Source organism: Vigna unguiculata, chromosome 8 (genome assembly GCF_037176805.1).
Source record: "Vigna unguiculata cultivar grain cowpea cultivar isolate G323 ecotype 2 chromosome 8, ASM3717680v1, whole genome shotgun sequence".
Taxonomy (NCBI): Eukaryota; Viridiplantae; Streptophyta; class Magnoliopsida; order Fabales; family Fabaceae; genus Vigna; species Vigna unguiculata.
In genome coordinates this window covers 11,772,765-11,916,943 of record NC_140799.1, presented here as the reverse complement: position 1 = coordinate 11,916,943, position 144,179 = coordinate 11,772,765, and the positions used below count along the sequence as shown (strand labels likewise).

The window sequence follows — 144,179 nt, the reverse complement described above, 5'->3', positions numbered from 1 at the left end:
TCATAAAATTCAGATTTATTTAATCATAAAATATTTACTTACAAATTCGTAACTAATGAATAAAATTTCTGAGTGAGGAAATAATACAAAAACTATTTTCACACTAATTTATTCATCATTGTTTAAATTAAAAAATTAATTTTTTACGCAAATTTTATAAACTACCAATATTTTAATAAATTATTAAAAATATGTTTTATCATTATATAAATTATTAACTTTATTATATATCTTTATATGTTAATTTATTTTAAATAAAAATATTAATTAATTTATATTACTATATATTATTAAAAGAATATAAAATTTTAAAAAATTGTTTATAAAAACTATTTGGAAATTTTATTATAAAATATTTTTCACAAAAAATATTCATGAAAATCTTTTAGAATTATTTTTTTCTTCAAGAAGTCTCTAAAAATATTATAGAAAATTATTTGTAAATAAGTAATATTATTACCTGTAGATTTTGTTACAAATTTTCTTAAATATAATTATTTACAAAAGATACTTGTAATTTTTATTGTAAAATATTTTTCATAAAAATGTCTATAAATGTTGTTGGAATTATATTTTTAAAAAATGTATTTACAATTTTTTATATGTATTTATAAATGATGATTTGAAATAAAGGATTGTTAATTGATTTATATAATTATAAATTTATTATATTTTACTGTAATACTTTATTTATATGTTTATTTATTTTTAGATTTTTAAATATTAACTAAATTATTTATGATACATTATAATTAAAAATAAATTATATGTAAGTATTTCATTTATAAAATATAAATAATTTAATTAATTTAATTATATATTTAAAAATATTCTAATATTTAATTATTTTTAGTAAATAACTATTTTTTTTATAAAAATTATTAATATTAGTATGTAATTTTTATATATCTACATAAGTTATATGTTTTCATAAATAATTATTGATATTAGTTTATAACTTTTTAATATCTATATAAATACCAATATAAAGAAGATAATTGCATAAATACTTCGTATAAAGAAAATAGTATTGAATATGAAATAAAAATCAATAAATTAAAAACATAAACTTATGAAAATATAATTTTCCTCGACCCTGCATTTGAATTTGATTGGTTTTTAAGTGTACTTGTTTTTCGGGTCTTATCATGATGGGGAGCTTTATAACAATGTGCGGTTGAAGGATGATCCTTGTGATGGGCCTGCAAAGCCAATTGTAATTAAGGGTTGTTATTCTTTCTTCTTCCTGATTCTTTGACTAATATTAAGCATCGTAGCCAATTGTGTGTGTCTAAGGAGGTAAAGTATTCTTGCTTCACTATTATTTTCTATCAAACAGTCATATTTGTTTTTGTGGTTATTAATAATGTGTTTACTATTTTTATATCATTATTAACCACACAAGCATGTTGATCAGTAGGCATTTTTTAACTTACGTGTAATCACCTGGTTGTCTATATTAATATGTTTAATTTGTACTTGGTTTATTGAAGAAGTTAATAACCCTATTTAACAAATTAAGCATTTTATATAAGTCAATCAAATCTGATATACTTTCCATTATATTTCTCTATACTTAAAATAACCCTTAACATGTTTGCAAGCTTTAATTACACAAATCTGACCTCTGTTGCTTCCATGGTCAACAACATACCTTCCTTTGCCTTCCTTATTGCAGTAGCAATCAGGTTTGCTTAATTCTTCACAAACGTGAATTTAGAGTTATTAAGTAAAAGCCTATAATATATTTATTTAGTCCTTAGAAAGAGTTGAGTTATGTAGGTTTGAGGTTGTTGAAGTTTGGTATAGTCATGTTATTCCACGAAAAAGTGCTGCTATCACCGAAGACTGGTTAAAGGATTCAGTTCTAACAATTTCAAGCTGTGTTACATGGCCATTATGGTACATTATGTAGGTGTTTACCTTAACTTAGTCAAAACTATTAGAAGTTTTATTTGTACATTTTTCATGCCATGCATTGCATAAAGGAAGAGCTGACTTGAGTATAAAATGGCATAAGTAGCTAGTGGTTTGGTTTCTACTTTCTATATTCTTATTGCTACTCTTGCATGTAACTAGAACCAAAAAGGGTTTAACACAATACTACATATTAATATTGCATAACATTTACTTAATTTTACATACTAAGGAAATTTTAATATGTGATTTTTATTTGATGGTGATTGAGCATATGTCATAGTGGATGTGGAGGCTTTAAGGAAAAGATCAATGGAAAATGGGGTTTATCAGGAGTTTCCCAGCATTGTTATGATCCGGTTTTGGCTGCTCGAACCTCAAGTTATTTATGTTTTAAAAATGCTATCACTACCATCAATCAACAAACATGGGGAAGAAAAAAAATCAAAGATTACGATCTTTATTTTTGTTTTAATCATGTATCTTGACGATCGTAATGTTACAAATTTACTTTTATTATTATATGACTGAGTATTTTGAATATAGTAAAATTTCACATATTACTCCCAAATGTTTAACAAGATTTATTATATTTTTTATTGAGCATTATATTTACCAAATGCATTTTATAAGATACAAATAAGAACATGGAACAATTTGATTTATTTAGACAATGAAATTTGTTAAGGATTAACTAGTGATTAGCTAGGAATAAAATTAGTTGAGATTAGTTAAGGATTAATTAGGGATAAAATTACCTAGTGATTAGCTTGAGATTAACTAAGGATCAACTAGAGATTACCTGCATGATAATCTCAAAATCTCATACTTTGCTTTATTTTCTGCAATTCTTTATAGTCTTTATTCTTCGTACTTGCACATATTTTATTGTCACTTAAATAAAACTAAAAAATATTTCAAATCTAACTATTATCATACAACCTTATATTAGCAATGATTTAACTCATTGTCCTATGCTCGTTACACATCTCATGCAAGTTTAGAGACCACTAGTTTTTAAATTATTTAAAGAGTCTAATATATTAAAATTTTCTAATGGTATATTTTAAAAGATAAAATAACATTATTTTTCATTTTATGTTATCTAAATAAATTTATATATTTGAATACTATCATTTTATGTTATTGTATATTTGAATATACAAAATAAATTAGTATTTAACTTAAAATGTATTAACTATATACATTTAAAAAATAACAATTAATATTTTTTTCATTTAAATAGAACAATCTTGTTATCCTTTTTCATTAATTAACTTGCTATTTTTCATTTAAATAGTATTCTTACTCTTGTTAATAAGAATTGTATCTAGGTGACATTTTGTAAGTCTTGTTAGAAAAAGAAAGTGAGGAAAAATACAATTACCCAAGAATTAGAAGAAAAAAAGTATTTTTTTAAGTTGCCTTATTGCATATGTCTAAAACTAAAATTACGTCACAATCTAGATGTCATTCACATTAAAAAAATGTTTGTGACAACATAATATGAACATTGATGGATCTTGAAATTAAGACAATTACCTTCATTGAACTTTTAGGCACACACAATTTACTTCCCTTAAAAAGAAAATCATCAAGTCTATAAAAATCCTTTAAAGCTCTTTTTTTGCGATCTATATAAATTTTACCGAAGTCATGGTCATCAACATACAATTTCTTAATCATTTCAAAACCAAGCATGTTAATTTCAAACATGGACAATAATGCATGTCTTCTAGATAAAGCATCAGCTACATCATTTGCCTTGCCTTATTTATGCTTAATAACAAATTGAAATTGTTTTATAAATTCTACCCATTTAGCATGTCTTTTATTGAGTTTACCTTGACTCTTAATATATTTAAGGGATTCATGATCACTATGAATTACAAATTCCTTGGGAAGCAAATAATGTTGGCAAGTATTCAAAGCTCTCACAAGGACATATAAATCTTTGTCATAAAGTGGAATAATTTTCCACCGTCCTTTTCATTTTTTCACTAAAATAAGCTATAGGATGTCCTTCTTGCAAGAGAACACCTCACTTAGATGTCTCTTGTTGCAAAATTACTCAATACTCTCATTTGTCATGAATTCTACTTTTCATGTTCTCTAAGATTAGACACGCAAATGTTTGTTCGAATGCCTATATAAGTTTGACATACCTAACCAAATCTCTTGGACTAAGCATGCATCAAAACTTGCATTAAGAACCATAGCAGTGGGGCCAAACACACAATCCCATTTCTGTTGAATTATAATATTTGGTTTAATTTTATTATTTAGGCTCCTGAAATCCCATTGATGAGTCATTATTTTCTTCCATTCCACTAGCCTTTGTGTACCCATTAGACAGTTGATTAGTGCTTAATTGTTCATCATTAGAGTGTTTTTCATCTGTTGGGCTTTATTGGGCCACTGTTCCGAATTTGGACTAATTTCACATTATTTGGCCTAATTTTTGTTTTTAATTATTTTTAGGTATTTGGGTGAAGCAATTTTGGAGCTTGGACATTAATATTTAGTTGAAGAGACTTTCCACATCATTTCCACATCATTTCCATGTCATTTCCATGTCAGCAAAGTCAATGGGTCAACATTTGAGACTCAGAGTGGCATTTTTGTAATTCTGCGGCTCATAATGGCAGTTTTGTAATTCTGAATGGCAGGGGGTGAAAGGACTACGCAAATTAGGTTTGCATGGGGAGGGAGCCGCCACTTCATCTTCTACATTCTCTCCAACTCCATTTTTTCGTGCTCCAAGCTTCCATGGATGCTTCCCCTTGCGGTTTTTCACATTTTTGGGTTATTTTTACCGTTTTTATGCACATTTGACAGCACCCATTAGGGGTTTTGCGTTTTGATTTCGTTTTCTACATGGGGCAGCTCGTTTTGTGATTTCATTGAGTTGAAACAATACCCATTCATGGGGTTTTCGCATTTATATATGATAGCACCGTTTGGCATTCCATTTAAGCTTTGAAATCTCTATTTTTGCTCTTAAATTGCGGTTTCAGATTTGATAAGTTAGGTTTCTTGGTTCTGTTTTGTGATTGCATTTTTGAAATGTTTAATTGTTCATTCTCTATGTCTAGCTAAGTTTTTTTTTTCGTATTGGTTCCTTGAAGAAACTAATTTGAAACCATGAGGTTGATGTTTTGCAGTGTACTCCAATTCCTATTTTCTCTTCATCGTATTCAATTTCGTAGCTTTGAGTGAAATGGAATTTGTGATGCTTAATCGTGGGTTCATGTTTTGGCCATAGTTGCTTAATCTGTGTGTGTGTGTGTGTGTGTGAAATTGAAAGAAGGATGTGTGCTATGCTTAATGGCATAATGAAGCTGTGTTAATTTTCGCATAGTTGATTAATTCAGATTTCATGAAAGTAAATTGGATAAGAGAATTGATTTAGTTACCTGTGATTGGTGGATTTTCAGTGGAATCAAGGAACCAGTACATTTGGAATTCTGTGTTTAATTCAGTTTTGGTGTTTTTATTAGAATTTAGCAAAGTTGTGTGAATCTGCCAAACCCCCCCTGTGTTTTTATTGTTGTGTTCATCTGGAAACTTGGCTTTGAATGAAAATATTGGTCGTTGGGAGACGACTTGGTTCACTTTCATATACTATATTTAATATGTTTTAATTTGGTGGGGTACGACCTCTATCACCCATGTCTAGGACCTTTCAACAACTACATCATTCTCTTAGGCGTACCCTAAGACAAGTGTCATTCACAAACCAAATCAATGGAAATCATAAACATCTATAGACCAACTGCATAAAAGAAAACACAAAAATAAAAAATAAAACATATAACAAAGCCTAAAAAATATATAAATTCCCAAATTTCCTTGTGATTGAACACAAGTCCCCGACAACAGTGCCAAAAACTGGTTATGGAATTAGCAAGTGTACCAAATCGTACAAGTAATAAAGTGGAAAGTTGAAGTATCATTTTCCAATAGACTTGTGAAACACTTGACAACTCTTGCAATTCATAACTCAATTAGACAAAAAATTTCACAAAAACAAAAATAAAACTACTTTTTGTATTTTTATATGTTTATCAAACATATGGTGTGTAATAATATATGATAAAGGCTTCACTAAAATTGAGTTTCATGATTCAATTCAAAGCAAAAACACTAAATAATATTCTTCTAATTCCTACTCTGACATTCACACCTTATGTAACAAACCCAAATATCTTAGCGACAAGTCTAAACTTGAATAATAAAAACTCTAATATCTTAGTAATTTTTATTATAAGTTTGCCTTAATGATTAAAATTCTGACGTTATGAATGACCAATGATGTACTCTATGTCTACATGCACAATCAATGAGTTGTCTACTCTAGTCTAGGTTCTAATATCGTGTACAATAAATAGAGACCCACAAATATGCAATTAATAATTATCATACAATTAAACCAAATAGAACACAAGAGTGATGAAAAAGAATTATATTCAATAGTGAACTTCACAAATAGTTAAGTATACATTACACCCAACCCCCATAAATAAGGGAGTTAGTTACTCCTTAACATTTTGAATACTAGAATAATGATGAAGATGAATGCCTCTAGCCTTCAGAATGTGTCTCTTGTAAGACCCGTGAACTTTAATTAATTAATTAAATAAATAATTAATAAATGCAGGTAGTGGGAGCCTTTAGGGCATGTAATTCTAACATGTATGATGTGAAAAGTACTAGCCTAAATGGTTGAGAGTACTTGATTGTGTGAGAGGACGTGGGTTCAAGTCTTATGTTTGCCATTTATGCGCTGTTTAATTTATAATTATTTTAATAATATGCTTGCTCATGTTGACTGGTAGAACCACATTAAACTTTCTTTTTTGCTAAAATTAGTTTTGGCATGAATGTGATAGGGTAGAAAAAACCCTAGCTGAATACGCAGCCATGAGAGGCTGGAAAAATAGCCACTAATGGACCTTGAATGGCAATTAAGTTAGCTTAATGCCATTTTCGTTTTCCTTTCATCATTGCCAATTAAGACAACATTTAGTGACCAATTAAGGGAAAGAGAGAGTATTTTAATGTTGTCATTGTGGCATAGTGAGAGGAGAATGAATTTACCTAGTGCATTGTGAGAACTGAGTGTAATTGGGAGTCGAATTGAAAGAAAGTACTGGGTGACATAGTGCTAAAGGAGGAACTCTAAAAATCTCCAATTTCAAGGAAAGGAATACAGGTCAGGGGAGCTGGACCCTGTGTATTTACTTGAATTATTATTTGTTACAAGATGTGTGATGATTATACTGTCAAGTGACTCATGTTGTTCTTGAGTGTTTTTCGGTTCCTACGAGGAACCGCCTGGCGGTGAGACACGTGCCGCTAGGTGACACATCCCTGATTCACCCAAATTTCTAGGTTTCGTTGAGCTGCCTGGCGGTGATTAACTACCGCCAGGCGACACGAGTCAATTTGGCTTAGCTTTTTTGGGATTTCGTGTGTTATGGGTGATTTCTAAATGGTAAGGGAAGGAACCTTAATTGTGTGTTGATTGTGTGATGCTCGAAATTAGGGCATGATGCTGACAATTGGAACTAAATTGGGGAAATGGCTATGAACACTCTTTTATGGTTAAAGATTGGGGATTTTCAAGTAAACGGGAATCGATGCAAGAATTACATTGAGTAATTGTAGGTTCACGATTTAATTGATAGTAAACAACATTAGATGAACAATGGCCGGATGAAGTATGGTTGTGAACAAAGAAATTCGTTCTGGAAAACTTGGAGACTTGGGAATTTGATTCGCATAGGGTGGGGAGAAGTTCTGAAAATTCCAGAATTTATACATCGCCTGGCGGCAAGCTATGTGGCACCAGGCGCCATGACAGGAGAAGTGGACATTTTGGTGCTGTGAGGCGTAGATGTAAGGTTGGGGTTCTGCTGGAACCAATTTTCTTTAATTAAATTGGAATTGCTGATTTTTGGATGAGAATTTAGGGTGACAAAAAATGACAAGAGATTAGAGTAGGAATTGATTTTAGTGTGACTTGGTAATTGTAAGGATAGTGGACTGAAAATAGTACAAACTTGTATTAGATAACTAGTACCAAGCACGAGTAATGAAAACATGATAAGCTTAGGACTTGGTGATGCTAAGGAGTTGTACAAGTAAATACATAGTATGTGTAATTGTTAAGGATTGGGAAATAAGTGATATTGAATTTAAGGGAAAATGCTGAGATTGAGAGGAAGAAGATACTTTGGTAATGAAATGAGTGTTGGTAGTGTAAATCAGTAAGAATGTAAGGGTAATTAGAATTGACTTAGTGGAACATGAGTGAATAAATTAAAGAAGGCAAGTGTGTGTCAATGAGTACCAAATATGAACTAGGAAGTACTAAATAGAGGAGTAATAGATACTCTGGAGGTGTGCAGTTACGTGATTGAGGGTAGCATTGGAATGAAGTGCAGTAAAACCAGAACAATGGTTGTATTGGTGTAGCGCCTGACGACAGAATGGGAGTCGCCACGTGATAGCTGCAAAAACATTGGGCTCCTGGAACGCGTGCGCCTGACAGTGAGGGTGGTCCCGCCAGGCGATGTCTACAACATTAGTGTACTCTAGATGCTTGGCGCCTAGCGGCACGTGTCCCCCGCCAAGCGGTCTGGAAGCATGTTTCCCCTGGCGGCTTTGGAGCAGCACCGACAATAATGCAGATATCATGCCTCTTATGTGCTTGGTTTGAGTGTGCGTGGTCTACAAAGGCTTTGGTGATACTTTAAAGGTCGACTTGCTGGTGTTTCTTGAGTTATGGCTCGGAACGTATCCCTTGAGTTATGGCTCGGGATAGGGGTTAAACACGTGGCATTCCTTAAGTTGTGGCTCAGAATGACATCTCTTAAGTTGTGGCTCAGGATGGCGGACGAACACGAAGAACTCTTGAGTTGTGGCTCGGGTTGGGGAGTGTTGTCAGTGTGAGTTTTGCGCGTTATGGCATGTACGGATGGGTTCAGTTAGATTGCCCTCCTTAGTATTAAGCTGACGAGTTTGGTAGTCTTGGGATGTTACGAATGTTATTTGTATTAGGAACTCCTCCTGGCGATACAGAATGTGGTTTGTAGCATGGTTTCTCGCACGTGCTCAAATAGTTGTGGTTGGTAGGTGTGGCAGCAAGGCACCTGAGGTACTCATCAGAAGACGTGGAACACGGGTAACATGGTGTTAGCCATGTGTGTGCAATCAAAGGATTAAGTTCCTTTGGTGTGATTGAAATTATATGATTTCTATGCATAATGTTTTATTCTTTAGCTCACCCTATCTACTTGTGTTTGACAATGATCGTGTATTGCGTTACACGTGAGCAGATGATGTTGCAGGTGGATTTGGTGAGGCATAGCGCCAAAGCGGGGCTAGTCTAGGAGAAAGTTTATCACAGTTTTTATAATGTTTTTGAATCAGTTTTAAACTTTTATATTATCAGGTTTGGATATTGTAATGAAGTTTTTATATAATTTTGGAATTGAGGTATTTCATGATGACGTAATACAATTTTAAATTTCCCGCGTTTTGGGAAATGATGTTTTCATAAATGATGTTGACGTATTATTTACGTATTAATTATCTATTTTGTTATTTAAATTCGTAATATCAGGTAGGGATGTTACACCTCTAGCCTTCAGAATGTGCCTCTACCTTTTATCGCTCTCTCCCCTAAAGAGGTTTTTCCCCCAAAATGTGTTTGTTTTCTGCCTGAAGAGTTGTTTTTTAAACTATATGCCAAGCCCCTTATTTACAAATTTTTCGAATTGGATTGGGCTTGCAACTTTGTTCTTGATTTTATGTTGGATTATCTTGAATATCTTGAATATATCTTTTAATCTTCTAAAGCTCAATATCTTTGAGATATTCTTCAAATATTATGTCTGGTAATTAAAGTAACGAACTTGGTGGATGATTTTGTTGATAATCTTCCTAAATCGCCGAGACTTCCATTTACCTACAAAATATTAACCTAATATTTATCCTTTCCAAATTTATTACATAAAACGTAAAATATCTGAGAAGATAATAATAAAAAAAGAATAAAAGATAAAAATAAACAAAAAATAAAACATGATAATGCCCCTCAATGAAAATAACATGGCGAGAAACTATAGTTTGTGATTGGTAAGATCATAGCAATGATAATCCTTTTGACGATCCCCATAACCAAGGAAAACAAGTTACAAAATGGGAGAAGAATAGTATGTAACTTATGGACAACGAACAAAACAACTAGAAACAAAACTTGTCAAGGAAGAGTTATTAGGAACATAACCATACAACTTTTGAAATGGAGAAACACCTAAGATACACTAAACAAAACGTGTAAGTAACGACAGTTATTTTTGTATTTTACGTCATTTTTAACCGCCGTTATTTACTTTAGCGACATTTTCCAAAAATGTCGTAATTCTTGCCGTCACAAACTATAATATGGCGATTTAAGATGAACCGCCGCAGCAACCGTCATTTTATACTATGTATACAATGACAATTTAAAGAAGTAAATAACGTCAATTAAAACTGACGTAATATTTTTAATAGAAAACAAATATAATGAAAAAATGACACTTAAAACTGACATTATTATCATTATATTATGATATTTTTAATTGTCAATACTATAATTAATTCTTAGATAAATTTAGTCATTATCAAGTGTCATAATTTTAATAATTTTAATTATTTAATTATTTATTATTTTTCACCTACATTCATACTTTCATAATTTAGTAAAATTTATTTTTTATGATAGTTTAAAATATATAAAAAATTATAACATTATAAAAAAAGAAATTAATAGACTAAATTATTTTATTATCAACATAACATAATTACACCAAAGTACCAAAATATTCAATCATCCAAAAAAAAAGACAACATTAAAATTTCAGAAGGCAATTATAAAATTGTTTTGCTTCCACCACTTGATCTTAGTATATTGTGTGGAGATGGCACACCACTTCCAACATTCGGTGCCTACAATAAAGAAAGAATATAAGTATATATGAGTATGTGAAATTCAAATAAATTTAAGAGATCCTTACAAGGGAAAAGGTGTTCTATCCTCAAAACAATAAAATGAAATAATTAACTAAAATAATTAGCAAACCAAAGTATTCATTCAAAGCAAATATAAAATAAAAGAGAAAACACACACTATACCTTCCTTTCCTTTGGGGCCATATCTTTTGCTTGGGCTATTTTTTGTCTGAATGTATGAATCATCTCCTCAACCTATATAACAAAAAAAGTTCAGAATTATGTGAGTGACTTCCCCTTCAAAAATGACAAAGCTAATGAAAATGGCTTGAAATAGATATAAAACATGTAACACAAATCGAAAGAAAAAGTTTTATAAATTAGTGTATGTGCTTAACTTTTAATAGATGCATTTTCCAAATAAAAAAGACATTTCTGCCTTGGCCGTGGCTGCATCTAGATGAAGGAGAACGTGATGAACTAGCATTATTTCTCTTGGTAACCAGTGAATCATTATGAAGAAATGGATCATGCATTATGTAATGCCCCATTTAATTTAATACATAACATTAAAGGAAACGTCACACAGAGATAATCAACAATGCAGTCCTGGGGTTCATAACGTCACCCCTACAAAACCAGGCACACCACGATGCCAACAAAAACAGGATAACAGTTTAACTAAGAGTTTATAATCCAAAGACAACGAGTACATGGGCCATAGCCCTAAAGAAGACATGAAGAAGAGAAGTGTAAGATCCAGCCAGACGGCTAAGCGGTGGAATCACCATTCTCTTGTTGACCACGAGAACTTCGCCCATCTGCTCCCATCAACCAAGTCGATGTTCATCGCAAGAAAGAACATCCACATACATCACAACCATGCAACAAAACGGGTAAGCTAAAGCCAACAACATATTCATCATGCAGTCAAATATATTTTCATCATCCCATATCCATATAATTAACATCATCCCATATCCATATAATTAACCAAACATGTTATGACTCTCATTCAATACACTACGACTCGACTCGACTCATCCGGATACGTATAACTTAGTCGGATTCAGCGGATGCTTGCACTTGTGGTGGATATCCCTGCTCGACTCTGAGCGGCTCATCTCCGAGCTATGTGTTACAAGTGTTACGATAAATCAAATCTCCCTCACCACAAGGTTAGCCCTAAATGAATTACAGGCCTTCTGCTACTCTCACCACAGGAGTCAGTCTGCTCTAAGTGAGACTAACTGGTCCCTTAGAGTGTCAGGATGCAGTCCTTACCTTGAATCCTTACCTGGTTATACAGATGGGGCACCACCATGGGCACCCACTAACAGGGGCCATGGAATTACGTCCCGACCACTGAAGCGCGACCCCAGAGGTCCCACCTAGAGACCCCAAGGGAGTTTATGCGCTGACACGGACCAACAATCATAGTTCAGACATAAATGAACGTAAAAATCATATTTACATTTCCATCCCAACCCTTGAGATTTCTTTCTCATACGCATCATATTTCGAATCCATATCTCTGATCATCACCACCCCATGAATCTAGGGCCACATCTCATATTAATCACGTGTTCCTTTAGGTCCAGACCACTCATTCATTTCACATGCCAATATCAAATCCCACCCGTCATACGCAATTCATGAATCATGCCAAACATACCTCATGCTCCATCATATACATATCATTCATCATACAATCATACTCAGCCAAAACAGATCATTCAGGAACAACAAACATTCAAATACAGTACGGTCTCGCCCAGCATCTCGCTCAGGCTGAGGGGTCTCGCTCAGGCGAGAGGTGCTCGCTCAGGCGAGCCCCCCCTCGCCTTGGCAAGAGCACAAAAGCAAGGGCATGAGCAACGCGGGATCTCGCTTAAGCGAGATCCCTCTCGCATGGGCGAGTTGCCTACTCGCTCAAAAGTTGAGCGAGTCGCGTGGGCGACCTTTCGTGTAAAAACTTAGGCGAGCTCCCTATTTCATCTCGCCTAGGCGAGATGGACTCGCTTGGGCGAGATTAACAGGTCTCGCCACTGTTCTTCACTGCAACAGCCATGTAAATCGAACCAAAACAGCATACAAAGCATTCTCATACACCAAAACGAAGGATTAAATCATACAAGCAGAAATCAACGCCATTACAGACCAAAACTACTGGAAAACAAGTGCTCTAACTTCCCGTACCTGGGATTCAAGCTAGCGAAACGCTCCGACCCGCACAACGAAGGTAGAACTGCCCTTAGGGCGGTTAGCAACTGAAATGAACGGCAGAACAGAAGAAAGGAGCGGGTTATTACCAAACCCTAAAGATACAGTGAACACAAACCATGAAAGAAAGGAGCATGAGCTGCGGAGTGACTTACGTGAATAGGAACCGAGCTTGAGCTCGAAGGAAGGGGACCTTAGGGCAAACCCTAGCAGAGCTTTTCGTGAGGCCAAGGGGGAAGGGTTGACGGCTGCTGCGTTTCTGTGAGAGTGAAAGTGAGGGTTAGGGCATCTAGAAAGGGGTTTTATCAATTGGGCCAACCCTAGGCCCAAACACAAGAGGACAACCCTTAACTTTAGGGCAGAAAAGTTAAAAGATTTTAAATGGGCCTTACATTCTCCCCAACAAGAAAATTTTCGACCTCGAAAATAAAGACTCACCAGGCAAACAAATGTGGATGTGATTTTCTCATGTCCTCCTCTAACTCCCAAGTCGAGTCACCTGTCCTCCGGTCCCAAATAACTTTGACAAGACTGACGGTCTTTCCACGACGTTCCTCAACCTTACTATCCTCAAGAGCTATGGGTGGTACTTCCACTGAGAGATCTTCCCTGATCTGTATATCTTCAGCCTCCAACACGTGGGCCGGGTCAAATACATACTTCCTCAGCTGTGACACATGAAACACCGGATGGAGGTTCGCCAACTGCGGGGGTAAGGCTATCTCATAAGCCACTGGTCCAATCCTCCTCGTGATCTGATACGGGCCAAGGAATTTAGGCGAAAGCTTCTATGAGCGGAGAGCCCTTCCCACGCCCGTGGTTCGGGTCACCCTCAAGAATACATGGTCTCCCGCTGCAAACTCCAAAGGCCTCCTCCTGCGATCCGCATAGGCCTTCTGTCTACTCTGCGAAGCCAACATCCTGTCTCTCACCATCCTCACCTTCTCGGTGGTCTGTTCTAAAAACTCAGGTCCAACCAGCACGGCCTCTCCATCCTGATACCAACAAAGAGGAGTCCTACACCTCCTGCCGTAAAGAGCCTCGTATGGCGCCATGCCAATGCTCGCATGAAAGCTGTTGTTGTAGGTGAACTCTATCAAAGGCAATACTTCATCCCAAGCACCCAGATGGTCCAGTATACATGTCCTCAATAAGTCCTCTAACGACTGGATCGTCCTCTCAGACTGACCATCGGTCTGAGGGTGATAAGCTGAACTCATGGTGAGCTTGCTACCCATAGCACCCTGTAGCGTCTGCCAAAACCGGGACGTTAATCGCGGGTCTCTGTCGGAAACTATGCTCGAGGGCACTCCATGAAGTCTTACTATCTCCTTAATGTACAACTGGGCTAGCTTGGCCATAGACATTCTCAAGTTCATCACCAAAAAGTGTGCACTCTTGGTCAGTCGATCTACTGTCACCTAGATAGTGTCATGTCCCCTAAAAGTCCGTGGAAGATGAGTCACGAAGTCCATGGAGATGCTGTCCCATTTCCACACTGGTACCTCCAACGACTGTAGAACGCCACCGGGTCTCTGATGCTCCACCTTCGCCTTCTGACACGTCAGACAGGCGGATACAAACTGAGCCACATCCTTCTTCATCCCCTGCCACCAGAAAGTTTCCTTGAGGTCCTGGTACATCTTAGTCATGCCAGGATGCAAGCTAAGACGACTCTTGTGTCCTTCCTCAAGAATCAACTTTCTTACCTCAGCATCATCCGGTACACATACTCTGCCTCGAAACCTCAGTATGCCATCCTCACCCAAAACAAAATCCCTAGCCTCATCTGATCCAATCTGTTCTCTAACCTTGTTCAGACTGGCATCCAATAACTGCCTTTCTCTAATTGAGCCCAAGAAGTCACTAGATATAGTAAGAGTACTACACCTAATGGACTCGGACCCCAACTCCACCTGTATCCTCATATCTCTGAACTTCTCTAGTAGCTCTACCCCTTTTATCATGAGACGTGTCGTATGTACCGTCTTTCTACTCAGAGCATCTGCTACCACATTTTCCTTCCCCGGATGATATAGAAGTTCGAAGTCATAGTCCTTCAGGAATTCCATCCACCTCCTCTGCGTCATGTTCAACTCCTTCTGATCAAACAGGTACTTGAGGCTCTTATGATCGCTAAACACTCGGAACTGAGCACCATAAAGATAGTGCCTCCAGATTTTCAAGGAAAACACTATCGCTGCCAACTCAAGGTCATGAGTGGGATAGTTACGCTCGTGTATCTTAAGCTGCCTCGAAGCATATGCCACTGCCTTCTTTTCCTGCATCAAAATGCACCCAAGTCCGAGGTGAGAGGCGTCACAGTAGACTTCAAACGGCTTCTCGACATCCGGGATCACTAGTATAAGAGCACTCGTTAATCTTCTCTTTAGCTCTTGAAAGCTCTCCTCACACTTGTCCGTCCAAGTGAAGGGTTGGTCTTTCCGTGTAAGCAAAGTCAGAGGCGCCACTATCTTGGAGAATCCCTCTATGAATCTCTTATAGTAGCCCGCTAACCCCACAAAGCTCCTGATCTCTGTGGCCGACTTAGGAATTTCCCACTTTACCACTGCCTCGACCTTTGCCGGGTCCACTGCAATCCCCTGGGCGGATATCACATGCCCCAAAAACTGAACTTCATCCATCCAGAACTCACACTTGGACAACTTGGCATACAGTTGCTTCTCTCTCAGAACACCAAGCACCAACCTAAGATGTTCTGCATGTTCCTCCTGAGTCCGGGAGTAGATAAGGATGTCGTCTATGAAGACTACGACAAACGTATCTAGGAAAGGTCGAAAGATCCTGTTCATGTAGTCCATGAACACTGCGGGAGTGTTGGTCACACCAAACGGCATAACCACGTACTCATAGTGGCCATACCTCGACCTGAAGGCTATCTTCTGCACATCATCAGCCTTTACCAAAATCTGATGATAACCCGATCGCAGATCTATCTTCGAGAACACCGATGACCCATGCAACTGATCCATCAAGTCATCAATTCTCGGGAGCGGATACTTATTCTTGATCGTCATCTTGTTCAGCTGCCTGTAGTCCACACACAGACGCGAACTCCCGTCCTTCTTCTTTACCAACAACACTGGTGCTCCCCAAGGCGAAGTACTGGGCCGTATGAACTGTTTCTCCATCAGATCTTCTATCTATTTCTTGAGCTCTACCAGCTCTGCCGGAGCCATGCGATATGGGGCCATCGAGACCGGGCTTGTTCCTGGGACTAGATCAATAGAGAGCTCCACCTCTCTACTGGGAGGCAACCCTGGTACCTCTTCTGGAAACACATCCCTAAAATCCTGGACGACTGGTATCACAGACGTCGTTTTTCCTCTCTCCACCTCCATATGTGTGAAGATCATGTAGCACTGCGCACCGTCCTGTAGCTCCCTCATAACACCCTGGGAGGACACCAACTCATGCTCCTCTGAGTGGGGAAACAACAACTTCTTCTCCCGACAATCTATCAGAATGCGATTAGCAGAGAGCCAATCCATCCCTAAGATCACCTCCAACTCCTGTAGAGGTAGGCAGATTAAGTTCACCCTGTATCTGCGCCCCTCTACCTCCACTGGAAGCCTAGCACACAAGGACGACGTCCTGACCAAATCCGACACCGGAGTAGACACCGCAAGCTCACACTGCAGCTCGCACACCGGCAGACCCAACCGTTCCACACATGCATTTGACACAAAAGAGTGTGTCGCTCCAGAATCATATAGCACACAACATCTCATCCCATAAATCACACAATAACCCATAACAAGGTTACCTGAACCTGTAGCCTCTGCTCTGGTCATGGCATACACTCTGCCTGTCGCCTGAGGCCGGTTGCCTCTATCTCTCCGCTGGTGCTGGTGAGGAGTCTGAATTGGAGGGCGTGCTGATGCCCTAGCAAGGGTGGGACAATCCTTCCCAAAGTGGCCCTCCTTGCCACAGTTGTTGCATCTGCGGTAGCCCTCCATACGCGGACAAGCGTACCTCGGGTGGGGTCCTCCACATGTGTAACACTACACTCGACCCTGCTGAGGAGGAAGACCCCTAGACCCCTGAGACTAATGGTGGGGCCTATCGTACGGTCTCCTCCGCTCTTCATGCCTGGGCTTGGACCCAGATGGTCCACCGATCCTCTGAGGCGGCTGCGGCTACTGTGGGCGCTGGCCTTCCACCTCGCGCTTCATCTTCTCCATCACCCTGGCCTTCTCTACCAGAGCGGCAAAGTCCTTGATGGACAAGGGAGCTACCATCAAACGGATGTCACCTGGAGCCCATTCTCGAACTTCCTACATCGCCACTCCTCATCGAGTGGTAGGGTGTAGAAACGACTGAGGTGTTTGAACCTCTCAGCATACTCCGTCACTGTCTTTCCTCCCTGGGTCAACTGGAGGAATTCCACCTCCTTGGCGTACCGAATACTGTCGGGAAAGTACTCGGAGAGGAATCTCTCCCTGAAAGCCTCCCACGTCACTGGCTCATCCCTCTCCTCCAGGATGGATCGGGTGCTGCTCCACCAATGCTCCGCCTCCCCCGTGAGCATGTACACAGAGAACGCCAACCTGTTCTCTATAGGGCACATCTTCGCATCATAGATGTGCTCCAGGTCCTTCAGCCATTAGTCTGCGGCGTCAGGACTAGTCTTCCTGTCAAACTTCGCCGGGTGGTGTTTCAGAAAATCCTCTAGGCTCCACTCCCTGACTACAGGTCGTGGTTCCGGACCAAACACAGGGGCAGCCGCCCTATTCTCCTCCAACTGGCGGAGGGCCTCCATGTGCTGCCGATGGACATCCTCAGCAGCTACTCTCGCAGCCTCCATCTGCTGCATCACAGCCTACTGCTGCTCAAGCGACACCGCCTGTCGCTGCATGGATGCCTCATGCTGCTGCATCATCGCAACACTCTGTTGTGCCATAGCTGCTACCATCGCCTTTATGGCTCTAGCGATATCTGGTGCGTCCCCCTGGGATGATTGAGAAGCTCGGCGAGGAGGTGCCATAGTCCACTGGCACACAGAAAATCACTTGGTTAGGCTTGATAAAGGCATGAATTTTAACTAAACACTCAGAGACACACAGAGAAAGCTAAGCGGACAACCCAAGTCCACAGACCTAAGGAATGACCGCTCTGATACCATAAATGTAACGCCCCATTTAATTTAATACATAACATTAAAGGAAACGTCACACAGAGATAATCAACAATGCAGTCTTGGGGTTCATAACGTCACCCCTACAAAACCAGGCACACCACGATGCCAACAAAAACAGGATAACAGTTTAACTAAGAGTTTATAATCCAAAGACAACGAGTACAGGGGCCATAGCCCTAAAGAAGACATGAAGAAGAGAAGTGTAAGATCCAGCCAGACGGCTAAGCGGTGGAATCACCATTCCCTTGTTGACCACGAGAACTTCGCCCATCTGCTCCCATCAATCAAGTCGATGTTCATCGCAAGAAAGAACAGCCACATACATCACAACCATGCAACAAAATGGGTAAGCTAAAGCCAACAACATATTCATCATGCAGTCAAATATATTTTCATCATCCCATATCCATATAATTAACCAAACATGTTATGACTCTCATTCAATACACTACGACTCGACTCGACTCATCCGGATACGTATAACTTAGTCGGATTCAGCGGATGCTTGCACTTGTGGTGGATATCCCTGCTCGACTCTGAGCGGCTCATCTCCGAGCTATGTGTTACAAGTGTTACGATAAATCAAATCTCCCTCACCACAAGGTTATCCCTAAATGAATTACAGGCCTCCTGCTACTCTCACCACAGGAGTCAGTCTGCTCTAAGTGAGACTAACTGGTCCCTTAGAGTGTCAGGATGCAGTCCTTACCTTGAATCCTTACCTGGTTATACAGATGGGGCACCACCATGGGCACCCACTAACAGGGGCCATGGAATTACGTCCCGACCACTGAAGCGCGACCCCAGAGGTCCCACCTAGAGACCCCAAGGGAGTTTATGCGCTGACACGGACCAACAATCAAAGTTCAGACATAAATGAACGTAAAAATCATATTTACATTTCCATCCCAACCCCTGAGATTTCTTTCTCATACGCATCATATTTCGAATCCATATCTCTGATCATCACCACCCCATGAATCTAGGGCCACATCTCATATTAATCACGTGTTCCTTTAGGTCCAGACCACTCATATACATATCATTCATCATACAATCATACTCAGCCAAAACAGACCATTCAGGAACAACAAACATTCAAATACAGTACGGTCTCGCCCAGCATCTCGCTCAGGCTGAGGGGTCTCGCTCAAGCGAGAGGTGCTCGCTCAGGCGAGCCCCCCCCCCCCCCTCGCCTAGGCGAGAGCACAAAAGCAAGGGCATGAGCAACGCGGGATCTCGCTTAAGGAGATCCCTCTCGCCTGGGCGAGTTGCCTGCTCGCTCAAAAGTTGAGCGAGTCGCCTGGGCGACCTTTCGTGTAAAAACTTAGGCGAGCTCCCTGTTTCATCTCGCCTAGGCGAGATGGACTCGCTTGGGCGAGATTAACAGGTCTCGCCACTGTTCTTCACTGCAACAGCCATGTAAATCGAACCAAACCAGCATACAAAGCATTCTCATACACCAAAACGAAGGATTAAATCATACAAGCAGAAATCAACGCCATTACAGACCAAAACTACTGGAAAATAAGAGCTCTAACTTCCCGTACCTGGGATTCAAGCTAGCGAAACGCTCCGACCCGCACAACGAAGGTAGAACTGCCCCTAGGGCGGTTAGCAGCTGAACTGAACGGCAGAACAGAAGAAAGGAGCGGGTTATTACCAAACCCTAAAGATACAGTGAACACAAACCATGAAAGGAAGGAGCATGAGCTGCGGAGTGACTTACGTGAATAGGAACCGAGCTTGAGCTCGAAGGAAGGGGACCTTAGGGCAAACCCTAGCAGAGCTTTTCGTGAGGCCAAGGGGGAAAGGTTGACGGCTGCTGCGTTTCTGTGAGAGTGAAAGTGAGGGTTAGGGCATCTAGAAAGGGGTTTTATCAATTGGGCCAACCCTAGGCCCAAACACAAGAGGACAACCCTTAACTTTAGGGCAGAAAAGTTAAAAGATTTTAAATGGGCCTTACACATTATTAACGAACGCACTCCACAGTAGTCTTGTGCATGCCATTGTCTTCACTTTTGGAAAAAAGCTTATAAACGATTCTATGGCAGCTGCACAACAAACAAAAAAATCATCAAAACAATTATACTATATACAATTATGATTGATTGAAAAAATGGCAACACCAAGAGCCATATTCTTTTGGCTTTTTTCTTTTCTTAAAGCATCATTGTCATTGTTATTATTTGCTTTGTTTATTATGCACCAATTAATATTGGTTCCCCTGTTTTGCTCCAGAAAGGATAGCTAAGTAATGATCACCAACACCAATTAATATTGAGTAACCTAGGTAATAATTAAATTAGGAGTGTTTTTGCAAAACCTTTCAAACTCTATTGAACATGAATCCATAACACAAGTAATTATTAGATGACTCACCTCAATAATATGATCCCAATTTGCCACCACCTATATAACTGCTACCACCACCCAGATACACTAACGAGTATGAGCTGCCACCAACCTGCAGCGTGGGAAAAAAAGAATCACATCTAGAACACCCAATAGAATTTAACAGTAAAACTCGTCAACTTCACTTTCCCAATACTTATTTGCACCTTGCCAACTCCCTATATCCTGTTAACTTTAACAAGGAACACATCCTGACTTCATCAATATTCACAATCGCACTAGCCTTTAAATTATATTTTGAAATAATAACTATAACAAGTAAGATAAAAATACCTTGGGGACGGTGAAGCTCTCTTTGACTGAGGGGGGAGACCGACCACGCCTAGCTACCGTTACTACTGCTTCAGCGAGACTGTACAATAAAAAAAATTAAATTGTCGTTATTGTTGCTTCAGCGAGACTGTACGATAAAAAAATAAAAAAAGTAACATTATATCACAGCACACAACTCATAAAACAAAAAAAGAAAAAAGAAAACCTAAGAGACCCTTAACCCCGCAAAATCAAGATTTACAGAATCACCACAAGCTCATTGCAACCAAATTTGATGCAGCATACACATATACAAGCATCGACCATGATTTGAAGTAGTAGGGGATGGTGAGCAAGTGGAAAGGATGGCGACTGAACTAGAGGGAGAGCGACGACCTCGCCCAAGTTTCACCATTGTTGCAAAGAGGAAGGAGGAAACCCACTATAAACCCTAGCTCCTTCGAACCAATCTTGTCAAGTCTGATGGCAAAGCGTTTAGCCTCTGAGTGCCTTTTGCACCATCACAATTTTGGTATTGAAAGCATCACCTTCTGCGCAATGCGACTTTTCCCGATTGAGCCAACAACGAAATCACTTTCATGGAATTGGAAGAACTTTTTGGCAAGAGAAACTGTAACACTAACATTGCATTAGGAGGATGGTGAGAGTGGGAGCAATGAGTGAAGGCAAGGAGAAACCCTTCATTTCAAGACCCTAAATTAAACCCTAAGTGATAAAGAGAATGAGAGAGGGTAATGGGCGAAATTTGAAAATAAGGGCGTGAGGAAGTTAAAAAATATCAAGTGAGAGGGAAAGTGAAAATTGAGAAAGAGTAAAAATAAAATATTGAGATATATTAAAAAATGGCAGTTAAAAACGTCATGTTTTGCGTCTAAAACATGAGAGTTTAAAAAATGACAATTAAAACTGTCATATTTTACATGTAAAATGTGGCAGTTTTTCAAATATCGTATTATACGATAAAAAGCAATGGTTTTAAACAATCGTCACATTAAAAACGTTACAATTTACATGTTTTTTTGTAGTGATAACAAAAGTTGAAATTCATTTCATAACATAAACAATAATAAAAACAAATTTACCTCATATTTGACTAGGAACTCAAGCATATAATAGACTAGAACTAGTAGATTCAAGATTATGGCAGTGTTTTCTTTCACTAACTCCATCCTATTGGGAAGTATCAGTACAAAAAGTTTGATAAAGAGTACTAATAATGTTAAGTAATTGAAAAAAAAAAGAATATATATATATATATATATATATATATATATATATATATATTATAAAAGCACTCACCATCGAAATACCATTGAAAACAATTAATAACAATTTTATGTTTAGTTTTAAGCATAGTACCAAATATCACTATGAGAAAATAATAAATTTGCGAGGGAAGAATCCCTAGCTAATCCCTCACTAATCTCTCGCAAAATTCCTAGCTAATCCCTTGCTAATCCATCATAAAACCATTTTTTGAGGGATTAGCTAGGGATTCTTCCCTAGCTAAATTACAAGTAAATAAATGGCGAGGGAATTATTCTCTCGCTAATATCCCTAGCTAATCTCTAGCTGATCCGTAGCAAATTTTTTTCCTAGCTAATCCTTAATTGATCCGTGGCAAATTTTATCCCTAACTAATCCTTAGTTGATCCCTAGCTAATCCATAGTTGATCCCTAGCAAATTTTATCCCTATCTAAAACTTTATTATTAGTTATGTTTATTATTTTGGTGGTTTAGATTAATGAATGTTACTTTTTTATTTATTTTTATCCATCCATCTATTTAACTATTGTTACGTGATTGACAAGTACACCAAATTGTACAATTAATAAAGTGAACAAGTCTAAACATTGTATTGGTTAGTTACTGATAAAGTGTGAGAATAACAAAACATTTGTGGTTTAACGGAAAAATATAAATTTAGCTTCACTAGGATTGAGTTTCATAATTCCATTCAAAGTAAAAAATACAAATAATATATCTCTATTTTTGTCTCCCACATTACGCCACTATATAACAAGCCCTATGTCTTAGTTACAAATCTAAACTTTAATAAGAACCCTAATGTATTAAACCTTTCCTTATTAAAAGTTTGCATTAGGCCTTATGTTTGGATGTTAAGAATGACCAACGGAGTAGTCTATGTCTAGATGCACAATCAATTAGTTGTCTATTCTAGTTTAGGTTCCAATATCGTCTTCAATTACTAGATACCCAAAAATATGCACCATATCTAGAACATGAAATTAAAGATCATAATCTAGGTTTCCAAACTATCTTTCGGATCAGGATGTACTCTCACAAGTGCAAACTCCATAGACTATGTAGTTAAAAAAAGAATTACATAAGAGATTAAGGAAAATAATTATATTGAATGAAGAATTCACAGAGAATTAAGAATACATTACACCCAACTCCCATGAATGAAGGAGTTAGCTACTCCTAGGCATACTAAATACTAGATTGATGATGAATTTGAATGTCCCCATCCTTTAGAATTCCCTTCTACCATCAAGTGTAGAGATATCAAGTTTGTTTCTCTCCATGTGTGTGTTTTTTACCTATATCAGACCCTCAATTTATAAACTTTCATAATTGGACTTGGACTTGATTTGGTACTTGAATAAATTGTAAGAGATAATCCTTGAAGTTGGAGGATTCACCAATATAGGCAACACATGGTTGGTTGAAGGAGAGCAAGTTGCAAACATTGAAGTTAGAGCCAATGATCATGAAGCGGGAACTAGTGGAGCAAACCAAGGAGAAGATGACCCACAACCCATGGCAATTGAGACCTACCAACCTCCTGAGAACACTGCACCTGCATATTTCTAGTTTGAGAGGATGGTTCTCAACAAACTTCAAGATTTGAACTTGACACAAAATGCACATCATGCATATTGCACAACAAGGTTTCAAAACTTGGATGATCAACTACATAATGTTCATGACCTCCTCTCCAATGTCTACAAAAGAGACAACCCATGAATGAGTGAAGGGGATGGCTCATAGGTCATGCATTGCATTTTAGTGTTGCACTTGTGTGTTTGTTTGTTTGTTCTAGAATTTTAATTGCTTGTTTTCGTTTTAATCGATTGATTATATCAGTCTCAAATTTATGTTGTACTTTTCATTTCTGTTTTAATTTTGTAGTGTTTGTATCCACTATCATTTGCTCTGATAGTCTCTATGTTACTACTTCAATGAAAATTTTACTCTTTCTAAACTGATATGTGCATTAACTTTCATTTGATGAATCCAAAGGGGAGAAAAATGAGTAAAGATGAGTTAAAAATGAGTAAAATTGGGTTAAAGTTGGAAAACCTGAAATTAAATTTGTTGGAACCATGTAATATAGTTAACTTGATATGAAATATAAATTTAAATCATATTATTAGTGTTACGAGGAACATATGCATATGTGATATGTATGTATGCTTGTGTGCTTTTTCTTAGAAGTATATTTGTATATTGGTATCTTGTGTGCAAAAGCTTTTTCAGGTTTCTCTATGGATCTTAGTTCATCAATTTAACTCGAGGATATTGACTTCATCAAATCAGGGGGAGATTGTTGGCACAAGCAAGCTTGAAGCAAAGATCTCATGTGATTGATGAAGATTGTTGAAGATCCACTTGAACAATATGTTTCTAGTGTATTAAATCTGGAAATAATGTGTTAATTATAATTATTAGATGTTATATCATGTTGGTAGGCTATATGACAATGGTTAGATGTCTTCTTAGTCTTAGTGTGTCCGTTTTATTCTGTTAAAATGGGTTTTAACAAGTTAAAAGGCTTGTTGTATATAGTTTCTAGTATGAATATATTCAATCAGTTGAATTATTTTTCAATCGATTGATTTCATTTAAGTCAAGTGAAATCAACTTATTGTATGGAAAATTCAACCAACTGATTGCACTTAAATTAGACTATATAAGTTGTGTTTTCGAGATCAGAGGGGTCATTTTGAGTTTTATAGCGCGAAAACTTATCATTCATCACTGGAAAACTCTTTCTCTCTCTGCAATACACAACTGCAACGTGTTGATTAAAGATCTTGGTTGATCTTGGAGGCTTTTAGCTTGGGAGTAGCTTGAAGAACACATGTATGGTTGGATTGGGAGAGCCACCATCAGGTTTTGTAGTTCTTGTGCCTCTGGTTGTTTGCCTGATATGATTTCAAGTCTATAAGTGCGATTCTTGCAGGGTGTTAGTCTAGATTTTTGTGTGAGTCAAAAATATTATGAGTTTCTTTGTTCAAAAGTGTAATCCTAGTGTGTGATTTATAAAACTTTTAAATATAATGGAAACCAGGCTCATGTTATCCTGGTAAAATGGATGTAACTCTGTGATTGAGTGAATCAGTATAAAAACAAATGTGCAATTTTCTTTCCTTCACCTCACTCACTTTGAATCACTCTAAACACTCAAGAAAACCAAGTAATACATTCTTTGTTGTGCTTTAATGCGTTCATGTGTAATCTAAGCTTGATTACCTGTTAGAAATATTAATTGGAACAAGTCTTGCATGAAAAAGTTTGTTGTTTATATTAAATTTACGAATTTTGCATTCTGCATAAATTTCTAGAATTTTAGCCAATTGATTTGAAATTGTAATCAATTGTTTCATAGTTCAAGAACAAATTAGTCTGCTGTTTTATTTTTTGACCGATTGAAAGTGTACTGGTCTACAACTTTTGCATTTGAATTTCACAAACTATTTGATTCAATTGAAAGAGGTTTTAAGCTTTCAAAAAAGTTTTAAACAGCCAATTCAACCCACCCCCTCCCTTCTTGGCTTAAATCACCATTTCAAACTAACACATTACACCCAACCCCCATGAATGAGTGAGTTAGCTACTCCTAGGCATATTGAATACTAGACTGATGATGAATTTTAGTGCCTCCATCCTTTAAAATGTCATTTTATTGTCAAGTGTAGAGATATCAAGTTTCTTTCTCTCTGAGTGTATGTTTTTTACCTATGTCAGGCTCTCAATTTATAGACTTTCATAATTAGACTTGGACTTGATTAATACTTGAATAAATTGTAAGAGATAATTCTTATGTTTGAATTATTCTTCAATTATTCTGACTTGTAATTTGAGTAACCAACTTTATGAATATATGGTATTATTGATAATCTTTGACTATTGAATATTTTACTCATTTTGTCGATAATCTTTCTAAATATCTAAGATTTCCATGTATTTATTTTTCCACTGAATAAAACTTGAAATATTAAATCAAATTCAAAAATAAAATAACAATAAACATAAAAATAAACTAAAATAAAAATATGATAATACTAATTATAACTATTTACTTTATTTATTCATATATATATATATATATATATATATATATATATATATATATATATATAATGGTAATAATTCAAACACTATATGTTAAATTTAATTTGAAGTGGATATGTTATTATTATATAATAATACAAAGTATAAAAGTTATGAACTAATAGATAATATAATATATTAGGATAATAAAAATTGTAATTATAAAGTGGCATAGTAGAAATAGAGTATCTCTGAATGGAAGATCTTAGTTCAACTTCTAATGTAAATTAATTTTCTTTAACAATTACTATTACTAATAATATAATAATAATAATAATTAATATTATATATGATCATTCTTAATTTATAAACATTAACTAAATTTCTTATCAGATAAAAAATAATTTTATCATATAATATTTATATCAATAAATAATTATTTTCGACAAGTATATTTTGTCATTTTAATGATAAATTAAAAAATAGTTACAAATTATTTATAAATAGTTACAAATTTTATATTCACTATTATTGTTACAAAAGAAAAATAATTTACTTTTTTTAACAATTGTAATGTTATAATTAAAATTAATATTATATGATTATTATTAATTACTAAACATTGAATACTTTTTTATGAATTATATTATTTTTAAAATAAAAATAATTCTATCGAATGACATTTTATATTATTGAATAATTGTTTGTGACATGTATATTTTATATTTTCAAATAAATATTTTTATATTTATCACTATTAATTTTATATTTATAGTGACAACTTTTTAATTTTGTAATATTGTGAATACTATTTGGGACAAATAAGAAATTAGTGACAAATAAAGTATAAATAGTGATAAAATTTACATTTATCACTCAATTTTTGTGAAAGAAAATCTTATTATTTATAGTGATAAGAGGTACAAATCAAGTTAATATAACCAATAGAGTTGCTAATGATTTTAACATGTGAAAACTATGTTAGAAACAAAATAAGGAACACTCAGAAAATTAGTTTTGCTCCTGATGCAAATAGAGAAACACAGTTGGCTTTGTTAATATACATATTGAACTAGAAAGACACCAATAAGAAACAAATTTGAAGATGGTTAAGCTGATCACATAAAACGAGATTTAATAAATCTCCTTCAAAATAATACAAAGAACACAAATAATATTTTGCAATGCCAAGACCCGATTTGGGTCAATGTGAAAATATGAAAATAAGAGCAATAAATAGATGATTTGTAAATAAAAAGAGATGTATTGAACTTAAAGGGGACAAAATTAAGAGAAATGTGTGGAAGGAGACGAACCATAAGTTGCAGTGCGTTAAGGATGTGAATAGCTTTATTGTGAGAAATATGTGGGTATTCATTTGCACCCAGATGTGACAATGCTCTTTCAGGAAAAGCTTCCATTTCAATGAAGGAATTGGTTTTGCAAAGCTGAGACATTACAACAACAAAGTTGAGACATTATTATGCAAAGGGCTAAGAAATTTTTTAATTAAAACTTCTTAAGTGAAATTTTGAGGTGATTTTTTTAATTTCAATATCAGTTAATTACTTTATATAATAAAAATAGTTTTGATATTACATTAATATTAAATTAAATAGTAAAATTTTCAGTTTAAATAATATTCTGAATTCAATATTATTAATTTACATTTATGCTTAAATAAATTTTAAAATATTAAAAATTACTTTAAAATTTTAATTTTTAAATTAACATTAACTATTTTAAGGCTATAATAAAAATAATAAATTATTAAATTTAGTGTTAATAATTTAAAATACGTTATGAATTTACAATTGAGACAAAAATTTAGTTTACAATTTTATAAAATTTCGTTACTCAAATATTTTAGTTAATAATTTTATAATAAAATATTATATTTTTTAATATTAAAAAAATATATAAGCTAAAAACAGTGTAGTTGAAAAATTATGAAAATACAATTTAAAATATACATTACAAGAAAACTTTTAAATAATAATCAGTTTTACTGACAAAAAAATGTTTGTTACTATCGTGACAAATTTTGTAACATCCTAATTAATAGATAAATCTAATTAAATAAAACATCGCATAGTTTATAATATCCAAAGAGCATGAGGGTCAAAGTATAAAGGATTTTACAGTCATCCAAACATACCAAAGAGGAAAGCAAAGACACTATACAATGCCAGGAACAGGATATAAAAGGTTCAACCGATGTCCAAAAGCTTGCTCATGGAGCAAGAAATTACAATATAATTGTACTACACCTAGGCGGCTTAGCCTGACCATGGCCATAAAATCCGTCTACATAATTCCCAAGGACACAGATAATCACCATATATATGCTGAGCAAATAAAAGTAATCAGCCTAAGCCGCTAAAAGAGCAACAACCGGCCTAAACCATTAAAGAGTAACCGACCTAAGCCGGTAACTTAAGGAAACTAAGCGAGAACTTCACAAATTCATAGCACTACTAGCAAAAACCCAAGGGCCCACGATAATCGAACTAAGCGACCTGGACCAAGGCCCAGGCCCACCTGCGGCCCAAACAAGGGCCTAGCCCATGACGTGGCAAGACATAAGGATTGCGGATTGAGGTAAGGTAATGTTTGTGTCTGACATCTCTTATTTGTTCTCCACAGGAACAATAACCAAAGTCCTTCAAACATGAGCCCAACATCAACCTATGACCAACTAAGCTGCAGCATTCTCATCGTCACTGCGATTACCAAGGGTTTCCATATCTGCTCACACCAAGGAATTGGTGATCATTGCAGAAAGGAAAACCACACAAGAAGACAAACACAAGCAAGAAGGGTAAGCTAGAGTAAAATGTTTTTATCATACAATTAAGCATGCAATTTAAAAGTCAAGAACACATCAATCAACCAAGCATGTAATAGCAAACAACAAGACTCTAAGATTTAATTTTTCTGGATACATATAATAGGTCGGATTCACCGGATGCTTGCACTTGTGGTGGCCTCTACTACTATACAAAGCCATTACCAATGGGTTTCACCCTACCACGCACAAGGTTAGCCTTCAAACGTCTAAGGCCATTATCCTACCAAAGACTAGGGCCTCTTGCTACTCTTAGCACTTGAGTCAGTCCGCTCTACATGAGTCTAACTAACTCTTTAGAGTTTCAGGATGCACTCCTTACTTTAATCCTTACCTAATTATATACACTACGACACCACCATGAAATTTCACCAAGAGATTCATGGAATTACGTCCATCACATCCAACACCACCATGAAATCTCACCAAGAGTTTCATGGAATTATGTCAAACTCATACCACGACCATGTCTCCTTAACCAACCACAATTTATCAAGCATAACAATCTCACGCAAATATCCAAACAACCAACCAACCAGGATTCATGAATTTATTCATACCAAACTCTTCAACTCAAGTACATACAATCAAATAATACATGCATATTTTCACATACTTCACGCTTTAAATAGGGTAATCCAATCAATCATGTAACCAACAACCAAAAACATGGAAGAGAACAGCGTTAGAGCATGTTCCTGCACTAGTCTCGCTCAAGCCATAGGCCCTCACTCAGGCGAAAGGGGTCTTTCGCTCAAGCTTTAGGCTCTCGCTTAGGTGAGACTGCCAACATAGAGCACTTTAGGTTTCGCGAGTTCTCGCTTGAGCGAGATCTCCTCGCCTGAGCGAGATTTCTCTTCGCCCAAAGTGAGGTCCCTCGCCTAAGCTACAACTGAAGCGAAGCACATCAGGCTCTCATGAATCCTCACTTGGGCGAGACCTCCTCGCCTAAGCGAGATCATTCGTCGCTCAAATAGAAGCACATAGCCTAAGCAACAACTACGGTAGGAACCTAAGGCGAACTTCTGCTATTCTTGCCTAGGTGAGACTTGCTCGCTTGGGCAAAAATAGCAAGGTTCTTCCATGCTCGCGCATGCAAACCAGCCAATAGAGTCCAAAGCAAGCATCAATCATCCCCACAACACACAACACAAATCCAGTATATTTCACACTCAATCTAAATCGAAAACCAAGCAGACATTTTGAAAATCTTTGAGTTCTAGCTTCCTTTACTTGGAAAACGCTAGCAAATTTGCACAAACACTCGAAGAAGAGCACCATGAAACATGGCAGCTTACAGAACTGGAAAAACAAGCAAGGAGAACGAAACTGAGATCCTAGTTGAGGTCAAAGCAGAACTAGAGCTTCCAAACAGAAGAGGAAATGTAAAAAGGGATAAGGGTCTAGAGTTCTACTTACTCGGAAGTAGTATTCGATTACCCAACAGAGGAACTAGTTATACCCTAACAAAGCTCTGTTGGAGAGAAGAGTTATTGAGAAAAGGAGTTGTTTTGCAAAGTAAAGGCAGAATGGAAACGAAGAGACTGAAATGGGTCTTTGGGGCACCCTATGGGCTGGTCCTTAGGCCCAACAGATGATGCTAGGCCCCTAAGCATTAAGGACAGAAAAAGTGGGCCTTACAAATTTAGACGCCAATTTATAAAAAGAAAATGATGTTAACTAAAATAGTCATTATTATGAATAACAAACTATAATTGGTCACTAAATTGAACACTAATTAATTAGAGATTAATTTTCTAATGTTTAGTGACCAATTTATAAACTAATTTCTTTGGTCGCCAAAACTTGGTAGCTAAATTATAGTAACCAATTTAAAGATCAATTATAATTTTTTTTATTCATAATAGTGACTATTTTATTACCCAAAAATTGGTATTCAAATTGGTCACTATTATTAGAAAAGTAATAAATGGTGAACAAATTTAATGACTAAAAGATGTAGTCAAAATCTTAGTAGCTAATGTGAATGACTAAAAGAATATTGGATGTAGCCAAAATTGGTCTCTAATAGTGACCAGTTTAAAGTCCAATATTTTTGATAGTCAAAACCTTGTTAGCTAATGAATAACCAATTTATAGACCAATTCACTATAGTGACTAATTTAAAGACCAATTTAGAAACTATTTTAGTTACCGGTAAGTTTTAGTTTATAAATTATATATATATATATATATATATATATATATTAAAACTATTCTCAAGTATAATTATTCACTTAAAAAAATGTCTAGCTTTTCTAAGTTTTAGTTAGTATTTTTTTTTTGAAAGAGAATCCAATCACCAAATTGGTCACGAATTTAGGAAAATAAGTTTAGTCACTAATAGTGATTAATATTTTTTGTCATTAAAATTTGTCACTATGTAAACATTATAGAAGAAAAATGTTCAAGTCAAATAAGTTGGATGCAAATAAATAATTAATATACATTATCAAAAACTTTCATTTAGTGGAGTATTAGTCACGGTCTCCATGGAAACTTGAAGAACTAACAAAGTCAGAAACTGTTGTTTGGTTAAAGCTTGTTCTTTGACCATCTTCCAATGTTTCATGAGGATATAGAGAAGGTTTTGGAGGTATTTTCAAGTTTTCAATGTCCTCTTCAAGCATTTCCACTACTTTATTCATGGAAGGACGATCATTTGGTTTCAATTGTATGCACCAAAGTGAAACTATGATCATCTTTTTTGCTATTTTGTTCTCATCATCTATGGCATCTTCCATTTCAATATCTTTCCCTTTGTCAAGTTGTTCATAAATCCAAAAGGGAAAGTAAAGTTGACTTGAATGCTCTACATTGGGGTTTAGGTTTTTCCTCCTACTTGCTATCTCCATTAGAAACATTCCAAAGCTATAAACATCAGACTTATGTGATATTCTTCCAATGTTTTTATAAAATAATTCTGGAGCCATGTACCCGATTGTTCCTCTTGCTGCTGTCATAGTCATAACACTTTTGTCTGTTGAATATAGTTTTGCCAATCCAAAGTCAGAAATCTTTGGGGTAAATTTTGCATCAAGTAGAATGTTGTGGGGCTTGATGTCAAAATGCAAAATTTGCATCTCACATCCATGATGTAGATATGAAATTCCTTGTGCTACTCCAATTGCTATATCATGTATTGTGTCATAGGTTAAATGTATATTTCCTTCTTTAGAAAATATAAATTTGTCAAGAGATCCATTGGGCATGAACTCATAAACAAGGGCACGTTTTGAGCCCTCAGCACAATATCCAATTAAATGCACTACATTTTGATGATGTATTCTTCCAATTGTTGCAACTTCATTGATAAAGTCTTGTCCATTACCTTTTGATTTTCGTAATACTTTTATGGCAACCCAAGGTCCACTACGCAACTTTCCCTTAAATACAGATCCATAACCTCCTTCTCCCAATTTTTCATTGAAACCTCTGGTCATCTTCTTAATCTCCTTATATGAGTATCGAATAGGAATTAAGCTATTTTGCTCTAAATAATTTTCGATATTTTCATACAGAGACAAATGTCTTCTTCTCCATTTGTATACCAAAAGAACAATAAACAATATCATGCCACCAAAATATCTAACTATGAAGTATGGTATAACATAGTGTCCCAAGCTAACGAATCCTGGTTCATACCGATTTTCATCATCGTCTTCATCTAAATTAATAAAAACATATTGATTTGGTCTAAATATTACCTTAGCCAATCCTGCGAATTAATAACAAATCTTATCAGGTTGTAATAAAAAACAAATATTGATACATTTTTTAAGATAAAAAAGTAAAGTTAAATTACTCTTTTGGTCCCTCTATTTGTCATGAAATTTCGGTTTGCTCCTCAAGTTTTTTGTTGTCTCAATTTGGTCCTCATTTTCTTAAAAATGACTCAATTTGGTCCTCACCATTAACTTTGATCAGACGGTGTTAAAGTCAACGCCACGTGTCAATTTCTGATTTTTTTGAATTTTTTGAATATTTTTTGAATATTTTATTTTTTACACGTGTCACTTCACAGTTGTGCCGGCACAGCTATGAAGTGACACGTGTAAAAAATTTAAAAAATTCAAAAAAAAAAAAACCAAAAATGGACACGTGGCGTTGACTTTAACACCTTCTGATCAAACTGTGAAGTTAAATTTCATGACAAATAGAGGGACCAAAAGAATAATTTAACCAAAAAGTAACAACTTATTAATTTTTATTTATTAACATAATATAAAATACTTAAATTTTTATATTATTTATGTTTTTATTAATATTATTATTTTTATTACCATATTAATAAAACATATTAAGTTGTTCACGTATTTCAATAGAAAAAAAGAGCGATGACTCGCTTACCACATATACACATTGCTATTTTTAAAAGTATATTAGAAGTGTTCATGAGTCAAAGGATAGATGTCATCATAATAAAAAGTTAATAATAGTGCAAAACTATTATAGAACTATTTTGGAAAGAATCGTACAAATAATCTTAGTTATATTTGGACAATTTTTTTTGTAAGTATTTTTTTATAAACGAAAAACAGAAAGATAAAGTTGAATCTATAAATTAGAAATAAAAGTTTTAAAAAGTTATATAAAATAAGGACTAAAAATTAGTTATATATATATATATATATATATATATATTTTCAAAAAAATTATATTTATAAAGAAACTTATTCCATCATACCTATTATTTATAACATATAGAAATAGAGGATGGAACCTGTGATAGGGACAAAGTAAACTCTTTCCTTTTTACTTAAACAATATGTACATATGTAAATAGAGGAACTCACCTTTTAGGATACTAAAAATAGCCGCTGCAAAATAAAAGTACAAAATCTTTGAGTTAATGAATAGTATGAAAACTTAAAAGTAAAATATTCTTTTATATAAAGTATAAAGATAAACAGTAATGCAAAATCTAGGAAATTTGATGTTTTACTCATTTTTTGAATTATGTTATATATTGTTTAAATTTGTTAGATGCGTAATCCACACACTTGTTTGAAATAATTATTAATGTGTACGAATATATATATATATATATATATATATATATATATATATATATATATATATATATATTCATGTATTTTATATTGAGGAATAGTATTGACATTAATCATCTTATTTACGTAGTATACAGGAAACTTTTTTAATAATAATTAATTTTAATTATAAAAAATTGTTAATTCTTATAGTGATTTGTTTAAATATTAATTTATAAAATAAAAAATTATTGATTACTGAATAGTGATTATTATGAATAAAAAATTAAAATTGGTTAATAATTGATTAGAGACTAACTCTCTTTTTTGTCAAAACCTTGATAGTTAATGTTTAATGATCAATTTATAAACTAATTCTTTAATAATAAAAATATTGATAACTAAATTTTAAAGATCAATTATAATTTTTTATTTATAATAATATTTATTTTAGGAAACAATATTTTTTTATTTTGTAAATATGGATTTACTTATATTTTAAACTTAATAAAAAAAGTTTAAATATGTCTTTTTCACAATTTTAACTCCCTTTGTTTTCTTTATTACATTAAAAAAATATTTTGTTGTTACATAATTTGCAAAATGTTATTTTTATCCTTCTTCGTAGACGCTTATGGTGATTTTGGTTTTCCTAATCACTAAAATTTTAAACTGTCTAAATTTAAATTTTAAAAACGGTTTTCGTCTAAACTGACTATAAAACAAGGCATGTTAAATTTGTAGGAAATAAAATAGTTAATTGGCTGAAGATTAGTTTTTAGGTTCCAAAGATAATTTGGTTTGGAAATGATCTTGGGGTTTAAGGATTTTTAGTCAGCTGCTTTCAATTTTTCTTTTGCTTTACTTTTCTCCCACCATCTTCTTTCTGCTTCCATTATATATAAATTTTGTCTAAATTTTGAGCTGCAATCGGAAACGGGCCTCCATATCTCAATAGGCCTTTTACCTTATTTTTCTTGTTCACTATTATTAGATAATATTACATTAACATTTTATATTATTATCATATTTATATATTTATTTTGATTTTGTATTTTTAGACTTTTTATTGAGGTAAATATTAGAAGTTTTATTTTTTTTCACGTATCATTATTTTTGTTTCATTATTAAAAGCCTATATCTCATTTGATATTTCTAATAGTCTATCATGATTTAACAGATTTATGTGCAAGTGAATGTTAAAAGTCTCACTCTACCTCTCTTTGCTTATTAGTAGGCTCACCTAATTAGACAAGCAGACAAGTGTGAGCCCCAATTCTCTTCTTCTCAGGAAAGTCCCTTTTATTTTTAAAATCTTGTACTCTCAAAATCTCCCATTTTTCTCTTCCAAATTCCTAATTAAAATTTCATCTTTTTGAAGAACCAACCTCACAAATGTGATCTACGCTAAGGATCCTATGATAATGTTAATTTTTACCATTATCTAAGTCTTATTTTATTAACAAAATCAACTCTTCCATATCTTTTAACCTATTTAATCCTCAATTTTATCTTATTTTTGCAAATAAATTCATTTTGAGTTACATTGATCTAATTTACCACTAATCCCCAAATTTTGTATCTTTTTATAGATTGAAAGCTTTGTTCCAAAAACCTAGTCAAGTGAGTGAGCTTGAGCAACAAGAAGAAGTTTAAAATCATGAAAATATGGAAGAAATAGCCATCGCCTAGCGAATCACAACTAGTTCTAGGCGTCAATCATTCCAAGGAATCACTGCCTGGCGGCACCAGGAGACCGTCGGGCTGCCAGGCGGCTCACGACACAAATTCCTTCTCTTTTTTGCTGATGTGGAAAGTTGACCCTATTTCTTTGTGTTTTCACGAGGGAAACTCATCTTGGGCGTTTTGGAGCTCGAACAACATGATTTGGAACGCTTTAAGGACTGCTAGGGCTTGTGGGAACTTTCCCATCTTCAACTTTGTATCTCCTTCCTCTTCCACCTTCATTTTGTAAGCTTATGCTCTCCATGATAATGGAGAGCGAAACTATTTTGTTAGGGGTAGATGTAGCCATTAAACTCCCATGCATTTGTGAATGTTTTGAATATATATATATATATATATATGCTTCTTCCATTAATTGCTAGTATCTTTGTTTCTTTACTTAATGTTTGCTTTGTTTTGACCATTATTGTATGATATTTGGGTCATTAGGTATTGGGTAATATCTTTTGAAACCTAGGCTTGGAACAAGATACCTAATGGAACTTGTATCTAGGAATGGAACTTGACTCATTAGTTGTCTTAAAACCTATTTCGTAAAGTGGGTCTACTTATTTAGGGATTCAAGGAATTGACTCTTAATAAAGAAACCTAAGCTCATTCAACTAAGAGATTAAGGCTTTAGTAAACTTGTGGGTTGACATTAGTAACTTAATGGAGAAGAGTTGTCTGTTTTATACGCTTGAGAGTGAAGTTGGTGAAATCTAACCCCAACAATATCAATCCATTTCATTTTTAGTCTTTTCCATTTTCTAAGATTTTCAAACATCGAAGTTCACCTTTTACTTGTTTATGCAAAATTTACTTTCTTGCACAAAAGCTCAAATTATGTATTAATTCTTTATTTTATATTAGTTATTAATTACACGATTATTTAGTATACACGAGTCTTTTGGGAAACAATATCCCAGTCTTACCGGTTACTATTTGTGCGACTTGGTACACTTACTAAAGTCTTAACAAGTTTTTGGCACCGTTGTCGAGGACCCGTGTCTAATACTTGACTTTTGTGTGATTTTTAACCTATTTAGACTTTATTCTTTTGTACATATTTTACTACTTTTATAGTAAGTACATATTCATTGTTTTGGGCTAACTTGTAGTTCGAGCTTGTTGTTGTCTAGTGTATGCAGGGTAAGATCCGTACAAGGAGGACTAGGTCTTTAGAAGCACTTATTGCTGATCTTGAGATAAAGAAAACTACCCGCAGAAAAAAAAAAGTGTCACACGGCGACAACGAGCTCTAGCACAACAAGTTGCCCCTCATCCTTCTTCTTCACACAATCTTCATTCTACTTCTTAGATTCTTGACTCATCTCCAGAGGAAGAAATGGATGAAAATCTTCATGGCGATGGTAGAGGTCGTGAAAGACGCACTTTAGAAGATTATGCAGTTTTCACAAGCCCTATCAATTTCAATAGTATTGCTTGGCCAACAGTCAATGCCATCAATATGGAGATGAAGCCAACTCTCATTCACCTAGTCTAAAGTAATCAGTTCAAAGGGTGGATTTTCCTTTTATGTGCTTTTGATATCAAAACATGGTTGTGGCCATGTGGGATGAAGGAAGGGCAGTTTCTTTGGTATAATTAATTGGATATATAATTGTTGTATATACATATGATTGTGTGATATTAGCTCACCCTATTTGTTTGTGTTTGGCGATGATTGTGTACGCGGTTCACGGGAGAAGATGATATTGCAGGTGGTGCTAGTGAAGCATAGGCTCAGAGCGTGGGCTAGCTTAGGAATTTATTAGAGTTTTAATATGTTTTTGAATCAGTTGTAATCTATTAAATTATCAGACTTGAGTTTTGTAATTGGAGTTATAATTATGTTTTTTTTGTAATAAATTCTGAGGTATTAAATGTTTTAAATTTCCCGCGTTTTTGGGAAATGATGTTTTATTAAATGAAGATTATTTATATTTTCTTTATGATATTAATTAAATCTGTTATATTCGGTCGAGATGTTACAATAATTCAATGAAACATTAACCGTGCACAAGAACAAAATAATGAAATTTAATCCTAACACACTTTATTTTATCTCAGTCGCACATTTCTTACCACTTTTAAGTTATGGATCACCATTACCTTACAACCAAACATTGATTTTCACAAATCCAAATTATTTCACAAGTTGTAATAAGAAGTTGATAAAATCCCTGTGGATACGACACATGGCATTACAGTCGAAACAATGCACTTGCTGGTGTGATTGATCTCGACTGATATGTCATCAAGTTTTTGGTCCCATTGTCAGGTATTTGATTATATATTTTTGTCAAAATTTTTTGATCAATTTGGATTTGTTGTAAATTTGTTAATATATATAAAGTTAAGTTTAGCTTAGCTATTATTTTGTTGGCTTTACTTGTTCTTGGAGTTCTTGTGTAAGCAAAAAAGAAATCAGGTTGGAGATTTGTTGTTTGATCCTAAGATCGAAAGAACTGCAAGAAGAAACAATAAGGCCAAGAAGAAGAAGAAGAAACAACTAACACAAGTGAGACAACAACTTCATAGCAAACCATGGTAGAAAAGGTTGTACCACAAATAAGGTTGAAAGACTATGCTCAACATATTGGACCAAGACATTTCTCTAGCATAGTCAGACCAACTAAAGTAATTGAAATCAAACTAGGAGTGTTGTCATTTATCACAAAAAAACCAGTTTTCTTGTTTGGACAATGAAGACGCCTATAATCATTTGACTACTTTTTATGAACTCATTGACATATAGGAGTGGATAATGCAAGATGAAACCTATCTTAGAATTTTTCCCTTTTCACTAATAGGGAGGGCTAAGACATGGTTGTAATCACATCCCAATCAAAGCTTAACTAGGTGGGAGGATGCTAAGAGGAAATTTCTGACAAGATTTTTTCCTCCATATATTTACATCAATGCCAAAGTAATTTACTATCTTATCCTCATGCACTTACAATGAAGGATAAAGAGAGACAATTCACAAAACAATGGCCCTCACATATGAAATACGCCTTCTTAGAGGGAGATCATAACAAATATGTCATCCTAAGCAATTCACTTACAACAAGTGAAGAAGAACAACTGGTGAAAATTCTGGAGGCCAATCAGAAAGCTATTGGTTGGACCTTCTCTAATCTAAAAGGAATAAATCCTTCATATTATATGCATAAAGTCCTGATGGAGGAAAATTACAAGCCAATAGCTCAACCTCAAAGATGCCTTAATCCAAAAATAAAGGAAGTAGTGAGGAAGGAAGTTATAAAACTACTAGAAGTTGGTATTATTTACCCAATTTCAAATAGTAAATGATTTACTCCAGTCCAAGTTGTCCCCAAGAAATGGGGGATGAAAGTAGTTCACAATGAAAATGATGAATTGATCCCTACAAGAACTATCATGGGGTGGTGAATGTGCATTGATTATAGAAAGTTGAATCAAGCAACTAGAAAAGATCATTTTCCACCACATTTCATGGATCAAATGCTAGAAAGATCCAATAGACCAAGAAAAAATTGCATTCACTTGTCCCTTTGGATTTTTTCTTATAGAAGGATGCCCTTCGGGTTGTGCAATGCTCTAGCCACATTACAAAGATGCATGTTAGAGATCTTTGGGACTTGGTGAAAAATGTATAGAAGTTTTCATGGATGACCTTTTAATATTTGGTTCATCCTTTTAATCATGCCTACAAAATCTAAACAAAGTTTTAAAAGGATGTGAAGAAACCAACATAGTGCTTAATTGGGAAAAGTCCACCTTATGATTAAGGAAGGTATTGTGCTTGGTCATAAAATCTCTGAAAAATGGATAAAAGTTAGTCCAAATAAGGTGGACATTATATCCAAATTCCTCCTCCAACCAATGTTAAGGAAAACTTCAAGTGAATTATGCCACAACTGAAAAAGAGCTTCTAGCAATTGTATTTGGGTTGGAAAATTTCAAAGCATACTTAATTGGATCACTAATAACAATTTACATTGACCACACAACTATCGAATATCTGATGAATAAAAGTTATTCCAAGCCTAGCAGGTGGGTTTTGATGCTACAAGAGTTCAATTTGACCATCAAAGATAAAAAAGGAAGTGAAAACCTTATGGCATACCACTTATCAAGGCTAAGTAACAAATAAATCATTAATCAAGAAGGAAAGTTTTGAAGAATTTCCTGATGAGAAGCTATTTGCAATTCAGGACAGACCTTGGTCAAAATTGGCCTTGGTGGTTTACTCAGAAGATGCATATTCGGTGCAAAAAGCAAGGATATATTGTGGCACTGTCACAACTCACGTTATGGAGGTAATTAAAGTGGATCAAGAACTATAGCTAAAGTGTTGTAGTCTAGTTTTTATTGGCCAATCAATTTCAAAGATACAGTTGACTATTATAAGAGTTGTGACAAATGTCAAAGGGTAGGAGGCCTATCCAAAAGACATAAACTTCATCTCTAGGGCATAATTGCAATTTAAATCTTTGAGTGTTGGGGAATTGATTTCGTAGGGTCACTGCCAGTATCCTATTCCAATGAATACATGTTGGTGGTAGTGGGTAGAAGTTGCATCTATCAAGACAACAAATGCCAAAACCGTGATCAAATTCTTAAAAAAATTTGTCGATTTGGCTCACCAAGGGTGATAATAAGTGATTGTGGCACTCACTTTTGCAATAGGCAGTTAAAAAGGTTGTTGGAACATATGGAATAAGACACAAAATAGCAACACCTTACCACCTTCAAACTAATGGCCAAGTTGAAGTCTTCAACAGAGAATGTAAAAAAATTCTAGAGAAGACAACTACTTGTTCTAGGAAGGATTGGGCCTTGAAAATTGATGATGCACTATGGGCATACATAACTACATTCAAAACTACAACGGGCCTAACCGCCTTTCAACTTGTATTATGCCAAATCTTGTCATATGCCTATAGAGCTTGAGCACAAGGCACTCTGGGCCCTAAAGAATTTGAACTATCATCTAAAGCTTGCTAGTGAAAAAAGGAAATGTAAGATTCATGGTTTGGAAGAAATGAGACCATAAGCATATGAAGTTGCCTCTCTTTACAAGATCAAAGTGAAGACATTTCATGACAAGAGGATTATGAAGAGGGAATTTAGATAAGGGCAACCACTCCTTTTATTCAATTCAAGATTAAAACTCTTTCCAAGTAAATTGAGGACTAGGTGGTTAGGTCCATTCAGAGTGCAAGAAGTCAGCACTCAATGACAACCATAGCATCAGAACCAGCAGCCACCACTACCTTCACCATGCGTGAAACAACAAGCCGATCTCCTTGGAGTAGAGCTGGAGGGTCTCAATGCCGTCGGCAGAGGTCACGGCAGAGGCACCCGCGACTGAGAAGGCTTCACCCTCAATTTGGTGAGCGGCGGCGGAGGCTTCGTCGGATGAGAGAGTGTCGTAGTTTTTGGAGAGTACGAAGGGGTCTAACTGCGACGGAGCCTCCATTTGCGGTGGAGCAAAGGGTTGGTCCGGTGTGGGTCTGTGGAAAAATAGTGTTTTTAAAGGGTTTGAAAATTAAAGGGAGGAAGAGAAAGAGCACCTACACACGTGAACCAGAGGAGAAAAATTTGGGTTAGTATCAGCGGAAAGAGAGAGAGAGAGAGAGAGAGGAAAGAGTTGCAGAGGCGCGGAGAAGAAGAAAGGGGTTCGCGAAATTGAAACCCTAAATAAACCCTATTGCTTCGGTTCCTTTAACAACCGAAGCCATATACCCCTTTTTGGCACCGGGTCTTGTTGGACCGAGGCATATAATTCTCTTTGGCATCGGTTTTGGGCGAATCGAGGCCTATAGCTCTTTTTGGCTTCGGGTGTTAGCTGAACCGAGGCATAAAGCTTGGCTGGAATTGCAAAAATGCCACCGCGCCATTATATGCTTCGGTTTCTGGCCAACCGAGACATATAAGGCGAGGTAAAAAGGAAATTCTGCACTAGTGGCAAAAGTGTTTCTACCTCTCATACATCTCTTTATTTGGTTCATTATGATGTATATGATCCATCATTGGTTTCTACCAAAGGTGGATCCTACTATTATGTCTCTTTTATTGATCATACTTTTTATTATTTGATTTAGTTTGTAAAACATTGTTATAAGGACATTACATTTTATTCACTTTCTTCTAACTTCCACAACCATACAAAGTTTGATCTCATTTGTATTGATCATTTTTTTTTCCAGAAATGATGATGATCTTGTAAATAGTTTTGAAATCGAGAATTACAAGGATGATATAAATGCTACTAGAAATCAAGATGTTTTGGTAGTTTCCCAAGTGCATCTTATGATTGTTTATCCTCCACATCCTAAGTATCCTCCATGTGTTTTTAAGTCCACCAAATCACCATGTTTTGTTTATTCTTTTTATTCTTCTTCCTTTTTCTTCCTACTTAACCATAATTGATAGTTTGTTTGAGACCTTGGCAAGAGGTTTTCCCTAATCTACTTTGGCAACAAGTTATGAAACAGGAACTTTCACCTTTATATAAAATTGCTACCATGTACTTGATATACCATCCTCTCAGAAAATAAGTCATTGGCCCTTGGTGGGTTTATAAAATGAAAACAACGTTGGATTGGTTTATTGAGATTAAAATTATCATTTAGTTTTTAAGGGATTCTCTCAAGAATATGTTCTACATTATGTAGAAACCTTTGTCCCAATTGCTAAGATGACAACAATTTGTACTCTTATTATTGTTCCCTTTCTTCGTTAGTGAGATATTTTTTAGATTAATATCAAAAGTGCTTTCTTAAATGGTGATATGAGAGAGAAGGTATTCATGAAACCTCCACTAGGTTTCATAATCTAGGGGAAGTGTGTAAGTTAAGAAAAACTCTTTTCTGTCTCAAACAAGCTCCCTAAGCTTGGTTTGAGAAGGTCTCCAAAGTTTTGAATCTCTTGGGTTTTATTTTAGTAGTTGTGGCTCTACTTTGTTTATTAGTCTATTTTTCATGGTTGTATTATTCTCTCTTTATATGTTGATGACATTATAATCACTGGCGCTGATGTAGATTAAATTCTACCTTCAAATTATAGATGAAAAATTTTAAAATGAAAGATTTTGATTCTCTTTGTTATATCCTAGGGATAGAAGACTCATATTTTCCTAAAGGTCATATTTTCTCCTAATACCATTACTTTTGAGCTTAATGTTGAATATAATTCTTTTGATGGTGTCCCTCTGTGATCTCATTATGTATCTTACTATTGTTGACAATCTAATATATCTCATTATTACTCGTCCTAATATTTCTTACATTGTGTCTTATATGAGATAATATATTCCTTCTCTTACATATTTTCTTACTCAGTTTAGGGTATTATCTTTCGCTCATCACCTTCCTTATGTGATTATTCTAATGTTGATTGGGTTGGTGGCCTTTCAAATCTTAAGTCTAATATAGGATTTTTTACATCTCTTTTCTCTTAGATGAGCAAGAAACAAAATATTGTTTCCCGTTCCTCTACTAAACTTGAATATTGTGCAATGACTCTAACCTATATTGAGATAGCTTGGTTGCATTGTTTCTTTCCGACATGTGTATGTCTCTTACCAGGTCATGGCCCATGTATTGGAACAACAAGAATGTTATTCGAATTTCTCGTAATAATTCAATCTTTCATGAGGGTACAATTTCACTTGTTATCATCTCCACATGGAACCATTACAATTGGGTATCATCTTTATTTACAAAACCTCATTTGATTAATTGTTTACATTTTTTAACTGATAAATTTTTTTATATTTCGTAAATAGATTGTGAGTTTTAAGAAAATATTATATATATATATAGTTAAAGATTTTTGAACTTATTATTGAAATATTTATATTTTTATTATGTCTTGTATCTTTAGACTTCCTATACCTCTATTACTTTTCTTTTCTTTTTGAAGCTTTCTTATCTTTTTGTTTCATTGTTCTCAATTATCACTATTACCGATCTCCACAACATTTTATAACTATATAATTCGAATTAAAAATTTTGATTAAAAATCATTAAAATTCATATTTTATAAATCTTCAGAATGCACAATATTTGTGATCAATTAAACATTTGCCAGAGGGAAAAGAAATTTCAAAATGGAGTGGAAAACAATTTTAATTAGACAACCAACATAAAAAATCAAATTTAAATTAAGAGATTATAACTATATTTAAACATGAAAGATGTATATCAGGTAATATGATAGTTATGTAGATCAAAATTAGTCGTCGGAAATACGTGCCAATTCTAACATAGGTAATCCAGAGTTAGAATTCTTACCCTCTAAAGATTCCACCAGCCTCGAAGGTCTCATCTCTATTCAGCCAAAAAAGAAAGAGAGTATCAATATCAGAGAATCACAGCACAACAATGAAGACTTTTTTTTCTTATCAATAAAAAATAAAATTTAATTAAGTAGAGCATTTGAAGGTGCTCTAACCCTTATAAAAAAACACAACAATGAAGACTACTTACATAATTTCACGAAGGTTATTATGTTCATACGGTCTAAATGCTTTTATTTCTTTTCAAAACCAAAATATGTTTTCCATGAGTTGATGCATATATAATGTAGGTAGACTATAAAAAACTGATAAATTAGTTTTTGTTTAAAAACGTTTAATTTATAGAGTGACACTTTATGGATAATATGCAAGGTAATCAATAAACATACACTTTTGAAACTCATTTTTAATAGATAAAAGGCGGCTTTAGTCATATAAATATATTAAAATTAAAAAGATTGTTTTTTTTATGTATGAATTTATATATGTGAAAAAACAAATTGATTTTCATTGGTTTTAATTAAAATATAATGAACAATAAAATTGTCATACTTATAATAATATTTTAATTATTAAAATATGGAAACAAGTGACTAAAACAACATAACAATACAATACAACTATGACATAAATTAAATAAAAAAGTATTAAACAATTCAAATGAAAAATATAAAAATTTTGAAAATTAAAAAATTAATTAAAAATATTCTAATTTAGTAAAGGTTTAAATTTAATTAAAATTATGAACAGAAAACCTGCCTTACTTTCGCATACAAGCATGTCATCGAAGAATTGAAATAGCAGCATCTATTCTCAAAAAATCCCCCATCAGGCCACGAAACCTCAAATCCATAGAGTAGCGCTGTGTGCATCATGGCGTAGGAATAATTATTTTTGTCGAAACCCCACCACGATGTGGGAGCAACCAGCTTTACATCACAACCAACTTCTAAGTCCTCTGCTAATAGGTCACCAGCCATAGCGTATGTGTAACTTTTGGAGTCCCAATTCAGGCATCCACCAGTATCCACGTACTTTCGGTTACCACTCACTCCATGGTTACAACTCAAAAACACTATATGTTCGACCGAAAAATAATACGTATACCCCAGGATGTTGGGGTAAGAATAATCAGAGAAATTGTAGGAAGACAAGGAATATCGAGGAAGGGAGGAGCAGTTTGTTTGTTGAAGTCCAGGATCCACCACTCTGATTGTAAAATTATTGTAGTTGATGGCCTCCACATGAAATCTTCCAGAGAACAAAGATAAGAGCGTTATATTGTTTTCACAAGATAGCTCAAACAGACCGCACCCTTCTGGGTCTCCTTTCAATCGGAATGGATAAGATATGTTCCTGATTTTCCCACATGAAGATATGTTGGTGATTTTGCCACAGGGGGAGCAACCATCTTCTCCGTCTATTTGGTGCAGTAGAAACACCAACACCGTCACTGCTATCTCTCTCCACATCATCACCCCTAACTCTTTTCTTTCTCAGCTTCTACTGCCAACAGAGTTAGAAGCTCATATTTAAAGCCAAATTTAACATGTAAGGCCTATTTTGCAAAAACTATGATGGAAGTTCTTTTCTTAGAGTCAAATTTGTACTAACTCATAAATTAAATATATGCTAATATATTTATGACACTCACCTAACTAAGGGACTTCATTTTTCCTTTAAAAAACATTGTTGAAAACGCAGACTTTGACTCGTGAGAAATCACAAGTCTTTTTTATCTTTTCTATGTGGTTTCTGCAATTGATTGCAAAAGTAAACAATACAAATTAGAAGTGTTAGCATAAACTAAAAAAAGCACTCAGCTTGGTTTGTTAAAAATAACAGCTAAGAAAACAAAATGGCAAGTGTGTTGCTCCTCCAACGTGATTGTGTATTGATGCTAATGCTTATTCTTATAAGAAGTGGCAGCGCTCATAACGAGTGCCATGAGAATTTGTCTTGTGGCCCGAACCAACCCCTTATCAGATTTCCCTTCCAACTGGTGAAGGAGATGGAGGGGCCATGCACTTATCCCCGTCTTTGTTTTTCTTGTACTGAAAAAACTCAGACCATGCTTCTGCTTCCTACCATCAAACTCCAAGTCGTTTACATAAACTACCAATTTCAGGAAATTTTCTTTTCTGACCCGGAAAACTGCTTTTCCAACAAGTTTATGCAAATCATCAACTTTGTTCAGAGTTACCAATTTGAATCACCACCATTTGATGAACCGTACGGTAACTTGAGCTTCTTCAACTGTACTTCAGCTAGGCATCCCATAAAGCGCTACCCGGGAGACTCATATTCCCAAGACACGGTCTCCTGTCCGATTTTCATTTCTAATCCTTATGATAGTGTCCTGGAAATGGATATAACATCCTGTACCAAGATGTTCCACATCCCTTCGCCAATCCGTTTCCCCGAGTCTAAATACTTGCGTTTGATATGGCCAAAACCAAATTGTTCTGAGTGCGAAGAAAAAGGCAAGAGATGTAAATGGAAGTCCAACAACAACGACACAGAAGGAGATATCGAATGTTTTGAATGCACACGGAAAGTAATTCACGTTCCTAAATCTCTTATTTTTGCTATTTCAGGTCAGATCAGAGACTCTTACACGTTCGCTTTTTAATATTGTTTTGTTCCTATTTCCTACAAATATTTGAAACAAAGACTAAAATAAATAAGCAAATCTTTCTTTTTTCTTTTTTCTTTTCTTAATGAAGTCTCCAACTGCTATTGTAGGTTCGATCTTTTTGGGGCTGGTGGTCATTGCTGTCTTTAAGAGCTTCTTCTATTTTAGGAGAAAGCAAGAAGACCAAGCAAGAGTGGACAAGTTTTTAGAGGACTACAGGACAGAAAAGCCTGCAAGATTCACCTACGCTGACCTTAAAAGAATCACCAATGGCTTTAAGGAAAATCTAGGAGAAGGAGCTCATGGAGCTGTCTTCAGAGGAAAACTTTCCAGTGAGATTCCAGTGGCTGTGAAGATCCTCAACAATACAGATGGTGAAGGGAAAGAGTTCATCAATGAAGTGGGCATTATGGGCAAAATCCATCACATCAACGTGGTGCGTTTGCTTGGCTTCTGTGCAGAAGGACTGCATCGTGCTCTTGTCTACAATTTCTTTCCAAACGGTTCCTTACAGAGCTTCATATTTCCACCAGAAGACAAGGACCATTTCCTTGGCTGGGAGAAGCTTCAACACATTGCTCTCGGTATAGCTAAAGGGATTGCGTATCTTCATCAAGGTTGCAACCATCCCATTATTCACTTTGACATCAATCCTCACAATGTGTTACTTGATGACAACTTCACTCCAAAAATATCTGATTTTGGCTTAGCCAAATTGTGTTCCAAGAATCCCAGTGTGGTGTCGATGACAGCTGCTAGGGGAACCTTGGGATACATTGCACCTGAAGTCTTCTCAAGAAACTTTGGGAACGTGTCTTACAAGTCTGATATTTACAGTTATGGAATGCTTTTGTTAGAAATGGTTGGTGGGAGGAAGAATGTGGACATGTCTTCTCCAGAAGATTTCAATGTTTTATACCCGGATTGGATCCATAACCTGGTTGATGGAGATGTGCATATCCATGTTGAGGATGAAGGTGATGTTAAGATTGCAAAGAAACTAGCAATTATTGGGCTTTGGTGCATTCAGTGGCAGCCAGGGAATCGTCCATCCATAAAATCTGTGATACACATGCTAGAAACTCAAGAGGAAAACCAGATTGCTGTGCCTCCTAATCCATTTCACTCAGCAACTTCCACTAAAGTTAAGGGACCCACCTCGACAAGACGACCTTTGCATTTGGAAGTGATTGAAGAATGATTTACACCGGAAAAAATTATCTTCAATTTGTACAAAACTTATAGAAGATGGAGCAACCTACCTTGATGGAACAAACCTAATTACAAATAAAAATGAAAGTTTATGAGGCATTGAAGCAAACAAGTGATATAACAAAAAATATTAGTTGAACTGAACTATTCTTTTAAAGCTAGTTTGTTACTTTACTAGGGTTGCCTGGGTCTTTCTATTAGTGTTCGTACTTTTACTTTATGAAAGAAAAAAAAAATCTCTCATTAAGGTGAGTCTCTTATTTTTTTTTTCTCATATCATATATTTTCCTTTAAGTGTATGAGTGACCCCTTTTTTGGTTATGGTCATGCGGTCATTTCGATGACTCCTTTTTGTTATGGAATCATCGGCTCTGATACCACTGATGGGTTATATATATTTTATCATATATGTGTTAATCGGTTCTGATACCACTGATGGGTTATATATATTTTATCATATATGTGTTATGGTTATATGGTCATGGTCATTGAGAGATTGTGGTTCTATATGGTTATATGACATTAGTCTTACACATATAAGACCTTAGACACCATTTTAACCCCAAAACCTTAAGGCAATGTTGTTATGGGCCTTTATTCTTATATAGTGTTTAACTTTGTCTATTCTATCCAATGTGGGACTTTTACTCACACTTGGACTATTCCCAACAGTTGAAAATATTACTTAATATCTTTTTTATTTAAATTAGTTTTTAGAAAATATTTCAGTTTTAGAGATATATTTCAGTTTTAGAAATTAGTTATTATTTTAGATTAGGAGTGAGATATTCTAAATATTTTATACTTGATATTTTGTTATATTTTGCTCTATATATAAAGTATATCAATAAAATACAAAAATATGTTCCTTCGTATAATATATCACATATATCTCTCATATTATCAAAAGCCCTAAAAATCCCAACAACTGGTATCAAGAGTCATTGTTCTTACTGCCGATAGAATGGAAGGAAATATGTCACACGTCGCTATTCCACTCTTTGATGGTGAAAGCTATGATCTATGGGCGGTAAGGATGCAAACATATCTAGAGGGACTAGATCTATGGGAAGTTGTGGAGAAAGATGATGTTCCCTTATCTGAAAATCCCACTGCGGCTCAAATGAAAGTTTCATAAAGAAAAGAAAACAAGAAAGGCAAAGGCAAAATCATGCTTGTTTGCAGGTGTTTCACAAATAATTATGACCAGGATCATGACTCTAAAGTCTCCCAAAGAAATTTGGGAATACTTGAAAGCAGAATATGAAGGGAACGAGAAGATTCGAGGCATGAAAGTTTTGAACTTGATAAGGGAGTTTGAGATGCAAAGAATGAAAGAGTCAGAGACGATTAAAGAATACTCAAACAAATTGTTGGGTATTGCCAACAAGATAAAATTGTTGGGAAAGGAGTTTTCAGATTCTAAACTCGTTGAGAAAATTCTGGTGACGGTGTCGGAAAGATATGAGGCATCTATTGCTTCCTTAGAAAACACAAAAGATTTGTCTATAATCACCTTTACAGAGGTGATACATGCCTTGCAAGCACAAGAACAACGAAGATTGATGAGAGAAGATCATGAAGCGGTTGAAGGTAATTTAAATTACACGGAAGATAATGCTCTCATAGTCAAGAAAAAATAGAAGGAGCAAATACAACAACACACAGATTTTTCCATCTTGTCCCCATTGCAAGAGAAAAGGTCATCAACCCAATTGGTGTTGGTAGAGGCCAGATGTCAAATGTCACAAATGTGGTCAATTGGGACATGTGGAAAAGGTATGCAAATCTAAAGATTCTCAAGAAGATGTTCAGATTGTGGAGAATAAATCAGATGAGGATAAATCAGAGGAGGATCTACTTCTTACAACATCATGTGTCACAACCAACGAATCTACAAAAGATTGGATTATAGATAGTGGTTGCACAAACCATATGACTCATGATAGAGAAATTTTCAAGGAGCTGAATAAATCAAATATTTCCAAGGTAAGAATTGGGAATGGAGAACAACTTATTGTGAAAGGTACAGGAATAGTTTCAATTAAAACTCATTTAGGTATTAAATTAATTTTTGATGTCTTATATGTTCCTGAGATTACCCAGAATTTGTTAAGTGTTGCTCAATTGTTAGAGAAAGGTTATAAGGTCTCCTTTAAGAATAAAGTATGTGTGATCAAAAATGCTAACAACATAGAGGTATTCAAAGTCCACATGAAAGACAAAAGATTTGCGTTGGATTTTATGAAGGAGGAATTTGCTACAAATAAAGTGAGTATGAAAGAAGGATCAAAATCAAAAGATAAATATCTCTGGAAGAAAGTAGATGTCCAAGTGAAAAAAGTAGATGGAGATTCACATTTTAATATTCACAAAAGGTCCAATGCAACTCCAATGAAATCCACACCGAACAAAGAAAAAGAAGATGATGCTGATATAAGAAGAAATATGAAGGATGATGCCAAATTGAAGAAAGATGTGATGCCATGGAAGAAAAAGAAAAACAAATATTACAAGCACAAAAGGAGGAGAAAATCAAGCATCAAAAGATGGAGAATCAAATCTAAAGATATAAGATTTAAATAAACAGATATTAAGCAATGAGGAATGTTGAGAATATTACTTAATATCTTTTTTATTTAAATTAGTTTTTAGAAAATATTTCAGTTTTAGAGATATATTTCAGTTTTAGAAATTAGTTATTATTTTAGATTAGGAGTGAGATATTCTAAATATTTTATACTTGATATTTTGTTATATTTTGCTCTATATATAGAGTATATCAATAAAATACAAAAACATGTTCCTCCGTATAACATATCACATATATCTCTCATATTATCAAAAGCCCTAAAAATCCCAACAAGTTGATTGGTGCTTTTACTATTTTTAATGTTGTTACTGATGTAATTTTTGCTGAGGCTATCACAACAATGATCCCTATTGAACTTTTCCATTTGAAATGATATAATTGATTATGGTTGGAATGTTACTGACTTATTGTGGTTCAAGCTTTTTATTCCAACTTTGAGGTCCCTTGGAAGATAGTAGATGGAATATATACAACTCTATAAATTGTTTTATGGATTTTAGAACTTTTTATAGTTTATAATTTAGTTAATGTAGTTATTAATACCATACTTGATTTTCTATGGTGAAATTCCTTATTCTTTTGTTTTCAAGAGATAGTTTAAGAAAAGCATTAGTTTTTCGATCGGAATATGACTGGTGAGCATGGTTGTCAAAATCGCGACCCAAAACATAAGATCGTACGAGTCTACGATCTTCTACATCCTCTCCGATCTCGCTCCACTTAAAATACGCGATCTTCAAGGATCGTGTAGGATCGCCGTTGTAAATCGCAACTCGGCTGGGAGCGGCGATTCCGGCGATGCGGCGACGGCACGAGCTTCGCATCGCGGCAATGGCACCAACACTGCATCACAGCGGCAGCAGTAGGCTTCACAGCGGCAGCGGCAAGTCTAAGCTTTGCAGGGGCGACAGCGGCAAGACTAAGCTTTGCAGGGGCGGCAGCGGCAACCCTAAGCTTTGCAGGGGCAGTAGCACTTTTAAACCTGATTTCTAAAAACCCTAAATTTCTAACCTAACAAGCCCAATTTTAAAAGCCCACTTAGAAGTAAAACTGCAAAAACTGCACAGTAGTAAAATCATAGGTAAAAGTAACTTTTATTTGAAAAGTTACTATCTCTCTCTATCACACATCTAACGTTAAGAAAATCAATCAGTGGGATAATAACTTCTTTATTTTCTTTCTCTTATTAAATTAAAAAATCTATTCTTCAAAAAGATTTAGAAAATATTTTATTAAAATTAAAAAATCTGCTTTTTAAAAATCAAGAAAATATTTTATCAGATTAAAAAATATGCTCTTTAAAGATTAAAAAAATATTTTATTAGGATTAAAAAATTTGCTCCTTAAAAATCTAGAAAATATTTTATTAAGATTAAAAAATCTGCTCCTTAAAAATTAAGAAAATATTTTATCAGATTAAAAAATATGCTCTTTAAAGATTAAAAAGATATTTTATTAGGATTAAAAATCTGCTCCTTAAAAATCTAGAAATTAAAAAATCTGCTTTTTAAAGATTAAAAATATATTTTATGAATTTTGAGTGACAATAAAATTTGTAGGATCTTACGATCTATGTTACGATTTTCTGATTTACGATTTATATTTTCATTTTCCTTTCCGATCTTGAGTAGAATCTCGATTTTGACTACCATGCAGGTGAGTGTTGATATGTCAAGTTGAAATCACTATAAGCAAACTTTTAAATACCGATAAATTTTAATCACCAATAATAATTATTAATTACAGTAACCAATCTAGATATTAATTTATAAAACTAAAAATGATTGGTTACTAAAATAGTTACTATTATGAATAAAAAATTATAATTAGTTACTAAATTGCTCTTTAAAATTAGGTACTATGGTTTTGGCTACCAAAGAAATTTGGTCACTAAAAATTAGTTATATAGATTTTAGCTACTAAAATGATTTAGTTTCTAAATTTGTCTCTAATTAATTAGCAATCAATTTAGTACCAATTATAATTTTTTATTTATAATAATAACTATTTTAGTAAACAATAATTTTTAATTTTGTAAATTAGTATCTAAATTGGTTACTATAATAATTAACTATTTTTTATTTCTAAAATTAGTTTCTAATTGAGATTTTTTTTGTAATGAATAGAGACATTCATAGAGATGCAAGAGATATTTTATATATATATATATATATATATATATATATATATATATATATATATATATATATATATAATAGAGAAAGATTGAAGTACTTAATGAAAATAAACACACATAACTAAATATGTAATTCTAAGGAACTATAGTTTATTTGAAAAACTTGAACTAAAAATGAAGTTTATGACGAGAGACACAAAAAAATAAACTTCACTAGCCACACAACAATACAAATTTCGAGGATATACAAATATCCTGTTTGTTGACCTTTATTTGATAAATATTTTTTACACTATAAATTACGCATAGCATCTAAAACAATTGTCGACGACCCACTTATCATACGAGTAATAATGATATGTGTTCATTAAACAATTTTCTCTTAAAAACTTTCATCATAAGTTCATAGTTTCCAGAAAAAAAAAAACTCTTCTTTTATTTTACTTTTATGATATTTGGCGGACTCAGCTTTACACACTCTTTGTCAATGTATTTAATTTCTTAACTTATTTATTTCTCTTTATTAAAAATCTTGGCAACTATTGTTGATAAATGGACCACAAATACTTTTTTTCTACATTGATGTTAAGTTTGTTTAATGGTTTTATTTTTAAGCAATAGAAATAGAGATGACAAATAAACCCGTCCCGTGGGTATTGTCCGAACTCATCCCCGTTTTGACAGGGAATCCCCGCATTGACTGGGTATGGGTATGGGTATGGGTATGGAGAATCCCCGACTTTTTCAATTGGGTATGAGGATGGGTATGGGGATGTACATATCTCCGCCATATTACTCGTCCCCGTTTAAATTAATATTCCTAAATAATTAAATAACCACATATTTATATATATATATATATATATATTATTTTTTATTTATTCTAATTATTTGGTTTGTCATGAAACTCATTTGCATTTCAATTATATTTTTCATCTTATCATAATCTTTATGTAATTATGTTCAAAATATGTATGTTAATTAAAAAAATTTATGTCTCACATTTGAATATTTCTATTATTTGTTCTTTGTATCATTTTGATCAAATGATGTATTATAACTTTTAGTAGTGTATAAAAAAGAGATTCATTAGAATTTAAAAGATTGAAGTAAACAAACATTTAAAATATATTTTAATTTGAATATTTGTTTTTCGTTTATATTTTTTAAAATATATTTTTAAATATTATCAACTAGGTTTCATTAAAGTTTGTAAATTTAATAAATATGTTGGTTCTCATGAAACTTTATTTGGTATTATAATCTAAAATGTAAACAATTATAATTTATTTTAAACTTTTATTATGATTATTATTTGTTCTTTGTATCATTTTGATCAAATGATGTATTATAACTTTTATTAGTGTATAAAAAAGAGATTCATTAGAATTCAAAAGATTGAAGTAAACAAACATTACAAATATATTTTAATTTGAATATTTCTCTCCTTTTATATTTTTTTAAAAATATTTTTAAATTTTATCAACTAGGTTTCATTAATGTTTGCAAATTTAATAAATGTGTTGGTTCTCATGAAATTTTATTTGGTATTATAATCTAAAATGTAAATAATTATAATTTATTTTAAACTTTTATTATGATTATTATTTGTTCTTTGTATCATTTTGATCAAATGATGTATTATAACTTTTAGTAGTGTATAAGAAAGAGATTCATTAGAATTCAAAAGATTGAAGTAAACAAACATTTAAAATATATTTTAATTTGAATATTTGTTTCCTTTTGTATTTTTTTAAAAATATTTTTAAATTTTATCAACTAGGTCTCATTAATGTTTGCAAATTTAATAAATGTGTTCGTTCTCATGAAATTTTATTTGGTATTATAATCTAAAATGTAAATAATTATAATTTATTTTAAACTTTTATTATGATTATTATTTGTTCTTTGTATCATTTTGATCAAATTATGTATTATAACTTTTAGTAGTGTATAAAAAAGAGATTCATTAGAATTTAAAAGATTGAAGTAAACAAACATTTAAAATATATTTTAATTTGAATATTTGTTTTTCGTTTATATTTTTTAAAATATATTTTCAAATATTATCAACTAGGTTTCATTAATGTTTGTAAATTTAATAAATATGTTGGTTCTCACGAAACTTTATTTGGTATTATAATCTAAAATGTAAAAAATTATAATTTATTTTAAACTTTTATTATGATTATTATTTGTTCTTTTGTATCATTTTGATCAAATGATGTATTATAACTTTTATTAGTGTATAAGAAAGAGATTCATTAGAATTCAAAAGATTGAAGTAAACAAACATTTAAAATATATTTTAATTTCAATATTTGTTTCCTTTTATATTTTTTTAAAAATATTTTTAAATTTTATCAACTAGGTCTCATTAATGTTTGCAAATTTAATAAATGTGTTGGTTATCATTAAATTTTATTTGGTATTATAATCTAAAATGTAAATAATTATAATTTATTTTAAACTTTTATTATGATTATTATTTGTTCTTTGTATCATTTTAATCAAATGATGTATTATAACTTTTAGTAGTGTATAAAAAAGAGATTCATTAGAATTTAAAAGATTGAAGTAAACAAACATTTAAAATATATTTTAATTTGAATATTTATTTTTCGTTTATATTTTTTAAAATATATTTTCAAATATTATCAACTAGGTTTCATTAATGTTTGTAAATTTAATAAATATGTTGGTTCTCACGAAACTTTATTTGGTATTATAATCTAAAATGTAAAAAATTATAATTTATTTTAAACTTTTATTATGATTATTATTTGTTCTTTGTATCATTTTGATCAAATGATGTATTATAACTTTTATTAGTGTATAAAAAAGAGATTCATTAGAATTTAAAAGATTGAAGTAAACAACCATTTAAAATATATTTTAATTTCAATATTTGTTTCCTTTTATATTTTTTTAAAAATATTTTTAAATTTTATACACTAAGTCTCATTAATGTTCGCAAATTTAATAAATGTGTTGGTTCTCATGAAATTTTATTTGGTATTATAATCTAAAATGTAAATAATTATAATTTATTTTAAACTTTTATTATGATTATTATTTGTTCTTTGTATCATTTTGATCAAATGATGTATTATAACTTTTATTAGTGTATAAAAAAGAGATTCATTAGAATTCAAAAGATTGAAGTAAACAAACATTACAAATATATTTTAATTTGAATATTTCTCTCCTTTTATATTTTTTTAAAAATATTTTTAAATTTTATCAACTAGGTTTCATTAATGTTTGCAAATTTAATAAATGTGTTGGTTCTCATGAAATTTTATTTGGTATTATAATCTAAAATGTAAATAATTATAATTTATTTTAAACTTTTATTATGATTATTATTTGTTCTTTGTATCATTTTGATCAAATGATGTATTATAACTTTTAGTAGTGTATAAGAAAGAGATTCATTAGAATTCAAAAGATTGAAGTAAACAAACATTTAAAATATATTTTAATTTGAATATTTGTTTCCTTTTGTATTTTTTTAAAAATATTTTTAAATTTTATCAACTAGGTCTCATTAATGTTTGCAAATTTAATAAATGTGTTCGTTCTCATGAAATTTTATTTGGTATTATAATCTAAAATGTAAATAATTATAATTTATTTTAAACTTTTATTATGATTATTATTTGTTCTTTGTATCATTTTGATCAAATTATGTATTATAACTTTTAGTAGTGTATAAAAAAGAGATTCATTAGAATTTAAAAGATTGAAGTAAACAAACATTTAAAATATATTTTAATTTGAATATTTGTTTTTCGTTTATATTTTTTAAAATATATTTTCAAATATTATCAACTAGGTTTCATTAATGTTTGTAAATTTAATAAATATGTTGGTTCTCACGAAACTTTATTTGGTATTATAATCTAAAATGTAAAAAATTATAATTTATTTTAAACTTTTATTATGATTATTATTTGTTCTTTTGTATCATTTTGATCAAATGATGTATTATAACTTTTATTAGTGTATAAGAAAGAGATTCATTAGAATTCAAAAGATTGAAGTAAACAAACATTTAAAATATATTTTAATTTCAATATTTGTTTCCTTTTATATTTTTTTAAAAATATTTTTAAATTTTATCAACTAGGTCTCATTAATGTTTGCAAATTTAATAAATGTGTTGGTTCTCATTAAATTTTATTTGGTATTATAATCTAAAATGTAAATAATTATAATTTATTTTAAACTTTTATTATGATTATTATTTGTTCTTTGTATCATTTTAATCAAATGATGTATTATAACTTTTAGTAGTGTATAAAAAAGAGATTCATTAGAATTTAAAAGATTGAAGTAAACAAACATTTAAAATATATTTTAATTTGAATATTTATTTTTCGTTTATATTTTTTAAAATATATTTTCAAATATTATCAACTAGGTTTCATTAATGTTTGTAAATTTAATAAATATGTTGGTTCTCACGAAACTTTATTTGGTATTATAATCTAAAATGTAAAAAATTATAATTTATTTTAAACTTTTATTATGATTATTATTTGTTCTTTGTATCATTTTGATCAAATGATGTATTATAACTTTTATTAGTGTATAAAAAAGAGATTCATTAGAATTTAAAAGATTGAAGTAAACAACCATTTAAAATATATTTTAATTTCAATATTTGTTTCCTTTTATATTTTTTTAAAAATATTTTTAAATTTTATACACTAAGTCTCATTAATGTTCGCAAATTTAATAAATGTGTTGGTTCTCATGAAATTTTATTTGGTATTATAATCTAAAATGTAAATAATTATAATTTATTTTAAACTTTTATTATGATTATTATTTGTTCTTTGTATCATTTTGATCAAATGATGTATTATAACTTTTAGTAGTGTATAAAAAAGAGATTCATTAGAATTTAAAAGATTGAAGTAAACAAACATTTAAAATATATTTTAATTTGAATATTTGTTTCCTTTTATATTTTTTTAAAAATATTTTTAAATTTTATCAAATAGGTTTCATCAATGTTTGCAAATTTAATAAATGTGTTGGTTCTCATGAAATTTTATTTTGGTATTATAATCTAAAATGTAAACAATTATAATTTATTTTAAACTTTTATTATGATTATTATTTGTTCTTTGTATCATTTTGATCAAATAATGTATTATAACTTTTATTAGTGTATAAGAAAGAGATTCATTAGAATTCAAAAGATTGAAGTAAACAAACATTTAAAATATATTTTAATTTGAATATTTGTTTCCTTTTATATTTTTTTAAAAATATTTTTAAATTTTATCAAATAGGTTTCATCAATGTTTGCAAATTTAATAAATGTGTTGGTTCTCATGAAATTTTATTTTGGTATTATAATCTAAAATGTAAACAATTATAATTTATTTTAAACTTTTATTATGATTATTATTTGTTCTTTGTATCATTTTGATCAAATGATGTATTATAACTTTTAGTAGTGTATAAAAAAGAGATTCATTAGAATTTAAAAGATTGAAGTAAACAAACATTTAAAATATATTTTAATTTGAATATTTGTTTTTCGTTTATATTTTTTAAAATATATTTCAAATATTATCAACTAGGTTTCATTAATGTTTGTAAATTTAATAATTATGTTGGTTCTCACGAAACTTTATTTGGTATTATAATCTAAAATGTAAAAAATTATAATTTATTTTAAACTTTTATTATGATTATTATTTGTTCTTTGTATCATTTTGATCAAATTATGTATTATAACTTTTATTAGTGTATAAAAAAGAGATTCATTAGAATTTAAAAGATTGAAGTAAACAAACATTTAAAATATATTTTAATTTCAATATTTGTTTCCTTTTATATTTTTTTAAAAATATTTTTAAATTTTATACACTAAGTCTCATTAATTTTTTCAAATTTAATAAATGTGTTGGTTCTCATGAAATTTTATTTGGTATTTTAATCTAAAACGTAAATAATTATAATTTATTTTAAACTTTTATTATGATTATTATTTGTTCTTTGTATCATTTTGATCAAATGATGTATTATAACTTTTAGTAGTGTATAAAAAAGAGATGCATTAGAATTTAAAAGATTGAAGTAAACAAACATTTAAAATATATTTTAGTTTGAATATTTGTTTTTCGTTTATATTTTTTAAAATATATTTTTAAATTTTATCAACTAGGTTTCATCAATGTTTGCAAATTTAATAAATGTGTTGGTTCTCATGAAATTTTATTTTGGTATTATAATCTAAAATGTAAACAATTATAATTTATTTTAAACTTTTATTATGATTATTATTTGTTCTTTGTATCATTTTGATCAAATGATGTATTATAACTTTTATTAGTGTATAAAAAAGAGATTCATTAGAATTCAAAAGATTGAAGTAAACAAACATTTAAAATATATTTTAATTTGAATATTTGTCTCCTTTTATATTTTTTTTAAAAATATTTTTAAATTTTATCAACTAGGTTTCATTAATGTTTGCAAATTTAATAAATGTGTTGGTTCTCATGAAGTTTTATTTGGTATTATAATCTAAAATGTAAATAATTATAATTTATTTTAAACTTTTATTATGATTATTATTTGTTCTTTGTATCATTTTGATCAAATGATGTATTATAACTTTTAGTAGTGTATAAAAAAGAGATTCATTAGAATTTAAAAGATTGAAGTAAACAAACATTTAAAATATATTTTAATTTGAATATTTGTTTTTAGTTTATATTTTTTAAAATATATTTTTAAATATTATCAACTATGTTTCATTAATGTTTGTAAATTTAATAAATATGTTGGTTCTCATGAAACTTTATTTGGTATTATAATCTAAAATGTAAACAATTATAATTTATTTTAAACTTTTATTATGATTATTATTTGTTCTTTGTATCATTTTGATCAAATGATGTATTATAACTTTTATTAGTGTATAAGAAAGAGATTCATTAGAATTCAAAAGATTGAAGTAAACAAACATTTAAAATATATTTTAATTTGAATATTTGTTTCCTTTTATATTTTTTTAAAAATATTTTTAAATTTTATCAACTAGGTCTCATTAATGTTTCCAAATTTAATAAATGTGTTGGTTCTCATGAAATTTTATTTGGTATTATAATCTAAAATGTAAATAATTATAATTTATTTTAAACTTTTATTATGATTATTATTTGTTCTTTGTATCATTTTAATCAAATGATGTATTATAACTTTTAGTAGTGTATAAAAAAGAGATTCATTAGAATTTAAAAGATTGAAGTAAACAAACATTTAAAATATATTTTAATTTGAATATTTGTTTTTCGTTTATATTTTTTAAAATATATTTTCAAATATTATCAACTAGGTTTCATTAATGTTTGTAAATTTAATAAATATGTTGGTTCTCACGAAACTTTATTTGGTATTATAATCTAAAATGTAAAAAATTATAATTTATTTTAAACTTTTATTATGATTATTATTTGTTCTTTTGTATCATTTTGATCAAATGATGTATTATAACTTTTATTAGTGTATAAGAAAGAGATTCATTAGAATTCAAAAGATTGAAGTAAACAAACATTTAAAATATATTTTAATTTCAATATTTGTTTCCTTTTATATTTTTTTAAAAATATTTTTAAATATTATCAACTAGGTTTCATTAATGGTTGTAAATTTAATAAATGTGTTGGTTTTCATGAAACTTTATTTGGTATTATAATCTAAAATGTAAATAATTATAATTTATTTTAAACTTTTATTATGATTATTATTTGTTCTTTTATCATTTTGATCCAATGATGTATTACAACTTTTATTAGTGCATAGAAAAGATATTTATTAGAATTTAAAATATTGAAGTAAACAAACATTTAAAATATCAATTATGTTCTTTGTATCATTTTGATCAAATGATGTATTATAACTTTTATTAGTGTATAAAAAAATATTTATTAGAATTTAAAAGATTGAAGTAAACAAACATTTAAAATATATTTTAATTTGAATATTTGTTTTTCTTTTATATTTTTTAAATAATATTTTTAAATTTTATCAATTATATTTGATTAATATTTGTAAATTTAATAATTGTTTTAGTTCTCATGAAATTTTATTTGGTATTATTATATAAAATGTAAACAATTATAATTTATTTTAAAGTATTTGATATCGAAGAAACAATCATCATTTTAATATTGAATATTTGATAATATTATGTTTCCTTTATCATAACATTTTTATTATTTTATGAAAATTAATTAAAATTGATATTGAAGTAGTAAGAAAATGGGTATGGATACGAGATTATACCCGTTACCCGATGAGGATGAGTCAAAAGTTTAATAGCTGTTGGGTTTGGGTATGGGGATGTGGATGAATTTATTTTACGGGGATGGGTATGGGATAGCAAAACCCGTACCCACCCCGCCCCGTTGGCATCCCTAAATAGAAATATACTTTTACCAAATGACCCGAATTATATATATTGGGAAATGTGCTTAGATTTAAAGATAAATATAGTTTAGGAAGTTGAAATTTGCTTATAATTAAGTTCCCCAATATTTTGTTTATATTGAAACTAAATAGAGAGCACTTATAAGTCTTTGTGTTTCGTGGAACAAACTGATGTTATTTCTTGGATCAAACTTTTGTTATTGTCACATGCTATTAATTAGCCTCGGCTTGAGTTTTCTGCGTTATTACGCGTAGAAGATAAAGCACAACGTGAATTGGACTCGTGTGGCTGTGAATTTCGAAGAATTTGATAAGGTCGTGTTGTTGACTCTCATTGCATAATTGTTTGGGGGAGTTAATCCTTGGCACTTAATATGCACGGACCTTGACATTGATAGAATTAAATGAATAGTTTTCTATATTATGACAGGCACCTTCTAAAGATTTTAAACATAAAGATAGAATTTCATTTGATATCTCCAGAAGAAAACTATTACAGTTAATTCATCTTAAGAGTTTAAATGTCATCATTATCTTTGTATAAAATTAATCAAAATAGTAAAATCCAATAATATGCAAAAGTACTTTAAAAAAGGTTATCTTGTATTTCTTTTAGTTACTTAGTTAGTTACTACAGTTATAGAAAGAAGTTGATTTTGTTCCAATAAAGAGGGGTTCAATTGGTTTTAAAATATCTTTTACTCAAACTTAACTTCAAAACTTATTTCAGACTTCACTGAACCCGATTGATGTAAAGAAAAATAATAAAATATGATAATGAAAGTGTAACGTCCCATTTAAATAATGACATAGTTAAATAAAACATCACACAAAATAATATATAAAGAGCATTGCATAGGAGTGGAAATATTACTCCTTACATTAATCCGACATAATTAGGAAGGAAAACTAAGGCACACCACGATGACAATACAAAACAGGATAAAAGTTCGATAGTACTTAAAATAAATGCCCAAAACACAAGGCAATACATGGGCTACGACCCTAAAAGAGAACTCAGAAAGAAACAGGATTCTGAACCAAGACGAGCTAAGCAGGAATCTCCATCACCTGATGACCACGGGGAGTTCTCGCATCTGCCCACATCAATAAAATTGATGATCATCCCAAAAAGAGAAAACCACACATAGAACATACAAACAAACAAACAGAAAGGGTAAGCTAGAGTGGAAAAATGTTTTATCATAATATGGAACATACAATTTAAAACTCATAAGCACATAAATCAACCAAACATATAATGACCGACAAGCAAAACACTAAGACTCAAGGACACGATTATCCGGATACATATAATCAGTCGGATTCATCGGATGCTTGCACTTGTGGTGACCTCTACTACTCTGCAGAGCTATTGTCAATGGGTTTCACCCTACCACTCACAAGGTTAGCCTTCAAACATCTAAGGCCATTATCCTGCCAAAGACTATAGGGCCTCCTACTACTCTCATCACTTGAGTCAGTATGCTCTATGTGAGACTATTTGACTCTTTAGAGTGTCAGGATGCAATCCTAACTTGAATCCTTACTAAATTATATAATGAGGCACCACCATGAAATCTCGTGGAATTACGCCCTAACCATGAGGCACCACCATGAACTCCCACTAACAGGGGTCATGGAATTACGTCTTGACCAATGAGGCACCACCACAAAACCATCATGGAATTACGTCTTGACCAATGAGGCACCACCACAAAACCATCATAGAATTACGTTCTGACCAATGAGGCACCACCATGAGATCTCACCTAGAGATTCATGGAATTCCATCCTAAACCACACCAAGATCATGTTTCACCAACTAAGTATAAAGTTATCATGCATACCAATTCCATGCCAATATTTATAATCAACCAGATCATGCCAAACTCATCAATTCCAACCCATAAACCATTGAATACATGCAAAATCACCCAATTCATGCTTTAATATAGTAATCTAACCAAGCATGTGACCATCACTCAAGAACAGAGAAGAAAACAGCACATGAGCACGTTCTTGCCCAATTCTCGCTCAGGCTAAAAGGTCTCGCTTAAGCGAGCTCCTTTCGCCTAGGCGAGAGCTCGAAAAGAGGAACAGTGGTGCTCTCGCATTCTCTCGCTTAGGCAAGACCTCCTCGCTTGAGCGAGATGGCTTCTCGCTCAAGATTGGAGCTCGTTGCTTGAGCGACAGTTCGCGCAAGCACCTAGGAGAGCTCCTGATACTTTTTCTTAAGCGAGACCCACTCGCTTGGGCAAGAATATCATATTTTCTCCAGTTCACGCAGGCCAACACACAAATTCATCCAGAGTAAAGCACAATACATATTCATAACATGCTAAACATCATATAATCACCAAAAACACAGAACAGAGTTGAAAAAAAGACAATATACATTAAAAGTGTGAAACCCTAGCTTCCCTTACTTGGAAAAGCTACTGTGAGAGGTTTTAGGTACGAGTAGAGAAGCATCGCAACTCCTAGGACAATTTAGCGAGCTAGAAAATAGTGGAAATAGATTTTAAAAAGGGTTACCCAAAGTGAACCTTAGTTGGAATCATGACAACAGAGTTAGAAAAGAGAAAGGTACTAGATGACCAAAGTTGGGACCAAACACTAGCAGAGCACTACGTTCTCAGTTGTGAGAGGAAGGAGAGGAACAGGTTTTTGAAAGTGGTAGAAAGTGAGAGTGTTAGGCTGGTTTAGGGGCTTTGGATACCCTATGGGCTAGCCTTAGGCCCAACTGATTAGGGTAGGCCCTTAAACATTAGGGCTGAAAAAAGTGGGTCTTACAGAAAAGGGCTAAACACAAACATTTATACGGTTTGGGATCATCATTAATCCTATGTCCAGTCTATGCATTTCCATCAAGAAAAAATTGGTTTAACTAACAACAATAAGATTTGTACAAATCATAATGCAGTTACAACACTCTCCTAGAGGATACCCTCAATCTTGCACTGAATTCAAGGAGGGTTTATAACCTATCCACCTGACTCCCTTTAAGAGAATATTGGTCTCTATCCACTCTTTGACTTGGGCTTGGTGCATTCAGTGGCACAAAGGAACCTTCCATCCATAAGAAACTATAATGAGATAAAAGAAATTGTTAACCAGTAGAGCATTTTGTTTGATTCAATGTTGATCGGTAACCAAGAGCCACAACCAGAAAGAAGGAGTTGGTACAATGAGATTATTTTTTGTTGGCTCTTGTGGTAAGTTGAGAATGAAGCTTGAGTAGCTAAACGTTAAGACAACAATTTTCCATAGCCTTCAAGAGGAAGATATTCAAATGTGTCACTCGGAAGGTTTTGTGTTGGAGGATTAGGAGAATTATATGTAGACTAAAGAAAGTAGTTAAATGGACTAAAAAAATATCATAGACTATGGTATAAGTGGTCTTATTGGTTTATTATCTCCCAAGCGTATTGTAGAAGGCCTTTTACAATCCTTTGTCTACCTATTACTTTACATACATGACATGTTGATTGCATCTCGATATCGAATTAAGATTAGTGTTAGGAATAGTCCAAGTGTGAGTCAAAAGTCTCACGTTGGGAATAGTCCAAGTGCGAGTCAAAAGTTTCACATTGGATAAAGTAGACAAAATTAAACACTATATAAGAATAAAGACTCACAATACTATTTCCTTAAGATTTTGAGTTTTTTTTTCCGATAAAGAATAAAATATGCACTAACCCTTTTACAAAAAAAAAATGTTAAGACATACATTCTTTTGGTTAAAAATGATGTCAAATATCTTATGTATAAAACTCATATATATATATATATATATATATATATATATATATATATATATATATATATATATATATAAAATCACAATTTCTTGGTCAATGATTATAATCAAATCATATGAAAAAAATATAACCCATCTAGAAGGTTGAAATCACGTGAATTTGAAATATAGGATATGTGCATAATGGAGATACTATCAAGATAGAGATAATGAACGAGTAATAAAGTAATACAATGTATAATAAAATTAAATATATTAACTTTATTATTAAAAAAGTATTGTACGAAATTAATTACAACATAATTTTGCATAAAAAGATTAATAATAAAATTACATAAAAAAAATTATTTATAAATTTATTTTAGGTCACTCAAATTCTTAACATAGTGGATCAACACTCATATCCGACATGACATGTTTTCATCTATAAGAGAGATATACTTTTACTAAATTATCCTAAAATTATGTTTAGGGGAAATTTACTTGTTGGCATTTATAACAGAGAGATAGATACTTTTACTAAATTATCCTAAAATTATGTTTACGGAAAATATACTTAAGTATAAAGATAGTTATAGTTGAGGATGTTGAAATTTGCTTATGATATTTAAATTCATCATTTTTTTTTTTGTATATTTTGAAATAAAAGAGAGAATACTTATCGGTGTTTATGTGTTTCTTGGAACAGACTTCAGTTACTTCTTGGAACAAACTTTTGTCATTGTCACATGTAGTATTGATTAGCCTTTGGCTTGACTTTTCTTCGTTATTACGCGTAGAAGAAAAATGACAACCTGAACAGGAATTTAACTCACTATACCAAGCTTCCATCACACAGTTGGGGACATGAATTTCGAAGAATTTGATAAGGTCGTGTTGTGTATGGCTATCATTGAATTATTGTTTTGGGAAGACAATTCTTCGCACCTACTTAAGCGACTTCATTTTTTCCTTTAAAAAAGCTGTCTGAAAACGCAGACTTTGACTCCAGATAAACCATAATTCTCTGTATACTTTCTGCAATTGATTGTTAAAGTACAAAATATAAATTAAAATTTTTAGCATGAATTTATATCTGTATCTTTTCTATTAAGGATTTGAACTCATCGTAATATTCACATGAGTCATATAATTAAATTATTTATCAATAAGTTCTAACAAAACACATTAAATAGTTGCATTTGTGAAAGACAAATTTCATACAGGCCCAAACCCAATTGTGCTTAGCGCTTCTCCCTTCACCTCCAATAATTTCTCTTACCTCCAAAATCCTTTTTAATTTCATTTTTATCCTCACAGTAAAAAGTTAATATTAAACAGTAAATTTTCTCACTTTATACTTGTTCCAGCAGCCCACCTCTTACACCTCCAAAACAGCAGTTTATACAGGAGAAAAAAAAATGGGAAACAAATTAAACAGGACATTAAATATAAATTTAATAAAATATTATAATCATCAAAGTATGACCAATACATATATCTACAACCACTACAGACTTTACGCATAAATGCTATTAAACATGTCCATTCTTCTGAAACTTTGATAAAAAATATTCAACACAATCTACAACGGAGACTATATACATAATTATTCATCCTTGATCACACTTAAACCTGAACAAAATTCGCAACTCAACACGATTCACAAGGTGGCTTCAAGATCTATTTGGATAAACCTTTTCATCTAAAAACAAAAACAGAACTTCACCTATGCACAAAATTTCAACCCATTAGATTATGGGTCTGTAACACGCATAAAGGAGGTGGACAAATTGGTTAAGGGATGGCAAGCAATATAGAGGGTCAGGAAGTGCGCAAAAGTTCACATAATCGAAGGAAGAGCATAAAATTAAGGGATGGCATTCAATGAGGACATGAGTGTGTTAGAATTGATGCAGTAATATTTCACAACCAAGAGGGAGGGTGAATTGGTATTAACAAAATTTGCCCAGTTTTAGCACTTTTGAAATTGTTTTGATAAAAACCTTTTCTTTTGAATCAATTGAAATAGTATGGTTTGATGCTTAATGTATGGAGCATTTATACTATGACAAGATATAGAGAGAAAGAGATAAAGCACACAGAATTTTTATACTGGTTCGATTCTTAAGAATCTACATCCAGTTCATCTAGCAAACAACAGCTAGAGATATTCACTATATCACAAGAATTTCAACATTTACAAATACACTTGATAAATCTAAATTCTAAGATAAAGGAATACAAATGCAAGGCATCCACACACTTGCACAACCACACAACAGCAAGGCTATCACACACACTTGCTTTAACAACCAAAAACAGCAAGGCTATCACACACACTTGCCTTAACCAGAAAATAGTAAATCAGAGAGTTTCAAACTATATTTAGAACACAAGAACACAGCCTAAAGATTAGATTGAGTACACCTTTTCCAAGTCTGAATTTTTTTCTTCTTGCCAAGCCAAATTTGATGTGTCTTGATGAAATTCTCAAGAAGATCTTCCAAGATAGCTCCAAGAACCTGTTCCACACTTTTCTTTCTTTCTTTTGATTGCACAACTTATTTTAACAACAGGTGCAGATTCTGTTTTATAAAACCAATTGCTGTCAGCACGAGCCTAGTCGACTACATTAGTTGGCTAGTCGATTATCGGGACAACAGATTAACAGATTCAGGATTTTACACACATAGTCGACTACACTAGTTGGCTAGTCGACTATCGAGGCAGCAGATTAACAGATTCAGGATTTTATACACATGTCATGTTAACCATTGTCATGCTATGTCATGTTAACCATTGTCATGCTATTATGGACATCATCAAAAACATTTCAAATACATTTAATCAACAACAATCTCCCCCTTTTTTGATGATGGACAAACTTGCATAGAACAACAAACATTTCTCCCCCTTTGGACATGATCAAAAACAGTGATAAAAAAAATGCAGAAAATAGCCAATCTCAATGAAGTATATAGCTAAAAGCATTCAGAACCATGGGCTATCTTTGCTCCCCCTACCTTGAAACTACCTATATGATGAATAGGCCAATGAAATCATAGAATGTCATAACTATGGAATGCATGTCATTATATAATATGGTATCAAAGTAAAATGTAGCAGAAGCATATAAGAGAAATTGAAATATCAAAGTACAAGCAACATTCTCAAATCAAGTACCAAGAAAAGAGCAACATGGACTTAATGGCAAACCAAATACAACAAATTTTATCATACTAGCTAAAAGTACAATCAATCACAAAAGAACAATCTTGATCCCAAAATCTAGATGCATGGTTACTCCCCCTAGGAACAAACACCCAACACCTATAGGTACTTTCTTATAATAGATTTTCAAAGATTAAAATGTAAAAAGTGTTGGTGAGAGATGCATTATCAAAGCATCATGTAATCAATTTTGCAGAAGATTAATTGATATGGAGCTTGGCATAAACGAATATCACAGAGAAAAAAATATAAGCACAACAATGTAGAGAAAAAAACCTTGTAATTGATTATCCAGTTGATTATTTTATGCAGAAAAATATGAAAAATGCACATTTTACTTCGAACAAGTTATGTTTAGTATGACAAAGTAATGGTTCTTCCTTTTTAGTGAACAAGCATGCAATAAATCCAAAAGATAAGTTGTTAAAAGCACAACGAATGATACTAAGCAACTTATATTCACCATATGTCTTTAGCAACTATTTAACAAAGTGGTGTGAAACTTCCCCTTTTTGGCATTAGCAAAATAAGGGTATGAAAGAAGAAATATTCAGTACCAATTTCACAAATGTGGATCAGACAAAGAAGTGGAGAAAAACATATAATGGAGAAGCAAAAGATGTGCCTTATATCAGCTATCAAATTAGATTGGGCATTGTACAAATTAAAACCAGATTAAGCTAAAGATGAAAGCAAAAGAAGAAGGATAGCAATATTACAACCCATTAATCGAACATTTCAGCTTATGGAGATGCTTCCTCATCTTCAGCAATGGCAGCGGAAAATTTCTCTTCTTCCTCAGAAGCATATGAAGGATGCGGGAAGAACGAATAACAACAACACAATTCAAGGGTTTTAAAGAGATTGTGAATTTTGAAAACAATTAGAGAATGGGGATTTAGGGTTCTGAACAGATTTTGGGGTTTGGAGGTTTTATATTGGAAAGAAGTTTAAAGGAGAAGAAAATTTCACCAAACCATTTTTGTGCCAGACATAGTTAACTAGGTTACTAATGTAGTCGACTTGCTTCGAAATATAACACAGGGAATATGAAAAATGCATGACTAGTTAACTAGCAAGTTGACTATTTTATGCAGAAGGATAAAACCTGATGCAGAAATTACAAAGTCTGATGCAGTATGAAACAATAGTTAACTACGAAGTTGACTACGTAATGCAAAAACAGAAAATCTGGTGCAGTGATGACAATTCTGGTGCAGTATTTGGATGATAGTTGATTTGTAAGTCGACTATTTTAATGCAGAATGGTAAAATCTGATGCAGATTTTTATGCTGTAAATGCGAAATCAAGTATGCCTAATTCATTAAAATGTTGAAGAATAGCAACATAGATGTAACAACACAATTTGTATTTGTAGAAACACTTTTGGTAGTAAAAGATTAATTTTTGTCTTAAGAAACATCATCAAAAAGTGTTAAAAGTTGTTTTACTCGTATCATTATTAAGCAGGGAATGATTCAAACTTATTTTTACTTATGCAGCCCCAAAAATAGTACCACATTGATCATTAAGCTTTTCATAACCCCTGCAAAAACAAGTAAAATACATCTAGGTACCCACTTTGAAGTTGGGTCCTTTCATGTTAGACAAAACATTTGAATTCTTGGCTATCCATTTATATTTACCTTCAGGAACACCATGCTTTTTAAAGTAACATTTATTCGATGTATGGCCAGATTTGCAACAGTAAAAGCATACAATAGAAGATGGTTTACTCATGTTAATGAATTTCCTTGATTCTAGTTGACTACCTAGTTGATTTTCGTGTTCTGCATATCCTATGCCTTCTCTATTCAGTACACTTCTTTGGGAACCTAGCATAGCATCTAGATAATTTCTTCCTAGAGTGAATCTAGTTAATGTACTCATTAGATATTTGATTCTCTCTAATTGTTTGGAACAATTTTCACAATTAAGCACACTCTTTTTGCAATCACCACTTTTATGTTTTTCAATATTTTCAAGCTCAGTTTTCAATTCTTCATTTTCTGTTTCAAGCTGTTTTAATCTATTTTCAAGCCACCTATTTTCACCTTTATGTCTGTTATTAGAGTATTGCAACTTTCTAGCCTCTTCATGCAACTCATTATATACATCAAGTAGTTGATAGAACCTAGTTTCATAACTTTCATCAATAGATTCAAGATCAAGATCACTTACACTGCTGTCAGAGGATTTTGTATCAGCCATCAAACATAGATTTGTTTCTTCTTCATTGCTTTCACTTGAATCATTAGAGGTGCTGGAGTCATTATCCTCCCAAGCAATATAAGCTTTCTTCACTCTCTTGGACTTGCTTGTGGCCTCACTTTTTTCCTCCAATTTCTTTTTGATCTTGAGAATTGGACACTCAGGTTTGATATGACCAGATTTACCACACTCATAACATGTTGGAACGCTGGAAGATGACTCTTGCTTCTTGGAAGAGAATCTTCTATTTCCTGCAGCAGATTTTCCATTTGATTTATTTTTGTACTTTAAAAACTTTGAAAAACGTTTTACCATCAGATTTAGTGCCTCAGAATCAGAAGCTTCATCCTCTTGTTCTGCAGCAGTTTCTTTATCCTTGGTTTTGCTTCTTCCGTCAGTTTTTGCAGCAGCTTTTAATGCAATGCTTTGCCTTTTCTCTCCTTCCTCTTCCTCTTTTAAACGTCCAAGTTCCAATTCATGCTCTCTTAATTTTCCAAAGAGAGTTGCCATACTCATTGTGGTGAGATCTCTTGATTCAGAGATTGCAGTAACCTTAGGCTGCCATGCTCTATTCAGACTTTTCAGTATTTTGATATTCAATTCTTCCTTTTCAAAGACCTTTCCCAATGCTATGAGATGATTCACAATATGAGTGAACCTTTTTTGCACATCATAGATTGTTTCCTCAGCCTTCATCCTAAACATTTCATATTCTTGAACTAATGTGTTCTTTCTAGCTCTCTTGACTTCATCCGTGCCTTCATGAGTTACCTCTAACACATCCCACATTTCTTTTGCGGATTGACAAATTGATACCCTGTAGAATTCATCCAATGTTAGTGCAGATGAGATTATATTCTTGGCTCTCACATCATAATGAGCACGTTTATTTTCATCAAGAGTCCAAGATAGAAAATCTTTAGGTATAGCTTTTCCTTCTTCAATTTTTGTAGGTATAAATGGACCATTAACAATAGCATCCCACACACCTTTATCAACTGATTCTAAAAATATTTTCATTCTGATTTTCCAGAAAGGATAGTTATCTCCAGAAAATAAAGGTGGTCTGTTTATTGAAGCCCCTTCAGAAAAAGTCTGTGAAATATTAGCCATCTGTCAGGATCTAGTCGACTATGTATTCGCCTAACCAGCTCTGGTGCCACTTGTTAGAATTGATGCAGCAATATTTCACAACCAAGAGGGGGGGTGAATTGGTATTAACAAAATTTGCCCAGTTTTAGCACTTTTGAAATTGTTTTGATAAAAACCTTTTCTTTTGAATCAATTGAAATAGTATGGTTTGATGCTTAATGTATGGAGCATTTATACTATGACAAGATATAGAGAGAAAGAGATAAAGCACACAGAATTTTTATACTGGTTCGATTCTTAAGAATCTACATCCAGTTCATCTAGCAAACAACAGCTAGAGATATTCACTATATCACAAGAATTTCAAGATTTACAAATACACTTGATAAATCTAAATTCTAAGATAAAGGAATACAAATGCAAGGCATCCACACACTTGCACAACCACACAACAGCAAGGCTATCACACACACTTGCTTTAACAACCAAAAACAGCAAGGCTATCACACACACTTGCCTTAACCAGAAAATAGTAAATCAGAGAGTTTCAAACTATATTTAGAACACAAGAACACAGCCTAAAGATTAGATTGAGTACACCTTTTCCAAGTCTGAATTTTTTTCTTCTTGCCAAGCCAAATTTGATGTGTCTTGATGAAATTCTCAAGAAGATCTTCCAAGATAGCTCCAAGAACCTGTTCCACACTTTTCTTTCTTTCTTTTGATTGCACAACTTATTTTAACAACAGGTGCAGAGTCTGTTTTATAAAACCAGTTGCTGTCAGCACGAGCCTAGTCGACTACATTAGTTGGCTAGTCGATTATCGGGACAACAGATTAACAGATTCAGGATTTTACACACATAGTCGACTACATTAGTTGGCTAGTCGACTATCGAGGCAGCAGATTAACAGATTCAGGATTTTATACACATGTCATGTTAACCATTGTCATGCTATGTCATGTTAACCATTGTCATGCTATTATGGACATCATCAAAAACATTTCAAATACATTTAATCAACAACAGAGTGGTATGATTCTCTCTCTGCTGTCATTCTTCCTCAACCCTTCCTCTGCGTCTCTGTCACTGATGTTGTCCTTCTTTTCTTTCCCTTTTCACTGTACTAGTCTTTTTCGATGACATCCTAGTGTACAACATCAACTGGCAGGATCACTTGCATCATCTTGAAATTGTGCTCACCAATTGTTTGCCAAGTTTTCCAAATGCACTTTTGGGGTCCAACAGATAAATTACTTAGGTCACATATTATCGGGTGTTGGGGTTTCTATGGATGTTGATAAGTTAGAAGCTGTAAAGAATTGGGGTACACCTTCAAATCTGAAACAGTTACGTGGTTTTTTGGGATTGACGGGCTATTATCGGCACTTTGTGGAGGGTTATGCCACTATTGTTGCCCCATTGATAGATTTATTGAAGAAAGACTCCTTTAAATGGAGTGCATCCACTGAGCAAGCTTTCGCAGCCTTAAAAATAGCTTTAACTACTGCCCCAGTATTGACAATTCCAAATTTTTCAGTCCCCTTTTTCTGGAAACGGATGCATCTGGCTCGGGGTTGTCTTAAGTCAAAACAACCACCCAATCGCATATTTCTCTAAGAAACTTTCAATCAGAATGCAGAAGCAATCTGCGTACATAAGGGAGTTTTATGCTATTACTCAATCTTTAGCCAAACTCAGACATTATCTACTTGGCCACAAATTCATAATTAAAACGGACTAGAAAAGTTTGAAACAATTGTTGGATCAAACACTACAAAGCCCAGAGCAGCAACAGTGGTTGCCCAAGTTCCTCGGCTATGATTTTAGTATCCACTATTTGCCAACGAAAGAAAATATCCCAGCAGATGCCTTATCCAGAAGCTTTGCCATGGCATGGTCTGAACCTGTTAACTCTTGGTTAACAGTGGTCACAGAGGGCACAAAAAAAGATCAGTCCTTGCTACAACTCCATCAGAATTGCGTGAACAATGTCAGGCACTATGAAGATTACACATTGCACAACGAGGTAATCGTCAAGAATGGTAAAATTTTGGTGCCTAATGATCAAACCCTCATCAATATGATCTTGGCAGAATTCCATGCCTCCAAGGTGGGTGGACATGCGGGTACCACCAGAACCAGTGCAAGAATTGGAGCACAGTTTTACTGGCTTAAGATGCGAAAGGATATCAGAAAATTTATCAAAGCCTGTGTCATTTGTCAACAAGCAAAAATCGATCACTCTTTACTCGCCGGTCTCCTTCAACCACTTCCTATTCCAAACCTTATTTGGGAAGACATTGCAATGGACTTTATAATCAATTTTCCATTATCTCATGGTTATTCAACTATAATGGTCGTGATCAATAGACTCTCTAAATCCGGCCATTTCATTCCATTAAAACCTGGCTTTACTAGCAAGAGTGTCGCAGATGCATTCGTTTAGCACATTGTAAAGTTGTATGGTTTTCCCAAGTCAATTGTTTCAGACAGGGAAAAGGTGTTTATCAATTCATTTTGGACGCACTTGTTCAAATCACAAGGCTCCAAATTGGCATGAGCTCTTCTTATCACCCACAGTCCAACGGTCAAACCGAAAACCTCAATAAAACTTTAGAGATGTATCTCCAATGCTACGTGTTTAATCATCCTAAAGCCTGGGTCGAGATGCTTCCTTGGACACAACATTGGTACAATTCTGCATTCCATCATAGCATGGGCACCTTCTCTTACCAAGTTGTTTATGGTAAACCCCTACCCTCCATTATATGCTATGAATTTAATGCAACCGACCCACTAGCATTACAAGATAGCTTGACATTTCGTGACACTGTGCTAAGCAAGTAGAAGGTGAAACTGCACCAATCTCATAACTATATGAAGAGCCAAGCAATTTAAAAAGCGTCGAGTTGTTACTTTGGAAGTGGGTGAGTTAGCTTTGGTCAAACTCCAACCTTATCGACAACATTCAGTCGTGTTAAGGAAGAACCAAAACTTAAGCTTAAGGTACTTTGGCCCATTCGATGTTATTGAGAAAATTGGGCCTGTGGCTTTCAAATTACTGTTTCCCCAATCTGCAAAGATCCATCCAGTCTTTCACATTTCCTTGCTAAAAAAATTCCATGGTGATCAAAAGCAACACTATCTACCATTGCCCCTTACTACAAATGAGTTTGGCCCACTCGTACAACCGATCAGCATCTCAGATGCTCGCACAATTGTCAACAAGGGCAAGGAAATTGCACAATGGCTAATTAAATGGGATACTGATGACAGTTCATGGGAATACGTGAAGGTTATGCAAAAATCCTATCCCAATTTTAACCTTGAGGACAAGGTTGATGTTCAAGAGGGGAGTATTGTAACACGCACAAAGGAGGTGGACAAATTGGTTAATCGTGAGGGACATGTGGCAAGCAATACAGAGGGTCAGGAAGTGCGCAAAAGTTCACGTAATAGAAGGAAGAGCATAGATTAAGGGATGACATTCCATGAGGACATGAGTGGTATGCTTATCTCTCTGCTGTCATTCTTCCTCAACCCTTCCTCTGCGTCTCTGTCACTGATGTTGTCCTTCTTTTCTTTCACTTTTTAGGAATGATTCAGTTCTACAATTTCTATAAAAAAAAACATCAATAGATTTTAATAGCAATTCATGACAGACAGTGCTTCCAGACACAACAGCTTGCTATACGCAATAGGAAAGGTACCTCAACAAGTTGTTCAAAGTTTGATTTGAGCAGGTTAATTTTTCGCTCGTAGTAATATTTTCCTTCATCCATAGTTTTCTGCTCCTGCATAAACGCATAACAATCACAGTCAATGAACAAGCAAGTAACAAACTGCACAATGCTCTCTCGGTAAATCCAATACATAAAACCTAAATGCGATGCATACAACCTAAATTGAATACACAAAACCTAAGTGTCACAAATAAAACCTAAATGCGATACACAAAAACCTAAATGCGACATCCGTTTCACAAATTCCTGAAGCGGATTTCAAAATCTGTTTTATAGAAAAACCAAAAAATAACAACGAAACGGGTGTCGACATTCGTTTAACAAATTCCTGAAGCAGATTTCGACATCTGTTTCATAGAAAAATAAAAAAAAATAACGAAACGGATGTCGACACCGTTTGACAAATTCCTGAAACGAATTTCAACATCCTTTTCACAAAAAAAAAAGAAAAAAAAACTAAATGGATGTCGACTTTCGCAACACATTTTCAATCACAAAAGTAAATTTCAATGTCTTGACAAACATCATTCCAACATTCAAATAAAATTCAAACATTCAATATGATTATGATTAAAATGGAATGCACACTAACCTAGAAAGGAAGAGAAGAGGAGAGCTTTGAAAAGAAAAGCTAATGAAATAGAACGTATGGAAGCTTGGACCAGCTTCAAGTACAACTGTTGGCAGCTTGAACAAGAGACAGGACCACTACGAGCTTAAATCACAGAGAGGCAGGGACCACTACATGAGCTTAAATCACAGAGAGACAGGGACCACTACGAGCTTAAAGCACAGGTAGGGACCACACACCAACACCACAGGATGAGAGCACTGTGGAGGAAACAGAGAGAAAACGGAACGAATATTTACGGGTGCAGTAGAGATAAAAAGAAAGCAAAAGTGAAAGGATTGTTGGCTGCAATAAATACCATTTACTACTATTTCATCCACCTGCCAGGTAAAAATTGATTATGGTCAAAATAGTAAATTATTGGGGTATACGAGAAGACTTGGGGTGCAGCAAGAAGGCCCCTTGTGCTTAATGCGAAGCCGAAGTCAAGAGATATAAATGGAAGACAGAAAACATCACAGGAGGCTTTGAATGTTTACAAATGGAAGAGAATTCACGTTCCTAATTGTTCTATTTTTGCTACTATAGGTAAGATACGAGACTCTTACATGTTCGCTAATTAATATAGTTTAATTCCTTATTTCTACAATTTTGGATGTCAACAATTGAATGACATTAAAAAGTATAGGCGTAAGAATTGAAAAAGCTTAATACTCTCTTCTTTACGGTACATGTACCTAGGGATGGCAACGGGTCGGGTCGGGCACGGATAGTGCCTACCCGTTACCCGACCCGCAAAAAAAAATCGTACCCGTTACCTGTTGGATACCCACATAAAAATACCCGCAAATATTTTTCAACCCACGGGTACCCGTTGGATACCCGCGGATATTTAAAAAAAATATTAATTTTTAAATGAGGTCCAAATTAAATTGCAGAAAAAAAAATTTAAGCATACATCCAAATAGAAGTTAATGAACAACTAAATAAAAGTTAAAATATAAATTCAAATTAATAGTACCTAAAACATACATCCCAAATATAAGAAATTTAAAAAATAATTCTTCTAAAAATAATAGTCTAAGATCTATGTTTCCTCTCCAATATCTTCATGTTGACCACTTAATTCCTGAAACAAATAAAACACAAATAAAGTCATCAATAAAAATCATAGTGACACTATTAGTAAAATTAGAATAAAATATTAAAAATAAAACTACTAACATCATCATCAATTATCTCCTCTAGTATTGTATTAAGCTTCATCTTGTCCACTTTCAATTCTGAAAAACCTGAAAAGGAAAATCAATTCATTTGTCATAATCAATCATTTGAATGAATATAAATATGTTATTTGAAGTGCTAATTTAATTATCTTCTATGTCAGTCCATAGCCAATCTTGAACACACATCAATGCCTCCAAAGTGTCTGGTTGTAATCTACTACAATGTGGAGTAAGAAATCGACCACCAATACTAAAAGAAGACTCAGAAGCAACTGTTGAGATAGGAATGGCTAGAAAATCTCTTGCAATCATTTGCAAAATTGGATATTTTAACCCATTAGCCTTCCACCAAACTAAAATGTCAAATTCTTCATCTGAATCAGGTAGTGTTGGTTCCTCCAAGTAATAGTCAAGTTCCAACTTATAATTTGATGGTTCACTTTTCTTTGCAATCTGATGTTCTGCAAAATCTCTCCTCTAAGCATCTTTTCTTCCATCAACACTTTAGCATATATTTATGTTTGGATTTTGACATGAAGAAACTAACTTCTTACCTTTCATGTTTATTTCATACTCTCTTACCAAGTCCTTAAAAAGAATCTTCACCTTTTCAATTTCATAATCAGATTGATCACCATATATCTGAGGGAAAATGATGAAGGATTATCTTGTTTCCTTTTAAGATTATTGAATATGGTGTGAGTTGATTAAGAAAGCTAAGTGAAATCTCCACTGGACATTAAGATAGCATGTTATCTAGATGTGAAGGTTCCTTTCACAAAGCTCAAGAGAAGAAGATGATGGATTGATTCAAAACAAATAGGAAATGGAAAGCACATAAACCATAGAAACCAAGAACAATTAAAGGAAGAAGAAAACATAAAACGGAAAGGAAAGAAATGGTAAAAATGTGAGAAGCACGCCACTACAAGGCTAGGCTAGAAGCCATGGCAACCTTGAAGATGAGTGGATGTGTGCCGCCACTTGCTATGCAAGATAAGGCTTAAAAGTATTCACTCCCAAGGGAGGAAACTCTCACAAATGGTTGAGACACAAGAGTGTTTTTACTTCAAAATGTTCAACCCTTTTACATGTCTAGGAGCACCCCTTATATAGAAGAGTTTAGGGGCCTCTAAGCAAGTAAAAGATATTTAAGGATGTCTCTACAAAAACCTAACCCTAGCTTCTAGAAACTAGGTCAAATAAGGTTACAAAAATGAGAGACAAAAGAGCTAACTATGGTGTGTGCAAGGCTAATTTCGTTCTAGCACAAAAGGAGACCAAGAATGTGTCTCATATGTCTCTAAAAAGTGGCCATAGTGTGGTAAAAACAAAGGAGACCAAAGGTACATAGGTACATTTGCTTTATGCCTTTTTCTTTATGCTTTATGCCTTTACTTTACTCTCTCCTCCACATCATTTATGCTCCCCAATCACCATGCGCTACCTAGCATTGCTTTCTTACTCCTAATTAACCTACAAAGCAAATAAACATAGATTAACATGTTGGCTTAAGTCAAGTCAACTATAGTCAACAAGTCAAACCTAGTCAAGGTCAACAAGTCAACTAAAGTTGATTCAACTAAGTCAACTTAGGGAATCAAAAATAACAAACACAAATGAAAGGGATGAAGGATTAGTGAACTTCCTTTCTAAACATGCTTAGTCTTCTTAAGCATGTGCCTCCATCCTTGGTTGGGTCAATCCTTCATAAAAAAAAAATAATCCAACAAATCAATTTTATACCTGGGGTCTAACACAATACCTATCGCCATCACTACACTGATCGCACCCCAATAGTTATCAAACTTTAAAACCATAGATGCAGCCATTTGATGAATAATAGAATTAGAAGAGTTAAGCCATTCCATCAAAACCAACTTAATTTGACATACCTTTGGAAAAAAAATGTTGGCAGTTGGATAAGAAGTACCAGAAAACAAGAGTGTCACATCATAAAATATTTCCAACTTTTGACAAATTTCATTTGCCATTTGCCAATCATGTGCATTGGGCAAAGCTTTATATTGACTCTCTTGTTGTGATAAACGATCAAATACTTCCTTGTATTGTATAGCTAATTGAAGCATTAAAAATGTAGAATTCCACCTAGTTCTACAATCAACAACTAATTTTCTTTTGAATTGAATATTCAATTGAGCACATGTCTCTATAAATTTCTCTTCTCTTTTAGGTGTAGCTGTCCAAAAATTAGCACTGTCTCTAACCTTTTCGATGACATTAGCAATTATGGACAAACCATCCTTCACAATCAAATTCAATATATGTGCACAACATCGCATGTGAAACAGTTGGCCACCCAAAATAAGAGACCTACTTGAGATCTTATCTAAAATGCGATCAATCATAGCATCATTCGTAGTGCAATTATCGACTGTCAAAGTAGAAACTTTTCTATCTAGATTCCAATCCATTAAGCATTCAACCAACAATTCAGCAAGAACTTGACTAGTATAAGGAGCAGGCACATACATAAACCTATATTTGAAAGATAAATTTAATTAATCTAATCAAGAAGAACAAAGTTAATATGAAAATAAAATCAAAATAGAGTAAAATGTTATTACCTCACAAGTCGACTTTGTAGCCTCCATAAATCATTAATAAAATGAGCTGTTATAGTCATGTAGCCTCTATTTTGATTAGTAGCAGTCCACATATCAGTGGTAATTGCAACTCAACTTTGAATCCTTGACAACATTAATTTCATCTTCTCTTTTTCTACGTTGTAATCCTTCATAATATCTTTTTTAAGGTGTTTCGAGAAATCACCTTGAATAGAGGTTGAATAGCATCACAAAATTCTTTAAAACCTATATGATCAACCATTGACATTGGATACTCATGTAGAATTATCATCTTACGGAGTGCATCTCTAGCTGTTTGTTGATTAAAAACATAGTTGCCAACAACTACAGTTTCACCACCTTCTTTATGAGTTTTTAAAAAGGATTGTCTGATGTCCCGTGTTGTTCGAAGCTTGCAACTCTTGAAATGGCTTCTCAAATGTGATGTACCTTGCTTGGCGTCACCCAAAAGACTTTTGGCGCAATAATTGCATATCGCTTTCCATTTTCCATCTACCTTTTGTCTCTTAAAGTGATTCCAAACATCTGACAGTAATCTTCTTGAATTAATAGTTGGAGTTGAACTTTCGTTTTCTCCTAGAATAGAATCTATAGGAACATCATTTTGATTTGAATCTTCTACATTTGCATTTGGTTCTACAAATGTTCCTTGTTGGCCATCATCCATAGGGGAAAATGTATCTTGATTAGACATTCTATAAATATTAAAACACAACAAAAATTAAATTTTGAATGTAAAAAAAAAAAAAGACTAAATTCATGTTTAATATAATAATTCATGTGACATGATTATGGCAAAATTTAATAATAACTTGTATAAAAATACAAAAAGCATGTAAAATAAAATATGAATGAGTAATAAAGTATGAATTTCACTTTACATGCCTTAAATGTGATGAAAAATGTGATTTGACATTTACTTGTAATTGAAAAAATCATTCATGCATAAAAGATGAATGAACTTGAATTGAAATAGTAAAAAAACTAGGTTCACGTGAATTCATAAGTTTTCTTAATCATACATATATATATATATATATATATATATATATATATATATATATTTCTTATTCAATATTTTAATCATGCCTTTTCTATCAATATTATATATTGATATTGATTTAAGTATCATATTCTTTTGTGTGGTTTTAATATCTTTAGAAAGAAAGGAAATTATGTCTTAAAATTTCATTTGAAGACAATTTTTCAAGTTTTAATGGCCTTGTTTTCGGTGGTTAATCAGTGTCAATTTTTAGCCCTTATCCCAACTTCAAATTTTAAAAAATGTATCCCTCAATTCCCCAGATCCCGAAACGACCTTAATCAGACAGGAAAAAATAATTGGATAGTTGAGTTTATTCAATAAGAAATAATCAGAGTCATGAGCAGTTCAAGTTCATGTATTAACCTAGAACTAAAATAAGAGATAGAAAACATGCCCCTTTTGAAGCTTCACCTAAAATTTGAATGATTGGAGGACAACCTTCGAAAGATTCAACACGAGAAAACTGGGAGTAGAGAATGAAAGGAAAATGGGTTAACAAAAATGATAATACCCAAAAGGGTTGTTGATTAAAAACGGAGTTGTAAAGGGAGAAAGAACAATTTTTGGGGATGAATGTTAAGTGTGTAAGAGAGAAAATGAAAGAAGAAGCATGGGTTTACCTGTTCGAAAATCCCAGAGCACTTGGACGACAACAATGAGCCAAAAAAAGAAATGAACTTTAGCATCAACCTAATTTCTCATAACCTAAAAAGGATAAATATATAATTTCATTTTCTTAACGGGTAGCGGATACCCGCGGGTACGGGTAGCGGATACCCGCGAGTACGGGTAGTATGATACCCGACCCCGACCCGTTAAGAAACGGGTATTAAATTACCCACTACCCGCGGATATCTATTACCCGCGGGTACTAACTATCCGTCACGGATTTTATCCGCGGATACTCGCAGGCGCGGATTTTTTTGCCATCCCTACATGTACCATACATGCACATGGAAGAACGACTTTCATTTGTTGTATGAAGTCATTAGAGTATTTATGTTAAAAGTGGATATATGAATACCGAAATTGCAAGTAACAAATGACTTGCATTTTATGTTATTGATATGCGGTAAATATTATGTAACAGTAAAATGCAAACCCATATTTAACATAAACATAGGCTAGTAGTAACAAAATAACAGAAACAAAGAAATCCCTAAAGGCCACGATATCTTCGGAACTACTAGATATTATTCTAAAACAGAAATTGCAACGTCTTCACTTTCCCTCCTTACAATAAATGCTTTGAAGTAATTAGCTTATATCAGTCATCCCAAAAGCTTATGAAAAACATCAATCTTCAATAGCTTGGTATAATATCTGCCACTTGCTCTTGACTCTTGTAATGAAGTAGTCACTTTACTCAAAAACAACGATTTTTTTCTTAAGATTTCAATATTTTTTATTATTAATATTTTTCTATTAAATTAATTATACAATTATTTAAGAAAAAAGATCTCAATTTTCTTTTTACTAATATAACTCTATTAAGTTAATTATAAAATTATGTTTAAAAAAAAGTCTCAAAAAAATATTTTATTACTAATATAGCTCTATTAAAGTAATTATAAGTTTTTGTTTGAGAATAAAATTCAATTAAATTATTATTAGTGTCTGTTAACTTTTATTGGTATTAAAAATGATAATTAATGAGTTAAAACCTTTAGTAAGTAGATTATAATTTTGTTTACGAAGAAAAGAGTTAGTTTTTTTTTTTATCTTTTTATCTCTCTTGTGACTTCTTTTGTCTCTCCTTACTTTATTCTCTTTTAAGAGTTTTTTTTTTTAGTTTTGGCATATTACATTCCTTGAATCTCATATTGCTTGTGTTTACCAATTTTTCCATCGTCATTATTTTTGGTTAGTATGTTTTTTCTTTCTATTTCTATTGTATTGTTGTTTTTATCTTGTTTTGGATTTGTATTAGAACTAGAAATTTGTTTCGTTTGCTCAATTTTGTTTTTCAGTACTTTTCGATTTATGAGTTTTGATAGTTTTTTTTTGCATATATCTTAAAGAGGAACTGTAATTCTTCTATGAAATTATTAGTTAGATTAGGAGTTAGTCTTTTGATGAATAATAGATTAATTGGAGCATAATTAAAAGTTAGGTTTGTTGTAGAAAGATAATCCAAGTTTAGGAAAAAAAGACTTACTATCAAGTTGAAAAGAACCTAAGTTTCGTGAAAAAAGTATTAGATGCAAAAAAAAAAAAAAACAATTTGATGAAAATATTATGAATGAAATCGTAAAATCTCTTCAATAATCAATTAGAATTGATTACATTTTATATATTGTAGACAAAACAATCACCACACTTTAAGGTAGATTTGAACAATTTAAAATATATGAATATATTTTTGTTTTTTATTTAGTGTTAAAAATTAAAGTCACTGGATTGTACAATTTTGAATGAAAAATTGCTTAAATCTTTCAAACAAGATAAATTGTTGGATATTGATGGATTTGATTTATATTCATAATTAAATATCTTAAGAGAAATTATAGATTTAGAAAATGATAAATCATTTGACATTCTTAATTATATAAAAAGAATGAATTATTTTCCAATTGCACATACTATAAAATAATATTAATAATTTCAATGTCAATTGCGTCTGGCAAAAGAAATTTCTCAAAGACAATAAGAGTACTTATTTATCATTTGACGAAGAAGACAATAAGAATATACATTTATATTTCAAAATCCAACATGATCAAATGAAACAATTTATTGCTTTTTCTTTCACGGATAATACCATAGTTATGGAGAAAGAAACAACCTTGCTCAGATTAAGTATGGAAACCCAAAATGGATGCTAGTTGATTATACAGTTATGAGATGAAGTCATTGCAATGAGAATTTCATATTTTGTTTATTCCGATTCTTCCAATAGATGATAGAAACTCAAATGCCAAAAACATATAGAAATATATGAAAGTTACGGTTTAAATTGATGGTGGGTAATGAGAATGTAATCAATGATCTGTCCTTTATATATTTTATTTTCTTAAATCCACAAAATTATCAACACTCATTGCATTTTTTCGTTTATTAAATTGACAAGACATTATAGCAAAAGGTTTAGGAACAATATTTTTTTCATTTTCGTGCCATTCTAGAATGAGTATTACTTATCTCTATAACTACGAAAAAAAAAATTCTCCAATGAACGGGAAGTTTTCAAACACAGCACAATGAATTCAACAATCGGAATGTCTACTATGGTTCCAAAGCTCATTACGAAATCCTAACATTATTGTCTTCTTTGTTAAATGTATAAATGCATTATGTATTTTCTTTTTTCAACATGATGTATTTTATTTTTTTATATTTACATTGTAATTGTCAGAACTTTATCAAATTATTAATAAAATTAATTTTAGTTAATTTTATATACTTTATGAATTTATATATTTTATTAAATTTTTATGATAAAAATAATTTCATTAAATTAATAAATTATAAATGTAGGTGGGTAGTTACAAATAAAGGATGTTTCAAACCTCCACAAAATAATAATCACCAATAAAAGAGATTAAAATCTTCCATAAAACAACTTCCGCAATATGACTTGGATACCAAAGTCGCCCAAAACCTCCGCAAATAACTTGTGGCAACTCTAATTACAAAGGTTTAGAAAACCTCCATAACTTAATTTGTGGAGAGCGAAACCCCCCGCAGATTGAAAAGAAAAAATAATTTCCTTAAATTAATAAATTATGAATGTAGGTGGGTAGTTACAAATAAAGGATGTTTCAAACCTCCACAAAATATAGTCACCAATAGAAGAGGTTAAAACCCTCCACAAAACAACTTCCACAATATAACTCGGATACCAGGGTCGCCCAAAACCTCTACAAATAACTTGTGGCGACTCTAACTGCAAAGATTTAGAAAACCCCCCACAAATTAATTTGTGGAGAGCGAACACCCTCACAGATTGAAAAGAAAAAACCTCTACTAAATAATAATTTTTTGTAGTGATTGTTCATACAACAATCAATGCATCATACTTACAGGACCACTATCAGGTATTGACATTGACCAAAGCCATGAGACTATTACAAACAGGTTTACAAAGAACTACAACTTCAGAAAGTCAACAGTTCTCAGATTGGATAGTTAAACTTGGTGATGGTATGTTATGTGAAGCAAATGATGGTATGGATATTGAAATACCACTAGAATTTTTATTTCAGAATTTAATGATCCAATCCAAACAATAGTATCACCTAATATACTAGAGAACTATAGTAATACTAATTTCTTGTAGAATAGAGCAATATTGGCCAAATAGAATAGAAATAGTTGAAGAAATCAACAAACACATATTATCCTTAATTCTTAGTAAATATGTTTACATTTTTTGACATTTCATATATATTTTATATGTATTACATGTCAAATAACTATTATTAATAATACTATGCAGGAGAAGAGAAAGAATATCTAAGTGAAGATTCAATTGATAAATTCGAGGATTTAGTAACTGATGACTACGACTTCATTACTCCCGAATTCCTAAATTGATTGATGACTTTAGGAATATGCAGTCATAAAACAAAACTAAAAATCGGAGCACCTATAACGCTTCTAAGAAACTTGTGTAAGACCCGTGAAATTTAATTAATTAAATAATTAATTAATAAATGCGGGTAGTGAGAGCCTTTATGACATTAATTATTGATTATTGTGATGTGGGAAAGTACTAGCTCAACTGGTTGAGAGTACTTGATTGTGTTGAGAGGACTTGAGTTCAAGTCTTATGTGCGCCATTTATGCGTTATTTAATTATTATTATTTTAATAATATGCTTTGGCAGGTGATTATAATCACCGCCAAGTGACTTGTCCTTTTCTGGGTAATCTGGGGTTCCAAAGATGGCACTGCATGGCGACTGATTCATCTAGTTTCTGGGTTTTGTTTGAACTGCCTGCGGTGATGAATACCCGCCAAGAGACACGAGTAATGTGGCTCGATTTTTGAGGTTTTTTAGAGTCCTGGGTTGAGGTCGATTGGGGAAAATAAGAGCTTTCAACATTAATTGAAAATTGAATGCTTATAGAATTGGAATTCAGGTGATTAGGGGTCAAAATTGATGAGGTTACCATAAACACCTTTTAGGGTTGGAAGAATTGGGGGGTTTTGATGAATTGAGCGTAATGGTTGTTAATTGCACTATAATTGTGGCTGGAAATAGTTATCTTGATTAAGGGTATCACGGTTATTATGTTCATATGCGAAAAAGCTAAGATAGGCAGAGGAAAGCATTGGGAAAGTGTAAAAGGATATTCGCAGGTGCTAAAATTCTAGGAATTTTCCTAGAACTACATGCACCTCCTGGCGGCAACGCAAAGACAGTGAGTTTTGCGTGGCTGCGAGGTACAGTTATGGTTTTAGGATAATTGGGCGTCCAGTTGTTGATGAAAATTTGATTTTGAGAATTTATCAGGTAGGTTAGAAATGAATAAGTTTGAGGGTGGAGATGGAGTAGGAAGAATTGGAATGTTGCCTTTTACAGTTTAGTGCCTAAACTAGGATCAATGGACAAGGTGGGCTGGGAAAGGCAAAAGAGAAATGATTAGGCATTGGGATTATTATTAAATGCTTAATTAGCTAAGAGTGTAGCTAGTGTGTATAAGTGTTGAATCATGTGGCATGAGCTGAAGAGAATAACTGAGTAATGGCAAATCAGGAGTATATTAAAGTGTTTGGAAAAGGTGTAATACTAGTCAATGAAATTGATAAGAATGAATGTAATAGCTTGTACCCTTGGAACAACCTAAAGCTAATGGAATGCAACCAGGATGGAATGTGATGAGTAAGGACAACGCTGGTTATATTTCGCTACATATTTGGATTATGATCAGTATTAAGGTAGTGAATGGTGTGTAAGAAACTTAGATGGTTGTGAAAAATCAGTACCCTTCACTGTATTGGTGTAGCACTTTGTAGTAGAACTACAGCCGCCAGGCGATAACTACAAAATAGTCACCTTCTGGAGCGCGTATCGCCTGACGATGAAGGTGGTCCCGTTAGGCGATGTTTGCAAGTCTGGGTGCTCTAAGGCACTTGGTGCCTGGCGGAATGTGTCCCTCGCCAAGCAGTCTGGAAGTGGATTTCTGTAACATCCCGTTCGAATATTACGGATTTAAATAATAAAAAATGAAGTAAATAATAAAAATTCATTTATTATAACTGATATTCCCAAAACGCGGGAAAATTAAAAAAAACTTTTATTACTTTAACACTAAACCAAAATTCATAAGTATAAATAAGATTCTAATTTTCTAAAAGTTTAGAATATTCATAATTACAATTTATTTGAAAGCATAAAAACTTCATAAAAGTTCTGGTAAAATCTTCTCCCAAAACTAGCCCCGCTCCGTCTCTAGGCCTCACCAGATCCACCTGCAATAACATCTGCTCCCGTGTACCGCGTACACGATCATCGCCAAACACAAGCAGATAGGGTGAGCTAACAAATTACACATATATATAAATATTGCACAATTATATATATATACATATATATATATATATATATATATATATATATATATATATATATATATATATATATATATATATATATATATATATATATATATATATATATATATATATATCACACAATCACACCAATACTACGACAGTAAAATCGTCTGGCGGGGGACACGTACCGCCAGGCACTGCCGCTTCCAGACTGCCTAGAAGGTATGATGAGTCAAACCTTGGCTCACATTCAATAATTAACTTTTGGGAAATTTAATATTATTTTTGCGCTTACAAATTTGATATTAGTTGCATCAAATTTATTATTGGATATTCTTGAGTTTAATAATGCAACAATAATTTAATTTAGGTCCTTAAGAGTTTAAATAATGAATATTTTAATTCATTAATTAAGTCCCAAAATAGTAATTTTGGAGAGGAATAACTCTGGTACTAAATGCACCCCCAATTCTCATGTTTACACCCCTTTTTTCCAATTACATTATCTATTTTTGAAAAAAAAACATTTCTGGAGCTAATTGCACCCCTGTTTTCAGGTTTTCACCCCTTCTATAATTGGACTTTCAAATTCTATTATGCACCCCTACTTTTTACTAAGTTGCACCCCTAATGTCACTTAAACTTCAATCCACCAGATTTCGCCACGTGGCAATCATTCACTTACTAAATTAACCAATGAAAGCTTGCTACTTCATCATTCCTCCACTAACTCAAATCACCAATCAATGTTGCCATGTTATCCTCTCCTTCCCAACACAAACCCTAACCCTAATCTCTCTTTCTCTCTCTTCCACACCAACCCCAAATCTTTCTTTCTCTCTCTTCCGGTTCCATCCCGCAGCCACCGCAGCCGCCGCCCCCACGCCAGCCGTCACCACACCTTCGTCAACTTGTCTCCTCCGCGCCAGCCATCTTTTCGCTCGACATCTCCAACGTCGACGCTGCCGGAAGTCCGCCATTGTCGCACCACTCGTGGAACCTGCAGAAGCCACCGTCGCGCTCCAGGAGCTCAAACCTGCCACTCCCGCACCGTCGTCGAGCCCCCATTGCGCCTCCATCGCACCTCACTCGCTACCCCCTGTGCGAACCAGCCCTCATGTTTCGCTGCTTTAGATCCGCGCGGTCCAGCAACTTTGTTCACCCCTACCGTGAGCTTGGCAACCTCCATACATCCTCCATCCGTCTCCTTCACCGTGAGAGGAATCGTGTTCACTGCGGCGCCTCCATGCCTGCGACAGCGAGCGACTCACGTCGCGACCCCCCTCAAACTCGCACCCCGTCAATTCGACAGCCACCGCGACAACCACCATGAACTCGCTGAACCACTCGTGACACTGTGAAACGTACCTTGTGGCAGCCCTCACGACAGCCAAACCCTAATTGCGGTAATGAAAATCTGATTTGGGAGGGAGACTGGTCTGACACATGGCAGCCTCTCACTGGACAGTCAAAGAGTTAACATTGGTCAACTCTGGGCAAGGCTTGGTCACAATTGGTCAATGATAGAGGCCGTACCCCACCAAATTAAAACATATTAAATATAGTATATGAAAGTGAACCAAGTCGTCTCCCAACGACCAATATTTTCATTTAAAGCGAAATTTCCAAATTAACACAACAATAAAACACAAGGGGGGGTTTGGCAGATTCACACAAGTTTGCTAAATTCTAATCAAAACACCAAAACAGAATTAAACACACAATTCAAAACGTACTGGTCCCTTAATTCCACTGAAATTCCACCAATCACAGGTTACTAAATCAAGTCTCTTATCCAATTTACTCTCATGAAATCTGAATTAATCAACTATGCGAAAATTAACACAGCTTCATTATGCCATTAAGCATAGCACACATCCTACTTTCAATTTCACACACACACACAGAGATTAAGCAACTGTGGCCAAAACCCGAACTCACTAAGCATAACAAGGATTCTGAAATTGTGCAAAATAAGAACCTACGATTAAGCATCACAAATTCCATTTCATTCAAAGCTACGAAATTGAATAGGATGAAGAGAAATTAGGAATTGGAGTGCACTGCAAAACATCAACCTCATGGTTTCAAATCAGTTTCTTCAAGGAACCAATACGAAAAACTTAGCTAGACATGGAAAATGAACAATCAAACACTTCAAAACTGCAATAACAAAACAGAACTAAGAACCCTAACTTATGAAATCTGAAAAACGCAATTTAAGAGCAAAAATAGAGATTTCAAAGCTTAAATGGAAAGCAAAACGGTATTGTCATATATAAATACGAAAACCCCATGAATGGGTATTGTTCCAAGTCAATAAAACCCATAAAATGAACTGCCCAAGCAAGTAAACGAATTCAAAACGTAAAACTCTTAATGGGTGCTGTCAAATATGCATAAAAACGGTAAAAATGAGCCAAAAACGTGAAAAACCGCAAAGGGGGCGTCCATGGAAGCTTGGAGAACGAAAATGGAGGTTTTTGAAGAGAGGTTGAAGATGATGGAGCGGCTGGCCTTCTTTCATGCAAACCTAATTCGTGGTCATATCACCTCTGCCACTCAGATTTACAAAACTGCCACTCTGCCACTCAGATTTACAAAAATGCCACTCTGGGCCTCAAATGTTGACCCATTGACTTTGATGACGTGGAAATGACATGGAAACGATGTGGCAATGATGTGGAAAGTCTCTTCAACTAAATATTAATGTCCAAGCTCCAAAATTGCTTCACCCAAATACCTAAAAATAATTAAAAACAAAAATTAGGCCAAATAATGTGAAATTAGTCCAAATTCGAAACAGTGGCCCAATAAAGCCCAACAGATGAAAAACACTCTAATGATGAACAATTAAGCACTAATCAACTGTCTAATGGGTGCACAAAGGCTAGTGGAATAGAAGAAAATAATGACTCATCAGTCAACAAACTATTTTTACACTATTTTTTGGCAAGTGGTTCCTCTATAGGAACCCTAATTGGCCTAACAATGAAAAGATAGTCTGGCGACAGTTCACCACCAACCAGACTAATTCTGGAAATTTCCCAGAATCACAAACTCTAAAAAATGGAATATACGAATCATACATAATTATACTAAATTCAGCATACCAATCAGAATTAAATTAATCAACGCATGAATTACCCTATTTAGCATGCCATTCAAATTAAAAATAAAGTTAACGCGTAAAAGCTCCCCTAACCTGGTCTCCTTTGCTTAGAACTTTGAAAATTCTCCCTTGATCACTAATGGCCCTCTTTGGTTCTTCTCAACACTCTCAATCCTCACAAATACTAAATTTTCGTTCTCCCTTCTGCAATCACAATAACAACCCACCAAAACCCTCTTTCTTACCTCTAATTAGCCTTTTAAAAGTGCTCTTAATGTGGTTTAATGGTCTAAAACGAAAATCCAATTAAATTATGGTTAATGTCCTTGAATTGGTTGTCTCATGATGGTTTTCCAACCCTCTTTGGCTGCTAGGGTTTTCCTCTACCCTTTCATATTCAATCCAAAACTAAAGTTTGGCAAAAATAAAGTTTAATTTGGGTTCTCCAAGACTCAACCCACAACCATGTCAATACCAAATCAATGCTAAACCATCATGCCAATTCATATTTCTTGCTAACTAATATAATTCACATATTCTATTATTCCACAACATAATTACACATATTATTAAAACAATAATAATTAATTAATACATAAATACATAAATAACATACATAGGACTTGAATCCAAGTCCTATCACACAATTAAAATACTCTCAACCACTTGAACTAATACTTTTCCACGTCATACAAATCAGAATTAAATACCATAAATGTTCTTCCTACCCGCATTTATTAATTAATTATTTAATTTTCACAGGTCTTACAATTTCGCCTAGTAGCTCTATAGCAGCCTAAGCGAGAATTCGAGGGTTGATGTGGTGCTTTATTTAACTCGCCGCCTAGGCGAGGCACATTAGTTGTGGGGTCAAAGGATGGAATTCCTTTGGTGTGATTTTGATATCAAACATGGTTGTGGCCATATGGGATGGAAGGATGTAATTCCTTTGATGTGTTTTTGATTTATGTATTTGAATTATATACGAATGTGTGTTTATTATGTTATCTCACCCTATCTGCTTGTGTTTAGCGATGATCGTGTACGCGGTACATGTGAACAGAGGATGTTGTAGGTGGATCTGGTGAGGCATAGTGACGAAGCAAGGTCTAGCGGGGAGATTTTTATATAGTTGTTTCATTATGGATTTTATAGATTGTAAACTTTGATTATGAACATGGATTTTGGTTTATATATGAGTTTATAACGTATTTGAGATATTATTGAAAGTAATAAAAGTTCTAAATTTCCCGTGATTTTGGGAAATGAAGTTTTATCAATTGACATTAAATTATTATTTCTTTAATTTATTAATTAAATTCGTAATATCTGGTCGGGATGTTACATAGAGCCGGAGCGGAGCTAGTATGGGAGAAAAGAGCTTATTAGAGTTTTATGATTTGTTTTAAATAAAGTGTAATATTTTATATGCTAAACTTGATACTGAGTATGGATTTTATAATTGAGTTGTAATAGAGGTTTTGTGAATACTTATTAATATAAAGTTTTAAATTTTTCCGCGTTTTTAGGAAATGACATTTCAATAAATGAAGTTATTTATTATTTCTTTATTTTATTATTTAAATCCGTAATATCCGGTCGGGATGTTACAACTTGGATCAAGCAGAGAGTATGTGTAACGGAAGCAAATTAATTATCACCAGATTGACAAAACATGTAATAGAAGCAAGGAAATGAGGTTTATGTTTCGCATATGTCTATGTCACCATTTCAATCTCCATGGCCAATCAAGTTTATAAGAAGACAATTCCTATTATGTTATCTTATGCCATGACTATAAACAAATCTCAAGGTCAATCCTTGTGTTATGTTGGATTATACTTTCCAAAACCAGTTTTTAGCCATGGTCAATGTATGTTGTTGTTTCTAGGGTTTAAAGTAAATCAAGATTAAAGATCTTAATCCATGATAATGACATAAGACCACTAACTTCTACAACAAATGTTGTATTCAAAGAAGTCTTTCAAAATGTACAATATATAACAAATCTGTTAACTTTGATATTTTAAATTGTGATGATTATATAATATTTCTGCGTTTTTGTATTCATTTTAAATAAAATACAATCAATAAAAATGAACCTAAGGGCATGTTTAAGCTATGTAAATCAGCTTCTACGAAAAATGAATGCTATAAGTCCAATATAAAGAACTATCCAAACTAGACTCAACTAGAGAGATATTGAAACAAAGATCTCAAACATGTTTACCATCTTTCATTCAATTAACTACCCAATGAGCAACATATTGAAATTAACTATAAAAACCCTAACAAATTAAAGTATACTTTGTTGTGAAATCGTAACTAGAAGGAGTATGAAATTAACACAGATCAAAATACAAATTGCAGTAAAAAAAAATCTTACCAATGTGTAAATCTTCATTTCTCTTCTTTTCTCATTCAAATCATTATCTTACACATTGTGTAATATATTCTTAGCAAAAGAAACATGGCCTATCATTTAAAACAATACCAACCATCACCCTAACCAACAAAATAATAATAAATAATACATTTATGGTCTCAACTCACACATGGTTTTTCTTTCCAAACCACCACAAATTCAATTGATACAATGTTCTCATTTATACATTAAGGAATTGAACTATAACATTTTTTTCAATAGTGGGTCTGTTTTCACAAAATCAATTTGGTGAGCCCACATTGAAACACTAATACTTAGAAAAACCCACCAAACATGTACCAAACTTGTAATTACATGTTAACTATGGATGCCACCATAAAAGTTTTACAAATATGCTAAACAAATGTAAGGTTATAACACTAGTGCAATAAGTACTTTTGGCCCCGGTTGTTTTTGATATTTTGTCCCGGTTTTAGAACTGAGGCATATTGGGACGAGGCTAAAAGGGGGTGATTTTTTGTCTCGGGTGTCAACCGAAGCCATAAGGGCATTTTTTCTGCTCCAGTCACGCCTGAACCAAAGCCATATATATGCTTTCCAGATTTGCTTCCCGGCGTTCTAGATCTGCTTCCCAGCGTTCAGGATCTGCTAAATGCACGTTTTTGTTGGCTGTGTGAACATTGTTTATGCAGATCTTTGTTGATGTAGTTGCAGGAGGTAAACTCTCCGGAGAGGGTTCGTGTGAACGTGGAAGAGTGCTTCGTCAAAGGTGTTCGACTCCAGGCGAAGTGGTGGGCTGCGTTTCGTTCGACTCCAGGCGCTGCAGTGGAGGTTTCGTTCTTCTCCTTCGAGGCATGGTGGACCTGCTGCGTTTTTCGTGGATGAGGTGCGCAATGGCTTCGTGAATGGTGGCTGGTCTGATGGAGGTGTAGGTGGCAAGGAGAGAAATGGAGAGTGTGGGGAAGAAGAAAAAGAAAAGGGGTTCGCGTTTTGAACCCTAAATAAGCTATATGGCCTTAGTTCAATTAATAACTAAGGCATATGATTGGTTTTGGCATCGTACGTTTGTCACCCGAGGTCAAATATGCAAGTTTTTAGCTTCGGGTCTCCACAACCAGTTTTTTATCAACCGAAGCATAAAATCATTTTTTTCTTCGGGTGTTCTGTGAACCGATGAATAAAAGTTTGGTAGAATTACAAAAATACTACCGCGTCATTATATGCTTCGGTTTTTTGTTAACCGAGACATATAAGAAGAGTTAAAAACAATAATTTGTACTAGTGTAATAATATAATAACGACGTATTTATATTTCCATATATAATTCTACATACTAATATACAGTAATATTGATAATATTTCATAAATCCCAAAATTGTTGTTAAAATTAAATATATTTATTACGTTTAAAGTAATTCAACACAATAACTAATACATGTCAACATAGTTTCAAATTGATAAATGTATTCATCTTTATATAACACAAAGAATTTATTTTTAACCATTACAATAGATCAATTATGCTTTTGATAAATGTATGAATACGTAATTTTGAAACAAGCAATCAAAGAGGTAAATTGTATTCTAATTCATAAGCTTTACTTATTTGAATTTAAGTGATATCCAAAATAGTTACAAACATTGTTAAAAGGTCAATCAACCATCAAAAATTTAAATTGATCTTTATCCTTTCATGGTAGAAAGATGATAAATTCCATAACAACACCAATGCAGGAAGGGCTTTTGGCAACGGTTGTTTTTTATGTTCTGCACCGGTTCCCGAAATGAAGCATATTGGGGCAAGGCCAAAAGGTGAAGGTTTTTGGCCTCGGGTGTGACCCGAAGCCATAGATCCACGTTTATGCTTCGGTTATCCTAGAAACCGAGGCCATAGAGTCTCTAAATTTTTAGAGATTCACCGTAGCGAACCTCACCACCGTTCACCGCAAACGAACCTCACCACCATTTCGCCACGAACTCCATCGCAACAAACCTCACCACCGTTCGAAACCCTAATCGTGAGAGATCACTACGCTGCCTCCATCTTCAACGGAAAAACAATCCAGATCGCGCCTAATAGAAGAACGCGAGTCATCTGCCACCAACATGAAACCCCAAAGCACGAGTGAGGTGCTGAAATGAACCAGAGTTCCTCCACAGCAGCATCTTCGAACCTTCATCGGAGCAACCGCCTCAGACCATTGCGGCAACAACCCCTGAACTGCGTAGGACCTCATTCTTCTCCGCCACGAACACGAACTTGCTGGAACGAACCCACCTTCCTGCACCGTTGACGTATAGCCACAACGTCGCAACAAAGTGGCACAGAGTAGTGACAACCTTCGTCGGAGAACAGTGGTGGTTGTGGTGGACGGTGGCGCAATGGTGCGATGGAGTGTGGTGGAGTTCGCGCAGAGAGGGACAACTACTTCGAGTTTGGGATGAAGATGAACAGTGCTGGATTCGCGAATTTGGAACCCTAAATAAGGGATATGGCCTCGGTTCAATTAATAACCGAGGCATAAAGTGGAATAGGCCTCAGTCCTATTCCACCCGAGGCCAAAGCCTCTGCTGTCGATGACAATTTTGAAAATTTGGAGAACTCTGACATGTTATAGGCCTCGGTTGAGTGATAACCGAAGCATAAGCCCTTATAGGCTTCGGTTGGATTGGGACCCAAGGCAAAAGAGTTCGAAAAATTTCAAAAATGTCACCGCGTCCTTATAGACTTCGGTTTCACAATAATCGAGGCCTATAAGGCGATGTAAAAACACGATTCTGCACTAGTGCAATTTCTTTATTTGCGTTAAAGAAAGACATTCATATATAACAAAGTGAACTAAAAATAAAATTAATTGTCTAAGACTGTTGTCTTGAACCAAAATAATACCATAATCATTATAAACCTAAGCGGAAAAGATAGAAACATTAAATTAATACATCCCCGAAAAATAACAAAACATTGTTCACAACACCTAAAAAGTAAAAAACATTCTAAGTTTTTTGAACTATAATTAAATTGTCTCCATCTTTGTCAACCTCCAACTTTATGGAATCAACAACTAAGTTTTTGTCATTGATGAACTTTTTCCATCCACAACTGAGATAACATTCAATTGGAGTTCTTGAGACCATCTGATTGAGCATGGACCAATACATTGAATTCCCGTTTCACAAAATATAGTTCTTCCTTGACTTTGAAAATGTAGCAGTAATGAAAGAAGCATTAAAATACTGGAATTAACATTAAATACATCAATCAACGAATTCAAAACATAAAACAAAGACAAATGACAATATTCTTAATACAAGAAAGATAGACAAATACTAGGAAGGATTCAACAATATAAAAATAACTCAAACTTTTAACCAATGAAAGATTACCCTGTTGCTCAACAATGTTGCTAGGAATATTTCCAATACCAGAAGAAGAATCGATATCTGCAGAATAATTGATCTCTATCCCTTCTAATGAAAATAGCTTATATAAGAAAATATTCTTCAAAATATAGTTTTGAATCATTTTTTGGAACAACACCATTTAAATGAATTATACCAGTCGATTTTACATCAAAGTTAAGCTTAAAACTTTTAAAACAAGGATCGATCAATTACATCTCTGATGAGTCCATCTTCAAGAGTAAGGAAGCCAAGGAGAAGCCATGCGGAATTGATGAGGCTTCCATGGAGAAGGATGAAGGTGCGAAAGCTAGAAGATGAGAGGAGAAGTGGTGCGCCAATGGTGTTTGGAGAAGCTCTCAAGTGAGGTTGGGCCAACACTCAAGGAAGGAGGCTAGAGGAAACCAAGAAGGAGAACTCTAGCCTAAGTTGATTCACAAAAAGAGAGGAGTCTGGAGTCATCTCAACAGAATTTCTCTACTATATTCATGAATGAAAATACAAGGGTCCTAAGCTCTCTATTTATAGGCTAAAATGAGACCAAGGAGTCTCTAAAAAGTGGAGGAAAAAAGGATCTAGAAAGTTAAATTTTGGAGCCAAAAAAGAGCATGTGGGAGGTGTGACTTGCCACCTAAGCAAGTCACACTTGTCTTGCCATGGGAAGCTAACTGTCATCCTTGGAGAGCAAGTTTGAGAAGCTTCTAGGCTTTTCTAGAGTAGACACACTACTCTTGGCCCATTTGGCCCAATTCCCCTTTTTGGTCCAAAATTACTTCTAAAGCCCAATTTCCTCTAAGGCCCAATACATGGCCCAAAGAAAACCCTATTCTACTAGGCCCAAAATACAAAGCCCAAAATACAAAGCCCAAAAATAAACCTTATTCTAATATTTACAAACAAAGAGTTTTAGGCTAAGTCTTCACATCTTCCTTGGCCCATGTAAAGTTCATCTTGTGCCTTGTATGTGCATTGGAGGCCCATTCCTCTTGTATTCTCCTAGCCATAAAAAGAATCAAGACAATTAAAGATAGCACAAAAGAATGACCCAATAAAAGTATAAGGCCCAAAATGATTATTTATTTAATGATAAAGAGAAACTAAATGGGTCAGGCCATTGGCCCAAGCTGAAAAGTCTTGTAGGGTGATATTCATCAATCTCCTAACCATAAACAATCTTCTTCTCCCAAAATAACTGAAAAAATGCATCCAATCGAATAATAGACTGTATTAACAAAAGAAGAGACTATTCAAAGTATACAAAAATACATTATATAAAACAATAATTAATAAATCTTTGAAACTAAACTTTGAACTTTGAGGGGGCGTAACTTCACCTTAAGAGATGACATAAACCTAGACCATACTAAATTTTGCTCTACAACAACCTCATTTCCTAACCCTGGATATTGGATCTCAACCCACTTTGTATCAAAAATTCTTAATTGGAATTATCTGTCACCACAAAAACAAAGTACAAATATAATGCAAGTCATCCAATTCATATAATTCCTCAAAATCAAATGATATTCAGAATATTCCTTTTCTAATTAAGGGCTCCTCCAACTCTATATTAAAAGCATTTCCCATTGGGGTATGTGAAATAGTTCGTTCCAATAGTTTGTTTTCCCATTCAACCAAAAAATCATCTTCAAAATCAACAAAACCAAGTAACACACATACATACAAACATCTATGAAAATAAAATACATATATTGAAAGAAATAAACTAACTTTTCCAAAAAGGCACACGTTATGCATTTTCAAAAATCCCCAATATATGTAAGAAATAATTTACAAATGCTGAAATACAGTATAACAATAAATAGAATGAAAAGGAAAGTAATTACCTTGGCGAACTCAGTTTATAAAATCTCAAATATCAACAACATCAACAAATGTATTACATAAAACCCTAAATGATATGGAAAAATAGCTTCCATCATTAGGATGTAGTAAGCAAATAAAATTCTGGAAGAGGTTCTTGAAGCTATATTTGCGGAAGAAGACATCTTCGTCCACAAGCCACAAATCTATCTAAGCACCGTCAAAACCAAGAAATCAGAAGACTATTCGAAACTCTTGAGTGAAAACGAAATTTTTATTGGAAACAAATGTGTAAATTGATATAAAAGATTGTATAATTTACAAAAGCAAAAGTCTACAACCTGAAAAAAAACCTAAATTTGATTCCTAAAAAGACATATTCCCTTACCAACATTCATTTCTATTTAATGTTTCTATAACAACAACAATAAAATTGCCTAATAATAATGAACAATAATTAATTTAAAGAATAATAAAAACTATTTCAAAATTCCACTAAATATTCAAAAAATACTAGCATTACATAAATTAATTACTGTCTCACATCATAATTAGTATTTAGTAATTTTTTAAACACAAAATTAACAGAAAAAGAGGCGTATGCACGGTTATAATACTAGTTTGAAGTTAAATGGATCTCTACCCTCACCTTTCGGATTAAATGCAATATTGTTACTTTCTTTTAGTGATACAAACCTTCAAATACGAAACTATGTGTCTTGAAAGCGTATATCCAAAAAGAGAAAAATCATGCTTTCTTTATTTAATTTACTAAGTCATTTATCTCATATTTATAGGGAAGAAAATTCATGTTTAAATAAATTAATCAACTTTGACTTTTTCTCTTAAATAATTATTTATTTGGTTATATTAGCCGTCTATTTACATGGATTATAATTATTTTAAAAATTAATCCAATATACTTTTCTTTACAAAAATACAATCCTCGAAACACTTTCAATAGAGACATACATATTCATTCGTTTTTCAATTAGTAATTAATTTTAAATATATAATATGATATTTAAATACAGTAAAAAAATTATTTTTCTTTATGAAAGACGTCACTTTACGAAACACCATTATGAAGTTTAGTTGGATTCTTGATTTTTAACATAATCGAGGAGATAGTATATCAAAAAACATAAAATGTTTAAACTTGTTTCCATATATACTTAGAAATAAAAGCACGAGATCAGAAAATTGAGGCGGTGAAAGTATATATAATAGTGAGAGAAACACACAAATAGGTCACAAAGTCGGAGACGCATAAGAGTGAGTTGAATGACGAAGTGAAGTTGAGTTGTTTATTACGAACAAACAGATACCAAAAGATACTTAAAAAGTTGTGACATGCACATAAGATTGTGATGAAAACACCAAGGTGGAGTTTTGATTTCAGTAGTTGTGGCGAAAGAGAGTATTATTATATCAGATCCTTTCTTGAAGATTTGGCTGCATTGGCTGCACACGAAATGCAAATGGCATATGGGAGTTGTAATCCCTCACACTCTGATCAAACCCGTTCTCCACTTCTCTTGCACCTTCCACTGCCAATCGCTGTTGCTGTTCAAATAACAAAATACAGAATGGATTAAATGGCCATGCACAGGGTTAAACTATCTTACAATGTCATTTAATCACAAATTTTAACCTTTTTCATTAAGAGAAAAACAAAACATAACTTGGACTGTTACGCAATTAAAATATGCCATGAATGGGTGATTTTTTTCCTATTTATTTTACTTTATTTACATATATGTATGTCAAGGTAGTGGTGAGGATGGAGACAAGAATGAGTATAGTTTTTTAAGATAAACCCAGGATATTTCAAGTTAGCGTTAAGAATTCCAGATAAGTAAGATGGACAAAGTTTCACTGTATAAATAAAAGATTCATAATTTTTTGTTTTAATATTTTTGGTTAAAAATGGTCATGATCTCTTATATAAGTTTACAATCAAAAGAATAATTTTTTAAAATACTAAAATTATTAAAAGGATTGATATTATGATTTTTATGTTCAAAATGGACGATAATATATTCATTCATCAACAAAACATTCTTATAATATTTTCAATTTCCACAATTATGACACAATTCCGTAAACATGAAATTGACAACAATTTTACTAAATGAAAAAAACAAATACCATGTCAAAAATGGCAATATGCAAATGCTGCTTGAATATTTCTATATGGAAACATTTACAAATTTCTGGAGCACGGTTTATAAACCTAATATATTAGACCATCGTTATATAAATATTTTCTAAAATTTAATATTGGTAACGTATAAATTGTGGGATATAAAAAATAGTTAATGGAGTAGCAAATAAACTGCACGAGTTTACAAATGAAGTTCTAACTTTAGAACTATATTATTACCCTTCAAGATCGGTAAGTCATAATCTTTAAACAATTTATTTGCCATTAACCCATTAGAAGAACCAGTGCATACAAGTAGGCATCCACTAAGTGTGATGAATAATTATGTATTTATGCAATAAAGTTTTTAATCAATTGCTGTTAATATTAAGGGATAACAAAATTTGTCAATTAAGTGTGAGTCCTATCTTATAAAAACTTTTCAAAATGATAATTTGGTTTCTTGGAATTTAAGATTTACATGAAAGAAATGTCTTTACATTGTGTTTTACTCTCGTTTTCGGGAAGGTAACTCTTGTACTAATAGTTTTGGCAATCTTGAATTTTTTCATGCATGAGCAAAATTCTTACTGGTTTGATATAATATATAGTTGTGTTAGTGATGATATTTTTTCAAAATAAAAGTTATCTTCTTTTTATTTTGTACAAGTGTCTCCATAGATTTTGATAAAAAATTAGACCGAGTCCTCCTATAACTTTGTATTTCCTTTTCTTTAATATATATATATATATATATATATATATATATATATATATATATATATATATATATATATATATGTATGTATATAAGAGTTGTATTTCAGAAAGCCCCCAATTCATTCTTCCCAAAATACAGTACGTTAGTTTTTGAAGCCAAATTAGCTCTTATCACTTTAAAGTGTGATCATGTATTTATATATAGATGCTAACATCTAGAAAATTAATTAAAGTGGTGAACACAGTTTTGTAAGACTATAATGTAATTAAAAATTTTAGAACACTAATCGAATCTAATACATGACATTGAAGAAAACCACATTAAAGGTTTGATCTTCTTTTATTTTATTTGTATGCTGTTTTTGAGGTGGGGATTTTGGACAAATTAACAACAGAAGCATAATATATTAGTTTTTCCATTTAAGTAAATCCCTATATTGTAATACTATGATGCATCATGATTATCACATAAATCGTGGTTTTAATGGTAATCTATAAGTTTCTTAAAAATTGTAACCTATAACTCAATTGTAGTCAGAACATAAAAGTTTTTGGACACATTAAAACCAAATTATGGCCATAAATGTGGTGATATGAACTTCATTTTCATGTTTCTCATATATTAAAGTTTCTTAACCATAACCTCACTTTAGAACAACTCTATAAGGTGTACCTTGCCTAAACAAATACATTATTAAATCCTCTATTTATTCAATGAATTGGTGAGATAATGTTTTTAGTTAATTATGTATTATTAGATATCACTTTTTATATTAAGAATGGAAAGATTACTAAGTAGTTTTAGAATGGAAAGAAAATGAAATTAGGAACTTTTCATGGTATGAGATTTGGAAGTAACCATGCATTAAGACAATGGGTTTGTGTAATTTATTACGTACCCAGAGAAAATTAAGTTCCCTGTTCTCCTCCTCCAAGATCTTGTCCTGAACAACAATGGCAAGAAAAAATGATAAAGTTCGTTTTGCATATATATATATATATATATATATATATATATATATATATATATATATATATATATATATATATATATATATATATATATCATTTCAAAATCATAAATCAAAGATTTCAATAAAACATACATTTCTCCTGAACATCCTGTACACATCCATCTGCAGAGAAAAAACAAGTTCATCTGTCATACATATATTTTTTTATTTTGGCTTCCATTTGAGTTTTCAATGCACAAAATTATTAGCTACCATGGACACTAAATGCATTCCTTAACAGTAGAAGCTATATATTATGGTATATTTAAATAAATTTCTCTATAAACATTTATAAAGGAGAATAAAAAAGAAAACAAAAGAAGTTATTCAATGAAGTATAACTTTTTTCCACATAATAGTTTTGTAGAAAATAATTCATGCCAATAAAAAATTTCACTCATGAATTAGTTTTTGTTTATTGAAGAATTTTTTTATTTTATTTTTTTATTTTCATTTTCATGAAAGTATTAGGGAGAAGTTTAGTTAAACAAGATCTATATTTTTCAATTATATACATTTTTTAAACCTTTCTAAATGCAAATGAATAGCAGAAGCAACAAAACTTAAAAAAAATAGCTTCTTGAAGATTCATTTGCCTGTTTTTCACGAACACTGACGAGACCAGTTTCTAAGGCATCTTCTAAGGCCATGAGTTCCTTGTAGTTCAGAGAGTTTATATCTTCCCCCTTCAAGTGCCTGTAATGAAATAGTTGGTGAAAGATGATGAGAGAGAGAGATAAATAAGAACGCTAAATGGTTTTAAAAGGTGCAAATCATGTTATAATAATATACCTCAGCTCAATTTGCATGCTGTCGTTCTCTTTCTTGAGTCTCTCAATTTCGCCGTTTAGGTTCTGAGTTCAACAACATTATTAGTCACAAACCCTAAAACACACTAGTTGTCTTTTCTTCAAGAAAAAATAAACATAGAAAACAGAAGGGAGTGTACGATGTTGCAAAAAGCCAGAAATTCTCAAAAGAAAGAGCTATTTGGAGTAGATCTGACTCTCTATGGTGGTTGTAATGTCAGACAAGGGAGAGATCCATCAAATGTGAAAGACGTTATTTTGCATATATAAGGCCTTTATTCCTACACATGTTGTTTCATTTTTTTGCAAGTAAAAAAGTAAGCAAGCGAGTAACGTTTTACTGCCAGATCTGTTCATAGATGTTACATTTCTTGTAGTTCCTGCTTCTCTTTTTTGATAATAATAAAAAACAATATAATAGGTAGAAGGTACAACCCAAATTTAGATCTACTCAGAGAATTCTTAGTTCATGTATCATAGCATATTTTTAGCAAAAGTAGGTCATATTTTCCTTCGGACAAATCGAAAGCAAACACAAAATAGGAGCCATATATTAACCAACCTCATGCTTGGCGTCCCAAAGCCTCTTCCCTGAGGTCTTGTGGTACCTCTCCAATATGTCAATCAAACTTCCTCAACCAAAACAAAAATCACAAAGTTAAGACCTTTAATTTGCAGATCAATCAAATAGTACTATCTTCATAAAACTACCCTTTATGAATCAAGAACAGAAATCAAAAACAAAGAACAAACTTGACATGAGAAACACAAGAACAAGAACAAAAAAAAAAAGTATACACAAACATTATAAGATCCTTACGTGGTGGAAGGGCTTATGTAGTCATGCATCTTCCCAGATGCAGCAAAGATGATAAGAGAAACTTGTGCATCACATAGAACAGTGATTTCCTTAGCCTTCTTTAGGATCCCATTCTTTCTCTTGGAGTAGGTAACTTGTCTGTTGCTGGAGTTCTCGATCCTCTTGATCTCAATCTTTCCCCTCCCCATTTCTCACACTTTTTTTCTCTTCTATGTTCTCTGGTTTTTCTTGCTTGTGAAATGGAGAAGATGAGAGGGTTGCAAAGATAAAAGTAAGAGAAGAGGTAACAACATGATATAACTGGTTTGAGGATAAGGAACTTTCTTAGGGGCACAGTGGAAAAGTAACAAAGCCAACCCAAGTAGCTTTTACATGATGTTTGATTTGGCTTTGTTAGTTGTCGCACTTTCTTAACCATTGGTCTCCTTACACACTCTCATGGTCATTTAATTGCTATGCTTTGTGGCATTTTTTTCTCTTTTTTTTTTTGGAAATTTTTAGTTAGTTATTTAAATGGTTTATTATCTCTAGGGTTGAGAATCATGGGGTAGGAAAGGGTAGGGTGTGCTTGTGTGACTTGTGAAATTGGGTTTGGTGCTAGCTTAGAACGACACGTAATTAATTTGTATTGAAGTCTGTGTTATATACATGAGCACATGACTTTCCAAGCTAGAATTTGGTAGCCAAGCTTTTGCTTGATAGAATAGGGATTTTGAAAGAGAAAAAAAATGAAAATTTTGGTTTTGAAAAGTAGAGATTAGAATTGCTATTTATAATTATAAATAATATTTTGTTTAAAAAGTAAAGAAACTGGTTTATTTGAATGATGAAACAGAATTAAATTTGTGTGTATTAGTGCTAGAGAGCATTAAATGTGAAGACTTTTATTATAAGCGAGTGAAATGAAAAAAATATTTTAAGTTATTAGTTGATATTTTAAAGTGATCCTATATATGATCACTAAACAACATGATGTGATTACTATATAAGATGATATGATGGAGATGTTATTCCTTTAGATTCTAATACAAACACTCGTGTTAGTATCAATAAAAATTAAAAATATAAAACATACTTTTTGAGTTTAATTTACGCCACAACATTTAAGAGTTTAACTAAGCATTTATTGCATACAATTCTTTCAAAATATAATAACACCCATGAATTTAATTTAGAAACTCGTGAAATTTATTAAAATAAGTAAACTATAAAAACATTAGAAAATCAAAAGCCTTTTCTTACAACTGATTCCCGGTGTCCCTTTGTGATGATTTTTAATATAAATTTTTTTATTCCTTCAAAATGATTTTTCAAAATTATATATGTTTTTTAAACTATTCACATGAGAAGCAAAACTTGCTTCATTTACATTGCTATTGAAAGGAAACCTAAAAAAAACGGTTGTAGGGGGGGACACAAACAAACAAATGTGTATAATAATCAGGGATGGACCATCAAATCAGAAGAAGGTTAATTAATCACGAATTCCCATGATAAAACGAAACACATATCTGAAGTAAGGTCTTAAAATGGTAATGGAAGTGTTTGAAACATAAAGGGAAGTGCACAATTTGGTCTAAGTCAAGGTCATGGTTGAAACAGGAAGAGGAAGAAAGGGTCTTTGTCATGGTTTAAACAAGCACCTGTGTGTGGATGATTCCTAGAGAGGGGAGTTACTGATTTGAAAGCTTCATAAATTTCTGAAATGACAACATTCACAGAAGGAAACCTAGAATATTTCTCACACACAAGCTGCTTCAGTTCACTATAACCATTGAATCGTTGTGTGTTTCTGTGATTGATTGCAAGTTTTAATCTTAATTTAGTAAAGTAGCTTCTTTTTTTAAATTAAATTATAAATATTTCAATGTTTTTAATCTCTTGAATTAAATGCTTTGCATTATATTTAAAATTATGCTCTGTAGTTTCTGCTAGTTTAAAAAACAAATTTTGTTTAAATTTTTGCCCAACGAAAAAGAAGGAAAGACGCTGAAAATAAATAATCGCAGTAAAAAGAATTATTAATAAAACGAATACTAAACCATATTTATTTTTATTTTATTTCTCCCTTTTTTCATTACTTTTTATATATCTTTAATTCTTTCATTTCTGCAATTAAATATACCATAACTTGTACATTGACATTGAAAAATGAATATTTTAAAGAAAAAAAAATCAAGTATATGATCGGGTATTTTATAATAAAAATACAAAATATTATTGGTCCGGGTGGACTCATCTTGACCTTCGGTACGAGGCTATTCATCTCAAATATGGGCATAGACCGACTTGTCTTGATCTTCAATCTAACCAACTTGTCTTGACTTTTGACTCATGTCGATCCTTCTCAACCTTTCGTCCGAGTCTAATCGTCTTGATGTTCAACACATCTAACACATCTTGACTTTCAACCACAACCGACTAAACCCATCATTCAACTCTCAATGAATCGACTCAACTTTGACCCAGGTCGAATTGGCTTGACCTTTGACTTAGGACGAATTGGTTCGACCTTCGTCCTGAGCCAACTCTTCTTAAACTTCGGCTCGACTAACTCATCTCCACCTTTGGGTCATATCGACTTATTAATCCTTTAGTCACATTTAGATTCAAGCGGGAACTTCTGAAATTTCACCTAATTATAGGGTCTACCAAGATGTCAATCGAAGGAAATCTCATTCAAGTGAAGTGTTGATCTATTGATGTGTAAAATGCAAAGACCGTGGGATAATAAAGCAAAGAAAATGCAAATGAACATTAAAACTACAAATATTTTGCCTAAGCATGCACTAAACATAGAGATTGAGGCTAAAGATGCAGGAAAATGCATGTCACTACAAAAAAACGTATTATTATCGGTGGATATTTACCAACAAAACAATTTTTTTTGAAAATTTTTCTTTATCGACGAATTTACCGACAAATTTGTATAGAAAATTTACTGACGAAAACATCCGTCGGTGATTCGGTGAGAATATATACTGGACCACTGATTCGTCGATAATGTAATTGGTAAGGTAGTTGACCTTTACCAACAGGCTTACCGACAATCGTTTCCATCAATAAATCCTTCGATATGTCAGTCGAGAAAAAACTTAAACATTTCAAACTCCCTATCCCAAATCAAGTTATCTCCCCACAACATCCCCACTCCCAATCCTCTCCAATCTCTCGCCCCACCTTCTCGCCCCGCTTGGAAAAAGCTTGCCAACTGCGAAGATCTGATCAGAACAACGGTGTTGTCAGTGCCAGTGCCCTCAACTGTGAATCACCACTGAGGGAGGCTGGGATGTTCGTGTGACCGGGGTGCAAGGGAGGCTGCTGATTTTGCGGTTGCATCGTCGAGGAAGGTAAGTGGCAATGTATGAGAATGCACCCACTACCAAATTTGTGTTCTGTTCATAAATTCTGAGATTAATCGTTCTTAGCTTGTGAAAATGTTTAATGAAATGCCTAAGTGAAAAACATAATTGTGCAAAGGCATTTGATGAATTGTTTGAGTGAAAGAAAAATGTGAAACAAATTGTGCTAATTTCATAAACACACTTGAATCAATGCAACTATGCAAGGAATGAATATGAAACTATAAAACTACCATAAAACATCATATTCAAACCAAGAAACAAAATAGGACAGCAACTAGAATCGGCACATTGAACAATGTATATGATAACAAACTAAGCATTATGAAGTCCTATGTGCAAAATTGGATTATGATGCAATGGAATGGGCTGAATCATGAATGTAACATACCAATTGGCTTAGAATCATGTTAGTGAATATCCTGCTACAATATCTGTACAATATCTTTTTGTTGAGATATTTTATATTCTATTTTGTATTCTGTTTTTACATTCTGTTAGTGGTTTCACAGTATCTTTCATTCTGTTATGCATTTTCTCTTTCCTCTTTCATTGTATATAATGGGCACTAATGGTCATGAATAAGATGAGACAAATATAATTTTCTCCTATTCATTATCTCTGTTTATCTCTTTGCCTTGTATCGCCAACATGGTATCAAAAGCTTAACACATACTTTTTATGGCTAAGGGTCCTGAGCCTCCTTCTTTCATGGCTGCGACACCTCATGTCATCTTCTCGTACTCTATTTCCGAGAAATTATTCGACACCAACTTCTTACTATGGAAACAACAAGTGCAGCATGTCATCAAAGCCCATTATCTCCATCGTTTCCTCGTTAGCCCTCTAATACCTTCTCAGTTTCTCTCCCTCTTTGATTGTCAAACAGGGACTGAGAATCCCGACTACACCATCTGGGAGGCCCAAGATTAATTACTTCTTTCATGGTTGCAATCGTCTCTTTCTGCCTCGTTCCTCACCCACATTATTGGTTTTAAGCACTCTTTTCAAGTTTTGGAAAAGATCCATACGCACTTTACTTCCCAAACCAAAGCTAGGGCTCGTCAACGCCGCACTAAGCTATGTACTCTTAAGAAAAGGGATCTTTCGATTAATGAATTTATGTTACGAATCAAAGCCCTTATTGATTCTCTCACTTCGATTGGTGAACCAATTTCTGACAATGAATACCTTGATGTCCTGATTGAAGGCCTTATGGCTGAGTATGACTCATTTCTTTCGCTCATTCACAACAAGCTTGACATTTTCTCGATGGATGAAATTGCCTCCCTTCTCGTTTCTCAAGAAGTTTGCCTTAAGAAGTTCAAGCATGATTGTGATACTATTTCTCTTAATCTCACTAATGCAAATTCTCAAACAATTGTTACGCCCACCGTTCACCTCACTCACACGCAATCTGAGTCCTCACAATTTTTCACCAATTTCCTCTCCCTGAGGTTGTTATTTCTCACACGGTCGACCCTCCCATGGTCGTCGAGGTGGCCATTCTAGATGAGGACATGTTCAGTGTCAAGTCTGCAGCAAATTTGGACATATTGCTACTCACTTCTACCACCGCTTTGACCCTAATTATATGGTTTATCAATTTCATCCCCAATCGACACAACACTATCACCATCCAAGCTCTACTTCTCAGCCATGTCCTTTATTGCCTTCACTGACACCACCTTATAAAACATCACATGCCTTCTCCACAACCACATGCTTGTGTTACTCACCCTCACTTGTTGTTTAATAGTGTTATAACTGGTTTATTGACTCTGGTGCCTCTCATCATATCACCACTGACGCTGCATATCTTATGGATCATATTTCGGCTACTAGAGACGGCCATGTCTTCTTAGGCAATGGCTAAGGTTTGCCCATACATTTCTATCGTTCTGCAACCTTTTCCTCTTCTACTCATCCACATCTCGCCCTTCATCTCAAAAATCTTTTACATGTCCCTTCCATTAACAAAAATTTAGTGTTAGTAAATTTGCCAATGATAATCATGTTTATTTTGAATTTCACCCCACTATTTGTTTTGTCAAGTCTTAGGTTGATCATTTTGTTTTACTTTGTAGCTATCTTGGTCCCGATGGACTCTACCAGTTTCCTTTTCTTCCCCTGCCCTCCCTTCCAGTTCTTCACATCTACCTATTGTTTCAACTTTTTCTTCCACTATCTCCGATGATCATCCTTCTACCTCTCGCTCCTTCTCCATACACTTTATTTGGCATAATAGATTAGGCCATCCCTCTGTTTCTATTTCAAATAAAATTCTTCAGCAATGTAAATATCTCTTCATCACTTAACACAACTATGGATTTCTGTGTAGCATGTTTTATGGCAAAGTCTCATTAGTTTCCTTCTCAATCTTCTTTAACTAATTACAATCATCATTTACAACTTGTTTTCTGATATCTTTGGGGTCCTTCTCATGTTCAATCTTCCATGGGCTATAAGTATTACGTTTCCTTTGTTGACGATTACAGTCGCTATACTTGGATATACTTTTTAAAGCATTAGTCTGAGACCTTAACCATTTTTAAAAAATTTAAGACCTTTGTTGAACTTTAACTTAATCATTCTATTAAACAACTTCAAACATATTGGGGGGAGAATTCAGGCCATTCACTAAATATCTTACTTTCGTTGGCATTCATCATCGTCTTATTTGTCCTTACACACATCATCAAAATGGTGTTATTGAGAGAAAGCATCGTCATATAGTTGGAATGGGTCTCACACTTCTTTCCCATGCTTTTCTTCCTATGACGTTTTGGGATCATGGTTTTCACACTGCTGTTTACATAATTAATCGTCTTTCATGCTCTGTTGCACCTCATTTTGTCCCCCATTCCACTCTTTTTCATCACAACATCAATTATAAGTTTTTCAAAACTTTTGGTTGTGCATTCTATCCTTATACTCGGCCTTACGACACCAATAAATTGCAATTTTGTTCCACTATTTGTACATTCTTGGGTTACTCATCTTGCCATAAAGGTTATAAGTGTCTTGATTTTCATGGTAAAATCTTTATCTCTAAATATGATGTTTTTTATGAAAACACTTTTCCATTTTCTACTTCAGTGTAGTCTCATGTGATCACTACTTCATCTTCTTGCATTGTTCCTCTTAGCATCATACCATTTATTGTTGACTCTCCCTCTCAACATGCTACTCACGAATCCCTTGTTGACATTCTTCCCAATGACCTTGCTCCACTTGATAACTACACTTCTCAACTTTCTGTTGACACTTTTCCTGATGACCCTACTCCACCTGATAACTCTCCTTCTCAACTTCATATCCCTCAGCATGCACCTAGTCTTGTGTCTGTTCCTCCGGCTCATGGTGATTCTTCATCTTCTCACTCAACTCACCCTATGCAAACTCGTTCCAAGTCTGGAATTGTTAAACCATGTCGTTTCCCCACCTTACTTTTTACAGTTGTAGAACCACAAACTGTCAAACAAGCCTTAATTTCTCCTTATTGGTGTCAAGCGATGCAAGCTGAATATGATGCTTTAATGACTAACCATACTTGGTCCCTCACTACTCTTCCTCCAAGATGTAGTACCATTGGCTATAAATGGGTTTTTCGTGTTAAGGAAAATCCGAATGGCACCATTAACATATACAAAGCTCATTTAGTGGCCAAGGGCTATCATAAAAAATTTGGGTGTGATTATTCAGAGACTTTTTCTCCTATTGTGAAGCCAATTAATATTCGGTTGGTTCTTACTTTAGCTCTTACCAATAACTAGTATATACAACAGATTGATATCAGCAACGCCTTCCTCAATGGCATTCTCCATGAAGATGTTTATATGGCCCAACCTCTTGGCTTTGAATATGTCGACTCTACTCTCGTTTACAAACTTCACAGATCTCTCTATGGATTAAAACAAGCTCTGTGGGCATGGTATAAACGCCTTACTTCTACTTTGCTTGGCTTTGGTTTTGTTCATAGCAAATGTGATGCCTCTTTATTTACTCTTCCCAAGGCTAGCCACTACCTTTATGTTCTTATTTATGTAGACAACATCATTTTCACTAGTTCATCTAAGTTGTTGCTGCAATCTGTCACCTCCCAATTACATTCCACTTTTGCTCTCAAACAGCTTGGTGCTCTAGATTATTTTTTTGGGAATTGAGGTCAAATGTTTCCATGATGGCTCCCTTCTTCTTTCTCAATGTAAATACATTTGTGATTTGCTTGACAAAGCTGGAATGTTAACAGTAAAAGGTATTTCTACTCCCCTTCAAAGTGGTTTAAAACTCTCCAAATATGGCTCTGCTTATATGGAAGACCCAACTCTCTATTGCTCCATTGTTGGTGCTTTGCAATATGTTACAATCACAATTGGTTATAGTGTGAATAAGGTTTGCCAATTTATATCCCAACCACTGCTTGAACATTTGAAAGTCGTTAAACACATATTATGTTATCTCAAAGGGATAATATCCTATGGTTTAAATCTTCAGCATGCTCCTTCGTTTATCAGTACAATCTCACTGCTTTTTGTGATGTAGACTGGGCATCTGATATAGATAACAAGAGATCCACCTCTAGTGCATGTATCCTCTTTGGCTACAATCTTATTTCCTGGTGGTCCAAGAAACAAACAGTTGTTGCCTGGTCCAATGATGAAGCAGAATATCGCAGTCTTGCTATCATTGCTTCAGAAATACTATGGCTACAATCTCTTGTTAAAAAGCTCAACATTAATTATGCTACTCCTACCAAATATTGTGACAATCAAAGCACGGTTGCGTTAAGCCACAATCTTGTTTTACATTCCCGCACCAAACATATGGAATTGGACATCTTCTTTGTGCGGGAAAAGGTTCTAGATCAATCCCTAGTTATCACTCAAATTCCTACAAGTGATCAAGTGGCCGATATTCTCACAATTCCGCTTTCTCAAACACGGTTCTGTCAATTACGTAACAAACTCAAAGTTCTTGATTATTTTCATGAACCTTGAGTTGGCAGGGGACTTTTAGTGAATATCCTACTACAATATCTGCTACAATATCTTTCTGTTGAGATATTTTATATTCTATTTTGTAATTTGTTTTTACATTCTGTTAGTGGTCTCACAATATCTTTCATTTTGTTATGCCTTTTCTCTTTCCTCTTTCACTGTATATAATGGGCACTCATGGTCATGAATAAGATGAGACAAATATGATTTTCTCTTATTCATTATCTTTGTTTATCTCTCTGCCTTGTATTGTCAACAAAACACAATAAAATAATGAAAACAACAAAAAAATATTGATTAGTAGTGAAAGTGTTTAATGAAATGCCTAAGTGAAAAACATAATTACGCAAAGGCATTTGATGAATTGTTTAAGTGAAAGAAAAATGTGAAACAAATTGTGGTAATTGCATAAACACACTTGAATCAATGCAACTATGCAAGGAATGAATATGAAACTATAAAACTACCATAAAACATCATATTCAAACCAAGAAACAAAATAGGACAATAACTAGAATCGGCACATTGAACAATGTATGTGATAGCAAACTAAGCATTATGAAGTCTTATGTGCAAAATTGGATTATGATGCAATTTATTGGGCTGAATCATGAATGTAACATACCAATTGGTTTTATAATCATGTTAATTGAAAACTAAAACAGAAAATCAACATCAAGAACAAGGGTAGAATCATATTTCTAAGTTGGGATTAACTAAACTAGAAAACCTAATTTTCTAAAATTGATAAATCATAAAACTAGAATCAAAATAGAAATTAAATCCATGAACATGTTTAAAATAATGAAACTAAAGAAAAACAATGATCATAACTGAGATTGGGATGTAGTGAGTGAATTCAAAGATCCAAAACCAAGGCTAAATTCTAATAATTGAAGAACACCTAATGATGACGGATTATCTTATTCCTTTTTAAGATTATTGAATATGGTGTGAGTTGATTAAGAAAGCTAAGTGAAATCCCCACTGGACATTAAGATAACAAGCTATCTAGATGTGAAGGTTCCTTTCACAAAGCTCAAGAGAAGAAGATGATGGATTGATTCAAAAAAAAAAGGAAATGGAAAGCACATAAACCATAGAAAACCAAGAACAATTAAAGGAAGAAGAAAACATAAAATGGAAAGGAAAGAAATGGTAAAAATGTGAGAAGCACGCCACTACAAGGCTAGGCTAGAAGCCATGGCAACCTTGAAGATGAGTGGGTGTGTGCCGCCACTTGCTATGCAAGATAAGGTTTACAAGTTTCACTCCCAAGGGAGGAAACTCTCACAAATGGTTGAGACACAAGAGTGTTTTTACTTCAAAATGTTCAACCCTTTTACATGTCTAGGAGCACCCCTTATGTAGAAGAGTTCAGGGGCCTCTAAGCAAATAAAAGATACCTAAGGATGTCTCTACAAAAATCTAACTCTAGCTTCTAGAAACTAGGTCAAATAAGGTTACAAAAATGACAGACAAAAGAGGCAACTATGGTGTATGCAAGGCTAATTTCGTTCTAGCACAAAAGGAGACAAAGAATGTGTCTCATATGTCTCCAAAAAGTGGCCAAAGTGTGCTAAAAACAAACACTAACACAAAAAAGCCCTATAACGTCACCCATATAACGTCTGTCTAGAAAAAGTCCCACGTTAAAAATGACCGGTGGCATTTTTGTAAATTATTTGACTTTTTTAACGTCTGCCCATTCCAACACAGACGTAATTTAACGTCTGACCCACAGTACCCCGACGTTATGTAAAAATTAACGTCTGAGCTCTCTGCCCCCGACTTAATTTAACGTCTGACTCACTCTGCCCCGACTTAATTTAACGTCTGACCCACTCTGCCCCGACTTAATTTAACGTCTGACCCCCTCTACACCGACGTTAAGTAACGTCTGACCACGCAGCCCCGACGTCAATTTTTGGATTTTCTCTACGCGAAACGCATAAACCCTAATTGTTTCGTCGCGCCACCAATTTTTCACGAAACTTCTTCGTCGGCAACCACCATTCTGAGCTCCTCCAGGTAATTTTTGAACGTTTTTCACCACCAAACTTGTTGGGATTTGATTATGGATTGATTTTAGGCGTTTTGAACCGAATATTTTCCGTTTTCATCCTCATTTGCAGTGTTTCGCGATCCTTCCCGTCGGTGACCATTATTCCGACCTCCTCTAGGTGAGTTTCGAACATTTTTCACCACCAAACTAGTTGGTATTTGATTGTGGATTGATTTTAGGCGTTTTCAATCGAATATTATGCGTTTTCATCCCCATTTGCATTGTTTTGAGATTATTTTGCTTGTTATTTCTTTTTCATTGTATGTATGTAATTGCTTGTATTTTTTTATTTGCAATTATAATTTTTATCTTAGACTATTTTTTTTTTAGTTTTTTTGGCCTATTTCTTTTTTTAATTGAATTTTTATAATAATATTTGTAAAATTACGAAATAAAATTATATTTATTGTTATTTGTAAAATTGGACTAATTGTATTTGATTTTTTAATATTGTTGTTGCATTAATTTTTATTTTATGTATGTAGATTTATTATAGATTCATTGTGGACCAAGGTCGATCTGCCGTATATGGATTCATTGAACCTCAAACCATTCAACCTTCGGGAAACTCACATGACCACATCAAACTTTATTTGCAAACATGGATGGTTGAGTCAAATAGAGAGATCTACTTTGCGCCATACATTGATGCGTATGTTTTTTTTTTCTAGTAATATTTTATGAAGTATTATTAATTATTTTTGCTAAGTACTTGTGATTGACGGTAGGTATCATTGGCAACTATGTGTCATCATTCCAAGACAATGCACGGTTGTATGGTTTTATTTATGCCATAGGAAGATTCCATATGCTTTGAAAAACATGTTACAAGTATAAGTATTAATTTTTTTCAATAACTTATGTATCTACTTAGTTATAAAAACTAACATATGTTTTATGTTTCCAAAATTTCATTAGAATTGTGAGTAAGCCTAGAGGCCAACAACTTAAAGTATTATATTCAAAGATTAGAACTCATTTAGTTTAAAGTTATTAATTTTTGTATGTCAACTTATGACTTTGATATGTGTTTATTTTATTTGTAATGTTTAGTGTAACAAGCAAGAAGATTAATGGGAATTGTGTATATTAGTTTAGAATATATGTTGAAACTTAAGTGTTATTAGATATAACTGTAACTCCATAATTGTGCTGAAATTATTATGAAACTGTTATGGGAATTTGCTGATTTTCAGGTGTGGGAATGTTGTAAAAACAACCAAATTAAAAAAAAATAGAGCAGATTGACGTCTGGTGGTGCTCTGACAGACGTTATTTAACGTCTGAGCTTACTGTGGCCGACGTTATTTAACGTCTGTCAGAGCCCAACAGAAGTCAAATTGCTCTGTTTTTTGGTTCCATTTAGCGCGAAAATTGACGTCTGCTGCTTTTGGCCCCGACGTTAGATAACGTCGGACCCCTTTTGCCCCGACGTTAAGTGACGTCTGTTTTGTTTTCCGACGTTATTTTAACGTCACCCAGTACGACGTCAGTGTTTGGGCAGACGTCAAGGATCGAAAATATCGGACGTTAAAAGACTTTTTTGTGTTAGTGAAAGGAGACCAAAGGTACATAGGTACACTTGTTTTATGTCTTTTACTTTATGCTTTATGCCTTTGCTTTACTCTCTCATCCACATCATTTATGCTCCCCAATCACCATGCGCCACCTAGCATTATTTTCTTACTTCTAATTAACCTACAAAGCAAATAAACATAGATTAGCATGTTGGCTTAAGTCAAGTCAATTATAGTCAACAAGTCAAACCTAGTCAAAGGTCAACAAGTCAACTAAAGTTGATTCAACTAAGTCAACTTAGGGAATCAAAAATAATAAACACAAATGAAAGGGATGAAGGATTAGTGAACTTCCTTTCTAAACATGCTTAGTCTTCTTAAGCATGTGCCTCCATCCTTGGTTGGGGTCAATCCTTCATCATCCTCACCTTCTAGGAGAGAATTTGACCACAAATTCTTTAAGCCTTTGTAGATGGAGCTTGACTTGATTTGGGGGAGGTTTTGCGCCTCCCTTTTATGAGCTCTTGTTCCATCCTTTCTAAGGGTACTACCCCTAGCTTTGGTTAGGCCATCCCTATTTTCTAGACCACTCTTCCTCTCATGCTTGCACATTGGGTCTTCCTTTTGAGCCTTGCAAGAGAAGGAAGAATGGTGATGTCCATCTTGCTTTGAAAATCTTTTTTTGGAGGCAAGTAACACTTTGGAGGTAACTTGCTCTTTTTCTTTTTCATCTTTTCTCTTATCTTTCACTTTATTTTTGTCCTCATTTGCTTGATTGGGTGAGAGAGGTAGGAGTGTGAACTTCTTGCCTTGGAAGGAGAAAGCATAGGTGTTAGCATGGCCATCATAAAAGACTTTTCTATCAAATTGCCATGGCCTACCTAGCAAAATATGAGTTGCTTCCATAGGCACAACATCACATAACACCTCATCTTTAAAATTTCCAATTGAAAAGTTAATGAGGACTTGTTTAGTTACTTTAATGTCTTCTTCCTTAAGCCATGATAGTTTGTAAGGCTTGGCATGAGGGATAGTTTTCAAGCCAAGCTTGTCCACAACCCTTGTGCTAGCCACATTTACACAACTTCCATTATCTATGATGAGGGGACATAGTTTGTCATTGATATGGCACCTTGAATGAAAAAGATTTTGTCTTTGAGAAGGGTCAAGTTCCTTGGAAACTTGTCTTAGTTGGTGCCTTATCATTAACAATCCACCTTCAAGGGGTTTAATCTTTTCACTTGAAGAAGAAGTGTGGGAAGAAGTACTTTTGGGGGAAGGGGGAGAAGAATGTTCACTCTCTACTTCTCTTTTAAGGTTTAAGGCCATGGTTCTTTTGGTAGGAAAATTTGAAGCTATGTGCCCATATCCCAAACACTTAAAACATTTCATAGAACTTGTCCTTGTACCTTTAGGAGTTTCATTAGAAGGCCTAAACGAATTAGTCCTAGGAGGTGGGTCTTGGGAACTCTTGGGTGGTGATTTATCATGTTTTCTTTCTTTATCTTTCCAAGTACTAGAATAGTAGTCATTGTATGAACCACTCCTCTTGGCCTCTTTTTTCTTTTGCAATTGAGTTTCAACTTTGGTGGCCAAATGTAAAACTTTGTCAAAAGAGGAGTACTCATATAACTCTACTAAATCTTTTATGTCCCTCCTTAATCCACTCACAAATCTAGCTACCTTTTCCTCTTCACTTTCAAATTGGAGTCCTACTTTTAGAAGCATGGACTCCATCAACTTGTAATATTCATCCACACATATGGACCCTTGTTGAAGCCTTTGGAGCTTCAAAAGAGTCTCCCTCCTATAGTAGGAAGGAACAAATCTAGTGCGCATCAAATTTTTAAGGTCCCTCCAAGAAGTCGCGAGTGACTCTTGGTTAATATTGTCCATACATAATTGATGCCACCAAGTATTGGCATACTCCAAAAATTCTAAAACTACTAGATCAACTTGTGCTTGATCCTTTACATGATTTTCATTGAAAATTTGATCAACTTTAGCTTCCCAATCAAGGAAGATTTTGGGATCACTTCCACCATAGAACTTAGGAATCTTTGGAGTTTGCTTCTCTTGTGATGGTTTGTGCCTAGAGTGCCCTCTTTTCCTAGCCTCTCTTTCTTGCTCTTTAGCTTCAAGCCTTTGAATTTGCTCTTGGATTCTTAGGTCACTTTGCTCCTTTTCTTTTCTCAATTGTTCGAAGAACTTCTTCCTAGACAACTCCAAATCCCAAAGCAATCTCATCAATGTATTGTTTTTGTTTGGAGTAGGTGCATTTGATGAACTTGCTATAATTCCTACAACAAAAACACTCAAACTCGAGACAAAATAATTTGATTAGAGTTTAGACAACATGAAAACCAAGACCAAATGCAACCCAAAATGTAACCCAAGTGTTTAGATCACTCTCCCAAAGTAACAAGGCAAAGCTACACTCAAAGCTACTCCAAGGAGTGAAGAAAACACTTTGTTCAAAAATCCTTTTCTTGCATACAAGTGGCTCGGTTCAAACACTCAAGAATTTCAAGAAGACAAACATACTATGACAAAACCAAGAGTACCTAAAGACAAGCAAGAAAAGCACAAAAACAAGAAATGCTAAACTCTAAAGAAGAAAAGTTTGAGACAAACTTTTAACAAGACTAAAACAAGAAAAGCACATTATAAGAATGACATGGAAAATACTTGAACATGCATTCCCTAGTCCTAAATCATGCATACACCAAGAAAGATCATAACCAAGTCAAAGAATGGAACTAATTTGCCAATATCACTCATTTCTCAAGCATGAAAACTAGTAGCATAACACTTAGTGACAAACACACTTTGAGTTCACCAATGAGCAAGTTTGCTCTCGGTTTTTTGATAAATTTTGGTGTAAAAATTTTCTTCTTTTCACAACTAGCTTCATAAAATGGTGAGAAAGAGTTTTAGGTGGCTTGGACACTTAATTCCTCAAGTTTTAGGCCAAAATCAATTTCATGGAGCATACATCAAGCAAGACATAAAGTGAAAGCAAGATTCAAATACTTGGAAAAACAAGAATAAGAAAACTTCAAGTTAACATATGACATATGACTCAAGCAAAAGTTAGACACATTTAAAGACTCAACATGACATACACAAAGACACAAACATGTAGCTATCATGCATTTAAACTCATGGATTTGAGGCTCAAAGAGTAAGCATCAAAAGACATGTTATCCAACCACATTTAGGAGCAAAAGAGTCACAAAACCGAAGCCAAAATTGCCACAACATAACCTGAAAACGTTGTTTTTTCGTATTCTCGGCAGCTCTGACCTTTGCTCACTCATTAGATCATAACTCTCTCCACAGAACTCCAAATGCGTTAATTCGTTTTTTGTTGGAAACTAGACTCAGAGAGCTTTCTTTTGATATAAAGAACGTTACTTTTAGACCACTGAGATAGTTGCAGTATTTTTTTTCAAAAACGCACACGTTGCTGCCAGCACTATTTTTATGTGGACCATTCAAAGATAGCTACACAAGACAAGGTTAGAACATGAAAACACCATATTCAAGGACAACCAAAGCTCTAGATACCAAATGATGAAGGATTATCTTATTCCTTTTTAAGATTATTGAATATAGTGTGAGTTGATTAAGAAAGCTAAGTGAAATCCCCTGGACATTAAGATAGCAAGCTATCTAGATGTGAAGGTTCCTTTCACAAAGCTTCTAGAAACTAGGTCAAATAAGGTTACAAAAATGAGAGACAAAAGAGGCAACTATGGTGTGTGCAAGGCTAATTTCGTTCTAGCACAAAAGGAGACAAAGAATGTGTCTCATATGTCTCCAAAAAGTGGCCAAAGTGTGCTAAAAACAAAGGAGACCAAAGATACATAGGTACACTTGTTTTATGCCTTTTACTTTATGCTTTATGCCTTTGTTTTACCCTCTCATCCACATCATTTATGCTCCCCAATCACCATGTGCCACCTAGCATTGCTTTCTTACTCCTAATTAACCTACAAAGCAAATAAACATAGATTAGCATGTTGGCTTAAGTCAAGTCAACTATAGTCAACAAGTCAAACTAGTCAAAGGTCAACAAGTCAACTAAAGTTGATTCAACTAAGTCAACTTATGGAATCAAAAATAATAAACACAAATGAAAGGGATGAAGGATTAGTGAACTTCCTTTCTAAACATGCTTAGTCTTCTTAAGCATGTGCCTCCATCCTTGGTTGGGGTCAATCCTTCATCACCTAATTATAAGACAAGAAAATCAATGCTCAATCATATTCTTAACACAGTTGACCATCAAAACATTCAACTCATAGTTTGAGAACATGATTAGAACAAATTCAGATAGAATTTAATAATTAAGCATGTTCAGGCACAAATTAATTTTTTTTTTTGGGCGAGCAGAGTTGCCCAACGAGTTGTGAAACAATGATGCTTATTCATTGGAAAATAAAAACTTAGAAAATAAAACTTAAAAAAAGAAAATATTGGGTTTGTGATTAGTTTTCTTGTTTAACTTCTTTTAGCTCGACGTCTGTAATTTATGGTTTGTGATTAGTTATACTAGTGTATTTCTTCTCTTCAACACACCTATAAAGTTTCAACGCTTTACCAATCATATATTTTGTCCTTTTAGAATAAGGATCTTCAATTTCCACTTCCCATCAATTTTGACTTCTTTAACAACCTATATCTTTGACCATTTGGATTTCCATCTTCTAGGAATAATCTTCCACTTGGGTTGACAAAACTTCACGGGTTGGCCTGGTCTAAATTTATTCTCTTCATTCATAATACCATGATCATTCTTTCTATCACCCTTTTCGTTTAGTTGAGTGATTCCACTAACTTAATGTAGCTCATTAACCATTCCTTGCATTGATATCTCTTTATTCTTATTATCAAATTGTGAAGAGAAATCCTGAAAAATTTTCTCAGCTTCAAACACATTGAATGTCACCTCTCCATTTTGACTTCTTACTTTCAGCTTTCCCCATCAACATCGATGATAACTTCATCTATCATCCTTGTTGGCTTAACATTAAGTCCGCCGATCTTCTTCAGTACAAAAAGTGGCATCAAATTAATACTAGCTCCCAAGATAATGAGAACTTTTCTCATATGTTGTTCCCCAATGGTGCAAGAGATGGTGAAACTCCTAGGATATTTAAACTTTAGAGAAAGAGTTTTTTGGATAATAGCACTGTAGTTTCCTTGAACTTCAACAATTTCCTCATCTTTATACTTCATCTTTTTATTAAGGAAATCCTTCACGAATTCAGCAAAAGAAGGCATTTGTTGTAATGCTTTTGAAAGAGGAATGTTGACCTCTAGCCTCTTGAAAATATCCATGAAGCGAGTAACTTGCTTCTCCTTGTTTTTCTTTGAAGGAATTGGTGGGTATGGAAGAAATTTTTACATACCTTTCTCTTTAATTTTCTCCTCTTCTTTCTTCTTTTAACTTCCTTCCTCAACTTTCCTCATTCTTTTCACTCATTCTTTCTTCAATCTCATTTTTTTCAATTTTTTTTCTCATCATTCTCACTTTTTCAACCTTCCTTTTTTCCTTCCTCTCTTCTAATACATTTCCACTCGATGTTATGATAGCCTTATAGTCTTTATTGGATTTACTTCAATGTTAGAAGTGAAATTTTTCTCAAATTTTCCCCCATCTGGTTTTCCAATTGACCCAATTAGGTTTCCAGATTGCGAAAAGAGGCTCTTGTGCTTTTATGATTTAAGATTTATGGTTTAGGGTTTAGGGTTAGGGTTTAGGGTTAGAGTTTAGGATTTAGGGTTGATAGTTTCTTCATAAGGGCTTCTAGTTGTTGAGTCATCAACTTATTTTAGGCTAGCAACACATATTGAATTTGGAGTTCCAATACACCTTTTTCTTCAATTGAATTCTCTCATTTTACACTTCAAAATCATTGGTTGCCATATTCTTTATCAACGTCGTGGCCTCTTTAGGTGTCTTTGACTTGATCATGCCTCCATTTGAGGCAACTAGCACCAACTTTGTTTGTGCTCTCAATCCTCCCAAGAAAATGTTAATCTGTATTGGTTCATCAAATCCATGGATAGCATATTTCTTGAGATATCATTTGAATATGTCCCATGCTTGACTTATCATTTGTTGAGATTTTATATACGCATATCTTGTTTATTTCCCTCTAGACGATATAAGAGTTGTAAAAATCATTTTAAAAATCAAGAAAAATTATAAATATGTTATAAAATAAAGGAGAGAAAGAAAATAGAGAGTAGAGACTGATTTTTGTATGTCATTTATCAATAGGAGAAGTCCCTATTTATAGATACAAAAGGCAATCCAAGGGATACAACTAAATGGTTACAATATTAATGATAACATCAATAGAAATCAATCATTGGTAACTGCTAGCAACTCAATGGACATCCATAAATTTCATAACACTCCCCCTTGGGTGTCCATTGATCAGAGAACGTGTCTCGTTAAAACCTTACTAGGAAAACCCTTTGGGATAAAAACCTAGTCAAGAAAAAAAAGTACATCATTCTTCATTCTTTGATATAATATTATTCATCACATCTTCTATTTCTCCCCCTCATGTAAACTTACATCTTTAAGATGACGAGTGCAATCTTGTGAAGCAATTGCTCAAAGATTCTCCTTAGCAAAGACTTTGTAAATAAATCTTTAATATATCATTCTTTCAATGGAGCAATACATGCACTGTTGTTTTCATATATGGTTGTTGATTCCATTTTTCCTCATGTAATGCTAAAACTTGCATGATTTGATGATGATGCTATTTAGAGGTGTCAATTTGGCCCCTTGCCCATGGGCTAGCCCTGGCCCACTCTTCATAAAGCCCCTTTTAGAGGGGCCCCAAATGAAGAGGCAAAAAAAAAGCCCTAGCTCATAAAGCCCCCTCTCTAGTGGGTTAGGGCTAGGGCTAAGGTGGGTTAGCCCCCCAAATAATAATACATTAAGTCATAGTCAAAGATCAAGTCGAGTGACACAGACGGGCTCGACGACCCAGACGAGCCCAATGACCAGGACAAGCCAGATAACAAGGACGAGCCTCAAAACTCGGACATGCCCGACAACACAAACGGGCTCGACGACCCAAACGGGCCTGACAACCCGGACGAGCCCAACGACCCGGACGGGCCCTATGACCCACACAGGCCCAATGACTCGGACGAGCCCAACGATCCTAACGGGCCCGAAGACTCGAACGGGCCCAACGACCCGGATGGACCAGATGATCCATACAGGCCCGACGACCCGAACGGGCCCGACAACTTGGATGTGCCCGACGACCCGGGTGGGCCTGACGACCCGGACAGGGGTGATGACCTGGACAAGCCCGATGACAAGGACGGGTCAGACGACCCGGAAGGGCCCGACGACCTTGACGGGCCCAACGAGCCCGAAGACCCAAACTGGCCCGACGATCCAAACGGGTCCAATGACCCGGATGGGCCCGATGATCCAGTCCGAGTCTTCGGTCCTCTCCGGGTCGTCGAGCCCGTTCAGGTCGTTGGGCATGTCTGGGTTGTTGGGCCTGTTTGGGTCGTTGGGTAGGTACGGGTCGTCGGGCCTATTCAGATCATTGGGCCCATCGGGGTCGTTGGGCCCGTCCGAGTCGTTGGGCCAGTCCGGGTAGTCAGGTACGTCTGGGTCTTCCGGCTTGTCCGAGTTATCGGGCTTGTCTGGGTCGTATGGCTCGTTTGGGTCGTCGGGTCCATACGGGTTGTCAGACCCATTCGGGTTGTTGGGCTTGTTTGGGTCATTGGGCTTGTCTGGATTATTAGGCCCGTTCGAATCGTTAGGCCCGTCCGGGTCGTTGGGCCCGTTCAGATCGTTGGGCCCGTCTGGGTGGTTGGGCCTGTCTTGGTCGTCAGGCTATTTGTGTCGTCGAGCCCGTCTGGGTCGTAGGACCCGTTCGGGTCGTTGGGTCCATTCAGGTCGTCAAGTCCGTTTGGGTCATCGGGCTTGTCTGGGTCATAGGGCTTGTCCGGTTTGTCGAGCCCGTTCGGGTCGTTGGGCACGTCCGGGTCGTCGAGCCCGTCCGTGTCGTCGAGCCCGTCCATGTCGTCGGGCCCGTTCGTGTTGTCGGGTTTATTTTGGTTGTCGGACTCGTCCGGGTCGTTGGGCTTGTTCGGGTCGTTGGGCCTGTTTGGATCATCGGGCACGTTCGAGTCGTTATTCTTGTCTAGGTCGTCGGGCAGGTTTGGGTCGTTCGACCTATTCGGGCCGTCGTGCTTGTTCGATTCGTTGGGCCTGTCCCACAAATAGTAATATATTTTAAAAAATAATGAATTTTTCATGTGGAAGATGAAAGCCCATGGGTTGGCCCGGGCCCATAGGGCTTTTGTAGGGTTTTTGGCCTTGTGGGCTTCTTTGTTGGGGGCTTTTTTGGCCCTAACCCACATGGGCCAGGGCCAAACCCTGTGAGTTGGGCCAAATTGACACCTCTATTGCTATTATGGTTTGTTTCACTAACTGCCATGAAATCATTGTGCCAACACATGTGAAGAAATTTCTTGTTTGTGATCAACCATTGTGAGGATCATATAAATAACTTGCATCTACATAACTCATTTGATTTTGAATCAGTTGGATAAAAATAAGCCTATATTAAAAGTACCCTTAAGGTGACGAAATATGTATTTGACACTAATTCAATGTCTTCTAGTAGGTGAAGAATTATATGTTGCTTAACAAATTTACAACAAATATTATATCAAGTCTAAAAGGACAATGAGCAAAATACATTAGTGCTCTTATGACATTAAAAATATGGTATTTCTTAACCAAGAAGTTCTTCATCATTGTGAGGTCCAAAAGGACATTTATCAACATCTAAGAACCTCACAATTGAAGTGCAAAAATGATATAACTTGTCCATATAGAACCTTTTAAGCACTTTCATTATATAAACCTCTTGATGTAAACACTTGTATTTAAATACTCAATTTGTAATTTTAAACAAAACTTTTGTACTTCCAAGATCTTTCATCTCAAATTCTTTCTTTAAGCAATCAATTGCCTTTGTGAACTCATTAGGAGTTTCAACGATTCTGACAAATTCAGTTATCGATATTTTCACATAAATACAACGATAAGTACCTTTCTTTTAACAAGTACTTACAAGGACAACTATAGATCTTGATTGCTTTAATCCATAAAAGGGACTTGTTCAATTTTATTGAATAATCAACTTTAGAAATTACATTGTTGGGTAAATTAAATCCTTCAGGGATTTTCATATAATTATCATTCTTTATAATATTGTTTAGTGCAAAAATTCATTTGTACTCAATGAGTTTTACACCTTCAGGTGTGCGGACTACAGGTCCAAAAACCTTTTGTTTAACAAGCAAATTTAATTTTGCTTCTATTTCATCTTTCCATTTGGCCAATCATTTCTTTGTCGACAATCTTGATCCTTATTGTCACTCATAAAATTCATCGTTATATTATATGCTAAAGCATCGTCAACGTTGACTTCATTTTGATTCCATATTATCTTATTCATGACATAATTTATTGAGATATCATCATTTTCAACAATTTCAAGTACTTGAGGTTCTTCTAGAACCAAATTATTAATTATGTCAAATGAATCTTTTGTGATTTACACCTCCTCAATTAGTTCATCTTGTCTTTTTAGCTCCTATTCTCATTTGAGGATTTTTATCTTTGGAACCAATAGACTTACCACGCTTCAATCATGTAATGAATTAATATCAATTCTATTGGGAGCATTAGCATTTCGTATATGTGATTTAATTATCCTATTTGTGTCATTAAAAACATCTGATAATTGATTGACTAAGTTGTAAATGAATTATCATTTGGACTTCGAGTTCACATTCTTTTGTACGAGGATCAAGAGAGACAATGATAATTCATTCCAACCAATATTCTTTTCCAATTGTTTTCTTTCTCCCCCTAATGTTGGAAAAACTCATTCATAAAAAATGACAGTTGACAAATCAAACTGTAAATATGTCTCCTATCCAACATATATTCTCAATCATCTCTAAAGCCTCATCATAGTCCCTTTTGGTGGGAAGATTCGATCATATACAAAAATTCTTAAATGAAAAAATTAGGTTGCTGACCAAAAACCAACTGCATAATAGAGTAATTATGGTAACTTGTTGGCTTGATGCGAATCAATATTATAACATGTAAAATTGTATATCTCCAAGTAGTCATTGGAAGATTAGCTCTCATAAGTAGTGGTCTTGCAACCAGCTTTAGATGTTTTATTCATAATTCTACAAGTCCATTTTGAGCATGAACATATCTTCTACTGGATGTTCAACTTCAATTCCAATTGACATACAATACTCATGAAAAGCATAAGATGTAAATTCACCAACATTATCAAGACAAAATTTCTTAAACGGATAATCTGGGAAGTGATCTTTTAACTTAACTAATTGTGCTAATACTTTGCAAATGTCTGATTGCAAGTTGATAATAAACAAACATGTGACCATTTAGCTGATGCATCAATTAAATTGTGAAATATCTTAATGATCCACATGATGGGTGCATTGGACCACAAATCACCTTGTATTCATTTCAAAAGATGAGATTGACTCATTTCTAGAGTTTTTTTTTGGTTGATGGTTTTATTATCAACTTTCCATGTAATCATGTATTACATGAGAAATCATTGGATTGAAGAAGTTTTTGACTCTTAAGTGGGCGTCCACAAGAGTTTTCAACTATTTTTCGCATCATGATAGATCCAAGATGACCCAACTGATCATGCCAAACAAGAAATCCCTTTTTGATTCGTAAACTTCAGGTTTACAATGACATGCATTTCAATTGTACTAATATATGTTTAGTACAAGCCATAAGGAAAGATTGATAATTTCTCCAATACACATTTTATTTATTTTTATTCAACCCAAGTCCATTGATATAAAGATATTTCATATCTTCTTCATTGTTTGTCTCAATATGATATCTATTTAAACAAATATTTTTAGAACTTAATAAGTTTCTATTAGACTTATTTGTAGAAGTGTAGTAGTTCTTCTGGAGCCTTTAAAACATTATTTGTGATATAAAAATAATGTTAATATTGACTTCTCGAATAAGCAAATAAGAGAAAAATAAATTAATAATCTTTAGAGTTTAATTCTTGCACTATCAACAAAATACATTATATTTAGTCTATCCAATATTACTGCATATCAAAATGATCATATATATATATATATATATATATATATATATATATATATATATATATATATATATATATATATATATATATATATATATATATATTTAAAATAGACAACAACAACAACCATCTTTGTCTAAACTAACACTATAAATCAACTTTGAATTCCAATATTAATATTTTCCTTAACCACCGAGGCAAACAATATTCATATATTAAAAGATTCGTATAGATATAATATAATAATACTAAAACTCAATTACATATATCCATATAAACACAAAATCGTAATATAATAATACCTTATATATAGAATCAAAACCATGAGTCAAATAAAATAACATTATATATTAAAAATCATCAAATCCATATTTTATTAAAAATCCACTGTATCAAATATTTAATCCAAATAAAATACAATGCCACATATACTGATATCTAACAAAACCTTAAAAAAAAACACACACACACACACACACACACACATATATATATATATATATATATATATATATATATATATATAATCACCTTATACATTTAATATTAAATATTCATTATACATTTTTATACCAATATATAATATTTAATTATATTTATTCTATTAGTATGGATAAAAAGATATATTATTGTATGGACGTTGAAATTTTTAAAATTTAGAAAATATGAGTTATTATAAATATTATGAAAATAAATATTTCAAAATATATTTTAATTTATTTTTCACATGTATTTTATATTTTGAAATATTAAGATTGTAAATAAATATTAAGATTATGCATGCACATAGTACTAGTGCAGTTTCATGTTTAGACAGCGCCCTATATGCCTCGGTTCTTGCGCAAACGAGGTGGATAAGAACGCGGTGGCATTTTTGTGATTTCGAACAACTTTTATGCCTCGGTTAACTAAACAACCGAGGCCTATGAATGTTTATGCCTTGGTTATAAATTCAATTGAGGCAGTAACGCTGTCAGAAACTCACACTTTCCCGCTTTTTTTAAAATTCAAAAATAATTGGTCAGTTTTATGCCTTGGGTCCCACTGAACCGAGGCCTATCAGTGCCAGAATTTTTCCACGTGGCTGATTTTTTTTTTCGTGAGTATGTGCCTCGGTTTCGAATCAACCGAGGCAGTAAGGCCAGTTAGGTTTTAAAAACCTAAGTCCGCTGCACTGTAGATGCATCTTCTACCTTCGAAAATCAGCGTTGTGCCTCCACGCCGTTTCGCCACCATTGTTGCAGATTGCATCTTCACTGTTCAGTCCCGCGACCCACTATCGCAGATCCGCCGCCATGCCCGCCTTCTCCACTTGCTGTCGACGCTGTGCCTCCTCCGACGAGAACAACAGCTTACCTTCGTCCGCACATTGGGGTATTTTTTGCGTTTCCATTTTGCGATTTGAATCCATTTTCTTGGGTGTTTTTCCTGTAGGGTTGGGGTTCGTCTTGCTGTGTTTCCTCACGTTTTGGTGCAGGTGAACTTCACATAATGGTTGATTTAATGGTTGTTGGCACGAGATTTTGGACGCGCGAGGTGTTGAGGTTTTGCGAACTGGCGGAGTTGCATTTTTGCTTTCTTGTGTTCTTGCAGGTTCCAGCCATTTCAGATTTTTTTTTTAAATTTTTAACGTATTTTATGCCTCAGTTGGTATCAGAACCGAGGCAGTAATGATGAGATATGCCTCGGGTAAGAACCGGGGCAGAAAGGTGGACTTTTTTACCTCGGCTAGATATGCCTCGGGTCTTAAACCGAGGCCAAATGACCAAAATAACCGCGGCAAAAACCCTTTTCTACACTGGTGTAGTCAATTAAGGGAATTATTTTTTCAAACATAAACAAATGATTATATAATGATCGTAGTTGATTGCATAATTTAATGAAGACAACACAGTAATGTAAATAAACTTTGGCTAACTAATCAGGCTAATCCAACACATCGAAATAGGAGAATGGAGAGAAATGGAGGAACAAAAGCTATGTTAACAAACAACGAAGAGAGTATTGGAATAAGGAAAATACAACCAAATGTGGCTAATGGGGAACACATGTTCTTTATTAGAAGTTGTAACCCATAGCCCTTTCCTCCATTGGCTTTCTTCTTCTGCCATGCAACACTCAACTTGCAAAGGTGTACTAAAATGAGAGGTACTAAGAAATTATAAGAATAATCTCAATGCCAATGCAATAAAAGAGAAGCAAAGACTTAACAACATGAATATGGCGAGAGATTTTGGTAATCTTAAGAAATTAAAATATAACATTTCAATTACTTATAAATTGAATTATTTTTATTTTTTAAATAATTTACTAGGATAAAGTTTATAAAATAATAATAATAATAATAATAATAAATGTTCATTATACACTCATTTCACATATACATTTCATAATATAAAAGAAAATTTGATTCTTCTTCCTTATACATAACCAACATCAAACATGCATATATTATATAGTAATAATACCATAGAGAATTCACCTTAGATTAATTAAATTATAATAAAAATAATTTAATATATAAAAATATATTTTTTACTGTCACATAGAAACTTCTTCTACTATTTTATATAAAAAAATACAAATTCTTAATACTTCCATCACCAACGAGGTGATTAATGTTTCCATCTTCCATTTCATTTAGTTTAGCAAAGAAAAATAATAATATCAAGATGAGTGACATTTATATGGCCAAAATCAAAATCATCATCTTTATAAACACAAAGTGTGTTTCTATGTTCTTCTCCCTGTTTCTTAGGATACTTTGATATAAGACAAGTATGACCCAAATGGTCTTTACCACCGTAGTGATAAATTATATTTTCATATTATTTATCATTGTTTTCATCTTTTTCTTTTCTCCTTTTCATACTATTGTGCCACTTCTGATTCTCTTCGAAATTTCCTTTATGATCACAAAAATATGGATTAGATGTAGTTGCATTAACTTCTGTGAATGAAGCATAACTAACTTAGTCTCATGGATGTTGCTGCATTCACTTCTGGGAATGAAGCATAACCAATTTAGTCTCATGATTTTTCATCAAAAACTCATTGTTTTGTTTAGCTATAAGAAGGCATAAAATAATTTGAGAATATTTGTGAAATACTTTTTTTCATGATATTGTTGTTACAAGAGTAAATTATTACTCAGAAGCTTTATTTCCTCCTTCCTTTTTTTTAGAGCATCATCAAGACTCATTGCATCTAGATGTATTTCAGTCTCTAATACTCAAAAATATGAGTAATTTTTTTCTTGTAATATCAAAATTCACAAATTCAAATTTTGTAAGGTTTAACTCGTTTAAAACGGGCTCATAAAATATTGATAATAATCAAATTTTATTTATGAAACTATAAAATTAATATAGCCAATAATAAAAATAATCATCATCATAATAAAAATAATAATAATGATAATAAGACAAATATGAAACTTGATAAAGTAAAATAGTTTTTTATCACAAAAAATAAAAATATAAAACAAAATTATCAATAAGGAAAGGATTAGAAAGAGTCTGGATTGATGTACGCAGAGCATTGTCCTTAAAGAGGAAACATCTCCACTAACTCAATTGGATAACTTTCGTGCTAATAACGTGTTATAAAATAAAGGAGAGAAAGAAAATAGAGAGTAGAGACTGATTTTTGTATGTCATGTATCAATAGGAGAAGTCCTTATTTATAGATACAAAAGGCAACCCAAGGGATACAACTCAATAGTTACAATACTAATGATAACATCAATAGCAATCAATCATAGGTAACTGCTAGCAACTCAATGGACATCCATAAATTTCATAACAAAATATATTTATATTTATAAATTATATGCAAAAGTGCCATTAGTAGACTATTACTTATAATATTACATTTAAGAGTAGAAATTAGAAGCCATTCTAATCAAAATAAATAATTAATGTTCAAGTATAGATTCTTTGTTTGAGTTTTCATACTACATAGTATATTTTCAAAATATATTGATTCTAATATTAAAAAATTAATATTTTACAATAAGATAAAATAAAGGGATAACAACTGTGACATCCCATTTTAAATAGAGTAATCTACTAAAATTAAACATCACATGATTATAATATAAAAGAGCACACGACATGAAGCATACATGTACTAACTATTACAATAATCCAAAATATACTTGGAATAAAAGTTAAGGCACAAAATAATGACCAGTAACAAAATATAAAAGCTAACAGTACGCAAAAGAACTGCCCATAGAACAGAGAATTACAACACAGTTATTGTTCTTCCAAAAAGGGGCTCATTAATGAGCTAGCACCAAAGCATGGTTCATCTAAACCGCAACACTCCCATCATCCTGATGACCACCAGGGGTTTCCGCATATGCTCACACCAATTAATTGATGATCATCGCAAAAGGAAAAACCAAACAAACAGGTTAAGCTAGAGTAAAATTTTTTAATCATGTTACAGGGCAAATAAAAGCTAAATTAGATTAAAATCATATGAAGCAGTAGGCACCCAAATAATGTTAAAGCAAACAAATACAGGACTTTTTGACTCGATTATCCGGATCATACTCTTGATATAGAATTCTAAAGGAAGTATGCGCCTGTGGTGGTTTCTACACTCTGCAGAGTCTAGACGCAAGGGATTATCACCCAACCACACACAGGGTTAATCCTCTAATGTCTTGGGCCCAATATGTCTCAAGACTAGGACCTCCTGCCACTCTCACCACATAAATCAGGATACCTTCATTTATCTAGATATCTTATATATCAAGGTATACACTAACCACCATCACCAAGAGTTTCCTTTGAAACTCTTTTACCAATAATTTTCACATGTCATCTCAATCATTCAAGTCTCATGCCAATCCACCACCAACAAAACAAGTTATTTTTTCCATTTCATACTCAATATAACAAGATTTCACTTAATCTCATACTTTATAAATGCATACCATGACATACATATATCACAAAATAGTATTCATCTCAAATAAGTGAGTGCCAACATTTAAGTACATGCAATTCCATACAATCAAGCACAACACACAACCATAATTCTTACACCAAAATTCCTAAGAAAATTTATTATCACAAAACCAAAATCACTACAGTAATGTGTGACACATTTCTCAAGCTACAGACATTTAATCGATTATCCAACCGGTCAAACCATAAAATAGAAGGTATGAACCAAATATCAAAATTTGAGCTCAATTCAACAGTTAATGAGTCGGAAAAGTCAATTTTACTAAAACTGCGCATATCAGAAAAAGACATAGTCGCCCAGCGACCAAGGCACTCGCCCAACGACCACCCGACTCTTCTAAAATACGAAAAATAACGTCAAATATCACCGTTTCATGAATATTTGAAGCCCTAACTTGAAAATACACCAAAAATTAACGTTTTCCCCAATATTGTCTCATTCCACAAAACACTAATCACATAAAATAGAAATAACATGAATACAAGGTGTAGATCCCCTTACCTTAATAAAACTTAGTCAAACGAAACAAGACCCCAAGGAAGAGTACCACAGCTCCAGGAACAGATTAAGGGGCTGAAAATATTGACACCCGAAACAAAATAGAGTTACTAAGACGAACCCTAGGCAGGGCCACAACAAAACAGCTGGTAAAAGATGGTGGAGGTCTACTTACATGGAGATGTGAGCTCAGGCAGTTCCGAACAAGGAAGATTCACTAACTCAACGAGACAAAAATTGGTGTCCTAACAGAGCTGCTGCTCAAGAGTTGGAGGAAGGAGATGGAACTGTTTTTAGAAAAGGTGACAAATAAAAGATGTTAGGGCTGAAAAGAGATCTTGGAGGTCCGCAAAATGGGTCGACCTTTGGGCCTAAAAAAGGTCATGCCCAACCCCTTCTCAAAATAGTATTTTAATAAAAAGTGGTCTCACAACAACAAAATCCAATAAATAATCCAAATACTAAATGTAGCGTTAATGTTGAAATTAATTCTCCTCCGCTGTAGCGTTAATTTTGAAAACAATAAAATTCTGCTACACAATTAGCCACCTGCTATTGAAAGAATTCTAACATTGCAATTAGTACAACAGGATTTCAAACTTTATATCTCCTATATTTGTTAAAAAATTCAATTCAACTGTGAATTGGAAGTTTCATATTTTATAAAAAAAATAAATAAACTAAATAATATATAATTAGATAACCTTACAAATTTATTATACTTTTGTATGAGTTAATAGTCTCAAATCTTTCTAACCTCCTAAAAAGTATAACTTTTAGAAGATATGTAATAATACTTCTTTCATTAATTACATAGAATATTATTTATCATAAAATATGATTCAGGCCTAAGAAAAACAAATTAATAATTTAGCTTAGATATAAAGATTTTTGGATGAAACATAAAAAAGGCAAGTCTGTCTAAAATCACAAATATCAACAATAACAAAAAAAAATCGTCGTCCTTACGCATGCTTATCCTAGGTCTGTTATTGAATTGACAAATTTAAAAGCAAAATAATTTTTTATCATATATGTAATTATTTATTTATTTAATATAGTTTAATTAGTGTAAACAATCAATAACTCATTGAGTGACAGAGTAATCAAAGACTGATATTTTATGATAAACAGAAACAGATAGTCTGAGAGTAGATGATGTAGTGTCTCTAGTCCATTGTTCAAACTGCAACTTGTAGTTCAACATGCTGTTCACAAAAGAAGAAAATGTATATATACCATTACACTATATATGTTTCTTTGATTACATTTACAAGTATCAGAATTAATGTACATACAACCAGCAGCAACCCTGTGATTCCAGTGTCAGTATGAACAATTTTTCCCTTACATTATTCTTTCAATGGATGAATATTGCAGTGAATGAATTGTTTCAATACTCAGCCAAAAGATGTTTTTATGCTGCCCACTTTGACTGCAGATCTTCCTCCAGCATCAAGAAAAAAGTGTTGAAAGAAAAAGGTAGAACAAATAAAGTACAATGTCTGACATAAGTTCCCTTGCCCCACCATACACAGAATGATTATCTCCTATGTTGATTTGTTCAACCCCCTTTTGGAAATCCTGACAGATATACAAGTGTTGCACTAGTACCTGTTGCACTAGTACCTCTTCAGCAAACTTCGAATACGAACCAAGAACCATGTTTTCAAGAGTGTTTTGTGCTTTCTCCAACCATTGAAGTACTTACCAATCACCCTTTTATAACTAGGCCTTTGCTGAACCAAAAGCCAATACTCAGCAATGTTTGGCCTTCCAGTTATGTATTCATTCTCTAAATCCAAGAGTTTTAAACGAGCTAATACTGGAATGAGCATCACATCAGCCATGGTAAAATCTTGACCTGCCAAAAAAGGTGTTTCACACAGTTGCCTCTCCACCTCATCAAGCAATCTAACCAAATGCTCTTTGCTCCTTCTCAAAACGTCTGCTTCTTTCAATTTCTCTTCGGTCTCATAGGCTTCTCTCAACTTCCTATGGTAATCTCCTGCTAATTCAGGTGACTCAGACATGCGAGCAATCACCACTTGCCTTATGAACTTGGAAACATAAACACGGTATTTCTCAGGTATATGTGCAAGTGTGAAAAACTTGGGGTCCCAGTCTTGTATCCTCTGCATCCATTCAATCACTTCCCTGTTACTGGTACTGATACTGTCAGCCCCTGAGGAAACCACAGCAATTCTTTCGATGTACCTGAACATTCAGCCCAACTGTATAACTTCTGTTTGTAACATAACGGTGTGAAAGTAAACTCAAAATTGAACACACTCTTCACTCTTAGTGTGCAAATAATTAAGCTTTATCAAGAAACAATACAAAGCAGTTCATATCTGAAATGCATGACTATACTATTTGCCACTTGGAGGGAACTGGTTTTGGAGTAGTGATGTATATGAAGAGAGGACTTGGTCAGTAACCAATTTTTCAACTACTTTTTCGTTTTAATTTCAATTTCAAGAGCAACATAGGAATAGTTTTTACAAAAATGGTTCTGTTTATGCACATTTATATATGTAAGTCGAAATAAATAGAATGATACAAGAAGGGTGAGAAGTATAAGACATACTGGATTATATCAATAGTGTTGTAAATGATATGAGAACCATTTTGGAAAACCGGGACCCTTCCACGGCGATTCATCTTGAAGAAAGAAGAATCCAAGTTCTTGCCAGTAATGGGATTGACATGGTGAGATGTATAATCCACACCCTCCTCCTCCAATGAAATTCTCACCCTCTGGCTGTCCAAATCCAACGGATGATGATATAGCTGCATCTTCTTCTCAGGCAATATTTCTTGCAGGTAGTGTGCTAACACCAAAAACCATACAGGAACCACTGAGATGGCATTCAGGGCTGCAAAACAATGATAACAAAATTGTCTTGAGAACAATTAGTAACTGGTTAACTACTCACCATTGTCCTTTGCTCACCCAAATTAGTGCTAACCTGTTATAGAAGCCTCATGTCATGAACCATAATTAATGCATAGCATAGAAAATTAAAGCCACACATCATACAATCTCGATTGGATACAACCAGAACCAGATTGGATGCTTACTACTACTAATACAACTTCTTGAACAATACGGTGCTTGTTTAAGTGAAACTAAACTCAGATCCTTTAAGCAATGTTTTGGATAACCTTTAAGCAAAGTTTTGAGTCTGGACGGATAAAATATGATTGAAAGGAGATACCTCACTTAATATGGAAGGACATTTTTCAGATAAATATTAGTTATCAGCCGATAAACACTCCATTAAAATGTCACTAAACCACAAAATTTGATGACTATGTAATTTGGTAAGTACTAGCAAACCAAGCACAAAATCAAATAAAATATTCAAGACACGAGGACCCATTTCGGTAATGGGGGTTTGAGGATTGAAGGTGTTTTGGAAGATCAAGATTCCAAAGCTCAGATTCCCAAAGAAATCAATCAACTTAGCTGTAAAGAACCAATAGTGATCAAAACTCCCAACCATCTTCAAGAAGACCAAAAAGAAACATAAATATTGCAAACAACAGATAAATAACTTGGAATTATGCAAACTCAAACGCAACCCATTTCACAAAAAAAAGAAAATGAAAGTGTTGGGACAAAATAAGCATAAGCAGACATCAATTTGACAAGGTAAATGGTGTTTCATCGTGTGATAACAGAAATTAAAGTTGAGGAGAATGACATACCCAGAAGCAGAGAAGAGAAAAACAGGGAAAGGAACAAGTTAGCGTTGAGTTGGGCTTTTGGAGAATTTTGCAGGAGACAAGAATAAAAAGCTGAAAAGGCTTGAACTAAACTACAAAGTGAAGAGTAAAAAATATGCAAAGTGCGAAACTTCCATAACTTGTGCTGCTTTTAGATCATGTATATTATATTATTAATATTGGGTAATTGAAAACCATGGTCTATGCGTTCTGTTGTTAGGTTTTGGACACGTGGGTCAAATTTCTTGCTCTGGTGAGTAATTATATGCTAATATGAAAGTTATTTTTGAACGAAAATAGAAAGAATAAAATCATATTAATCGCAAAAGAAAAATAATCAAAGCATCTAGTATACTTGTATAATTAGTCAATATTAAAAGTAAAGAAAATTAAAATGATTCATTTGTTACACCTAATTTTTAAAAACATATACAATAAGATAATAACTTAAAATTATACGCTTTTAAATTAATAATCATTTTTCCCTCAAATCTTAAAAATAATATGATTAAGATCGATTAATGTATTTAAGGTATTATTTGTTTTCTCACAAATAAGATTATATTTCGACTTCAAATTATTGAGATAATATTGATAAAATTAATTATTGTGTATTGTCTGTTTTTTAAAATCTAAAATTCTCTTACGTTTTTAAGAAAGAAAAATATATTTAAATGATTCCAATCCATAACAATGTAAAAGTATTTTAATATACTAAAATTATAACATTTGTCCAATTAAAGTATAAATTATGAATAAATTATAATCAAATATATAACATGAAATATATATATATATATATATATATATATATATATATATATATATATATATATATATATATATATATATATACACACACACGTATCTAGCCAACTCAACCAAATAATAACAATAAATAATCACCACATCTATATCGAAAACAACTCAGGTAGCTGACTCAGGTCGACCTAGGCTTAACCGGCCTAAACCCATAACCAAAGCTGCTAAAGGAATAGTCAACCTAGGACGACATGCGAACAATGACGACATAAACCAACTAGAGAAGAAATCGGACTACACCGACCACTTTAAAATATTTGACGAAGCCAAAACACCTAAAAAATAGTAAGCCCACGATGGTCAGAACTAAGGGCCTAGGCCAGGGCCCAAGCCCACCTATGACCCAAACCGGGGTCCAGCCCATAGAATGGTCAAACACAATTAATAAATCTATAAATATACCTGGATCTCACAAATAAAAGGTACGCATTCATTACTTCATTAATCGCCTGATTTGACTTTGTAAGAGCCTTCGTTGACTTAAGCTTCCCTTCTACAGGTAACCCCTCCCGGGTCCAAACAGACATGTGCCAACTGGGAAGAGGCCAACTGAGAAGATAACGGACTGTATGGGTAAGGTGACACTTGTGCCTAATATATCTTATTTGTTTTTTGCAGTAACAAAAATATATATATATATATATATATATATATATATATATATATATTGTGATTGATAACTTGGAAGTGACACAACTTATTAGGACTTGAGAATATCGTACTGATTTTGTAGAAGATTGCAGGGAATACTTTTTGAAATTCTACCTACAATTAGAATAAAAAGGACAGTTTCACTTTTACCAATTATATATAGCAATATAGTTTTAACCATTTAATTTGTTCTAAAATATTTTAATGTGTCCTTATGTAAATTTGCAACATCCCAAATTAGTAAAATTTTTCTAATACTTTAAACATTTATTACAAGAGAATTAGTTTTTAAATGTGATTACTTTTAGTATTTCCGACAGTATTAACACCATTAAAAATGTTACACTAAAAATGTGCAATTATTTTTTTGAAATAAACAACATTAAAAGATTACTAGCGATCTCGAGTAACGTGTTACTTGTCAGTGGTTCTAAAATCACTTGAACTTTGTGGGAATTTTGCAAACATTCTACTTACTAACAGTTTTAAATTCCTGCTATAGTTTGACAATATTAAAATCTCATTTTCAGTGTTTTTAACTATTGCAATGCAATTCATTATTTATTGATGATTTTACTTGGTGTTTCAAATTCTGTTAATTTTATTTGTTACATTTTTTTTAATACAAATAATTTCTAAAACATGAAATAAAAAACAAAAATTCTATTTGATATGTTTTATAATTAAATATAATATTCATAAAATTAATAAGGAATATTGTTTATAAGTTCAAAGTAGATGATGAAGTTTAAACGTTCAAACTAGTGAAATATTACAATATCTTTGTTCGTATAGATACAAAGTCAAGCATAATAAAATTTTAATAATATTCTTCAATTACCAATATTAATTTAAATCAATAGTTTCTTCATTAGGAACACTTCCTTGGTCAGATACCATACATAAAAAATAATCATAATTAGTAATATTTATTACATTATATATATATATATATATATATATATATATATATTAAAGATTTAAATATTACCGATGATGAATGAAGCACAAGAAAGTCATGAGACAATTCTCCTTGATAATTTTATACACTGAAAGCCATCATTACCTTCGTTTCATTGATTACGATATTAATGAGGAAACCTATTTAAAAACACAATTAATCAAACAACTTACATTTTACAACATGCCTAACAACAACCTCACTCCCTCCACTTCCTATTACCAAGTTTTTCATTATCCGGCTCCGATATTACCATACACAAATGCTAGCTACAAAAATATGAGCCAAAATAAAAGTTCAAGTGTGATAATAAACTTGTTGTAAAATTATGTTTTATCTACAATCATACTAGTACTAAGTATTGTAAGGATGAGTTAATATTCAAGTTTACTTCTTAGCATGGTATTGTAGCGACATAGAAAATAATATTTTAGAATTGGTATTGTGTTTAAAATAATGGTACTCAATTATTTTAATAATAAAATACTTAAGTATAAATAGAAATTTCATAAATGAGTTTCATTACTTTAAACATTTCCTCTCTCTAAAAGCCTGTTATCTAGAGCTATCTTCCTTCTCTTTACAATTTTTGATTGTGTGATTATTTCTTTCAAGATTGGAGATCGCCCATGTGATCCTCGCGATGAGATATTCAAGTTCATCCAATCAATTTCTCAAATTGAGTAAGTTGATTTTCAACTCTTCCTTTGTATAATTTTGTTAGTCTTTGCATGCGTCTCTCATTGAAGACGCATATGCTCCTTTAGTTTTCTGCTTGGTTCTTAGTTGATTAATGATTATAAGATATGATCTAATCATTTTTCTGGTATTTCTATGTGTAGATAAGCTAGTTGTACTGTTTCTAAGTTACAAACATGTTATAATTACTAATTGTGTGATTGTACTGCGAATTGCCTGAATGATTGAGCTATGTGATGAGTGTTACTTGTTTAAAATGGGAGTTAAATCCGGGAGTTAAATCCTCAACTTTTGCATAATTACGGTTGTATGATGAAGTCTTGAAATGTTGTTTGATTGACACTCAAATGTGATAAATTAGGTTGATGAATGTTGTGAATTTTAGATGGTATCTTTTGGTATATAGAACACTATTGGATTTCTTAAATTGGGCTGAAAATATAGGATTATGCAGAATCAGGATATGCATAATTATACAAACTCGTTGGTCGAGGGCGAGCTTGCTTAGCGAATCCAAAGTTAGACGCTCACTGCCTTGGGAGTTGTTGAGTGAGAATCCACTCGCTGAGCGAATTCAAAGTTAGGGGCTTACTGACTTGGGAGTCACTAGTCGAGTACCTACTCGCTCAACAAACTCAAAGTCAAAGAGTTACTGAATTTGTAGTCGCTAGTCGAGAACACCTTTGTTATGTAAATTTTGGAAGGATTTTTCCTCTTTGAGTTCCAATGATTCACTCGTTGCATGTGCCATCTGGTCGTTGGATGATTGGACAATTATGCATGTTTCACCTTGCGGGAGGTTGGTTTTGTTGAGTAAGTGTATAAGAGTCTAGTAGTTATTCTATGATTAATTTTGATGTCTTGTGGCTAATGTGAATTACTACCCATGAAATGGTTGGTTTGTATACGAAGTAAAGGTATATTTTGAGCAACCGTAGGGTATTTCCTAGAAAGGAAATCCCAGTGGTAATGTGTTTCACTAAGGTGTGTCTTGATAGTCAATACTATTCCATTTTGTGAGGCTATCCTGAACTCTATTAACTATTCACACTCATGTAGAGGAGAATGATAAGGTGGTGAGAGTAGCTGGAGGTTCTATCATAAGTATGGTTCCATTATTCTTATGTTTGTGAAAAGGGATTAACCATGTGTGTGGTAGCTTGCTAGAGCATGTTATATCACTACATGTGCATGGCTTCACTAATATGACATATTGTGTGGTTGTGTTGTATATTTTGAATTTGGAAATTTATATGCATATGGACTATTTTATAATGCATTTGTATTGTTTTATTTAGCTAGTTTACCTTGTTTGTTTCTTTGTTTGTCTTATGTTATCTTCTTTTCTTTTGCTATGATCACCAATGTGGTATGAGCAGAGAATGTTGTAGTCCTTGATGAATCAGTGGATGTGAAGAAGTCTTCAGTTTGATGCTTGAGTTAGCTGAATAGGAGATGTGCAAAGTTTTGATAGAAACCCTTAGTGGTTTCATCCTTAAGTTTCTTCTTATGATTGTATAAATATACTATATAAGTATGTGGATTTATCTATTTTATTTTATTAATTATGGACTCCTTTATTTAGTGGTTTCACTATTAAATAGGAAGTTACAGGTATCAAAGCCATGAATTAGAAACTATCTTAACAAAGTTTAGTTTTTGCTGGGTCTATTGTTACACACAATTATTGAACCATCCATTAGTATATAGTCTCACACTGAAAATTTTAACTACTTACTATGACAACTTGTTGGCCTAACCATATATTAGTAATAAACTAGTTACTCTGATAATATAATTAAAAGGATTTCATTTGATTGAACACAGATCTTTATTGAAGGTCTTCATTTCCTTATTTTTCTATAACTCCCCGTTTGAGATGCTCGCATTAGAATCTATAACCCCTTATTTTTGTACCAATATATGTATTTTTCTAAACAACAGAAAATAATTTCTGATTTTTACACTTTCAAACGTCCAACTCATACTCAATATTCATGGAAAAAAATGACAAAGACAAGTGAAAGCCATACCTTTATCTTCAAGGTAGTATAGTCTCATGCACAGATCATCCGTTGTTAACTGTGATGATACAAACATACTCACAGTCATATAACTTCTTCTCATGTCCCTCTCCAAAACATCATCCTAGAGCCTATCCTTGTTAAATTCCTTACACTACACTTTTTATCATGATTACCTTTATGTCTTATCAATGATTGGTTTAGAAAGGTATTTCACATAGAAAGATACACTTTTATTCCACTAGTCTATTTCGTACCAATGAAGCAAGGATTTAGACCAAACTTCTATTACAATAGAGGTATTTTGAGAGACCTCACTCTCCACAACCTTTCCTCAAAACTAAGATTCAAATATCCCTTCCTACCTCAAACAAAACAGTTTTATAGTCCTATGACAATTATAACATAATTGTTGTATAACAGCTGATATGATCCTATCTAGGAAAGAGTATGATCATTTCTGAATTTGAATTCTCAAGAGACATGACACGAATAAATCAGAGAAGAACGTAGAATTACACAGAGATGGAGGACGCCACAATGTAGCAGATTGATAAGTCAAGTGAAGATTCGCCACAAAGATGTTAATCTTTGATAAGAACCAAAGGCATAAGCCAAGAACAAAGAGAATCCTCTCTTTAATGAAATCAAATTCAATATATGACTAAAAGTCCTTTATCATACCCCCCTTCTAAAAAAGAATTTGTCCTCAAATTCGTCTCACTTGAAAATTCCTTATCATTCTCTCTTGTTTGAAGAGAATTCGACTCGAATTCTAGAAGGTCCTACGCACAAACATAAACATAAAAAAAATTAGAAATTCTACTAAAAGGAGATTTGGATCCTAGAAGAGGCCAATCTCTTATTATCAAAGATTTTGGAGGTCTGCCTCTAGGGTCAAATACCCACCTGCACAAATCATCAAGCAATTTTAAATTAAAGATAAAATGTTCAAAGAAAAGAAGGGAATATTGCGCAAACAAACAAACAAATTATAGGTATGACATTGATCACTCATAGGTTTGTTAGAAATGGATAAACAAGCTAATTCATGAGCATATATTTCTAAGCTTGTGTCTTTTTTTATCATCATTTCATCTTCCCATTGTTGATCTCCTTGTTGTTTGATGAACAAGTATTTCCTAAGTATCCTTTCTTCTTTCCATTGTTGATGCCATTACTCTTTGATGAATAATTCATCCCTAGGCAATAAAACAATAAGAGGAAAGTTAGTACCGTTTTTCATTGGCAATTCATAATGCTATCTTATTTCTTTCTCTTTCTCTCTCTTTTCTTCCTTCTCTCTTTTTCTACTCTCTTGTTTCTTTTCTTTTTTTGGTTCTTCTTTCTCTTTTCTCTCTCCTTCTTCTTTATTCTCTCTCTTACTCTTTTCTTTCTCTTCTTTTTCTTTCTTTTTTTTCTCGTCTCTTTCTCTCTTTTCTTTCTCGTCTTTTTCTCTCTTTTCCTTTGCTTAATTTTCTACAATTGTTTTCTTCTCATGGGCTCTTTTTAGCTTTCCCTCTTGCCTTCTTTTCAATACATATAATTTTTGCATTGTCCTTTCTTCCTCCTCTCTCAAGTATGAAATGTAGTTCTTGAGGTCTTCATGAGTCATGGGACTTGCATCCCCATTAGGACATTGATGAGTTTTATGCCCATTGCCTTCACATTTGGAACATCTTAATGCACTTGTCTTTGGCAAAACTTTTCTATCAAGATTGTGCTTCTTTTTAACACTAGAAATCTTACCATTTAAATTTATAATTATGGATTCCAAGGCACTGACATCCTCTCCCAATGTCTCATAAATACTGGGTGTATCTCTACATGTCACTCTCTTGATACGTTCAAGTCCTCTAACCAAATGATCTTAGTTAGGACTTTGATAATTTAAACCATATGTTAAACCAGTTCCAGAAGGATGCTTATGTGGAAACATGTTGCATTACTCAATATTACTAGTTCCTGCAAGAAAATGTTAGTATAATAAAATATATTTATGACTTCACCACTCTTCTAAGTGTTTCACTCAAATTCTCACTCATGTATTACACTTATAGGTTTTTTTTAATGTACTCTCTTGCCTTTTATCACTCAAATTTCCTTTAGGCCTTGGCAAAGAACTCTAGTAGCTTAAGAAAAGAGTGAACAAACAAAGTGAAAAGCGTTGCGAGATCTAAGTCTTGACTCAAGAGGTTAAAGAAAAATACAAAACACTAGACAAAACTTCAAGGAATTTTAAAAACACAAAAACAAGAAAATTAAAATTAGAAAATAATAAGACTACCAAAGAGATTTAAAGGAGACAACATAGAGACTTTAAGAGAAAGACTGATTGTAAGTAGAAATCAATAAACCACAAATAAAATTGCAACAAAAGGTTGTGTTGAACTCCCCTTTTTTTTGGATCCTTGTTTTTCTTTTCAATATATATTTGTTTCCTTTTGACTTTGATCCACAATTTTTTTTTTGGAGTTCAACAAAAAAAAACTAAACAATTTTTCCTTCAAACCCTCAAAATCATGTAAATAAAAGTAAGTGCACTTGCAAATCCCAAACACAAAAACAAATAATTTTCACGAATAAAATATAGAAATACACAATTTAAACAGAGAACAGGAAAAAAATACAACAAATTCACAATTCAACCAACAAATAAAATTCAAAACAAAGCACATAACACACAGATGAGAAGAGAACAAAGAGAATCCTCTTTTTAATGAAATCAAATTCAATATATGACTAAAAGTCCTCTATCGTACCCTCCTTCTTAAAAAGAATTTGTCCTAAAATTCGTCTCACTTGAAAATTCCTTATCAATGCCTATGACAATTATTACATAATTGTCTTTCCTGACATGTTTCTCTTTTCCTTTTATTATAGACAATGTCAAACCTATCATACCCCCTCCATGAAGTTTTACCTTGTCCTTAAGGTAAAAATTTGGAAACTCCTTGTTGATTGAAGACTTCCCAACTATATTTCGAATTTGGAAGATACTACCATTTGATTAAAACTTCCAATTCTCCTTGACTATTTGTCCTAGTCTCTAATAATTGTTTTGGTTAGACATCCAAAATTAATTCTTCAGTGAATGTGGGGGGTAGGGATGGCAACGAGGCGGGGCGGGCATAAGTTTCGCTATCCCATACCCATCCCCGTAAAAAAAATTCATCCCCATCCCCATACCCAAACCAATGGCGGATCTACATGGGGGCAGGGAGGGGCCCTGGCCCCCCAAAATTTTCTTTTTTTTTCAGTTTATATATATATA

General features: G+C 33.4%; 4 protein-coding genes, 1 long non-coding RNA gene and 3 pseudogenes across 9 annotated transcripts; 3 read left to right on the top strand and 5 right to left on the bottom strand.

The window, feature by feature from the left end:
* Positions 1-31,490: 31,490 nt before the first annotated feature.
* LOC114193423 (LEAF RUST 10 DISEASE-RESISTANCE LOCUS RECEPTOR-LIKE PROTEIN KINASE-like 2.4) lies at positions 31,491-45,737 on the bottom strand (annotated as a pseudogene). Its single transcript, XR_014984019.1, has 4 exons — positions 44,916-45,737; positions 44,147-44,180; positions 33,939-33,962; positions 31,491-32,860 (listed from the first exon to the last, which is right to left on the bottom strand). The product of XR_014984019.1 is annotated as an LEAF RUST 10 DISEASE-RESISTANCE LOCUS RECEPTOR-LIKE PROTEIN KINASE-like 2.4 (transcript).
* A 133-nt stretch (positions 45,738-45,870) lies between these two features.
* On the top strand, positions 45,871-48,258 carry LOC114194057 (rust resistance kinase Lr10-like). Its single transcript, XM_028084101.2, has 2 exons — positions 45,871-46,748; positions 46,897-48,258. The coding sequence occupies exons 1-2, from the start codon at positions 46,010-46,012 to the stop codon at positions 47,985-47,987; spliced, it is 1,830 nt and encodes a 609-aa protein (XP_027939902.2). The 5' UTR covers positions 45,871-46,009; the 3' UTR covers positions 47,988-48,258.
* A 954-nt stretch (positions 48,259-49,212) lies between these two features.
* Positions 49,213-51,046, top strand: LOC146884148 (uncharacterized; annotated as a pseudogene).
* Positions 51,047-69,731: 18,685 nt separating this feature from the next.
* Positions 69,732-71,486, bottom strand: LOC146884147 (uncharacterized). The gene has a single exon (XM_085665869.1). The coding sequence runs from the start codon at positions 71,484-71,486 to the stop codon at positions 69,732-69,734; it is 1,755 nt and encodes a 584-aa protein (XP_085521995.1).
* A 5,384-nt stretch (positions 71,487-76,870) lies between these two features.
* On the bottom strand, positions 76,871-77,570 carry LOC146884146 (zinc finger BED domain-containing protein DAYSLEEPER-like; annotated as a pseudogene).
* Positions 77,571-99,080: 21,510 nt separating this feature from the next.
* LOC114194006 (agamous-like MADS-box protein MADS9) lies at positions 99,081-103,722 on the bottom strand. Its single transcript, XM_028084030.2, has 7 exons — positions 103,394-103,722; positions 103,136-103,202; positions 102,557-102,618; positions 102,361-102,460; positions 101,858-101,887; positions 101,651-101,695; positions 99,081-99,451 (listed from the first exon to the last, which is right to left on the bottom strand). Exons 1-7 carry the CDS (start codon positions 103,579-103,581, stop codon positions 99,317-99,319), a joined length of 627 nt encoding a protein of 208 aa, XP_027939831.1. The 5' UTR covers positions 103,582-103,722; the 3' UTR covers positions 99,081-99,316.
* Positions 103,723-113,809: 10,087 nt separating this feature from the next.
* Positions 113,810-114,652, top strand: LOC146884145 (uncharacterized). Its single transcript, XR_014984049.1, has 3 exons — positions 113,810-113,938; positions 114,306-114,472; positions 114,549-114,652. It is a non-coding gene; the product is annotated as an uncharacterized LOC146884145 (long non-coding RNA).
* Positions 114,653-133,225: 18,573 nt separating this feature from the next.
* Positions 133,226-135,884, bottom strand: LOC114195650 (glutathione S-transferase TCHQD-like). Of its 4 annotated transcripts, none has more exons than XM_028086191.2 (4): positions 135,731-135,880; positions 134,956-134,988; positions 134,607-134,850; positions 133,226-134,233 (listed from the first exon to the last, which is right to left on the bottom strand). In XM_028086191.2, the coding sequence occupies exons 3-4, from the start codon at positions 134,813-134,815 to the stop codon at positions 133,639-133,641; spliced, it is 804 nt and encodes a 267-aa protein (XP_027941992.2). In that variant the 5' UTR covers positions 134,816-134,850; positions 134,956-134,988; positions 135,731-135,880; the 3' UTR covers positions 133,226-133,638. The 4 variants fall into 4 exon arrangements, with proteins under 4 accessions (XP_027941992.2, XP_027941993.2, XP_027941991.2 ...); XM_028086192.2 differs by having other exon boundaries at positions 134,607-134,895; positions 134,973-134,988; positions 135,731-135,879; XM_028086190.2 differs by lacking the exon at positions 134,956-134,988 and having other exon boundaries at positions 134,607-134,895; positions 135,731-135,884.
* Between the last annotated feature and the right edge of the window lie 8,295 nt (positions 135,885-144,179).

Coding starts and splice junctions, on each gene's coding strand:
- LOC114194057 (XM_028084101.2), top strand. CDS start 46,010: ATGGCAAGTGTGTTGCTCCTCCAACGTGATTGTGTATTGATGCTAATG. Junction 46,749..46,896: donor TCTTATTTTTGCTATTTCAG/GTCAGATCAGAG, acceptor CTGCTATTGTAG/GTTCGATCTTTTTGGGGCTG.
- LOC146884147 (XM_085665869.1), bottom strand. CDS start 71,486: ATGGCTAATATTTCACAGACTTTTTCTGAAGGGGCTTCAATAAACAGA.
- LOC114194006 (XM_028084030.2), bottom strand. CDS start 103,581: ATGGGGAGGGGAAAGATTGAGATCAAGAGGATCGAGAACTCCAGCAAC. Junction 102,619..103,135: donor TTTGGGACGCCAAGCATGAG/GTTGGTTAATAT, acceptor TGTTGAACTCAG/AACCTAAACGGCGAAATTGA. Junction 101,696..101,857: donor ACAGGATGTTCAGGAGAAAT/GTATGTTTTATT, acceptor ATTGTTGTTCAG/GACAAGATCTTGGAGGAGGA.
- LOC114195650 (XM_028086190.2), bottom strand. CDS start 134,815: ATGCAGCTATATCATCATCCGTTGGATTTGGACAGCCAGAGGGTGAGA. Junction 134,234..134,606: donor AACACTATTGATATAATCCA/GTATGTCTTATA, acceptor CTGAATGTTCAG/GTACATCGAAAGAATTGCTG.